Here is a 137,348-nt window from a genome sequence, read left to right as displayed (position 1 = left end):
TCCCTACACACAGCCAACCAGAGGGGTCTTATTAACACTAAGTCAGCTATGTCCTCCCCTACTCCAAAACTTCCCATGGCTCCCATCTCACTCAGAATAAAAGCCAGAGTCCCCACACTAGCCCGTAAGCACCAACCCCACACCACTCCATGATATGGCCCCATCACAGCTCTCATCCCCTACTTCTCCCCCTCCCACTGCCTCCTCTCAGCCATACTGGCCTCTCTACTGTAAATATGCCACAGTCTTGCCTCAGGGCCTTTGCACTTGCCTTCTTTCCCCTCCAAACACTCTGTCCAAGATCCCCACAAGGCCTCCTCCCTCACCTCATTCATGTTCTTATTCAGATTTCACCTCTTCAGAGGCCTTCCCTGACCACTCTATCTGCACCCAGCTCTCTGTGTTTCCCACTCCCCTGGCTTACCTCTCTCCAGAGCACTCACTGCCGTCTGACTTACCCTCTGGCACCCTGTGTTTGCTGGTTATCTGCATCCCTCTAATGTCAGCTCATTGAGGGCTGGTATTTCTATCTGTTTCATTCACTGTTGTATGCCCAGAGCCTTGGACAGTGCCTGGTATATAGTAGTGCTCAATACATATTTAATGAATGAATGTGTGAGCCCCCCGTGCCGAGTAGTCTATTTAATCCAAAGTGAGAAGTTTTCATCCCCATGGTACACAGGCAGAAATGGAGGCTCAAAGAGGCCTGGTCACTTTCCAGCCACACAGCTCACGAGGGCAAGAGGTGGGATTTGGACACAAGTCTTTCTGATGCTAAAGGCCATGTTCTTAACCACCATGTGATACTGCCCCTGGATGCGGGGATGAGGCCCAGAGAACATGCCAGTGGTCATCCCCACTGATGTCCCCTTAGTTAACCAGGACTCTCTCAAAGGTAAGAAGCAAAGGATAAAAGGAACCAAAGCAAGTCTTCCTGCAAGGAGATCCCTTGAAAATCCCTCCCAAGACCTAGAAGAAATCTCTTTCTTAGCTGAGGGCAGCTCTCCCATCTGGTGGCCTTTCACCAACACTGCCCCATTGGTGTCCCAGGTCGCTAGTATCAACAAGGATAACACTTAACAGGCAAAGGCTTAAAATGCCCTAAAATGCAGCGCCTGGGTGGCTCAGTCGGGTAAGTCTGTCTTTGGCTCAGGTCATGATCCCAGAGTCCTGGGATCTCCACTGCTCAGGGGAGAGCCTGTTTCTCCCTCTCCTCCCAGCTCATGTAATCTCTGTCGCTATCTATTTCTCTCTCTCAAATAAATAAATGAACAAAAACTCCTCTAATATACAAAGACCCCCTGAAAAGCAACAGGAAAAAGGAAAATAACACAATTTTAAACGGGCAAACACACGAATATGTAATTCCTCAAGGACACCATCCTCAAAGGGCCAACTTAGGAAAAGATACACAGCTTCACCAAGGACAGAAATGCAATTTAAAACAACGTTGAAGGGGGGGCACCTGGGTGGCACAGTTGGTTAAGCACCCAACTCTTGGATTCGGCTCAGGTCATGATCTCAGGGTCCTGTGACTGAGCCCTATATCAGGCTGCTGGCACTCAGCATGAAGTCAACTTGAGATCCACTCTTCCCCTCTTTTTGCCCCTCCCCCTGCTTGTGTTCTCTCTAAATAAATAAATAAATAAAATCTTTCCCCAAAATGCTGAGGTCTAGGGGTACCTGGATGGCTCAGTTGTTGGGTGTCTGCCTTCAGCTTGGGTGTTGGTGCCGGTGTCCTGGCATCAAGCTCCACATCAGGCTTCCTACTCATTGGGGTGCCTGCTTCTCCATCTCCCTATCTCTCTCTGCCAAATAAATAAATAAAATCTTTTAAAAATAAAAGTTGAGGTACCAATGTTCATACACAGATGGGCAATAAAAGATGAAGTATTATGTCCAGCACTGGGGAAACGGTCTCATCCAAACGCTATTAGATAAAGTAAACAGATGACAGTATTTACTAAAATATATCACATAGGAGCCCTTTGTACCCAGAAACTCCAAATTCAGACAGTCTATTCAACAGAACTAGTCATACACGTGGACAAAATATGGGTGCCAGGATACTTGCTGAAGCATTGCTCTTAATTGCAGAGGATTAGGAACTAGTTAAATGCTAACTGATGACAGTGATTAAATAAACTATAGTAAATTTTTACTATAAAATAATAGAAAGTCATTAAAATTCATAAGGTATGGGGGTGCCGGGGTGGCTCAGTCAGTTGAGTGTCTGACTCTTGATTTCGGCTCAGGTCATGATCTCAGGGTCGTGAGATGGAACCGTGTATTGGGCTCCAAGCTCAGTGGGGAGTCTACTTGAGATTCTCTTTCCCTCTCCCTCTGCCCCTCCACCTGCACACTCGCACTCTCTCTCTCTCTCTCAGAATCTTACTTATTTATTTGACAGACAGAGATCACAAGTAGGCAGAGAGGCAGGCAGAGAGAGAGGAGGAAGCAGGCTCCCCGCAGAGCAGACAGCCCAACGCAGGGCTCGATCCCAGGACCCTGGGATCATGACCTGAGCTAAAGGCAGAGCCACTGAGCCACACAGGCACCCCTCAAAATCTTTTTTAAAAATTAACAAGGTATATCACTGATGTGGAGAGATCCCAAAACATACTATTAATTGGAGAGAAACACAAAACAAAAACAATAGCCCTATGTAAACATATTTTTGAGAGCTCTAGAAGATCCATACCAAACTAATACATGGGATGGTGTAGGTCTGTTGGCATTTTTTAGCTGCTTGGCATCTGAAACTCTCTCCTGTGTTTGGAGGAATGGACACTGTGTGGATTTTGGCAGGGACTGAGCTCATCCTTCCTGAAGGAAGCCCCAAAGTTCTGATGTCCACTTTCCCAGACTCCACTGAGTAAGCAAAAAGACATGTGTTCTGGGTTCAGGCAATGTGACCTGTCCTCTCTGGACTTTGAATTGAGAGCTAGTGACACACAGAAGCAGGACAATGGATCCTTGTATAAGGAGCGGAGGCACTGGTGTGCACACGGTCCAGCACTGGAACACCGAGCTGTGGCTGCCCCGGCTAAGGAAGCAGGGCGTGCGTGTTTGGCAGCCACGTCCCTTTTGCACCGGCAATGTGGCATGATTTGAGCTGTGCTCCTGGCTGCTGACCCCCTTTATTGCTCCATCAATCAGGGATCTGGGTTGCAGACAACAGAGTCCATTCTAGTTAATCTGAGCAGGGATGGATTTATTCAGGGTGTTGCTGACTTACCGACGCACTGGAAAGTCTGGGAGACTGGCTCCAGGATGGTCTTCCAATTGAAGATGATGGAGACCCCAGAACCAGGTTGTCTTTGTCAAAAAGGCATCCAGTTTTGGGGGGTGAGTCTGGTGGAGGGGTGGTTCTGATCAACCCAAGGATAAGACCAAAAGGCAGGAGGCTGCCCAGATTCCTACGTTGGGGGTTTAGGGTTGGAACAGGGGTGCCACTGAGAAGCAGAGGCCTACAAGGGACTGAGCCCTGAGGGTTCAGAAGCCACATGGAGGGTTTACATATAATACACACGGTTCTGCGGCTTATTCTTTTCCCCTTACTACATCCCAGAATTTTCTCTCACATCGTGCACAGCTTCTCAATGCTGTATAGTGTTCCACTGTAAGAATGTGTCACAGTTTACACAACCAGTCCCTTGTGTGTGGACACTTGAATGGTTTCCAAGCTCATAACTGTGCAAGCATATTTGTGGAATAAATGCCCAGAGGCCAAGTCAACTGGTAAATGCATTTGCAACTTTAGTTAAAACTTACAGGGAAAGATGACCCCAGCGAACTGAAGGGCTGGGGGATGGCCAGGTGTACCCTGCACACCTCCGTTCACCCTCCATCAACAGGAACCTCTCACCCCTCCTGTCCCCGGGCACCCATGGCCTCACCACCCCTCTCCACAATTCTGAACCAACTCTGACCTTCGCCCCAGCTTCCAGTCATCACAAGAAGCCGAGGCCACCCACATCTTCAACACTCTAATCGCCATATTCCTTTTCCCAATCCCACCTCTTACCACAGTTCCTGAAACCTTTCCTCTGTGCTCCCAGAAACTCGGGCTCTCACCAAAGGCACCTCCTGTGTCTTCTCTTCACTCCAAGGTCAACCTACTCACCCCTGGGGCACCACTTCCCTGCAGCCCTCTCAAGGAACAGCTGTTTTCTCTTCCACAGCTCTTGGCCAGCGTGACTAGAGGCGGGTGGGTGGTGCCCTTGTCCTCACCGCTGCTTCCAGACCATGTCAGGTCTCCTGGAAGGTTCTCTGAGCTGACAGCGCTGCTCGCTTTTCATCCGTCCGCTGCCTGGAGTCTGTTAAGCCCCTGTGTTGAACTTTCTATTTCAGTTCAGAGATTCTTCCTCACAAATGCCTCTGGTTGGGTCGTTGTGGTGATGGGTCCCTCCAGCTTCATGCTCCCGGCAATCCTCCTTCCTCTCCCGGAGGCCATCAGACTTATTCTCACTTCCTTTTCTGGAGGCTCCATTTATTCTGGGGCCTGGAACTGGGGATTCATCTTTTTATTTATTACATACCTCCAGCTCTCTTGAGTCTTTATTCTGCAGTGTGAAATTTCCTAAAATACATGTGGAACTGATGCCAGAGCCGTGTGTCATCGGCGCCTGGCCAGACCCAGCTAGCATGGAAGGAATCAGGGGAAGTGAGAAATGTCAGTCGTCTGGCTTCTGGAAACAAGAGGGCTCCAAACACACTGGGTTCAAAGAACAAACTGGAAACACAAGTATGGACTCTGGGTTTGAATTCTGGCTCAGCCACTTCCTAGTTGAGCGATCTTGGGCAAGTTACTAGATGCCTCTGAGCCTCCTCCTCATCCGAGAGGTGGATGTAACAATCCATGTTGACCACAAGGTTGTTAGGCTGTTAAAATGGCTGCAAAGTCTTTGTCACTCCTTCCATGGAGAGGATGGGACTGCAACCCCAACCCCCCCGCCCCGGAATCCGGGCTGGCTTGGGGTTGCTTTGACAATCGTGTAGAAAGAACAGAAGTGAGTCATAACTTTCCTGGCAAGATCACAAAGAGGTCATGCAGCTGCCAGCTGGCTCCATTCCCTGTGGCTGCTGTAACGAATTTCTATAAACTTAGCAGCTTAAGAGAAGGCCAAAGTACTACCTCACAGTTCTAGAAGAAAGAAAACTCATGTGGCTTGGCCCGAACACATTCCTCAGGGCTCTCAGGGAAAATCCATCCCCTGGCTTTTTCCACCTTCTAGACGTGCCTGCGTTCCTTCAAGTTAGCTCGCAGCCCCTCCTCACAGTGCTCTGACTTCCCTTGCTTCATCCCATCTCCCCCTCTGACTTGGACCCTCCTGCTTCATTCTTGTAAGAACTCTTATGATTACAAAGGGCCCATCCAAATAATAACAATTATTATATAATCCAGGCGGGTAGCTGCATCTCACAATCCTTAACACAATCACATCTGCAAAGAGTAGATTTTGCAGATCTACTGCAAAATCTACTGCAGTAGATTTTGCAGATCCAGTTCCAGGGGTGAGGATTGGACACCTTTAGGGGAGCATTACTCAGTCCGCCTCTCTGTTGCCTCGGTCTCCTCACCCTTGAAATGGGGAGAACAGTAGTACCCACCTCTGAGGTTGTTGTGAAGATTAAATGAGATCATATGTGCTCAAAGCTGGCCTGGAACTGGGGAGGGCTCAGAAGTACTGGCTGTTGGCTTGGTTTAGAACACCCCAGAAGATGACTCTGAGACTTCCTAGTTTATCTGGGAAGTTCGAGCAACAGTAATGGGGAGGAGAAGGGAGGAAGGAGAGTTTAAAGAGAAGGGAGGAGACTTTTAAAAGGGTGGCCACGAGGCCAGCTGCCGCGGCAGGTAACCAGAGCTCAAGCCTGTAGGGAGACTCTGGGAAGCAGGGCAGGCGCACACCCGAGGAGCGAGGGTGCTGGGGTATTTGGGCTCCATTTTCTCTCAGGCGTTACCTGAGGGCTGCTCCCACAGGGTGTTAGCTCCGTGGCATTCCCAGTCTGGCCCATGCAGGTGGAGTAGTCTCCCATGGTTCCAGAAAACAGCCCACATGTACCAAGATGCACGCTGGAAGTCTACAGAGCACCACAGAACATCCAAGGGACATGGGCAGGGATGTGAGAGCACCTGCTGCAGCTGTTTTTATCATTAGACCCGGCTATCGGTGGGATAAAAATTCACGTGAGCTGCATGAGGTGATCCGAGGTCGTGGAAGGGGGTGGTCATACCCCAGCTGCGGTGACTAAAGGCACAGCCCCCATCTCTGAATGCCCGCAAAAAGCCACTCGAGCCTTCAGAGGTAGGGGACTCCCAAAGACAGCTGGGAGCTTTTGTGCCATGGGTCACCCCCGCCTTGCCCCTTCATCCTAAGGCATGAATGAGGCCTCAGTGGGCAGTGGCCACAGCAGGTCAGGGCCCCCCAGGGAGGCCGATGAAGTGTCCATTCCCGGCAGGCCCAAGAGGCGGGAACATCCAATGGGAAAGGGTTCAGGTAGAAAGGGCTTTGTGATGGTACTAACTTTCCTTCCTGTGGGAAAGCTGCCTGGCCCACAGCATGACTTTGTGTTGTTCTACACACAGTAGGTATGTTGGATATGGACAGAATATCTAGTTATAATGTTTATTATCATTCTCTCCAGCTCTGTCCCCCACTTCATGTGACACTTCAGTCTGTCCCTGACTTCACGTCTGAAAGCAAGCTGCCAGAGGACGCCCGACTCTCTGGTTTCAAATCCTGGAAACCAGTTCTCCCAGTTGAAGCCAGCTGGTGCCAATCTTGGACATTCCAAGGTCTCTTTTCTGGAATGTTCATGGAAATGGAATCAGATGTTCTGTGGTCTTTCACGTTCAGTTTCTCTTGCTCAGCATCTTGAATTTGAGATTCATCCTGATTGCTGTGTGGATCAAGAACTCATTCTCATTTTTTAATTTAAAATCAATATACAGTGTATTAGTTTCAGAGGTAGAGGCCAAGGGTTCATCAGTTGCATGTAACACCCAGGGCTCGTCACATCATGTGCCCTCCTTAACGCCCATCACCCTGTTACCCCATCTTCCCACCCACACACCCTCAAGCAACCCTCAGGTAGTTCCCTAGAGTTAAGACTCTCTTACAGTTTGGCCCCCTCTGGTTTCTGTTTCATTGCCAGATGGTGATCCACTGTGTGGATGTTCGACAATTTTTTCCCCATCTTTTAACAGACACTTGGATTATTTCGGGGGTGGGGGGAGTGCTGTCATAAACAATGCTCCGAACATTCATTCTCAAGTCTGTGTGTGAGGGCTCGGTCTCGGCTTTGAACTGTGGTTCTGCTATTTGTGGGACAGCCCCACCGTCAATGACTGAGCTCGCCGGGGCTACGGGAGTCTGGATATTTCTACTCAACACAGGACTTCTCTAAGGGGCTGTCTTGGCCCCAGAACTCCTCGCTGATGCCTGGGACATCAGCACAGCAGCGTGTGGTCTGCTCCCCTGGTTCCTTTCCTGCCACGGGGGTGTCCCCCGACCAGACTCCTCGCACAGTTCACTCAGTCTCCACGTCTGCTTTCTACAGAACCCAGCCTGAGGCGCACATGCAAAATGCTTGGAAGAGATCCCAGAGAACAGTAAGTGCACTGAAAGCATTGGTTTTTCACTGTGATTTTTATGCATTGAGGGGCACACAGATTCCGGGGCTGGGGGCCTGGGTTCAGTTTCAGGGTATGAGAGCCCCCTCTGAGGGGAGAGTTGGCAGTGCTGGGGCCTGCCCCACCAGGGCCTACCCATCAAGGGCTTTTCAGGGGCCCCCATGGCTCAGTCCTGAGGGAGGAGGGGGTGAGGAAGGAAGGGGTCAGATGCCCAAGCAGGGAAAATAAGAGAGAATTCCCCATTCTCTTTGTTCTGAGCTCAGCTGCCACCCTGGAGCTCTTGTCACTGGGGGAGGCAAGAATCTTTAAAACAATCTGAGTTTCCATGATGAAATGGAGAAAATTAAAATTGCCAAATACTTTTCTGAAAAGTTTGGCAGATTCAGATCTAGCTGTAGCCAGCCAATTACCAAGAGGAAGAAGAGCACGATAATTTGTAGGGAGCACCTTCTTACTGAAAGATGAAGGGATTCCTGGGGCGCTCAGTCGGTTAAGCCTCTGCCTTCCGCTCAGGTCACGATCCCAGGGTCCTGGGATGGAGCCTCGTGGGGCTCCCTGCTCTGCCCCTCCCCCTGCTCCTGCTCTCTCTTGCTCACTCTCTCTGTCTCTCATAAATAATAAAATCTTAAAAACAAAACAAAACAAAAGAGAGGGCCAATCAAGTACGCAAACGAATTCAGGATAATGGGAGCTGGGCTCGGGCTGTCAGAGCAGGAAAGCCAAAGGAAGGGAGAGAGAAAGCTGGCAGGACACCGTGGCACCCTGGCTGGGACTGGAGGCTTCAGGGTAAACCAGAGGTTTTCTGCAGGTAGGCGGAGATACAGAAGTCAAGGCTAACATAAATGCGCACTAAGTGACCCAGAGTGAGCAGACCCTGGCCTCCAAGTACTAATAACCGCTCAAAGGTACCGGGGCTCTGTGAGGATATGGCTCCTTCTGAGGCCAGGGCAGCGCAAATTCAAAGTGAGCCTGAAACATCTTATTGTGCCAGAAAGAAAAGATGTCCGCAAGGAGAGATGGGACAGGATGCATGGACAGGACGCAGAAGCCAGATGAACTCTTCTGGGCACCTATGGGATAATTTTAGCATCAAAGTAAACAGCGTGTATTCATTGCTAAGGGCTGATATAGCAAAGGAACCCCCGAGGGACTTCTGCAACAGAAACGGATTGTCTGGTCCTAGAGTCCCAGATCAAGGTCTGCTGCTTCTGAGGCTTCGAGGGAGAATCCGTTCCCTGCCTTGCTCTCAGCTGCTGGTGATGAAGAGTCTTTGGTAAGAGCACCCCCTCAAACTCTCCCTTATTCTTCAAGTGGCCTCCTCCCACAGGCCTGTCTGCGTCCAAATTTCCCCTTTTTAGTGGGACACCAGTCATACTGGGTTAGGGATCCACTCTAGCTTGGTATGACCTCATCATAAGTCATCCTGGCTGCGATGACACTATTTCCAAATAAAGTCACATTCTAAGGCACAAGAGAGTTAGGGCTTCCACAGACGAATGGAGGGGGTGGAGCAGAACACAATCCAGCCCTCAACAGATAGTAACAGATATAAGGCACTGAGTAAAACAGGAAGCCACAAGTCCATACTGTTACATAAATAAATACTGATAAATAAAATTAACAAAGTAGGGATGCTGGGTGGCTCAGTCAGTTAAGTTAAGCTGATGCCTTCAGCTCAGGTCATGATCCCAGAGTCCTGGGATCAAGTGCCTCATCAGGCTTCTTGCTCAGTGGGGATCCTGCTTCTCTCTCTGCCTCTGCCTGCTACTCTGCCTGCTTGTGCTCTCTCTCTCTCTCTGACAAATAAATAAAATCTTTAAAATTAAATTAACAAAGTGAAAGTATGAAAGAAATAGGATAGTTAGTCTCAGACTAGCTCCCCATGAATGATTAATTTATTACAAAGTGAGAAAGGGGAACTTTTAAAGAGGCCCCATCTCAAAAAACAATCACATCAAGGGTTGGGATTTCAATATATGAATTTGGAGGTGACACGATTTGGGCCATAACAGCTCCCTTGTCACTGAGGATAGGAGCTCAGAGGCAATGCTTTCCAGCAAGTGGTTCCTGGAGGTCCCCAGTAGGACTGCCCAGCCCGCAGGAGACAGAAGTACCCTGCTCACAAGCACCCACAGGCCTGCCTCCCCCACTCACTTCCCTACCCCGTACAGGCGCCTCCTGGGACTATACAACGAATTCAGCCAGCACTGGAAGCCTGGTCAGTGGAGCTGCTTCTGGGGGCCCCAAACTCACCCACTGTCCCAACTCCAGCCCAGGCCTGGGCGCCCAGCCACAGGGAAAGGAGGGGCCTGGTGTGAGGGTACCTTGGGGCCCGGGAGGGGGTACTGCCTATAGACAGACTCTTTCCCAGGGAATCTAGGATTGAAGCCAAGAAATTCTAGCTCAGCCTCTGAAGAAAGGCTCTGAAAAGCAGGCACTGGGGGTGGCCTCCTTTCCCTACGCTGGGCACTGAGATGCAGGGGAAGCAGATTTGCAGGAAAGGAGGAGAGAGGGGAACAGAGAAACGCAGAGGTGAGGTAGATGGGGCTGTAATGAGGCTCTGACTCTGTGCTTTCTCTTCTGAGCCCTCTCAAAACATGCACTGTGTCCTACGACATGATCTTTTTTTTTCTTTAAAGTGTCCCGGGTTGGTGTCCCAGGCACTACCGGTGCCTAACGAATGACCCCCACACTCAGCAGCTTGAAACAACCATGATCCTGTCTCCCAATCTTTAAGGGTCAGGAATTTAGGAAGGGCTCAGTGGGGGTGGCTCTGTTTCAGGGTCCTGCAGGTGGGCAAGATACTCGTTTATTGTGTAAGTCACATTTGGGGGCCACTCGTTTCACAGCGATAGGTAACAAACACCCCTAGAACGCAGCAGAGCTGGGACTCGGACTGAGCTCTGAGTCTGCGATCGGTGTCTTCTTTCTCAGAGAACACTGAAGTTCCACCTCCGGGTAGGGCTGGGAAGACTTAGCGGGCTGGGTGGGTGTTGCAGGAGGGGATGGTTGTGGGGAATTTAATTTTATTTAATTCCTGAAAGGGGAGGATAAAAGTTTTGTGAACCTGAGCCACAAGAACAAGACAGCTGGACACACAAGGGTGTAGAAGGTGGTCTGATTCCTGTCTGTTTCTTTGGGAAAGCTTTTCGGTTTTAGTATTAATGTGTGTGTTTGAGTTTTTTGGTAATTCTACCCAATTTTTAATTATGAAAAATTTCAAACCTACTAACAAGAGTAGTAAAATGAACCTCTCTATCTCTTTACCTAAATTCACAATTAACATTTTGCCACATTTGCTTTAGCACCCTCCCAAATTCTCCTAATGTGTTTAGAGAAAAGCACACGAGCTAAAAATACAGCTCAAATTCTTGCAAACGTCAACATAGGTATGAACCAGAACCCTATCAGAGGTTAGTGACAGAGAGGCTGACCTTTTATCCCTGCCAGTCACCACCCCCACCCACCCCTCCAAAGGCAACTACCACTGTGACTGTGACACCATATTGATGAGGCAAATCTGAAATGAGACTGTTCATCTATGGGGGACGGTCAGATTCCCTAGAGAGTCAGGAAAAAAAAAAGATCTTCAGGCCTCTCTCCAAGATGAAAATGCAGGCACACACCACATTTGGCACTCAATTTGAAAAGATGCCCAGCCCTGACGCTTGTCTGGGCAAGAACACAGACAGGTGGAGCTGGGTGGAGGGGGTAGGGGGTTGCTGGGAGACCCTGGGCTCAGGCGGCTCTGCATGTGGGCTCCCGAGAGAAAGAGGCCAGGCCAGTCCAGGGATCCCTGTCCTCCTCCTTCCCCAGGAATCCAGCTCCTTCTCCAGCTCCCCTAGCGCAAGCACCCCGATGAGACACCCTCTGCGTGAATGGTGGCTTTGTCTCTAGCACTCCAGTCAGTCAGTGTGGGCGGTGGTGTCGGGAACAGCTGTGAGCAGCACAAGGCGGCGTCTGTGATGACATGAGATTGTGAGCTTTGTGAGCACACGTGGGATGTTTTAAAATGTAGATTTTACTTTCATTCAGGTAGGATCAGGCCAACGGATCAGGAAATTGCCCTAAAGAAATCATTTGTTACTCACAGTTCCCAGGAAGAGCCACATGAAAGAACATGGAGGGTGGGAGGGGTGGGGAATGAGAAAGGGTATTTATTGTGGGTTTGTTTTCTTTTTTTTTTTTTTTACAGGAGGAAATGGGCAGAGTAGGGTAAAGCAGGCTTGGTGGGTTTAAAATTGGCTAGTCTGAATCATTTCTGCAGGCTCCGGGATGTGTCCCTAGTTGTCTGGTACCCAGGCCTGGGATGATTTAGGCAGGGACAGTGGCTGAAAACAGGACAGCCCCCACCATAAGGAACTGGTCAAGGTTGATTAATTTGCGTAGGAAAGGCGCACTCACAGGCAGGCTTTTTGCCATCTCTAGGAATCACTTAACCCTGGGAGATGGACCCCTCCAGGATCAGCAAGGCCCCAGATGCTTCCTAATACTGAAAAATCAAGAACGTGTCTCATCCAGTTCACGGGCCAAGAACTCTGCGAATTGCTCAGGAGGCAGGAGAGAGCTTATCTGATAAAGATGTGGGGACTACTGCCAGCCAAGTGACAAGTGAGGCTTTTTTTTTTTTTTAAAGATTTTATTTATTTATTTGACAGAGAGAGATCACAAGTAGGCAGAGAGACAGGCAGAGACAGAGGAAGGGAAGTGGGCCCCCTGCTGAGCAGAAAGCCCGCTGCAGGACTCAATCCCAGGACCCTGAGATCATGACCTGAGCCAAAGGCAGTGGCTTAACCCACTGAGCCACCCAGGTGCCTGACAAGTGAGGCTTATTGATGCGGGGGCAAGGAAGTTCAAGTCCCCATCGGGAGTCTCCTCCAAAGGAAAGACACAAGGCTAGGAGATGGGAGCGTGGCAGAAGGGAGGGGATATTGAAAGGACAGGGTGTTTTGACCGGCATAGAGAAAAAGCAGGGCTGTGAGGACGGGGGTTTCATAAGGTCTGGCCCGTGAAGAGGACTCAGCGCCTCGTTTCCTTAGAAGTCACAGAATTAGAATAAGTATATGAGACTGAGTCCAGAAACCCCTTATCAGAAGCTCTGAACCTCGGTTGGAAATCGAGGCTGTCTCTGTATATGATGGGGTTCGGGATATGTCCCCCACAAACATGGCACTTTGGCACACCAAACATACTAAGCTGAAAAAATCTTAAGAAATGGCAGAAGCAGGAAGGTCACATTCACCGTTCTTCCCTGAAACAGGTCATGAAACTCCCACCTGAAAGGTCCCCTCCCAGGAGGAAAGAAGGCATTCTCGTCACCAGAGACAGGGATCTAGGGGCCGAGAAATGTGCATAAACAAAGCTTATTAATGAATGCAGCCCTATCCTCCTGGCTGCTTCTGCGGACTCCGTCCAGTCCCAGCTGACCTCCGGGTTCTTCACGCGTGTGTTTTGTCTGTAGTGTACTAAAGCTGCCTACTCTGGGCACGGCTCTGGGTCTTCATCTGGGCTGGAGGCATTAATGAGAAATAAGGAGCAATGTCTGAGAAACAAACCATAAACCAATTACTTTGAGGCAGAGCCTGGGCACTGACAGCTCCTACCCAACCGGGTCTCATGGGGTGTCTGCGGACGGGGAGGGGAGGAAGGGGCTCCTCCCTCAGTTATGTATGTATTTCTCCCGTGGACAGTGGGCCTCTGTCCCAACCTGCCACCATGAGGTTTTGTTTCTCAGAGGCAAGTGAGGGTGGGACAGATTGGCTGCACCCAAGGGTCCAGCCCTTGGTGACAGTCGACACCACCTTCATCCATTGCTCAGACGCCACAGCTGCTGGGGAATTTGCCGAGCTGATGGATTAGCCAAGGTCCACACCCCTCGCCTGCAGAGCTTACCTAAAATTCATCCCAGCATAAAGGAGGTTTCTCCTTCCTTAATCTTTGTGTCCTTCTAAGGATTTTAAAGACATTTCAAAACAAAAACAAACAACAAAAACCCACAAAAAACGTTGTGATAAAGTCTGTCCTGAATTAGCAGTATTGTCCCAACATCGATTTCCTGATTTTAACAGTGGACCAGATGTGCTTAGTAGATCTACTCAGAAGGAAAAAAAAAATTTCTGATTTTGATGAGGTATTTAGTTGTATAAAATATGATCACTAAGAAAAGCTGGGTGTGAAACAATAAAAACTAAATACCGGTCTTTGTTCTAGGTTCCTGATACACAAGTCCTAAAACCTTTGGGACTCTCCAGGGTGCTCGAGTGTCTCCTGAATGCCAGTGATGTGGCTGGCCAGAAAGACCAAGATGTGGTGAGAGGGTCAGAACTTTCAGCCCATCCTGCCCCACCCCAGACGTCGGTGGAGGAGAGGGGGTTGGAGGCTGACTTCATCACCAGTGGCCAGTGGTTTACTCAGTCATGCCTACATAATGCAACCTACCCAAAACCCCTAAATGCCGAGGCTCAGAGGGCTTCAGGGTCAGTGAACACACTGAGGTGCTAGAGGGTGGGGTCTTCAGAGGGGGCACGGAAGCTCTGTGCACCCCCCATACCTTGCCCTCTGCATCTCTTCCATTTGGCTGTTCCTGAGTCATCTCCTTTATAATAAACCAGAAAAATGCAAGTTTAAGTGCTTCCCCGAGTTTTGTGAGCCATTCTAGCAAATTACTGAACATGAAAGGGGACTGTGGAAACACCCCAACTTTGTAGCTAAGACAGACAGAAGTGTGAGTACGCTGGGGACTCAATGCTTAGGACTGGCATCTGAAGTGGGGGCAGTCTTGTGGGACGGAGCCCCTCACCTGTAGGGTCTGACACGAACTCTGGGTTCTTAGTGCCAGAGTTAGGTTGCAGGAGAATCAGCTAGTGGTGGAAAATCAGACAACTGGTTGTTGCTGTGAGAAAAGAAACCCAGACGCTTGCTGTCAGACCTGCTGGGAATAAAAACATCACACTGGGTGAAAGAAGCCCACAGGAACTCCCAGTCCTGTTTTTGTAACTCCTTTTGAGTCTTCACCTATTTCAATATGCAAAGTTACATTTTTAAAAAAAATGTGAAGGGTGTTTGGATTTAATTTTTTGTTTACAGAGAACATTTGTTTTTTGTTTTTGGTTTTTTTTTTTTTTCAAAATCTGCAGAGCTTTTCAGAGGATGGGATTGTGGTGTATGGTTGTGGCTCTCTTGCTCTAGTTTATAAACTTTGGCAAGACTTTGTGGCCCTTCCAGGCCATTTACCTAACCACTTTTTCTTTCTAAAAAAAAAAAAAAAAAAAAGGAAAGAAAAACCTAAAATTTATTTTCATGGTCCATTCGATGTGATTGAAATTTTATGACACTTGACGGATGCAAGCGCATTCCCAGAGGGGATGAAGGCAAGACAGGCTGGTCATTAGGAGAAGTCACCTAAGACTTGGAAGCAGAAAGTCAGGAGCCAGGAGCCTACCTCCTCTGGGAGTGCAGAGGCACTGTTTGCAGGCCAGCTCAGTCTAAACTGGGATCATAAAAGTGAACATTTATTGAGTGCTTACTGTATGCCAGGCACAGCTGTAAAAGCTTCATGGGATGAGTTCATTCAATCCTCACATGAACATTATGAAGAAGGTATTAGTATTATCCCCATCAGACATGAAGAACCTGAAGCCCAGAGAGGTTCAGTCACTTCCCAAGCTTGAAAAGCCAGTGTGTGGCAAGACAGGAATTTGAACCCTGGCCGTCCAGCACGATGTCTTTACTGCCCTTGCCGCAGAAGCAGAGCCTGACACAGGCCTGACTTCAAGGAGTAGTCACAAGATAGGGGCCCTAAAATGAAGGAAACCTTACTAAAATGGAGGCAGGAGGTTTGGGCAGGGGAAGCGCTCACGCCCTACCACCTGTGGTCAGCTGCAGACCCAAAAGGAAGAGAGAAACTTGACCTTGCTCAGACCTTACCTTGCACATGGATACTACTCTGGCCTGAGGAAGGACGACGCTTTCCCCCTCTCCCAGGGAGAAGTCACCACACTTTGAACTTTCACAGTTTACTGAGATGGACTTTAGTTCGCAACAAGCCTTCCCAACCGACTCTTTCTCTCCTTAACAAGGCATGCCTCCTCCCCTTTGTTCCCTGGACTTCCCAATCATTCGTCCAAGATTCCAATTCTCTTTTATTCCCGAATAAACCCATCTTTTGTTGGTAAATTGGCAGAAGTTTGACTTTTTTTTTTTTAAAGATTATTTTATTTTATTTATTTGTCATAGAGAGAGAAGCGAGAGCAAGCACAGGCAGACAGAGTGGCAGGCAGAGGCACAGGGAGAAGCAGGCTCCCTGCCAAGCAAGGAGCCTGATGTGGGACTCGATCCCAGGACGCTGGGATCATGACCTGAGCCGAAGGCAGCTGCTTAACCAACTGAGCCACCCAGGCGTCCCGCAGAAGTTTGACTTTTAATGTTGACGGCCCTTCAGAGGACATCGCTAGCCTTCACTGCCAGCAAAGCTGATTCTGGGAGTTTCCGTGTCCCTCTGTTTGCCCAGAGTCTCAGTTTCCCTGGAAACAGTCTCTGAGGGAGCTTCGTGCAGGAGTTCACCTGGGAGTGCTCCTGGCCTGTGGAGAGCAAAGCTGTTCTGCCCCAGGAAAGACAGTGAGGCCTCTGTCACCTCTGAGCCCACCCCTGCTCTTTGGGGAGCGCTGAGGTTGGGCTGGCCCAAACTGAAGCAAAGGGGTTATTCCGTGTTCCAAAAAAGACCAAGTCCTAACTCCCAGGACCTGTGAACGTGACCTTATTTGGAAATAGATTATTTGCTGGTGGCAAGTAAGATGAAGTCAGTAGGTGGGCCCAGATCCAATATGACTGTGTCTTTATGAAAAGGGGAAATTTGGACCCAGAGCTCATCAGACAAATAGGGAAGGTGAAGTGAAGACACTCAGAGAACACCATCTATGAGGCAAGGAGCTCCTGAGGCTACTAGAGGCCCAGCAAGTGGCCTTGGAACAGACTGTCCCTCCTGGCCCTCAGAGGGAACCAACCCTGCTGATGCCTGGGCTTCAGGCTTCTGGACTCCAGAACTGGGAAGAAATGCATTTCCATGGCTCAAGCTTCCAGCTGGTGGCCCGGCGCTGTGGGACGGCCAGGAAAGCAATGCAGGGGTTGGCCTCTAGGCCCCGCAGGGATTGATGGCTGGCCACCTGGGAGGGGTGGGACAGCAGCAGTTCCCTTTCCAGGGAGGGAGCCAGCAGAGCGTGCTGGGCAGCCGGGGTGGTAGGGGGGCCACACCAAGCCCGCAGAGGCATTCTGGGGGGAAGCGCACGGTACTCACCTGCAGCAGTGGGGCCACAACCAGTCCTGTGACCTACAGGAAGCGCCTGTGTGGGATCTTCCCGCTGTCACCCCTCTCTTTAAGAAGCACTTGGATATCACAGAAGCAAAGGTCACAAATCCACGGTCCAAAGCCAGCAACATAAAGAAGCCAAACCAGTGAGTCCCCGACTGCAGAGCCTGTCATGTTGCAGACTATCCCACACTTGGGAGTAGCTCCCTGCTACTGTTCCATAAAATACAAGGCCTGCCGGCTCCAGCGTCCATTTCCATACTACTGAGAGAGACTAAGCCATAAGACACATTTCAGTCTCCTCTTAGGTCTGCTTAAAGGAGAGCACAGCACAAATAGGACGACAGAACACAAAGGCCTGCCCGAAGCGATCACTACACACACTGCGGTCTGTTTGGGGGACAGCATTCTATGCAGGATGGGAACGAACACCCCGCGGGGGAAACCATATGAAGTGTGGCTTGTGTGGATCAGAATCTGAACACAAGCAGCTTCATGGGGTTCAACAACGCAATTCAACAACGCAACCGTATGAATGAGTCTTGCCAATGTGTTGGTGGGCACACAGAGTCAGACCCGGGAGGGCACAATGGAGGACCCACGTGTCCATAAGGTCAAGAACAGGAGGAGCAAACCTGTGCCCTAGGAGTCGGGATGGCAGTTCCTTTTGAGGGGTAGTGACTGGGAGGGGGCACACGGGGCTGGGAATGGAGCAAATGTTTTGACTTGGATCCAGGTCCTGGTTAAACCAGTGTCTGTTGTTTGCAAAAATTCGTCAAGCTTTACACTTATAATGGGTACATATTTCTGCATCTATATTATGCCCCATAGATGTCACTGAACACCATGGGTTAAGGCTGAGAGGCACAGAGAGGGTGGGTTTTGGGGTGTCGCAGTCAGTGTCATGGCAGGAAACAGATGGCCTGCAGACTATCTGGAAAGCAGGTAATGGTTTGAGGAGCTGTGAGCAGGGGTACGGAAACCGGTCGTGGATGTCGTGGCTCACAGGGACTAACAACAGCTAAGAAGCATGAAGGAGCAGGCGCGGGGTTGCCAGGACCCAGAATGAGCCAGAACCGAGGCTGGGGGTAGAGGACAGGCCGCCCCACGGGAGCTGTGACCTTCCGCAGTGGAGCACAGCCAGCCCAGGAGACCAAGACACAATATTCTCCCTCCAGACTCTCAAAGACGCTTCCACGGTGGTGCCCAACCAGAAACCAGAGGGCAAAGACCTCGCTGACGCAGCACAGAGGGGGCAGCCCTCAGGACAGAGGACTGGGAGGGCACCCAAGGAAGACCACCATGCTGGCTGCCAGGCAGGGACATGGACTAGCGTGGCCAGTCTTGCTGTTTTTCAATGGAACTTGGAAATCTGGACTTTGACACTCCATCTTTGCTTTTGTAAATGCTGGCAACTCATTGGAAATATTTTTCAAGCACTGTCTGACCCCAGGGAACTTGTGTCTGGGAGCTGCTGGTTTGACATCTCCGAACCAACATCCAGAGGGGAATCCAGAGCAGCCCCTTCAAAGGGCCAGGTGTGTTGGGGGGCATGGTAGTGAGGACACGGGGGTGGGGGATCTATCCTTTCATTAGCAGGTATAATAGCACCAAGAGGCACAAAATGAGTGGAAACTATGTGTAATTCTCTTTCTCGGTAAAGGCATCGTGAACCTCCCAGCACCCAGAATCCCTTCTTTGGGTCCACAATGGCCCTCCTCCCAGTGACACACTTGGCACCTCAGAAGGTACACAGATGGCTAAGATCCAGTCCCACCCTAAGGACTCTCACAGCTTAGTGGGGTCAGTGGTAAGAAACCTGGCACCCAGAACACGCTCAGGAGAGCTGGAACAGGTGTGAAAACCACAGAGGACGTGGGAGCACAGTGGAGGCTCCCACCCGCCCAGGGCTGAAGCAAGGCTTCAAGGTGGAAGTCACAGCCAAGGGAGTATGGCCCAGAAGGGAAAGAACAGAATCTCTGTGAAAGAAATGCAGGAAGTGTGGACAATCTGGTGCACAAAGTACAGGGGTGAAGTGGCCCAAGAGAGGATGGTGTCGTGTTACAGAAGCAAGATGGGGAAAAACAGACCTGATTCCAATTCAGGAGCAAAGATGAGCCACTGAAGGGTTTTAAGTAGAAAAACAGGACAGTCAGTTCTGCATTTTGGCAGGGTAAAGTCAGACCTCCTCATGGAGATCCACGTGATCCTGTCCCTCCAAAGTGGCCCTGACACTGACCCTGTGACCCCTCTGCTCCCTCCAGCAGGATGGCCCCCCTCCCATGGCCAGTCCCCACCCGCTCCTGCCAGCTGAAAGGCAAGGGACACTGCATGGTTAGACGGTGAATGAACGCACAAAGGAACGAATGGAGACCCACTTTCTGCACCGAGCCACCCCCAGGAATCCCAAAGCACCAGTTCCCCTCCCTTAGGGCCCTGACAGCACTGGCCTTGTCTCCTTTACTGGACCATAAATTTCCCAAATACAAACACCGGGCCTCACACGATGGCCCCCAGCAGAGGGAATGGACTTTTATTAAATTTCTTCTCTGTACTGGGGACTTCATGTGCCTTGAATCATCTCACAACAGAGTACGAGTCGTCATCAAAATACCCTGGAGGAAGAAGCAAGAGTTTATGCGCAAAGCGACTGGCCCACAGCCAAGACTGCGAGAGGGCAGAGTGGAGAGGTGAGCCCAGAACTCGGAAGTGTGAGCCACCAAGGAACAGGTGTGCCTTCTATCTGCCCGGGGTTACCTGGCAAGGCAGCTTTGCAGCTTGCGTCTTGACGGTGTGAAAAATATGCCTTAATGAGAGTATTAACAAAACCGGTGGAGAGCCAGCAACAGGGCGCCCAGGAGCGCTTGGAGGAGAGGTTGCTGGGGTTGGGGGGTGACGGGAGGGAGTGATCACCAGGGGAAGAAAGGACTGCCATTGCGGAAGGCAAGGAAGATTTGGATGGGGCTTCAAGCGGCACGGAAGGACTGGGACAGCCAGTCAGACCTGTGCATTCCACAGCTTAGCGAGCACCTACTGTGTGCCGGGCACTGTGCTGGGTCCTGGGCTATGGCAGGGAACAAGACAGTGCTCCCAGGGAGGTGACCCTGCAAGGAAGTAAATGATAGGTACATGAGCCGGTAGTCAGTGCAGAAAAAGCAGGGAAGGGAGATGACAAGTGTCATCCCCAGAGGACCCTCCAGGGAGGAGACACTCGCACAGGGACCTGAAGGAGGTGAGAGAAGGAGCTGCGCGTCCAGACAGGAGGAGGGTACAGCCAGGGAGCATAGGGGGCAGCCAGGCAGGAATAGGACTCGCACCTGCCCCCAGAGGGGCCATGATGCAGGTGTGGAGAACCAAAGAGCAAAGAAGGTGTGCCCGGACCGAGTGAGGACAGAGGGGAAGTGAGCACAGAAAGCTAACCCAGAGGGAGGGGGTGGCATGGGGGCATGGCGAGGACCCGGATCTTACCCTGCTGGCCATAGAACAGAGAAAGGACAAGGTGTGACTTAGGTTTTAATGGGATCTCTGTAGCTATGAGTGGGGGAAGACAAAGAGTGACCAGAGCAGGAGCAGGGAGACAGGGAGATGAGACTGCCATGACCCAGATCACTGGTGGTAGTGCTCCGACCAGGGGATTCCTAATTACTTGAAACTACGACGGCAGTCACCTCCATCAGCAGGGTAATGGAGGGCGCCTGGGTGGCTCAGTTGGTTAAGTGTCTGCCTTCAACTCAGGTCATGATCCCAGCTCAGGTCTTGGGATCAAGTCCCACGTAGGGCTCCCTACTTGGGGGGGGGGGGGTGTTCTGCTTCTCTCTCTGCTTCTGCCCCTGCCCCCGCTTGTATGGACATGCTCTCTTTCTAATAAACAAAAATCTTAAAAACAAACAAACAAACGAGGGGACTGGATAAACAAGCTGTGGGGTATTCTTACAGGGAATTACCACACAGTGAGAACAGGGAAGGAGCTGTTGATGATGCAACAACAACGTGGAGAAAGCTCACAGTAATTATGCTGAGTAAAAGCAGCCAGACAAAAGCAAAGAGCACCCGCTGTGCAATTCCATTTATACAGAAGATGGGAAAATGCAAACTATAGTGACAGAAAGCAACCAGTGATTGCCTGGGGATGGGCAGGGGCGGGGGGGTGGGGGGGGTGCGGGAGTGGGGCAGGGAAAGCCATGGGAGATTCTGGAGAAATTCTAGAGGGAGAGTTGATGGAATCTTTGACAGACTGGATGGGAGTGTGAGAAGAGTTGCGGATGACCCTATAGGAGCCAAGGGCAGGTGGCCCTAAAACTTGCCACTTCGGCACACTTTTTAAAATTTTTTAATGTATTTTTTTTAAGATCTTATTTACCCAACAGAGAGATAGCACAATATTTAATTTACTTGAGGGTGCCTGGGTGGCTCAGTAATTAAGCATCTGCCTTCCACTCAGGTCATGATCCCAGGGTCCTGGGCTTGAGCCCTGCCTAGGCTCCCTGCTCAGCAGCAAGCCTGCTTCTCCCTCTCCCACGCCCCCTGCTTGTGCTCCTTCTCTCGCTGTGTCTCTGTCAAATAAATAAATAAAATTTTAAAAAGGAAGAGAGTGGGTAGAGAAGGCGAAGGAGACTCCCTGCTGAGCAGGGAGTCCAGCTCTGGGTTCAACCCCAGGATCCCAAGATCATGACCTGAGCCAAAGTCAGATGCTTAGCCAACTGAGTCACTCAGGTGCCCCTTGATTTAATTTTGGGGAGAGGGCAGAAGGAGAGGAAGGGAGAGAATCCTAAGCAGGCAACACTGGGCTCAATCTCATGACCCTGAGATCATGATGTGAGCCAAAATCAGGAGTCAGACGCTTAACTGACTGAGCCACTCAGGCACCCCGGCACATTGATTCTAAAGTTACTTAAGAGTTGGCCGGTGCAAAAAGGACAGATACTCAGACCCTCCTCTGTCTCCTAAAAGCAGGACATAAATTCCCATATAGGGAAAGGTGCCTTCCCTATACCAAGAGGTAAAGAGACATCCTTAGTATCACCAGATACAGGAAATTCAGGACCAAGATGGCCATTTAAACAATCCTTATTACTTTTTATTAATCTACTGCCCCAGTGTAAATTATGTTTATAGAATTCCTTACTAACTGAAGCTCCTGAAGTTAAGCTTTCTTTGTCCTGTCAATTTTTCACAGATTTACTCTCTCTTTGTCTAAAAAAAATACAAAAACTGTGCCTTGGACATTTCTTCAGGTCTCAATTTCATCACTGGGCTTCTGTGGGCTCATAATTAAAACATTGGTTTTTTTTTTTTTTAATCTCCTGTAAACCCGTCTCTCGTCAATTTAATTCTTAGTCCAGCTGGGAGATCTTGAGGGTAGAGAATTTCTCCCTCCCTTCAACCCCAACATGCGGGGAGGGCTGAGGGTGACGGGGGAAATGGGGGAGATGGGTGTCACCACAGAGGCACACAGAGTGGAGGTGACAATGTGGAATTACCATGTGAGGGCTGCAGCAGACTGTGCGTCTGCACGTGGCAACTTGCAGAAGGCAGGTGAATGGACGGTTCTGGGTCTCAGAAGGGAGGTAGGTATGAGAGAAGAGCGTTCGGGGAAACACAGAGCAGAAGGCAGCTGTATACTGTAAAAAATTTGCGTATACGCGTTGTTGGGGATCAACTGTAGTTCTCTGAAGGGCAAGTGAAAAGCCCTCATTTATTATGCTCGTCAGTCCCTGTGCGGTGCATACTCCCACCACGCCGATTTCAAGCTCTGAATGGCCTGTTCATTAGAGGAAAAGCTGACAGCTCCCCAAGCTAGGAGGAGCAGGCTCTGGTAGCCTCTGGAAGGGGCAGAGTCTGAACAACCCTGACAATGAAAGTTTGGCAAGCACCCACCCTGGGGCAAGTTCACCATTCAGCCTTCACGATAGGCTCTCCTCCCCTCAAAGGATAAAATGAAGCCTGAGTGGTGCTTCGCTCAAGGCCACAGCCTCCAACCAGCAAGTGGAGAGTCTGGGACTCAAACCCAGACAGACGGACACAGTGCAAAGCTCAGTGGTTCCAGGAACAAACAGTTTCATCAGACTTTTACTCCAGCGTCTATGACATCACCAACATTTCCTAACACTGTTTAATTCCCTAAGGAGCCCCAGATTTTAATGGCAGAGTGACTATTCCAGGCAGGACAATCAGGACAAGAGACACTGGCAAAAGGGAAGGGTGGAGTGGAAGGTAAGCGAGGTCACAGTGGGTGTTTCTCCAGAGGCCTCGAGGTGGGGAAACTGACCTTCCTGGGTCAGGACGCCTCCAGCACATCACAGGCCCTGCTGAAACAAAGGACTGCACCTGTGCTCAGTAGGGATTCAGTCAGATGAACCGGAAGGCATCCATCTCCCACCAAGTGGCCCAAATTGTGAGTCTCAGAGAACCTGAGGGCTATGAGGAACCATGTTCTGGCCTCTGGGGAGAAAGCCAGTCTATAAGAGACAAGTATGAATCCAGGGCACAGAGGCAATGGGAGAGAGAAAAAAAAAATTCCTGTAGCAATTTGAGCCTCTCATTCTGGGTGTCCCTGAGGCACAGCCCTATTCCTAGCTTGATATTCCCTTATATCTAATTTATCAGTTTCCTTAAACTACCTCAAGGTGGCATCCTGCCCTGGGGACCCAAAAGAATCTCAAGGTCACACACCTGCCTTGACAAGATGCCCCCTGCATTTCTCTTCCCTGCCAGAGTGTTTGGTCATGACTAGATTCATCTATAAATAATAGAAAACCCCAAAATCAAATACCCTAAACAACACGGAAGTTTAATTTCCTTTTCCATAAATGAAGTCTGGAGGTGGAGTGCCCAGGGCTAATGTGGCACTTCATAATCATGGGGAACCAGCCTCCTTTCATATTATTGTTGTCATCTTCAGTCCTTACTTATGACCCAAGATGACTCCTGGAGCTCCAGCCATCACATCTACATTCCAGTCAGTAGTGAAAAGGAAGAAGGGATTAGAAAAACTTTTTTTAAGGGCAATTCCTGGAAGTCCCATATAACACTTTTACTCCTATTGGTCAAAATGTAGTCACATAGCCACAGTTCGCTCAGGGGAACATAGACAATGTAATTTTTTGCTGGGTTCCAACCTGTCCATTTACAAAGCAAGGTCTGTAGTACCACGGAAGAAAAGGGCCTGGATATCAAGGGAATCGCTTCCAAAATCTTATTCCTTCTACAGAAGTGGAGTGCATCCTAAACCTTCAGGCCCTCTAAATTGAGAATTTTCCCAACAGACATTTGGAGAACCGATTCCACTAAAAAGAAATCAACACTGGGCCAGGGGATGCAGCTCACCTGGGGCAGGTGGTGGCCTGGGGAGCTAGCACAAGGCCAAGGATCTCCTGCTAGGTCCCTCTCTCCTGTCTTGTTAATCTAGTTAGAGGCCAGCCTTCTCTCTTCTCAAGACAGAAACATCCCAGTCCGACCCAGGAAAGGTCCCTTGCTGACTGGCTGGGAGCAGACCCTAATCCATAACCCAAGCGGCCCATTTACCGCCATGGTGAAGGTTTACCAGCAATCCCCAAAATAAACACCTCCACCACCAGGAGGCGCCACTTACACAGAACCCACCCAGTGGGGTTCAGCAAAGCAGTGGCCTCCTGGTGCACAGAGTCAGGTGGGGAGAAGCAGGGGCATAAGAGCTAGATCGAGAACGTGTATTGACGCATCAGCTTCCAGAGAAAAGCTCGGTTAGGTGGCACAGGATGGGGTGACCGAATAACAAAAGCTTGATACCGTTCCAGCCAGATCAGGGTCGGAGGCAAGCAACAGGAAGCATCTGGTGGCATGTGGAGGAGGGACTGGAGATGCCGGGAGAGGAGGATGAGCTGGTGGCCTCTCTGAGCCTCTGGGAGAAGAGGAGGTACCCTGACCCAGGCAGCACCTCCAGAACTACCAGAACTAACAAGTCCCTTGGCCACGTTTGTTGGGGCTCTAGTCAGTTCTCTAGTGGGGAGGAATTGCCGGGGGAGAGCAGAAAGCATCAGGTGTCTTTTGGACACCTAGAGGAGAGGGGAAGGGTTCTCTCAGCAAAGGGAAGACCAGGGACAAAGGCATGGCTGTCCCGTTCTCACGGTATCCTCATGGCAGGCGCCCGGCTAGAAGGACTGCCTTTTGGGTGGCACGTGATTGAATTTCAAAAACACCATGCCGCTGAGTGAAAGGAGTGCTCACAAGGGGCAAGAGCGCATTCAGGAGAATGCACTGATAGATACTGAGGGAGGCAGATCTCATCTTTTTAAAAAAGCAGGTCAGTACTTGCCTGGGGTGCGCGAATTAACTTCAAAGAGGCACAACGGAATACTCTGGGGTCACAAAAATATTCTGGATCTTGTCTATTGTGGTGGTTACAAGGGCCAAAATAGGCCATAATTTAACACTTAAAAGGGTACATTTTAATGGATGTAAATTACACAATAAAGTTGATTTTTAAAAAGTGTATGGAGGGATGTCGTGGCCAGCGCGACAAGAGGGAACAGGGTTGAAGGATAGGAGAATGAAGAAAGGGAATGTGGGGGGCACCTGGGTGGCTCAGTGGGTTGAGCCGCTGCCTTCGGCTCAGGTCATGATCTCAGGGTCCTGGGATCGAGGCCCGCATCGGGCTCTCTGCTCAGCAGGGAGCCTGCTTCCTCCTCTCTCTCTGCCTGCCTCTCTGCCTGCTTGTGATCTCTCTCTGTCAAATAAATAAATAAAATTAAAAAAAAAGAAAGAAAAAAAAGAAAGGGAATGTGGGGAACAGGAGGGACACAGGTGAACGTATCAAGCAAGTGCCAAAGTTTGTTTTGCAGAGTTCTGATTTATACCACACAGTAAGAGAATCGCCTTCTGTACATCTAGTTTCTATTTTGGCCTGAGAGTAGCTGGCCATGCAGAGATATCAGACAGCCTTGACCTTCGTGGTTTGGACACTTAGGCCATAACTCAATAGTCTCAAAACACAGGAGCCTTATTAGCTTAGTCTTGAGACAGCAGCTGCAATGGCAACAAGCCAAACCTTACAATGCTCTCATAACAATCCAGGGAAACACGGTGGCACTCTAGCTCGCCACCCGTGAAAGTCCTCGGTTGAAGAGGTTCCCAAGAACTGTTGTTCTATTGGGTTAACCCCTTCTAGGCACAAGGCTCCCAACAGAGGGACACCTGGGTGGCTCAGTTGGTTAAGCGGCTGCCTTCCGCTCAGGTCATGATTCCAGCATCCTGAGATCGAGTCCCACATTGGGCTCCTTGCTCAGCAGGGAGCCTGCTTCTCTCTCTGTCTCTGCCTGCCACTCTGCCTGTGCTCGCTCACTCTCTCACTCTCTCACTCTCTCTCTCTCTCTGATAAATAAATAAAATCTTTTTTAAAATAAATAAATAAATAAAGTGTATGGAGATCCTGCCCCCCCCACAGAGATTATGATCTGGTTGCTCAGGGGTGTAGCCTGGCCACTGGAATTCTGATCAGCTTTCCAAGTGTTTCCAATGTGCTGGAAGCAGCAATCCTGCAGATGCACCCTGCACACATGCGTCAGAATCACGAAGAGTTGGTTCATGGAGATTTCTGACTTCCATCCCCAGAGGTTTTGATGCTGTGGGTCTCGGGGTGGGGCTGAAACAATCTCCCCTGGTGATTCTTGAATGAAGAATTTGAGCACCACTGATTTAGACTGTGCCCGACCCCACTGGGAGGGAAAGCCCGGAGCGGAGAAGAGCGCAGAGCTAGGCATTGCTATGTGCCCCTGAGCCAGACTCCAAAGCACTCTGATCCTGTTTTACTGTGTACATTTTAGAACCCGCCACAGTCCACAACAGTGGCCACTAGCTAGTGGTCGTGTATGGCTAGCGGGCACTTGAAATGCAGGTGGTCTGCTCTGAGATGCGCTGCAAGTACAATCTGGGATTTGGGATGAAAAATGATTGTTTGAAAAAAATTATAAAGCATCTCAGTAGTTTTTTTATATTGAATATATGCTGAAATGACAATGTATTGGATACACTGGGTTAAATAAATTATTTAAATTAATTTTACCTGTTTCTTTCACTTTTTATCCCCAAATTTATTTAACTATGAAACTATTTTTTTTCCAGTGAGGAACTCATATTCTATAGAATTCCACTGAAGCACAGAGGATAAATGTGTATTTTTAGTTCTAAAATGCTATGATTCTTTAATTGGTAGATTTCTGAAGAAAGATCTTCAAAGAAATATTTTCTTGCCAATGAGGCCTTCCTCACCCTTTTCCTAAGCAAGCTCTCCTCTTCCTGAGCACCCACTTGCCATGACACCAGGATTCAGCCATGTGCCCGTCTCTGGGATGGTCAGACTCTGCTGACTGCTTGCATAGTGCACAGGTGTTCAAAGTCCCTCCATCAGGGCCTAGCACGCTGACCCACAGTTACCAAGTACTTCTCGCACCTAAACCTATTCCAAAAACTGGTCTCCTTACTGCCATCTTTACTTTCATGTCCGTACTTTATTTATTTATTTTTACTTGATCTGCTAGATCTCTCCCCATCAAAGTTTGGTAGAGGACCCCTCCTCTACCAACCTTCCCTGGCAGTTCCAGTCTACTCTGACCTTTCTACCAACTCAGTTCTTCCCACGTTAGAATCGTCTGTGGCACTTCTGCCCCCAGGTGCACAAACCTAGGGCCACCCCAGTAAGATACTGACTTAGCGGGTCTGGGAAGGAGCCCCCGCTACCCGCAGGTTTACAAAGGTCCGGTGAGGATTCTGGGACACCAGGAGCAGCAGGTATTTCTCTCACCTTCTATACCAGTCAAGTAAGTGTGTGCTTAGTGCTTCCTGGGGGCCCTTGCCTGGGGACCTTGGGGAGCACAGAACGCAACAGCACCCTCACTCTGGGGAGCTGTGGAGGCGTGCCCTCAATGAAACGTGATGAGTACCACAAACACAGTAGGAGTGCAGTGCTTGGGGAGTGGAGGCAGGCGGTGGATCATTATCAAAGCCAAGGTGGAGGAAGTTGAGGGAGGCCCTGAAGAAGTGGATTTTGCCTGCTCCGTAATTAAGGTACTGTGGCTGTGGCCACATACAGAGTATACGCCTCCGTATACCCTGGCACAAAGTCAGAATGGAAAGGTCAGCAGAGGTCAGGATACAAAGGACTTCAAATACCAAGCTAAAAATGTCACCGTTTTCCTCTGGACAAAAGAAAATAAGGAACATAGTTGTCGTTTTCCAGCATTGATTCACAGGATAGAAATCTCTGACTATGAATTTCTATGAGCATTTTTTATTACTAACAGTGTGTCACATACCCTAACTGTAACCCCAGCCCTACCCTTAAGCCCCGAAATCCTAACCCTCTAGAGAGGTCTTTGAACTGCAGTGTATCAAGGATACTCACCCTCCCTTAGGTCTGAGAAAATGGCTTCCTCAACACAATTTTAAAAAGGAGAGAGGGGCACCTGGGTGGCTCAGTCGTTTAAGCCCCTGCCTTCTGCTGAGGTCATGATCTCAGGGTCCTGGAATCAAGTCCCGCATCGGGCTCTCTGTTCAGCGGTAAGCTTGCTTCCCACCACCCCTCTACCTGCCTCTCTGCCTACTTGTGATCTCTGTCAAATAAATAAATAAAATCTTAAAAAAATAAAAGGAGAGAGAGAAGAAGGCTAGTTATTCTAAAGAAGACCCCAAATATTTAAGAATTGGAAATATTTCTGAAAATGGTGAGACAGTAGAGATAAAAACACAAGAACAGAATACATATTTAAAAAGTATTTAGAGGGGTGCCGGGGTGGCTCAGTTGGTTAAGCGGCCGACTCTTTATTTCAGTCAGGTCCCGCACTCAACGTGAGGTCTACTCCTCTTCCTCTGCCCTTCCCCTCCACCCACCCCCGGTCACACTTATTCTCTCTAAAATAAATAAAAACATTTTAAAAAATACAGTAAAATAATAAAAAGTATTTAGAGCCCCAAATCCCTTCCTTGCTTCGGCTGGGTGGGTAGCAGCCTTGCCCATAAAATCACCCCAGCAGAGACTGAGGACTTGTTCACTGGAAAGGTCTCAAACTGCAGAAAGCCAGATAAATGCCCTAACCCTAGTCCTTACCCCAAACCCCTAAGTCCTAACCTTAACTTTCTGGAGAGGTCTGTGAACTGCAGGATCCCAGACACATACTCTCACCCTCATCCTGACTCTAACCCTAGGGGGAAAAAAAAAAAAAAAGATGTGGCATATATATATGCAATGGAATCTAAGTCAGCCTTTAAAAAGAAAGAAATCTTGGGGCACCTGGGTGGCTCAGTGGCTTAAAGCCTCTGCCTTCGGCTCAGGTCCTGATCCCGGGGTCCTTGGATCGAGCCCCGCATCGGGCTCTCTGCTCAGAGGGAGCCTGCTTCCTCCTCTCTCTCTGCCTGTCTTTCTGCCTACTTGTGATCTCTGTCTGTCAAATAAATAAATAAAATCTTTAAAAAAAATAAAAAGAATGTAATCTTGCCAATTGCAATGATGTACATGGAGCTAGAGAGTATTATGCTGAGTGACATGTCAGTCAGAGACAAATACCACATCATTTCAATCATATGTGCATTTTAAGGAAAAAAAAAAAAAGACAACTAGGGGCGCCTGGGTGGCTCAGTGGGTTAAAGCCTCTGCCTTTGGCTCAGTCATGATCCCAAGGTCCTGGGATCGAGCCCCGCATCAGGCTCTCTGCTCAGCCGGGAACCTGCTTTCCTTCCTCTCTCTCTGCCTGCCTCTCTGCCTGCCTGTGATCTCTGTCAAATAAATAAATAAAATCTTAAAAAAAAAAAAGAAAGAAAGAAAACAACTAGCAGAGGGAAGTGAAAGAAAGAGACAAAACAAGAAACAGACTCTAACTATAAAGAACAAACTGATGGTTACTGGAGGGGAGGTGGGGGGGAATGGGTCAAACAGGAGCTGGGGATTAAGGACTGCACCTGTTGTGATAAGCACCAGGTATATGGAAGTGTTGAACCAATATATTGTACACCTGAAACTAATATTACACCATACATTAAGAATGGAATTTAGATTAAAATTTAAAAAAGTAAAAGTGTGTCAAGACAATCCATTTTTGGTAAAGAACACTGCAACAGTGACTCCCCACATACATAACAGTATATTCTCACCTAGTTTTTCTTACGTTAATACCTCATAATACCATGCTTCAAGATCTAATTTTCAAGTGTTCTCACAACTCAGTATATGACATTTAGCCTCAATACAATTACCAATCCAAATCCACCAAAATGACCACCTGAAATCGACTTTATAGAGGGAGTGCCAAACAGTGAAAATAATTATTCTGTCTTTCTGCTTTTTAATGTTACTAGACAATTTTATCTTATTTTTTGTAAGGTTTTATTTATTTATTTGACAGAGGGCATCTGCGAGAGAGCACAAGTAGGGGGAGCAGCAGAGGGAGAGGGAGAAGCAGGCTACCTGCAGAGCAGGGAGCCCAATGTGGCACTGGATCCCAGGACCCTGGGATCATGACCTGAGCAAAGGCAGACGCTTAACGGACTGAGCCACCCAGGCGCCCCACAACTAGACAATTTTAAAACACATAGGGTTCACATTGCTCTATTTCCACTCTTCGGTGTTGCTTCCCACTGAAGCTGCAGTTAACTGAAGGCTTGATTGGGGTAGAAGACCCACTTTCAGAATGGCTCATCCCACCCCGGCTGTTGGCAGGAGCTCCAGGCCCACCACCACCCCCCACCCTAGCTCTCTCCACCGGGCTGCATTTACGGGTGGGGAATGCGGACAGAGAGCCTGAGGCTGGGGAAGGGAGGCTGTGAGCCGGGCCTGGAGGACAGGAGCCGCCTCGGATGCGGCAGAGCTGGAAGGCTGGTGGAAGCTATTGAGGAACCTCGGCAAGACCCTCTCCTCCCTGCCTTAGACGCTGGACGAGCCCCAGGGCTCGGGAAAGCATCCTCCTCCCTTTCTCCGCCAAGGCTTCCAGACAGAAGCCCGCTCAAAAGGGACAAATCCTGATTGGCCAAAGGATGAGCCAATCAGAGAGCCCCAGGCCAAGTCATGTGACTTGGCTCTGGCCAATGCTGAGTAAGAAGAAGTCTGCCGGGGAATGATGGGAAGATTTGATTGGATCTCGACTTGAGCTGGGAATGGAAAACGCTTCGCCTTTTTGGCCTTTGGCTGCAGTTGTGTGTGCACGTGGCGGTCATCTTGGGCTGTGCCGGCAGTCGGGCTCCGTGTGCAGCGTGCGGAGTGGGGAAGGGAGAGGCAGGACCTGGGGCTTCGGAGTTATCACTGAGCCACCGTGTTGACCACCAGCTCGGGAACTGCCCCATCCTGCGAATCCCTGCAACGTAGGATGGTACACATCAGAGTTTCAAACCATTTTGGGTTAGGACACCCATTTTATGCAGCCAGAAGCATCCACACTAATATTTTGAAGGCTGGTTTGCTCACCTGACCATAGCCCAGGCTCAGGTGAGCGTGGGATGGAGTGGAGCAGGCACACAGCAGGTGGCATGATGGAATGTCCATTAAAATGCATTAAAGTAGGAGATGTACATTAAAGGGAAGAAACCCGACCCCATTCCCTACCTCCCAGTAAGACTTGAAGACTGGAGCCACCACCACTGTAAACTCAGCTTTGCAAGAAGACACGAGTTTTTCAAATGTAACTCTGAGAGGCAAAACGATTGTACAAATGTAGATATTTTCCAAAATGTGGGCTAGTGGAATGTCTCCATTAACCTCCAAATGGGATATAAAGTGACATGTTATTAACTCTAAAAGATGGCCCAGGTTCAAAACCAGCCTGGAACAACTCCAACCAAAGTTTTTATTTTTCTCTCCTACTTTGTTTCTTTATCTTGGTGGGTGAAAAATGTTGCATGCCTTGTGTTTATCTGTTAATAATCCTATTATTCTTTGTAAGCTTTGCATAGTGGCACTATCATAGCCAGTGAAGTTTATCTGAGGCGTAATTACTGCCAGTTGAAAACTTTCCCCATAACCCTAGAATTTGCATTTCCTGTGCACTATAAAATTTTTACTGTGTTACAGATGCTTCTTTATTCTCCCAGCGCTAAAAAATAATGTGATTGCAAGATTTTGACTTGAAACTCTAGGCTGTTCTAACTGCTGGTAACAAAAACCTCAGCAAGGCAAGAAAGAGAACATCTTCTGTCTTCTCCTGCAGCTTCGGAAAAGCAGACTCTGCCTCATGAGCCTGTCCTTGTAAATGTATTTCTAACAGAGGAGTCTTATAAGACACCCAGACTTTAGAGATTGATGTTGCTGCATCCTCTAACGGTCACCTTCCAATCTCTGTATTAGTTTGTTAGAGCTGCCATAACAAAATATTACTGGTTAGACCAGTGCCTTAAACATCAGGAATTTTCTTCTCATGGTTCTAGAGGCGTAAAGTTCAAGATCGGTGCTGGCTGAGATGGTTTCTTTGGAGGCCTCTCTTTGGCCTGCAAATGGACATCTTGTTGCTGTGTCCTCAGATGTCCTTTGCCCTGTGTGCACATATGCTGGTATGTTTTCGTCTTCTTATGGAAGTCCTGTTGGATTAGGCCTCCACCGTTATGACCTCATTTAAAGTTAATTGCCTCTGGGTAATTGAGTCTGGCTGGCTCAATTAGTTAAGCATCTGACTCTTCATTTCAGCTCAGGTTGTGATCTCAGGTTCATCAGATCAAACCTCATGCTGGGCTCCATGCTTAGCATGGAGTCTGCTTAAGATTCTCCCTCTCCCAGGGCACCTGGGTGGCTCAGTGGATTAAGCCGCTGCCTTCAGCTCGGGTCATGATCCCAGGGTCCCGGGATCGAGCCCTGCATTGGGCTCTCTGCTCTGTGGGAAGCCTGCTTCCTCCTCTCTCTCTGCCTGCCTCTCGCCAACTTCTGATCTCTGTCTATCAAATAAATAAATAAAATAAATTTAAAAAAAAAAGATTCTCCCTCTGCTCTTCTTCCACCACTCATGTGCTCATGCGCATGCTATTAGGAAAAAAAAAGTTAATTATCTCTTTAGAGGTCCTGTCTTCAACACAATTACATTGAAATTTGGGGCTTCAACATATGAATGGGACTGGGGACTACAATTTAGTCCATAACACCTCTAAAATCTGGACTGTGTGTCTTTTTTTTTTTTTTTGGCTTTTGAATTTTCTTTTATTCCTTTAATTTTATTTTTTCAGTATTCCAAGGTTCATTGTTTATGCACCACACTCAGTGCTCCATGCAATACATGCCCTCCTTAATACCCACCACTAGGCTGACCCTTCCCCTCACCCCCCTCCCTTCCAAAACCCTCCGTTTCTTTTGTGGAGTCCAGTCTCTCATGGTTCCTCTCCCCCTCCGATTTACCCTAATTCACTTTTCCTTTTGGACCGCATCACATGTCTTAACTCATAATCTGTCACCCTTGCTAGTAATATCTACATCAACAGCACTCCCTTTTCCCGAAAAGTACAAAGGCTTGGGCATTTTCTCTGTCACTTCTCTTCTCCTACCCTCGAGGAGCTAAAAAGAACATCATAATTCTGCTAGACCTTCTTATTCAAACAAATAGTGTCATGTCACTTAAATTCATGTTTTTCTCCCATTGATTTACAGGCTGGGGCTGAAACAGTGATGTGAGAAAATTGCTTTCACGTGAAAAATGCTGGTGCACCTGTATCTTCTAAATGTTGGGGGTAGGTCTGGCGCTGTAGCATTGTTGTGCATCTGATTTGATTTAGGACTGGACTGATTCCAATTCTGAGAGGCTCAAAAGGACAGACCCAGCCCAGAGAAAGAGAGCTAGCTGGGTTCTCTCTGATGGGAAGGAAAACGAAGCCGATTCCATCACGCCCCCCCCAGGATGAAGATCTGAAGCTGCCAAACGGACCCACTGGGGGAGCTGCTATCACCACCTCCTAGAACAGTGGGGACTCAAAAAGCTGCTACTACTGGAATTGTTGGCTCCAGAACCACGCCACGCTTGCTGGAGTCACACAGATAAGAGCCTCTCAAAACGCACAAAGCCAGTCACTGGTGGTGTCCCAGAAAAAGACACCAGCCTCTCCACCACTGTGCTTGTCAGAATCCGTGGCAGAAACATCATAAGCTCGGCCCCCAATTCACTTCTCCTTTCCAAATCTCACGAAGTATGTCACATTGGCTGAACCCTGGCTTCGAGGGAAGTGAGGACGTGTGGTTTTAGCTTCCCAGTCTCTGTAGTACGGAAAGGCACACCAGAAGAAAGAAAGCTTGAGCCAACAAATTCACAGTCTAAAACCCCTGGGACATTTTCTCTTCAGCTTCCTACATCCAGGGGGAAACCCAAATCTGGTCTTTTCCCTGCCTAAGTAGGGCCCGCTTTGCAGAAAAAGCTCCAGATAATCTCGGTTTCTTTGCACCTACTTTTCTACCAGTAACTTTTCTACCAGTAATCTCAATGAATATCACCTTTCATCCTGGCCTAATGGCAGAACTAATAGAGAGAGAGAGAGAGATGCAGAAGTAAAAGAGAGAGAGAGAAGGCAACATGTTGGCTTTATTACCTGAACAATGAAGAATATCAGGAAACCTAAGTGAGCTATGTGGCCCAATGGACTTGCCACCGCCTCCCTCTTTTTTGCTCCCTTAAATTGAGCAGCTTAATTTAGGATATAAATTTGGCTGTGTATGACAGTCAGAATAAGAATAGCTTTAGTTACATACAAATACATGGAAATGTATTCTCTCTGCTGTAACAGTGCAACCACTCTGTTCTGTGAAGGTGTCAGGAGCCTGGGCTCTTCCATCCCGTCCTTGGCCATCCCTATGGAGCTGTGCTTGTCCCATGTTCCAAGATGCCACGCCACCTCGTCCCCACCCTAGACGGAAGGAAGGGAAAACAAGAAAGGAAGGGCCCAGTCCTTTAAGGGCATGACCCCAAAACTGCACTTCTGCTCACACCTCATTGACCAGAACCTGGCCTCCGGGCCACAATTGCTGCAAGGGAGGCTGGGAAATATAGTCTTTATTCCAGGCAGCCATGTGCCCAGCAAAAACTTCTTTAACTGTGAAAGAGGAAGCTAATAGATTGGGGCTGTGGGCACTACTAGTTTCTCTCCCATATAATCTTACCTCCAGTAGGCCCTTTATCACATGGCAGACCAAAATGGACTCTTTTTAGAGAAAAGCAAATCCAAACATGGAGGGAGGGGGTCTGAGCCATGCAAGCTCAGTTTCCTCTCCCAGACTCATCAATCTCATAACAAGGAAGTGGGACATAAGCCATAGCCTTATTCCAACTCCAGGTTTCTAACTGGGGCACTACAGGCATTTTAAGTGAGACAAGTCTGTGTCACAGAGGACAGCCCCTCCTATTACTGCAGGACGTTTAGCCCAGTAAACACCAGTACTGTCCTGTCCTCAAGCATGGTGACAACCAAAATGTAAGCAGATATTTCCAACTGCCCTGGAAGGAGCTGGGGCACCAGTCCTTCCATGGAAACAGGAAACACATGGGATAGGACCTCACTCTATCCAAACCTGGCCCTGGCAGGATACGGGGTCCTTTTGGCCTTCCAGCTGCCTTTTACAATTCATCTTTGTCCAGAGCCCCCCAGTACTGGCTATTTGTCCTGTTATTAGTGAAATGATGCTTTACTGCTCCCCTCTAACGTATCACGCCCTTGCATATGTGCACATGCGCATGCACACACCCACATGCCAAGAGACCTTAATGATGATGTTGCCAGGGATACAGGACTTAATCCGTGCCTCAGGAAACTCATCATCCCAGGACCGGAGGAAGCGAAGCCGGCTTGGAGTGAGCGTGCCTTACAAGGGTTTGGCTTTGGACTCTCTCCTCCAAGTGGGACTCATGTTCTTTTTTTTTCTTTTTCTTAACTCTAGACATTATTCAAATTTCACCAATTTTTCCATTAATGTCCTTCTTCTGTTGTAGGACCCCATCCAGGATCCCATGTCACATTTCGTTTTCATGTTTCCTGAGTCTCCTTTGTGACAAGTTCTCAGTCCTACCTTATTTTTTCATGGTCATGTTATCATTTTAAGAAACACAGAGTATTTTGTAGAAGTTCACTCCATTTGGGTTTGTCTAAATTTTTCTCACAATTAGACTGGGGTTCTGGTTTTGGGGGCGGGGAGAATACCATTAGGTGAAGTGGTTCTTCTTCTCCTCCTCCTCTTCCACCTCGTTATCCTCCTCCCCCTCCTTTTTCTTCTCCTCCTCCCCTTTGTCCCCCAACACCCCCTACCCCTTCTCCTCCTCCTCTTTCCCTCCTCCGCCTTCTTCTTGAAGTATCCTTCTTATCATATTACTCCAGGGCCTAGCATAATATTCACATGACATCACTAGCCAGGTTGAACTTGCTCCATTCGTTGAGCTATCTGACTCTAACGAAAGAGAATGACTCATTAGATGTTGTATCTGTTGCATGCTGCTTTCCTACTTGATTAATCCCTCCCCCAAATTATCTATGGGTTTCATGATGATTTGTTATGATTTCTGCAAATGTAACTTAGCTATTTCCTGGAGTACCAGCAAGGGTTGATTTCAACTTCATCCGACCTTGACTGGACAATAAAGACAAGCTACGTATATGTCTGTTCCTTGTCTTTTTTCTTTAAATAATTTTTAAAACTTTTAATGTTTTTTTTTTAAAAAGCTCATGAAATAAAATTTACCATCTTAACCATTTTAAAGGTACAGCTCAGCAGTGTCTTCACATCGTTGTGCAACAGATCAGGGCTCATGTTCTTTCAGCGACACACCCAAATTTTTTGCAGTTATGTGGACAGATATGTTTCATTTCATCATTATGTTTTTGCTGTCATCTGCATTGATAAAAGTGGCCTATTAGGGTGTAATGTTGTGGGTGGTGTTGTTTAAAAACTGAGTTGAGCTTATTTTAGTCATTTTAAAGTCAAATATTGAATAAATAAATAAAAGTGCAGATGGGGTGTGACTATGGAAGGAATTAGGATGTGGTATAAGAAAGGCTGAGGTTTGGGAAACGCAGACTGCTAAATCCCCCTCGCCCCCTTACCCATCCTCAGTTTCCACTAGATCCCAAACCACACGCTCTCAAAAAAAACTCTGTTTTTCACCTTTCCTCTCCATCAGAGTTCCTTTGGAAGCATGTAACTAAATCTCAGATCAAACTTCCATGAAGATTGATGGGAATCTATAGCCTCAGATGACACAAAAGCTGAAAGATTAGACCAGCTTCAGGCACAACGGGATTTAGCTGCTTAAATGATGTCATCAGAAATCTCTTTATCTATTCTCTATGCTTTCTTCTGTGTTGGCCTCCTTCTAGGCAGCCTTTGTAGCCATGGTGGAAAGAAGGCCACAGCTGCTCCACATTTAAGTCCCTTCAGCTTTGCAAGACAGACAGAAAGAAAATACTTTACTCCCCAGAGTTCCAAAAGAAGTGTGGGTGGTGTGGGTGGTGTGGGCCTGTGTGGGTGGTGTGCCCAGCTATCACAGAAGCACGGGGTTGAAATGCTCTTATTGGCTAGGCTTGGGTCGCACTCCCCCAGTCACTGTGATTGGAAGAATAAATGCTCTGATTAGCCAGACCCAGACCTCCTCTCCCTGGAACCATGGGAAGCAAAATCCAGATGCTGTTACCCCAATAAAAGAGGCAGCAAGCTAGATAAGCTGGAAACCCAGACTCCTCATCCACAGATGGTTATTAATCGTGTTGCAAATATTCGCTTATCACCCGCTGGTAGTCCTATGGTCTGGTTAGTCGCCCCAGCAAGGCCTCATAAAAGTCATAACAAAAGGTAGTGTGGGTAATGCTAATAAAGATATCACCAAGTCACTTGATAAAGACTATTTTCAAAGACTTGTGGGTGAAACTTTGCTCCAGAGAAGAAACCTGGACCTCACCAGGAGGGGAAAGCATGAGCTGCTGAGTCAGATATGAGTTCAAATTCCAACACTCCCATGACACTCACTCACTTATTCATTGTTCATTCACTTTAAAAAAAAATTACTGAGCACCCATGATATGCCAGGCACTGTCCTAGACAATGTGGACACAGCCAGACAAAATCTGGACAAAACCCTTACCCTCCTGATGTTCTAAAGATGATGTGGGAATGGGGAGATAAAGAATAAACAAGTGAATGAAGAAATGAATCATTTTAGACAGTAGCAATTTTTGGAAAGAAAACAGTGTGTCTTGCCAGCAAGAAGCTGGGGTTTCCCCTGGTGCAGGCATTAGGGAAGGCCCTTTGGAGGAGTTGCTATTTGATTTGAGAATGGAACAATGAGATGGAATCAGCCATGAGAGGACTTGTGAAAGTCCTTGCTAAGGCAAGACAGCAGCAAGTGCTAAGGGCCTGAGGTGACTCCCTCCAAGAACTGACAAAAGCCATTGTGAATAGCTCTGTAAGGTTAGGTGAATTACTTAGCCTCTGTGAGCCACTGGAAAGTGAGGACGATCATTCTGACTCCCCAAAGTTGCTATGAAGATTCAATTAAACAACAATCCTTAAAGGTCAAGTGCTGTGCCTGGCATATGGTAGATGTTCAATAAACGCCAGCTATCTGTTTGAGCGATACAACTATTGAGAAGGAAAGAATGGGTCCAAAGGATGAGAAAATGGAGCTTTTGTGGCTTATCCTTCCAGAATCCAAATTCAGGATATAGTATGAGCAAGGCCCCAAGAAAGGGCTTCTGAACATGCCTCCAGGACATCCTGGATACCAACAACAATACTTCGTATTATTTTTTTTAAGATTTTATTTATTTATTTGGTGGAGAGAGAGATCACAAGCAGGCAGAGAGGCAGGCAGAGAGAGAGAGAGGGAGAAGCAGGCTCCCCACTGAGCAGAGAGCCCTATGCGGGGCTCCATCCCAGGACCCTGAGATCATGACCTGAGCCGAAGGCAGAGGCTTAACCCACTGAGCCACCCAGGCACCCCAATACTTCACATTATTTTAATAGCTATTGCCATTCATCAAGCACCTGCTCTATGCCAGGCACTCTGCTGGGCATCTGATGTCCATGGGCCCCCCTGACTCTGAGGCAGGCACTATCATCAGCACCCTCATTTTACAGAGGAGAAAAGTGGAGACTCTGAGCTGATAGTCATGGAGTCTGGAGCCAAGTCAGGAGGCAAGAGAGGCCCCTGCCACCTCCTACGTGATGACCTTTGGTCATTCCTCTCTGGTGTGAAGTGACAAAGGCGGGACAATTCCGCCCCACCCTCCATCTTCATCATTCTCCGCGGCAGAAGGGCTAGAAGGGGGGGGCAGGGAGGGAAGAGAGCAAAACCCCAGAACCTCTCCTCCCAGAGTCCCATCCCTGCGTGCTCCCCACCCACCACTACCATTAACCCAGTGATGGAGAAGAGTGCAGGTCTGGGAGGTGAATCCCCAGCCAAGAGCAGGAGCCAGGCAGGGAAGCAGGGGTGTGGCCAGGACAGGGGCAGGGCCAAAGTCACATACTTGACTGTGAAGTCTAGAAGGCCCCACTCCTGACAGGGCGACCTCCCCTGCGTGACACCACACCTGGACAGAACGCAGCATGAGGTGTCCTCTGAACGCCAGACCGGGCCACAGCCCTGCCTGGAAGGGGCTACTTCTAACAGGTGCGTAAGGAACAATGGGTTCATCCACAATTTGGGGACAGGGAGAGGATACCCCCAGGGAGACTCTCTATCCAAGTCAGAGTTGCCCCCTCTCAGAGCTCTGCCTCTGGTCAGTCGAAAGAGGCACAAGAGCTCTTGAGGTCCCCCAAGAGGCTGTGCTCTTTTTATTTATTTATTTTTTAAAGATTTTTAGAGACACAGTGAGAGAGGGAACACAAGCAAGGGGGGGTGGGAGAGGGAGAATCAGGCTTCCTGCTGAGCAGAGAGCCCGATGCAGGGCCCGATCCCAGGACCCTGGCATCCGGACCCGAGCTGAAGGCAGAGACTTAACGACTGAGCCACCCAGGCTTGACCCTTTTTATTTACTAAGGAAGGAAGTGAGGCTCAGAGAGAGGCAGAGTCACCTGTCCAAGATTGCAGGCTAGGGAGGGTAGAATCAGAACTCAGGACCAGGACCACCCCCACCCAGCCCTTTTTCACTGAGCACCATGGCTCACCTCAGCTAGCTACGTTCAATAATAATTTTTAAATAATAATAATAAGATAGGGACACCTGGCGGGCTCAGCTCGTCGAGTGTGGGATTCTTGGTTTTAGAGTAGGTCACAATTTCATGAGTCTTGGGATGGAGCCCCTCCTGGGACACCACACTCATCAGAGAGTCTGCTTGAAGATTCTCTCTCTCCCTCTGTCCCTCCCTCCACTCACATGCTCTCTCTCTCTCAAATAAATAAGTAAATCTCTTTTAAAATAATAGTAATAATAGGGATTCCTGGGTGGCTCAGTCAGTTAAGCATCTGTCTTCAGCCGGGGTCATGATCTCAGGGTTCTGGGATGGAGCCGTGTGCCTGGCTCCCTGCTCAGTGGGGAATCTGCTTAAGACCCTCCCTCTCCCTCTGCCCCTCCCTGCCCGTGCTCTTTCTCTCTCTCAAATAAACAAATAAAATCTTAAAAAATAATAATAATAAAAGAGTCGTAATATCCAGAGGTCACGTGACTGACCTCCAAGCCATTCTGTTCTAAGTGCTTTCGTGTTGTAACATATAATTCTTAACCCTATGAGGCAATGGCTGGATGCTCTCCACTCTATGGTAGGGGAAACTGAGGCACAGAGAGGTTATGTGCCTTCCCCAGGCCACCCAGCTTAGAAATGGCAGAGGGAGAATTTGAACCCAGATGGTCTGAGTACCAAGAACACACTTTCCAAAGATGACATACACAAACCTCTCAGAAAGTGAATGAATTGCCTCCTTTTCCAGGTCTTAAAAGGTCTGGTTCCATGTAGTTTCAAAACCCCAAGCGCCACCCTATTTCAAGTTTCGCCTCATCCCCAGCTCAGGCCTCTGTCTGACGACAGTAAGATTATAGTGGGACATGGTGGGCCTCGGGCCGATTTCTCTGTGTGTCCTTCCTCCCCACCCAGAGACATGGTCCATGGCCTCCTCAGGGCCATGGGCAGAGAGGAGGAAGGCAAGGAAGGGAACAGGAAAGCTTCTATTTGGCTACTGTACTTGTAAAGAGTGAAGGCCTTCTGTGTATGGTTAGGGAACCGTTGCCGGATCTGTCGGGGGGCAGGGGACACTTTGAAGACCCTTGACACTGCAGACTATGTTCCTGGGGCTCCATGAACTGGGCCCCACTAGAGGCTCACCACCATCTCCCAGCGCCCTCCAGCCTCTTTCTGCCAAGGTCAGCCCCTTGGGAGCCCCGTCCCATGAGGCTCTTTGCCAGACAGCCTCCACCTGGCACCCTGCGGAGGCATCCGCCACTGCCTCATGGGAAACACGAGGACACCTCTGTTGTCCCACAGAACACTGGAGGCGTGGGTCATTTCCACTCTGGCCTCCATTCCCTCAGCCCCGCAGGCCCTTCCCTCTCCATCCCTCACTTGGAGACCTAGAGGTCTAAGTCCCTGCAGATTCCAGCTGACGCATTTCTAGTTCTCTGGGACAGGTTCCCTTGGAGTCACCCTCACTTGACCTGCGGAGGAGGAAAGCCCCAGGACTCCCCTCACCCCTGGGGGGAGGGCTCGAAGTTCATTCTCAACTCTCCCCCGGAGAGCCTCACTCTGGGCCTCCCCCTCTTCTCCAGGGCCTCTTGGCCTCCATTCCCTTAGACTGGCAAGCGCTGGAATGGCCGAGGCCGGCAGAGCTAGTGACGTAATCCCTGTTTTGAGACCTCAGCTGGGCATAGAGGTTCTTGGCAGCTGCTCTTCCGCTCTCAGCCTCTGGGACCTCTGCGGAAATTTTGAGAGCCTGAGGAAGTCAAGTATAACATCTCGCATGTGTCTCTATATTTAACTGCTGATTCGGGAAGTGTCCCTGACTGAAATAGCCACGTTCCTAAAACCTAAGAGTTCTGGAGTCATCTCGATGGTTCCAGCTCTGAAATTCCATCCTTCACCCTGCAGACTTAAAATATATGTGTGTGTAAATATAAAAAATCTATATAATATACCTGAATGAGACTGTCCCCAGCCCTGAAAATTCATGATCTCACTGAATGTCAGACACTGCTGTGAAATGATTACTATCAAGCACCTTCCTTGAGGTGAGCAGGGAAAACTGAGGCTTGGAGCCCAGAAATAATAAGTGGCAGAGTCAGGGTTACAAACCAGGCTCCAGTGGCCTCCAAGTCTCCAAGTGAAAACATGATTCTTTTTTTAAAAAAAATTTTTTTTAAGATTTTATTTATTTACTTGACAGACAGAGATGACAAGTAGGCAGAGAAGCAGGCAGAGAGAGTGGGGGAAGCAGGCTCCCTGCTGAGCAGACAGTCGGATGTGGGGCTTGATGCCAGGACCCTGAGATCATGACCCGAGCCGAAGGCAGAGGCTTTAACCCACTGAGCCACCCAGGCGCCCCTGAATCCATGATTCTACAGCAGCTAAAGGAAGGGTCCCCAAGACGGGAGGTCTCCTTAAGGTGCCTTGGGGACACTTGTGGAATCACCAGGGACCTGCAATGGTGTCAGAGTCAGAACTTTACCCTCAACTGCAAAGCCGGTGACCTGAGATCCTCCACTTCAATTACTTATTCAACAAACACCCCTGCTCTCTTGGGGCTCATGGTCCAGAGAAAAGACACACCCATCCCTGAGTGCATAGGGTAGGAATGTGGGGGCCCAAAGAAGATGGCTGAGGCTTAAAGCTGGAGGGGTGCTGGCCAGGGAAGGCCCTTTCAAAATAAGAGCTCAGGGAAATATGATGTCAGTTTTGCCAACTGAATCCCTGTACCCTTTGTTTCATAAAAGGGTAAGAATGCAGATTTTTTTCCATCAAAAAAAAGCGACACCCTGAGAGCTCCCATCATTCCATCTGCTGAAGTCCCTGCCTGGACACTGTATCATCCATCACCAAGCATCCCTGAGGGTCAGGGAGGGGTTCAGAAGGGGGGTGCCTGGGTTGAGCCTGAAATCACAGCTGGATGAAGAGATTCTAGGTAGGGGGACCCACACGTGCCAAGACCTGGAGGCCGGGGCAACTGCACAGAGCTCAGTCTTCCTGATGCAGTGAGGAAAGAGTGGTAAGACGGGCGTGGAGATGTAGGAGGGTGCTAGGTGAGGGGATCTGTGCTGTGTCCTGAGAGCACTGGGGAGCCACAGAAGGCTTATGAGCAGGGGAACAGAAAAGTCACACCAGGGGTGCTTGGGTGGCTCTGTGGGTTAAGTGTCTGACTCTTGATTTTGGCTCAGGACATGATCTCACAGTTGTGAGATCAAGCCCCGTGTGGGGCTCCGTGCTCAGTGGAGGAGGCCACTTGAGATTCTCTCTCCCTCTGCCCCTTCCCCAACTCTCTCTCAAACAAATAAATCTTTTTTTTAATATTGTATTTATTTATTTGACAGAGGGAGACACAGCGAGAGAGGGAACACAAGCAGGGGGAGTGGGAGAGGGAGAAGCAGGCTCCCCGCTGAGCAGGGAGCCCAATGGGAGGCTCGATCCCAGGACCCTGGGATCATGACCTGAGCCAAAGGCAGAGGCTTAACAAGTGAGCCACCCAAGCACCCTGAAATAAATCTTTTTTAAAAAAGAAAAACATACCAGTTGCCCACTCAGAGATAAAAATCAGTGGAGTTACGAGGGGGGCAGTGAGCCCCACCCACGCACCCAGAATGCCCTATAACAGCATCCTGTATTTCTGATCCTTAAAATGTAACCACTTATTGTATTGGGTTTTTTTTTTCATTTTTAAAAGTCATATTTACAGCACACCGAGGACTTGGGATTACAGAAGCAAGAACGGTTAACAGTGATGGTGATGATAATCATAATGTCAAGCACTGATCTGGCCATCACCTTGTTGGGACACCATTCTAAGCCCTTTACAAGCATAAGATCAGGGCTTTTCAACATCGACACTACTCACATTTGCGGTCCAGTGCTTCCTTGTCGCCAGGGCTGTCCTGAGCATGGTAGGAGGCCGAGCAGCCTCCTTGGCCTCTACCCACTGGGTTCCAGTAGCAGCCCCCCCACCATCATGACAACCAGAAAGATTTCTAGATATTGCCAATGTCCCCTGCGGGGAGCACATCATCCCCAGTTGAAAATCACTGGAGGCATTATTATTCCCATTTTATAGATAAGGAAACTGATGCTCAGAGAGGATAAGTAACTTTCCCAAAGTCACTAGAGCTAATAAGTTTCAGGACATGCACACTGGCAGTCCGGTTCTGGATCTTATACTCTGGTGTGTGTGCATTTGTGTGTGTGTACATGTGTGTGCATGCATGTATGTGTAAAATACTACTGAGAACATTTATGCTCTCTTATTTCCTTTATTCAGAATTTAATTTTTGAATGGGTTTTACGTTCCAACGCTTCAAATCTCAAAGATACAGAAAAGACCTCATGACGTCTCTGTCTACTTACCCAGTACCTCTGATCCTTCTCTCCCCGCCGTCACACACAGAGAGCCACTGTTTTTGTGTTTCATGTTTATAAGAAATGCAAATGATATTTACTTTTCTTCCGTTTTTACACCAAAGGTAGCACACCATAAGAACTAGCCAGCAGCACGCATTCGTTTCTTAACTACATACTCTGGAGCTCTTTACTTCTCAGTTCATGCCATTCTGGAGTTCTTCCTCCTCCTTTTGTACAGGTGTAACATTCCACTGTGTGGACGGACCATAACTTATTAATCCTGTTCCCTATGGGTGGGCACATGGGTATTTCCAATCCTTAGCCATTATAACTAAGGTGTGGCAAAAGAACCCTGCCCATTAGTCATTTTAGATTGAGAAAGTCTGTCTGTAGAACACATTCCCTGACATTTAATTTCAGGATCAAAGGATATAGAGGGGCACCTAGGTGGCTCAGTTGGGAAAGCATCTGCCTTGGGCTCACGTTACAATCTCAGGGTCCTAGGATCGAGTCCCATATTGGGCTCCGTGCTCAGTGGAGAGTCAGCTTCTCTCTCTGCCTGCTGCTCCCCCTGCTTGTGCACTCGCTCTCTCGCTCTCTCTCTCTCTCTTTCTGTCAAATAAATAAATACAGTCTTTAAAAACAATAATAATAACATGCATTTCTCTAATCATGAGCACAACTGAGCATTTTCCCAATGTTGACACATCTGAATTTTCTTTTCTATGAATTGCCTACCCATATTCTTTGTATATGTCTCTGTTAGGTTGCTGGTATTTTCCTTACTGATATCTCAGAGCTTTTTACATATTAGTGAAATGAGCCCTTGGTCTGTGAGATCTGTTGCAAACCGTCTTTCCTGGTATGTCATTGTTCTTTTGATTGGTGGGTGGTTATTTGTTGTTGTTGTTGTTTTTCACTTGGCCAAAGTCCTTTACATTTTCATCTCAGTTGTTTCAGTCTTTTATGGCTGGACCTTGTGTTCTTACTGCAACAGCCATCAGTCCAATGAGAGGCAGAAGACTGGGGTGGCTGGGTATGTGCATAGGGTCTGAAGCCAGACCTCAAGGATTCCACTCTAAGCACTAAGCCACATGGAAATTTAATTAAAGGAAGTAAGAACAACTGGGGATGATAGGGGCACACTCACCCTCTACTTTACTGATGGAATTTTGCCTGCCTGGGTGTGGATCACAGCCCTGCTTTTACCACCTAGGACATCCTAGACAATGGTCTTCAGGTCTCTGAACTTCCATTTCCTCAGTCCTCTTGGGGGTGTAATAGTTGTGTCATTCAGGGTTGAGGCAGGAAAATGGTCTACTCGAAAGGAGTAATGGGGGAGGGTAAAAAAAGGGACTATTTGCACAGGTGTAGACAGGGCATAGATAAACCCATCTGAGATGGTGCAGCACCCAGAGGCTAGCCATGGCAGAAAGCTCTTACCTCCTCTGTGCTAGAAACCCTAAGAGGAAGACCATACCCCCCAAACCCAAAGACAATGGTATATGGAGAGGGACCAGGAGCTCTAATAGAGGGACATGAATGACTGGTGTTGATGGAGCAGGGAGGGAGTTGGGGGACCAACTACCTCAAGTTCACTCCCATTGGCAAAAGCCAACCCGAAGCAAAAGACACAGGGACCTGACAATGCAGATCAAAGAAGTCAGCCTTCCAGGAAGCAGAGCGGGGCAGAGAAAGTCAGAAAATGGATCAGCAGGATTCCCTGAGTAATATGTGCTTGGTGGCGTCGATGAAGGAGTAAGATAATAAAGGTTCAGTGCTTAGAACAGTGTCTGGCTTGTGGGAGGTGCTCAGTGAGTATTTCCTTTTATTTCTTTTAAGCTTTCTTTATTTTAGAGAGAGAGAGAGAGAGAACAAGTAGGGGGAGGGGCGAGGAAGAGGGAGAGAGAGAATCCTCAAGCAGACTCCCCGTTGAGTACAGAGCTCAAGCCCAGGACCCTGAGATCATGACCTGAGCAGAAGTCAAGATATGTGACCAACCGAGCTGCCCAGGTGCCCCCACCCCCGTACACTATCTCTGTTATCATCACTGTTTTCGACTCTCAATGTGCCACACTCCTCACCAGCTCGGGAAGGGTTACTTACTGGGGCAGCAACTCGCCTTTGGTCCCATTTGCTCCCTCTGCTTTCTCCTCTCCCTTCCTACCTCCTCCAAGGCATCCTGATCGCCTCCTGCACCTGTTCTGCCTCCTTGGAGCTGCCCGCCCCTGCATCTCCAGACGCCCTGACCGAAGGAGCCAGTGCCCGCCTGCCTGTCCCCGGAAGCCCGAATGATGTTCTCTCCACTTCTTGGTTCCGAGGGTACAATGCCCAGCCAGAGACTATGATCTTCTCCCCTGAGGGCCTCCCAGGGCCCAAACACACAGGCCAGGAGACGCTGGACACCCAAAGCAGCCTGATCATAGGAAACCAGATAGTTCAAGACGCAGTGCTGGAAACCAACAGAGGACGCAGGAGTGCAACAGAGCAGATAGCTGACCTGGGTGAGTGGGGCCAAAAGGGACCAAGTTCTCAGGCAGAGAGACCAGTGTGGGCAAAGGTGGAGGGTCAACAGAGATCTGGGAAGCATAAGAAATTGGGAGCAGAGCTGTGTAGGGGGTGCGGGCCCCGAGGCTTTGGGAGGTTGGCAGAGCTGGTGGTCTGCAGCGCTGACTGTGCAGGGCCTGAGATTTCCACTCAACAAAACACTTACCAGCGCTGATTCTTGCGTATGCATCAAATCCTCTTTCAGTGCTTCTCTGTCCTGGGTGAGGCTGGGCTCATGAGCAGAGTCAAAGGAGAATCCAGCCTAAGAGACAGGTAGGGCTCACCAGGGGAGGGGCCATCTGAGCTGGGACCTGTAGGCAGCACAGGAGTTGGCCTCAGGCTGGGTGGGAGAAAGTGTTCCTACAGAGAGGTGAGCTGGAGTAAACACCAAAATGCAGGACGGACTGGCTCCAACTTACTAAGCTCTCACTACATACCAAACACAGAGGACTTCACAATGACCCGAGAAAGCAGATGCTCCAAGCACCAACCCCACTGCACAGGTGGGGAACTAAGAACAAGAGGTAATGCCAATAGCCTGTGGTCACCTAGAAGCCAAAGGCCAAGCCGGGATCTATAAGACTTTTTATGGTCCTGGAGCTTATCTCCTTCCCCCATGACCTCTCTAGTCCAGCACCATCTTCAGGGTACCAAATGGGGTAGAGGTCCCCCATAGCCATGCCATGCTCAGCCCAGAGCTTGTGCAGACTCTGAAACCAGGACGGCCTTGCAAAGATGTGGTGTTCCACTTCTGACCAGCCAGGCGTCCTTGTAAATTGACTTCGCATCTGTGTACTTCAGTGTCCTCATCTATAAAATTGAGTCATGGTAGAACCTACCCCATAGGGTTGTTTTGAGGATTTCAGGAGTAAATCTGGTGTTCAGGCTTTGTTGATCATGACCCACCATGAGAAATAAACTTCACATCGTGACCCAGTGTGTACACATACACACACACACACACACACACACACACACGAGTAAGACATGTGTCATAAAATAAGTTATTGCCATGCACAATGCATTCTGATATTTTCTGTCATATTATAGTTCATATTACATTTCAAATGCTGATTATAACTTCCTAAATGATTTCGTCCAAGCATGGATGGGTCTCACTCACTCATAACCAGCCATGAGTTAGCATGTGTTTGGAATGGTGTCTGGCTCCTCATAAGAGCTGGATCCAAGTAGATACTACATTGATTCTTGTTTCTACACCTGGAGTGCTCTTTCTCCTCCTGAAAGGCTTAGCTGAGACACCATCTCCTCCAGGAAGCCTTCCATGAGTTCCTGGTTGGATCTAAAGTTCTTTGCACTTTATCCATTGCACTGAAATTGGGAATCAGCTCAGTGGGGAGGCTCCCAACACTCACCACGACATCAGACTTCCAGGTCCAAATACTCACTGTGCCTCTCTGACCACAAAGCCTGGGTCTAAGAACCCCTGGACCTCAAGTCTTTAACCTGGAAAGAGAACTGTTATGGGTGACCCATCTCTGTAAAGAGGGTTCCCAGCAGCCAGTGGCACAGGTCCCAAGCCTTGGAGGCCCTCCCTTGACTCCTCTCTCTCTCTCTCTGTCTCTCTCCAATCCATCAGCAAGTCCTGGGAGCTCTGCTTTCAAACTGAGCCAGAATCCAGCCACTCCTTCCAGGTCCTTGGCCTCGCCCTGGGCCAGCTGAGGGATGGGCAGCTGGGATAGTTATACACCAGCCCATGCCAGTCATAGCGCAGTGCCCTGGCTGGGCTCACCTCCCAATTCTCTGGCCTGCTCCCTCCTTGGCCAGAGCAGGCTCTGGCAGCCGAAGAAAGTGCCCGGGCAACAGGTGCAATGTGGCCATTGGACGTGGTGAGGGTGAGGGGCTGGGACGGGGGCGCCAACAACTACACTACGGCCCCATGGCTGGAGCAGCACTGGGCACCAATCAGGAACTCCAAACACACTTGTTGATGAATGAATGAATGAATGAATGAATGTTGGACAAGAGAAGTGCTTGGCCTCTGTGAGTGCTGCCCATCCACATGACCGTGCTCTCCGTTCACACAGCCAGCTCCAACGGGGTGATGCTGCTGACATTTCCCTATGACTCTGAGGGCATTATCCAGAGTGACCTAAACTACTCAGTGATCCTGGAGTGTCTGGCTTCTTCCATCACCCCCAAACCTGTGCTGCACTGGACCTTCAATGGGGAGCCCTACCAGACTGGGTCTAGGCTGATCATCCGGAGGCTGTCCTGGGAGCACCTGGGCACCTATGTATGCATAGCCAAGAACAGCCAGGGACAGTACTCCTCCTCTCCGGTGACCCTCGCGCTGCCACGTGAGTCCCCCACTCCCACCCCAGACTTCTGCCTCCTCGGTTGCACTGAGTCACTTACACAGCAGTCCCCTCTGAGTGCCTTTCTAGCCAAGATGTCGTCCTGTCCTTCCATCTGCCCGGCAGAGTGGGGACTATTAGCCCATTTTACAGAGGCTGCAGCTCACAGAGATGAACTTTAACGAAAGCTCAGCTCAGGATCTGGAATCAGTTGTTTGGGTCCCCGCTCCAACAATTTGTTGGCTATGTGAACTTGACTTATCTAGGTCTCAGCATATATCTGCAACACACACACACACACACAATGCAGGTGGTAATAAGTGGTTCTGAGCACAGGCTTTGCAATTTGAATTCTGACTCTGCCACTTCCTAGCTGTGTGACTTTAGACCACTTCCTTGACTTCTCTGTGTCTCAGTGTCCTCATCTATAAATTGGGAAAATAATAGCTCCCACCCCAAAATGTAGCTGTGAGCATTCAATAAGGAAGCGAACAGCTTAAAATCATAGTGCCCAGTGCTACTGAACGCTAGTGCTCAGAAAGCATGAGTTAGTTTCATAGCTGCAATTACCATTATCCATATTATTATTAATTTTGTGACCATAACTATATGCGGTGGCATGTGTGGAGCCCCAGGTGGCAGCTGGGATCAGGAAAGTGGTCTGGGAGAGGGTTAAGCCTGAGTTCAAATCCCACCCTTGTGCCTTCCTGGCCAGGTGATTTAGGATAAGTGACATCCCTTCTCCAGGCCTCTGTTTCTTCTTGGGTGTAACAGGAAGTGACAACAGGGGTGACTCTGTATACCTCCGCATGACTGTCATAAGGAGCAGAAGTAATACACGAGTGAGGCCAGCAGAACACCTGTTAGAAAGCAGGTGCTTTAAGGGTGTCTGGCCCGTTCTGTCAGTGGAGCATGTGAGTCTTGATCTTGGCCTTGTGAACTCAAGCCTACTTTAAAAAAGAAGAAGAAAGCACGTCCTTTAGATAGCAGCTATCCTCATGAATATTATTTTTCGTGTACTTATCCATGGAGGATGAGAGGCCTGGAGTGAGCTAGAATGATACAGAGAACCTGGCCAGTAGGGAAGCCAGGGAGGGATCTGGGCAGCAGGGAACACATGAGACAAGGTCTAGAGCATGGGAAGGGCAGGGGTGATGGAAGGTCTGGCTTGGCTGGGTCTCAGAGAACTTCTTCCCAGCCAGGCTCCAGTAGGAGCTTCAGGATTTGGTTTGGGAGTGATTCATTGGGAGAAAAAAGGTTTAAATCCTGCAGCAGCAGGTGACTCTGGTATGTTCATTGAGAAAGACCCCCTTTATTCATTCATCAACTGTACTAGAAATGTTTATTGGCTGCCTACTACATGACCACCCCATACTGGGAGGTGCTGGGGACATTCTGGAAGACAGCCCTGGCCCTGTCCTCAAGTAGTAATGTTTGAGTGAGGGACAGAGAAGTGGGGGACAGACCCTTCCACAAATAGTAATGGTCAGAGTGGGCAAGACTGGGGTGGGGGAGCCAAGGGATGTGGGACCCAAGGGGCCACCTGACCAGCAAGTAGGTCAGGGAGGGCTTCCTGGAGGAGGGGACAACTGAGCTGGTACTAGGATACATAATAAGAATTATCCAGGCCAAGGGAAGGAAAATGGAATAAGTTGCATCTAGGCCAGGAGGTTGGAAAGAGAAGTGAACTTAGAAAATTGAGTAGAGTCCAATGGAACTAAGTTATAAAGGTGAGGAGAGAGAGAGGACTGGCCAAGTGGCAGGGCATCAAAGGCCAAAATGAGCGATGCTTCCTCCCGAGGTCCTGGGAAGCCACAGAAAGGTTCTGAGCAGGGGAGGAACAGGGTCAAGTCTGATCTTTCCACAAACCTCTCTGACTTCTAGTGGTGGGGAAGTGGAAAGGGAGAGACTAGGGCAGGAGAGCCAGGAGGAGGCTGGAGTGGAGACCAGAGTGGGGAAGAGGGGGTAGACTGAAGACACATTTAGGGGGTGAAAGGGTGGGAGCGGGGCTGTGGAGGGAGGATGGCTCCTCCAGTCTTGCCCCTTCTTGGTCCCCAGAAGACAACGTGGATCCCACAGACGCTGAGCCCATTGAGCCAGACCCCGTCCTCTCGGTGTCAGGAGGAGGTGCCATTGCCCTCCTCTTGGCTGGAAATGTGGGGGCCGCGATGCTGATAGGAGGCATAGGCTTCATCATCGTCCAAAGCATAAGGTATGTGCTGTCCTCTGCCCCTGTCCACTGCCTGACGTGCTCAGTCCCCACAAGTCAGAGCTCACTCTGCAGCAAGGCAGAAGCCCAACTGGTAGCTTCATCCAAGAAGCTTTGGACTCAGGGAAGAGGATACAGACACTGATGCACCCACCCAACGTGACGCCAGGGAACAAAGAGACAGAGAAGGGTTCTGGAGCTCATCTGCCTAGGTTCAAACCCCAGCTCTATTCCTTACCCACAGTGAGGCCACGGGCAAGTTACTCCTGTGGTCTGTGCCTCAGTTTGCCCATCTGCAAAATGCCATCCTCGGGGCTGTTGAGAGGATGAAACAAGCTAGTATTTCTACAGTATCTACAGCTGTGCCTGGGATGTGGTCCACACCATATTCATTCCTTCTACAAGTATCGACCCAGTGCACACTCTGCCCACACTGGAGAAACCATGGGAATAGCAGCAGGAAGTCCTGGACCTCATGAACTTACATCTGAGTCAGAAACACCGGCAATTTACATGATGATCAAGTAAAATATAGATAGCATGTTGGATAATGACGAGTGCTAAGCAGAGGAGTAAGGCTGGAAGTAAGGCCAGGGTTGGATGGGGCACGGTTTAACTAAGTCAGTGAAGGCCTCCCCAAAAAAGTGATATCTGAACAAAGACACTGAGCAAAGGAGTGATGGATGTCAGTGGATGTCTGGCAGAAGGGCATACCCAGTGGGGAAAACAGCCAGTGCAAAGGCCCTGAGGTAGGATTTGCCTGGTATGTTCAAGCCATAGCAAGCCACAGCATGGCTGGAGTGGTGTGAGGAATGGGTAGAGAAATAGGCCATGGGAATGGGGGTAGGGGTGGACAGACAGCATTAAGGTCTTGAGGGCCCTATAAGGACCTGGTTTGTGTTCTGAGCGACACAAAAGCCATGGACTTACTCTTTGACTTGCATTTCAATCCTAGATGTATTAGCTATTACTGTAATACTATAATATCTTACCATGTATAGAGTGTCTACTATGTGCTTGCTAAACATTATTCTATTTAATTTCCACAAGAGCTCTGCAGATGTTGGGGAGGAGGGGGAGGAGGAAGGGCGGCTATAGATAAGGAAGAAACTTGTTTTTGTCAAAGAGGAAATTAAGGCTCAGAGAGAAGTGACTGGCCCCAGACCCAACAGCTAGAGAGGGTTTCAAACCCAGAACCTTACCTCACTCCTAATTATCGCCCCTCACCTCAACTGCCTCTTTTCCTGCCATAACAACACAAGCCTTCATAGTTGATGTACTGCAAGCTGACAAGGTTTGCAAAGGCCTTGTTCATCAACAGGGAGAGGCTGGGGCCAGGTGTCCAGTCCCGGAGTCCCATGTGGAACCTTGCAGGGGTGGAGGAGGGCCAGGCTGTTGCCTGACCGCCCCACACCCCGCCCCCCACCCCATGATCATCCTCATCACTGTAGCAGCTGCAACTTCCCGGGTCCTCGGTAAGTGCCGAGAGCCTTCAAGTCAGAGCTACTCTGAAGGACAGGGACGTTCTTGTCCTCATTTTGCAAGTGAGTAAACCAGAGAAACTCACCTTGCCCAGGCACGTGCCTCTGACAAATGGCTCACCCCGAACCATGCCCAGATCCACATCCAAAACCACGTTCTTAGAGAGGAAGCATGATGAGACATCCAGTCCCTGCCTCCACGGGCAGGGAGGAGGGGTCACTTCCGGTCCTCCCACCATTTTGGCCAAGGCGTACAAGGACGTATGAGGACGTACGAGGACATATGAGGACGTATGAGGACGTACGAGGACATATGAGGACGTATGAGCGCGTATGAGGACGTACAAGGACAAATGAGGGCATACGAGGACGTACGGGGACGTATGATGATGGACGGAAGTGACGTCAACCAGGAGGAACCAGCCTCTTCCAGTCATGGCAGCTTTGGAGATGAGATCACGAGGACAGGTGTGGCTTTCTTGCCCCTCCCAGTGGGGGAAGAGCAGTGCCGGGGAAGGAGGGGTATGGGCTCAGGGGGAGAGCCCCGCACACGTTCGCCACACCCACCCACGGCCGCGAGAGCTCCCAGTTGTTTGCAGTTAGGCCCATGGGCTCTGAAGCCAGGCTAACCCTCTGCCTTATCAGTAAAACAAGGATCATGGTAATTCCTACCTCCAAGGGAAGGTGTGCGGATTACACGACATGGCAAGAGTGAAACACGGCAAATAGTGCCTGGCAGTGGTAAAACTTTCATAAATGTCTTTCATAAATGTCACATTAATGATGACCATGATGATGATGATGATGATGGCAATCGATCTCTCTCTCTCTCATTATAGGTCTAACAGACAAAGAATACGGTCATGCTGCTGAAGTGGGCCCTTGTCTGTCAGCATCAGAGGTGATGCTGGGAAGGGCAACGAGCGCATCCTGGGGCTGGGACAAGATGAAGTTCCTGGGGGCTCCAGATGAGACCTCCTCCATCCTGATTATTTGTCTTGGGATGTTCCCATCTTGCTGAGAGTCCCAGAGACTGCCTTTCTCTCCCTCACCCCAGCTGCTGGTGCCCCATCTGCCTAGCTCACCAAATCCCTGGAAGCCACCTACACAAGTAGGCCATACTTCATAAAATTCATGGGCTGAAAGCAAAAGATACTTCCTTAAGTGGTTCAATAAAAACAAAAGGAGGAATTTAATACAAGGATCTGGAAAGATTTCCAAAACTAAGGACCTATCAGCACTTGCTGTGTAACAAACTACCTCTCCCCGCCCCCAACCCCCAGTTTAATGGCTTGAAAAGACAGCCATGGGTTTAGCTTACAATTTTTGTACAATTTTGGGCTGCGTTCAGCTGAGCCATTCTTCTGGTCTCTGTTGTGCCCACTCATGCACCTGTGACGAGTTGGCAGTTACCCAGGGACTGTCTGGGCTGGGACAATTGTCTGGAATAATTCACCTGTCCTCCACATCATCTCTCACTCTGTAGCAGGCCGACCCAAGCTTGTTCACATGACAGAGGGAGGATTCCAGGAGTAAGAACACGGGGGCAGTGCCTCTGAGGGCCAAGGTTAAGAATGGCAGTCATCATTCCTGGGGCGCCGGGGTGGCTCAGTTTGTTAAGCATCTGCCTTTGGCTCAGGTCATGATCCCAGGGTCCTGGGATCGAGTTCCCTTGTTGGGGGGGGGCTATTCAACAGGAAGTCTGCTTCTCCCTCTCCCTCTGCTTCTCCCCTGACTCGTGCTCTGTCTCTTAAATACATAAAATTTAAAAAAAATAAGTAAATAAATAAAAAATACATAAAAAATAAAAATTTAAAAAAAAAAAAGGATGGCACATCATTATTTCTGCCACATTCTTCTGGCCAAAGCTAGCCACGTTGCCAGTCCAGATTTGAGGGGTGGGAAAAGGACACCACCTCTTGATGAGAAGGAAAGAATCCGTGGCGCTCTCTCTCTGCCCACGTGTGCTCAGTGTTTCTCCATCCATGTGGGGAAAGACACAATCCCATAACTTCTAAGACCACTGAATTCCTTCGCCTTGTCCCTAAAACCCCTGAAGAAGGCATCCGATTGGCTCACTCAGGTCAGGTGTCAACCACGGTCCCATTCCTGTGGCGGAGGTGGGGGCCAGGAGGATTTGTACAAGCAGAGTTCAGAGACTCAGCCCTGCCTGTGGGGTTTGTTGCTCATAAAACTGGGGAGTTTTTGCCTTGTAAACTGAGCAGACACCCCAAAATGTTTTCTACACATGCAGTTTATTTTTGCTCTTTTTCAAAAATAAATAAATAAATAAATAACCTGGGCACAGAGAAGTGAGGGAGGTGGTCACAAGCTCCAAAACTCTGTGGCCCATTTTTTAAAAGATTTTGTTTACTTGTCAGAGACAGAGAGGTAGAGAGAGAAGGCACAGCAGGGGGGATTGGCAGGCAGAGGAAGAAGCAGGCTCCCACTGAGCAAGGACCCCCCCCCCCACAATGCGGGACTCGATCCCAGGATCCTGGGATCATGACCTGGGCCAAAGGAAGCCACTTAACCGGCTGAGTCAACCCAGGTTTCCCTTCATGGCCCATTTGTAAATAAGACTGACCACTTGATTTTGAGCTGTTGGAGAATCCCAGTAGATGGCAGGAGGAGGGGAAAGGAGTATGGATGAAACTTTGGCTAGGGAGCATCCCTGCTTTTGTGACCAACAAAAAACCAACTACCACACCATTATGATTCACAGTAGGAGCAGACCTGGGTGCAAATGTTGTCTGCCGAGGGCTGTCTCTGTGTCAGCCCCTACACTATGTACCTTTGATGATTCATGGGTCATATCTTCTTCACTGAACCCACTGAGGAAAGGAGAACCTCCCTTTTCCTGACAAAGCAGGGGAGGCTCAGAGAGACAGTGACTTGCCCAGGGTCACATGGGGTAGCACAAAGGGGAGCTGTTCTCCAAGCCAGGTTGCCTGGCTCTGAAATCCCTGTTCCCAATCACCCCGCTTTCCTGCCACTCCCTCCTTAGGGCCAGACCCCCCCCTTCCCCTTTTTTCATGAGCTCCCCCCTCCTGTATCAGGTAGTGGTCATTGTGCTTGAGTACACAGGATAAAAGTGATGCTCAGAGAGGCCAAGAGACTGGCCCGGGGCAACACAGCCATGCATGATCTCAACTCAAGTCCGCCCAATTCCAAAACTCCTGCCTTAGACCAGTGCTGTCCGACAGAACTCTCTGCGGTGATGGGTATGTTCTATACTTGCACCATCCAGTACCTGTGGCTACTGAGCTCTTGCAATATGGATAGCGTAACTGATGAATGCAATTTTTGTTTTTAATTCAATTTAATTGCCATTTATATTGCCACCTGTGGCTAGCCCCTACTAGACAGTGCAACTCTAACTCCTCATTGTTAAAAATAAATAAATCCTCCCAGAACCCATATGTGTCAATCACTGACTCTGGGGTCCTTGCCCTGGTCTGTCCAAGGGCTCAGATTTGCTTAGAAATCCCTAATATCTAACCAGTTCATTGGTCACCGGAGGCATCTTGCAGTTCCCTATCCCTCCTCCCCCTCCCTCCACTGTTAAAGAAGTTAGTCATTTCCTGCTTCGGTGGTGGCAGTGCAGGAACTGGTTCTTGCAGCTCCAAAGCTGGCCAGGTCTTAGCAGGTGACACTGAAGCCACCGCCCAAACCAGCCCACAGCCTGCTGTCCTCTGTAGCAAGTCCCTTTCCCTTGCCCTCTGGAACAGCTGAGAATCTTTGTGAAGTCCCTCCCCACTCCTAAAAGTAAACTGGGCAAATTTCCTCAAAGAGACCTCCGGACGACCCCTGTTATAAATTTAGTCCGCTGGTGGAACACTGTCCTAGCCGGGTCCTGCTTAATAGCAGTTAACTACATTGTGTCACTAAATGTTTGTTGATGTGAATATTTCGTATTTATCTTATCTATTGGACTGTCAGCTCCACGACAACAAGCTCTGTCTCTGTCACACAGGGTACGTGCTCCATGAAACTTGCTACAGCATGCTCACCATGGAAATTGGAAAACAGTACAAATCAGAGGTTTTGTGGGCTTTTTTGTTTTTTGTTTTTTGTTTTTTTTTGGAACACCAGTTTACCAACATCCCACTGAAAAATGGGTGCCGTTTTTCAGAGATGAAAGAGACTCTGTGAAGCCATCCAACTGGCTCTGTCTTAAATTCCTCTCGATTCTTTGTACCTGAAAGAAGAAACAGCCTTCTTTTTTTTTTTTTAAGATTTCATGTATTTATTTGACAGACAGAGATTACAAGTAGGCAGATCACAAAAGGCACGTGGGGGTGGGGAGCAGGCCCCCCGCTGAGCAGAGAGCCTGATGCAGGGCTTGATCCCAGGACCCTGAGATCATGACCCAAGCTGAAGGCAGAGGCTTTAACCCACTGAGCCACCCAGGTGCTCCAAGAAACAGCCCTCTTTCTTACTTACACCACTATTGCCTTAGTTCAGTGGTTCCTTGCAGCCACTCTAATACCCATGCATACGTCTAAGCCTAAGATGTAAGCCATAAAGTCAAGGATTTAAATGACACTTGGCAAAACAAAGCTGGCGTGACTAGGAGGAAGGCTGTGCCCACAGGCAGGTGTGGAGGAGTTGGGCCACAGTGAAAATGTGAGCTGAGAATAAGCACAAGTGTATCCCAACATCCCCCCGGGGTAGGGGTGGAAAGTGCAGTCGAAGGCACGAGATGCAGAACAAGAAAATTGAGAATCCCGCACCTGTTCTTACTCTGTGACTGTGTAGCCATCACACACTTTGTATCCAGGTAGAAGACAAAAACAAAGAAAATCCGGAACTTTCCTCCTCTCTCCAGGCATTCCATACATCCCAGCAGCCATACGGGTTGTCATGTTCTTGAGGATCAAAGGAAGAAGTGGGAGAAGGGAGATGGAATTTCTAGCTGTAACCTCTGGCCATAATTCCTCTCCATTTTCACATCCATTTTGCCAGGATGCCTGCCTCCTCAGCTACCATTTTTTTAAAGATTTTATTTATTGATTTGTCAGAGAGAGAGAGAGCACAAGCAGAGTGAGCAGCAGGCAGAGGGAGGGAGAGAAGCAGGCTCTCCGCTTAGCAGGGAGCTCGAGATGGGGCTCAATCCCAGGACCCCAGGATCATGACCTGAGCCGAAGGCAGACACTTAACCAACTGAGCCACCCAGGTGCCCTCAGTTCCCATTTTTGATAGACTGGCAGTAGCTCATCTAAGTAGTATACTGAGAGTTCTGGAAACCCACCCACACTCCCCAGGAAGGAGTGCCAGTATCAAGTATCAGGACTGATGTTCCCCACTCTAGAATAGAGTGGTGACGGCAGTCCCATATTTGTCTCCCATGCTTATCAGCAATGAGTCAGACTCTCTCCTCCCTGAAAGGGACAAAAAGAACTTATTTCCGGTTCAAGACCTGTCCAAAGCATACCATGACCAACAATTATAACAGACACAGCAAGGTTCCTAGGCTACTTTGACAACACCTGGTTCATTTACTCACCCAAGGAATATTTATCAAGGCTCTTCTGTGTGGCTAGATGCTGGACATGGCCCAAAACAAGACAAACATGGCTTCTGCCCTCTCGGGGTTCAGACTCCATTTCCAAAGTCTAAACTCCAGCTCATGCCTTGCCCAAGTCCTCAGCCCTCCCTGCTTCCTACCCCACCCCTGTCTCTTCCCTCTTGGAACACACCCAAACTCTCAAGCTTGCTCTCACTCTCTCTCTTTCACACACACAACTTTGTAAGTAAGTTTCTTCTAAATTCCAGTATTGACAGGAAACATAATTTTTTGTGCTAAGGTGGGAAAGAGGACTAACAGACAAATAACAGATCAAATAATTACTAAAGCCATCCATCCAACTATTCATTCAACATGCCTTTCCCTAGCCCCTGGTCCATGTAGAGCCCTGTGCTGGGCAGTACTGGGTCCTCAGGGCTGACCGCAGCAGCTGCAGCCCTGCCCTCCCAGAGCTCAGGGTCCAGTGGGGGAGAAAGACCCATTCCCAGTGGTGACAACCCAGAGTAGTCTAAGTTGGGACATGGGAGCCCAGAGGGAGCTCCAGATCTAGCCTGGGGAGGGGAGGTCCAAGAGGGCTCCCTGGGGAAGGGGTCAGCTATGCTGGAGAACACATTAAGAGGATAACAAGAGTAGCCATGTCTCTTGAAGGCATTATTTATACTAAAGGGTTCTAATGCATCATTTCTGTTTATTAACCCAAATCCTGGAAAGTAGATGCTATTATTAGCTCCATTTTAGAAATGAGGAAGTTGGGGCGCCTGAGTAGCTCCGTCAATTAAGTGTCCAACTCTTGATTTGGCTCAGGTCATGATCTCAGGGTCGTGGGATCAAGCCCTGCATCTGGGGCTCTGAGCTCAGTGGGGAGTCTGCTTGAGGTTCTCTCCCTCTCCCTCTGCCCGTTCCTACACCTCTCTCTCTCTCTCTCTCAAATAAATAAATAAATACATCTCTTTAAAAAAAAAAAAAAAAACAGAAATGAGGAAATGGAATTCTCACCACCCTAGGCCCTGCCTCCATGGAACTTACAGCTTCAGAGGCTCGGGAACACCAGAGAAGGGATTGCCCAGCCCGGGTATCCAGGAAGGCTTCTAGGAGGAGGCACCGGCTCAGTCATGAACTGAAGTGTTAATAGCTGTTGCCAGGTGGAGAACAGAGGAAACATGTCCCAGCCTTAAGGTGAGCAAATGTACTTTATTTATTTATTTATTTATTTATTTTTTAAATGTGCTTTATTTAGAGGGACTGCAAGGGCTTTGCTTTTTTTGACTTGTAAAGCAGAAGACGTGACATCATTGCTGTTGTCAGGGGCCAGGACATGTAGGAGCTACAATCTGGACCTTGTCCTTCTCTGTTGTATACAGAGAGCTGCCTGTCAGAGGGTATGGCTCTGATTAGTTACCAGTGGTAGAAGTAGGCTGGGGAGGGCAGGTTTCAATTCCTTCCTTGGGTTGTGAGAGGCCTGTGGGATTTGGAAAGTAGAAAGAGGGAACAACCGTGGGGAGGCACCAGTACACCCCTGCACGGCCGTGGATGTGGGGGAGCTGGCTAGAGATGTCGGAGAGGAAATGATCTCAGGATCGTGGTCTGGTAACCAGCCGGTGTTTGGAGAAGGGCAGGCAGGTGGTGGTGGTTTGGGGATTTCTTTCCATCTTTTTTCCTGCCTAGCCTCAGAGTGTAGAAGATGAAAATTCTGCCCCAGGACACCAAGAATAGTTTCTGCCATTTGTGGACCATCTGAACAAATTTACCTGTTTAACCATATAACTTACTTGCAAATAACTTATTTAACCATCATCACACAGTTTCTTGATCCTCTGTTTTACAGATGAGAAAAAAAGGAGGCAAGAGAAATGATCCGGGTTGCTTAGGATCACCAGCTACTACGAATTGGTGAAACCAGAATTTGAAGCAAAAGAGTAACTCTCCAGACCCCCACTCCCGTCCCTCCCTCCCCTCTCCCTGCTCTCTTTCTCCCTTCCCCACCCTTCCCCTCTCCCCTGCCCCTTGTCTCCCCTGTCCACTCTTTCTGCCCCCCCCCCCCCCCGCTTCCTCCCCTACCCAGCCTCCAGGTTCCTACGTCAAAGCCTTGGGACAAAGCTTCACATCTGAAATTCTGGAAGCTCCAGTTTACTGCCATGCGGGTCCCGGGGTGGTGAGCCCTGGACTGCCACCCTCTACCTTGCCGGTATGAGCACTGGACGACAATCGCGGTGTCCACCCAAACCACAAGTGCGCATGCCCTCGGACCCAGCCAATCAGCTTCTAGAAACTACCGTGGACCTGACTGCGTCCCACACCAGGGGACGTGGCGCGGACATGGTTTCTCTTGGCGCCTCCCTCTGCATGGGCAAAGCAATGGAAATACCCAAAAGGACAGGTTCAAAACTGATGGTGTGTTTGAACACAGGAAGAGTTCGACTAAAGGAGAGTAGTTTCAAGGAGATCCCAGACCAACCCTGGGGCTCAGAGGTGGGGAGGGGTCCCGGCAGGTGCTCTCTAGGGAGTGGTAGAACATCTTGCCTCACCCTACCCATTCCAACTGGCAACAATCCCGCACCCCACCCCATGATGCCCTCATTGAGGTTCATCCAGACCTAAAAGAAGACATTTACTTGAATTCAGAGATTTTTATAGCATGGGTGTTTTGGCCTTCCCAAGTATCTATTGACCCAACTATTTGGGGGTGAGGGGGTGACCAGAAATACCAGCCACCGAAGTCCCTCCCCCTCCCACTGACCCTCCTATCATCCCAGCCCCATCCCGAAGCCCTCCCTTTTCTTGACCCCATCTCTCGTTCCATCCTTAACCTTCACCACATCCCTGGCCCTTGGCTCTGCCTTGACCCCACTTTTGTGCTTCAGTGACCAAGGGCGGGTATCATTCCCTTTACCTGCCCGTTGTTTAGGACCAGGGTTCTGATGGCCTGTTTTCAGACCCAGGCTCCATTCCTGTCAAAGAGGAGTCAGATGTCCAGGGGCGAAGAGGTAGAGTATGGGATAAGGTGGGGGCCCAGATCTGAAGCTCAAACATCAGCAGAGGAAGGGGCAGCCTCTGAACAACTGAGCTCTGCGAGGAGGCTCCCCACGTGCGGTAGCTGGGGAGCCCTGGAGGAGGGGGAACCCCGGAGGGTGACAGCACGGTCCACAGGAGGAACGCAGTAACAGCCACAGGTTCCGGATTCAGAGAGAACTCAGTATCCCAGAACGAGAGTGCCAGAAAATTCAGAGATTTCCCAGTGACTGGCGTCTGTGTTTCCATTCAGAAATTCACCCACATCCAGGGTGAGAGACACCGAGCATCAGAGCCACCCTCCCAAGGCCATGCGCCATCAGTGAACACTAGCTCCAAATCAAAGACGTCAGCAGGATCACAAAAGCCTCCAAACCGGCCAAAGCCTAAAAGGGGAGTAGTCTAGAAAGATAGAGGGATGTCACAGAACAAGGGTCAGAGCTGCTGGGTGGGGCCGGGGTGGGGACCACCAGCTATAGCCAGGATAGACAGAGCTGGGGAGAAAGCTGTCTCCCAAGCTCTGTGTCTGAGTACACGGCTCCCTGGGTCTCTCTGTCACCTCTCAGTTCTCTCTCATCTCTCTTATGCTGTGTCTGCCTCTCCTTTCTCTCAGTCTCTCATCCTGTGTCTCTCTCTTTGTATGTTTTTCTCTCTCCCTACTTCCCAATCACTGTCTCTGAGTGTCTGTTTCTCTCCTCTCCTCTCTCCCTCCCTCGCTCCCTCCCCCATCCTTCTCCCTGTTGTATGTGACCCTGGGACCATCATCACCACCAAACAGGACAGTGTTCTCTGCATTCATTTGTTAACACCTGTTTCCCTCCAGTAGAAGGTGGGCTTCACAAAGGCAGAGATTTTTGTCTGTGTTATGTTCTGCCGCCTTCCCTGTGCCAGGAATAGGGCCTGATTCAATAAATTGATGTTGAATGCAGAATGGGTGAATCATCATTCTCACCAACATGATTCAGTGATATCTATAAAAACACTGATACTGGTTGTTACTGGTATAGCTACTGCCATGGAGTGCAAAATGATAACACCAGGAATCGGGCTAAGCAGTTACTTCTTTCAGCCTTACAAACCCTCCTGTGTAGGTGAGTCCTGTCATCGTACCCATTTTTCAGATGAGGAAAGGGAGGGAAGCAACTCACCCAGTATGAGCCCAGGCCTTGTCTGACTCCAAAGTCCAGAGGGTTTAGGCCTGGTGGTTAAGAATTCGGGATCTATCCCAATGATAGGTTAGAATGTCAGCTGTGGCCCTTAGCAGCCTTGACCTTTTAAAAGTGAAGTAAGTCAGTGAGAAAAAGACAAATACCAAATGATTTCATTTAGGTGGAATTTAAGAAACAGAATACGGTGTGGGGGGGGAGGGTCGGGGGAGACAGGTTCTTCAATACAGAGAAGGAACTGGGGGCTGCCAGAGGGGAGGTGAGTAGCGGGTAATGGGGAAAACAGGTGAGGGGGACTAAGAGCACACTTGTCGCCGGCGAGTACCGAGAAATGTACAGAAGTGTTGAATCATAGGGGCGCCTGGGTGGCTCAGTGGGTTAAAGCCTCTGCCTTGGGCTCAGATCATGATCCCAGGGCCGCGCATCGGGCTCTCTGCTCAGCGGGGAGCCTGATTCTCTCTCTCTCTCTCTCTCTCTCTCTGCCTGCTTGTGATCTCTGTCAAAAAAAAAAAAAGTGTTAAATCATTATACTATGCACCTGAAATTAATACAACACTGTGCTTATTACGCCTCCACAAAAAAGAAGAAACCACCCGCTAAATCCTGGGCGGTGTCTCGGTGGCGCAGGCGCAGAGGCAGCCCCCCCACCCTCGTTCCCCCGCCCCCGCAGGGCCGGTCTGGAGGTGAAGATCTGGGAACTTCCACGCGACTGCTCGTTCCGGCAGGCTGGGGTGCCTCGGGGTCTAGGCTGCAGCTTCCAGTCGGCGGCGGCGGACGAGGGAGAAGGAGCCCATCAAACCAGGGAGGAGGCTCGTCCCGTCCGGAGCGCGGAGCGGCGACCCGGCTGCGGGAGGAACCCAGTATGGTGCTGCCGCGACAGCTGCCGCCGTTACTGCTGTCGCTGCTGCCGCTGCTACTGCTGTCGCTACTCGGGGTGCCCACAGAAGCCCGTAAGTGACACTTCCCCCCCACCGCGGCGCGGCGGCCGCGGCTCCCCCTCTCCCCCCCGCACTGGCAGGATGGTGGGCCTCCCCCAGGGCTGGAGGAACAGAACGGGGCGGGACCCCAGCCTCCCAGAAAGCAGCCAGAATTCCTTACGGTAGAACCGTCGGTCAGTCTAGGAAAGCCGAGAATGAATGACTCATGCCCGGACACCTCACATCCCGCTCCTGCTCACGGTGGCCAGACCCCAGAGGCCGGGCCCACTGACCTCATCAGAGAATGCTTGATGGGGAGGGGGGGAGGTTAGAAGAGGGCAGGAGCACATAACCTCTTCCCCCTTCTGACCCCAAATGTATGGCTCTAAGTCATGGCCATTCATTTATCCATGCAGCTGGGCATTTCATCCCACCACATTCACCAAGTGTCTCACAATGTTCCAGGCCCTGGGGATATAGCTCTAAAGTCAGATGGCCCCAGTTTCAAAAGAGCTTTTGGCATTTAATACCTGTGTGAGCTCAGGAGAGTTTCAGGGAAACTAAAACTGTTTCCCTAAAAAGTGTTTCCCTAAAAAGTGTTGGGGATGGGGGGATGGAGAGTCTACCTACCTTCTAAGACTCTTTCTTGGGTGGATGCCGATCAAAGTTGGATACACTGGGTAAGAACAATAATGACATGGTAATTTAGATGAACAATATTAATTCTGAACGCAGACTTGGGGAAGCCACAGTTGGTCATCTCAGCATTTCCCAAAAGGTGATTCCCAGAACTCTGGGCACTTCTCCAGAAAAGAGGGGCCCAAGGCTCGAGGACGTCACAGAGAGCCACCAACCCAAACCTCCTAAGGAGATTCCCAATATGAGCCCCACTGTGGCCTCCATTCGGAGAAGGGAAGCAACTTGCCCAAGGCACCAGCAAGAAGTAGCAGGTCCAATGAGTGAACCAAAATAGTGGACGGAGCCCCCCTCTACCAGGACGGGAGAGCCTGGTGCCCAGGAGCAGGGGCGCAGGATAGACCTAGGCAAGTGGCTTGACCTTCGGAGGTACACCTGACCTCTCCGTCCAGTGAGGATGAAAATACGAGTGCATATCTCACCGGGTCGTGGAGAGGGTTGGGGGAGGCCACTTGTAAGGAAACAGCTTGGTGTCCCGCACAGAGGAGGCACTTGAGTGTGGTCGTTACGCTTCACCCAATGTCGTCTTCATGGCAACCTTGCCAGGGACGAGACCTGCCATCGGGTGGACGAAAGCCCCAGAGAAGGAGACCCGCGTGCCCAGAGCCACACAGCACATCAGTGGCACAGCCGGCACTCAGACCCACGTTAGCAGGCTCCCCACTCTCCAGTTGCCTGTGTCCAAACCGTGCCCTCCTCCACACAGCACGCTCTAGGCACCCGTCTGCTACTTCCCAGCTTCCTTTTCCTCATAACACAATAATTACAATATTCTCCTTGGCAGAGTTGTTGGCACATGCTAATCCCTCTGGGTAGATTTCATTGCCTTGTCCACCCAGCAACCACGATATGATTATATCATGCTCTAACCACCCCCAGTTTACAGATGACAAAACTGAGATTCAGAGAAGTGACACCACCCACGCATAGTCTCACAGCTGCTGCTGCTGCTAGCTGTACCAGAATTCAAAACCCTTACCTCCTTCCCACCTCCTCCATTCTCTTTATTATTACTAGTAAGAATGGACAGCATTGTGTTTATTACTAGCAGTATGTGCCAAGACATATTGAGGACCTACTATGTGCTGAGGCCTGAGCCTGAAAGATTTTAATATGGAGCCTGGTGGGTTAGAGGTCAGGACTCCTGAGCGCAGACCGCAGGGTTCAAATCCCCCTTCGGCCGTTTACCTTCTCTGTGGCCTGGAGGAAACGATTCTGTGCCTTGGTTTCCCCATCTGTAAAGTGAGGGTGATGGTAGTGTTTGCTTCAAGGAGCTGTTTAAGGGCTAAACCCCGAGAGATGCGTGAAGCACTGAGAACAGCCTGTGCGTGGTAACTGCTATTAGTCCCACATTACAAACTAGGAAAAAGAATCAGAGCAGTTAGGTAACCTGCCTGAAGCCTCACAGCAGAGATCGGAAGGGATCCAAAATCCTTGGGTTATAATTGCCTTCCTTCTTGTGCCAGAATCCCCTACAAACCTTCTCCCAATTGGGGCCCATGCATAGCAATAATAATAATAATATCATATTTCATGGATTCTAGGACTTAGATATGCTGGGCCTTTTCCCACCCCTCAGTCAGAGTTCCTGTAAATGACAGCGTCACAGTGGCATTGATGACAGTGAGCTGATGGAAACGCCCTGGAACTAGATAATGGTGGTAGTTACATGCACAGCTCAATGCCACGAACTGTGCACTTTAAAATGGTTTAAATGGCAGATTTAAGTTTTCAACCTCATTACGGACCACAATTTAAAGCGTCGATGGGGAAATACGGTAATCACAGCCCCGCAAGGCTGCTCGGACGCAGACAGAGGGCAGCAGACCCAGTCCAGCCCGGGAAGGGGTGAGTGGCCTCCTGGGCGCCCCTCGGCATCCCGACCTCGGACGCCCGGGTCTGACCCGCCCGCGTTTGCCCCGCAGGGACTGGGACGGTCGGCGTGCTGGCGCCCCGGGATGTGAGCGGCCTCCTGGGCAACACGGTGGAGCTGTCCTGCAAATTGCCGCCGCTGGAGCACGAAGTGCACGTGACGCAGGTGACGTGGACGCGGCAGGACGTGGCGGGGAACGAGCTCAACGTGGCGGTCTTCCACCCCATACAGGGCGCCAGCTTCCCCGAGCCTGGCCGGTTGGAATTTGTGGCCGCCAGGCCGGGCCTGGAGCTGCGGGACGGGTCGCTGGCCCTGCGGGGGTTGCGCGCCCAAGATGAAGCCAACTACACCTGCCGCTTCGCCACGTTCCCCGAGGGCAGCAGGAGCGCACGCACTTGGCTCCACGTGCTCGGTGAGGGGGGGGCGGGAGGCGGGTGCGGGGTGGGGGGGAGGGTGGGGAGCCTGGGGTGGGGGAGGCTGGGGGGTGGCGCAAGGATGGAGCGCCGAGATTTTGTGGGGACCAAAGGAGGAGATGGGGCAATGATGGGGAGGTAGAGATAGATGTAGGCTAGGAAGAGAGGTGGGATCCTGGAGAGTAAGGTTAAGCTCTTGCAGACTGAGGGCAGAGCATGGGGGTGGTGGATAAGAAGGGGGGACAAGTAGAGTCCTGGCCGGGGCCTGGGAAGCCTGGAGGCCAGGGTTTGCCTCCCAGTTGGCTACCACCAGCTTGGCAAACGCCTTCATCTCAGACTCTCCTTTCCTCGCCTGTAAGGTATGGTTAGTTACAAGTGTGCTGTCCTCAGAAAGCTGTCCCTAGGGTCTCGGGAGTTTATCCAGCTGAAGCTTAGAACAGAGGCCCCTGTGAGCTCCTGATGGCTGTCAATCATTGTTACTCCCTTTGGTGAGGAAGGGAGAGTTGAAATACACAGACAGGAAGGAGGGCCATTCTGACACCCAGGAGAAGAGGCTTTCCCCACCATGGACCCAGATCCCCCCAGGCATTGTCATGTTCTCAAGGTTGCAGAACATTTCCTCTTGAAACTGAGTAAGTCCCTAGCCTCTGGGAAGGAGAGATCACCTAAGGATTAGTAAGGGCTGATGCGTACTTAGAGGATTAGTAAGAGCTGATGTGTACTTATAGGGAGTTACCTGTGCTGGGAAGGGATCCAGGCCCTTACAAGATGACTCCTGCACCGTTAAGTCCTTGCAACGGTGCCCACAGCGCCCAGCCAAAGGCAGCACTTTCAGCAAATCTGGGACTTCAGGTCTTCGGGTTGAGAGTAACCCAGAACCAGTGAGCATCTGGGGCCAGGGCCAGGGGCAGGGGCCTGGCTCCCGGCATCTAGCGGCTGCTTGCCAGGCAGCCTGGGCTGGATTCCAAGAATGCTGTACTGAGTTTCCTGTTAGCAGGGACTTTGCTGGGGAGCGGGGGACATGAAGGATGGCAGCTCGTGGTGGCTTCAAAGCTGTTCTGGTGGATTTCAGTGGCAAACATCACACTGAAGGTGCAGCTGTCCCGGGCGCACAGGACACTCTAAAAGGTTATGTGGCACTTCCATCATGGTTAGGTGTGTGATGAGTACCAGCCAAGAGAGGAAGCAAGACCTGTTGGAAAGGTGCGAAAAAATTGAGGTTTGAGATAACATCTCCTCTGGCTGCCGCCAGAAATTTAGTAGAGCAGAGGCAGACCTGCGTGGCTCAGGTCATGATCTCAGGGTCATGAGATCGAACCCCGTGTCAGGCCCCACGCTTGGCACAGAAACTTCTCGGGATTCTCTCTTTCTCTCTGTCCTGTCCCACCCCTGCACAAGACCTCACTCATGCTCTCTCTCTCTCAAAAAAAAGAAATAATTTAGTAGACCAGAAACAAGTTGGACCTATGCTACTAGACGATTGGGCACTACACCCGATTCCAAAAGACACAAATGAGTCATATTAACCCTGTGGTCATAGGGTTGGCATCAGAACATTTTCATTATCAAATTCTGCAGGGAACTTTCTGGTGACTCCCAGATGGGGCACCTCTGATAGCACTCTACCAAGCCAGGGGCACTGGCCATGAACCTGGGGAGGTCATGGTGATAGGTGGGGCTCAGAACGCCAGCATGCTGGTACCTTAGTAACAACTGGGAAATATCAAGCAGCCCATGAAGAAAAAACTTAATCTACCTCCTTTACTTTGGAGAGCTTCCCTCGGATTGTAGGCCACATTCTGCAGCATCTACTGTGATCCCTTAGGTGAACCAGAGGCAACTGGAAACACAGCTTTTCATGTCTGCAATGAATCCCTCCCCAACTCCACACCAAAGTAGATAGACCCAAACCAATCTTCCTCTACTCTATGTTAATCAGAAAGAAAGGTGTCAAATTGCAGCAGCCCCTAAACCTTGCTTACATCTTTTTTTTTTAAGGCTTTATTTATTTATTTGACAGACAGAGATTACAAATAGGCAGAGAGGCAGGCAGAGAGAGGAGGAAGCAGACTCCCTGCTGAGCAGAGAGCCTGATGTGGGGCTTGATCCCAGGACCCTGAGATCCTGACCGAGCCAAAGGCAGAGGCTTAACCCACTGAGCCACCCAGGTGCCCCTTGCTTACGTCTTTTATTTTATTTTTGTAAGAGATAATGAGACCCAAAGAAAGGGAAGGGTGAGATTTCATGCTATGCTTTCACATTCATCAGTGAGGCAGGGCTGGGAGGGGGCCTCCCCACCAGGAAATCAAGTTGTCTGCTACCTCCTCGCTGGTACCCTGGGAGTGAGGAGTGTTCCAATTGTGGATAAAATTGAAGGGCATTTTGCAAATTATAAAATAATGCATTTTTGAAAAACACATTTGGCTCTAGTTTTAAGACTGAGTTCCCCTGTGAAATCCATCAGACGTGCCAAGTGAAGCACAAATTGGGAAAAGCAAAATAAATCGAACTTGAGCCCAAGCAATAGAGGGAATTTGCTTGAACAGAAGTGGACAACTGGATTGTCTAGTAGATTATTCCCAGCACCTGTGATTTCCTTTTCTCTTCATTAGTCAGAGATGACTAATTTAAATTTAGAAGCTGATTTTAACTTAAAATTTCCATGAATAAACTATTCATTGCAGATGCCTATTACGCTATGTAACCATTGTTTTGGAAATCTTGTGTAAAATTAAAACTACCAGTATTTTACCAAAAAAAAGAAGACAAAAAACCCACAACCAGTGAGTCAAATTTAAGAGAAATCTCCAGTCCATAATAACACTACAGTAACAAGTAATAATGAGGAAGGAACGAAGCGGAGCCCCAGGTTTGGGAATTACCAGAATAATGAAGAGATGGTCACACGAGGGGTTTGGAGTGGAAGCCCAGCTCTGTCCCGTAGAACTGTGTGACCTCAAGCCTGTCTTCCCCTCTCAACCTCCACAGAACTGCTCAGCCCTCCCCTCCTCCATGAAGCCCTCCTTCACCACTCTCCCAACATTGAGACACCCCTTCTGGCGCCCCCATCCCAGCTTTGCCCATTCTGGGTTGCCGCTCTCTGGGGAAGAGAGAGCGTATACCTGTATACCTGCTAAAGGCAGGGCTGGGGGCTGCCTCGGGCATTGCTGGGTCCCCAACATCGCCCACCCTCCAGCCAGACACTGTATTCCATTCCCAATAATAACAGCAGCATTTCCTGAGCATGTATTATGCACTAGGTACCATCTTGGGAGCTTTACCTGCATGTTCTCATTGCCTGTGATCCTGTCCTTATCTCCCATTGACAAAGAAACTGAGCACAGACATGCCCATAGCTACCCAACAGCTTGGGGACGGAGCTAGGATTTGAACCTGGACCTCCAGTGCACTCACCTCGCTGCCCCCTTCCGCTGGTGTGCTGTTTGCTGAAAGACCGCAGGCGAGGACTGACCAGTCCTTTTTGCTCTTGTCTGCAGCCCAGCCAGAGAACAAGGCCGAGGCTGAGGAGGTCCCGCTCAGCCCGCTCGGCCCAGAGCCTGTGCCTGTGGCCCGCTGCGTCTCCAGTGAGGGCCGCCCGCCCGCCCAGGTCTCCTGGTCACACCTGGATGGGAAGACCAATGAGAGCCTGGTGCCAGGACAGCAGCCTGGCACATACACCGTCACCAGCTTCTTAATCGCAATACCCTCAAGCCAGACAGATGGCAAGCCTGTCACCTGCAGAGTGGAGCACGAGAGCTTCAAGGAGCCCGTCCTGCTGTCCGTGACTCTCAATGTGCCTTGTGAGTGCGCCCAGATGTGAGCAAGGACAAGGACCACTGTCCTGCTGTCTCCACCCCTACCCCCACATTGTCTACTGGGGCCCGTGGGGACTTTGAAAATCTTCCCTGTCGATGATATTTGGGGCGGATAAACAGCATCGGAGGCAGGGTCATCCAGGATTCTTCCCAGCAGGACTTGTCAGAGCCTTGAATGTGCTCCTGTATGTGATGGGTGTCCAAGAGGCCTTTTCTCCCAGGACAGCCATGCCATGCCAGGACTTGGCTACCCAGGAAAACGACTAGAGAGAAACAGATCCCCAAAAGCCTTCTCAGCACCCCGCTACCTCCCACCCTGCCGAGGACTTCTGGCCTTCCCTGCTCTGAGGGAATCCATTACCCAAGACTCCTCACGGCCCTCTCTGTCTTGGGCTGTTCCTGAAACCCACTGAAGCCTTTTCTCGTTATGACATGCTCCCACATATCTTTAGGCCCCTCTGAAGGGTCCCTATCTTTGAGCCTGTGTGTCTGTTTCCCTCAGACCCCCCAGAGGTCTCTATCTCCGGCTTTGATGACAACTGGTACCTCGGCCGCAGGGAGGTCGCTCTGAGCTGTGACGTCCGCAGCAAACCGGAGCCCACGGGCTATGACTGGAGCACGTGAGTCCTGGGTGGACCTGGGCCGACCTGGGCCCCTGGGTCCTGGGTCTGAGGGAGTCAGGTCCTGAGTTTGAGGGAGGAGGGGCTGGGGGTAGGACTCCTGGGTCTGAGGGAGGAGAGGGCTGGGGGCCTGGATTCCTGAGTCTGAGGGAGGAGGAGGCTGGGGGCCTGGACCACTGAGTCTCAGGGGAGACTGGTACAAGAAAGTGAAAAGAGAGAAGTGGAATCTAGGCCACAGTAGGATTTATGTCTCATATGCACAGTTTATGAGGCGGTTTAGGGCAGGTTCACCATTATACCTGCTCTTTTCGGCTGTCTGCTGTGTGCCAGTGGTCACATATGACCACTGTGACCCTCAGTGTGACCCATGTGACCCCCACACCCCAGGCACAGGCAGCACCGTCACCGTGCCTGGGGTTAAAGATGAGTCGGGCCCCAGTAGGTGCCGTCACCTGCCTGGGTCCCAGGGCCACAAGGGTGCAGAAGTGGCTCCACACTGATCCTCCTAACATCTGGGTTTGGCCACCTCTGCGGTCGCCTCATGTAACCCACCCAGTCACTTCTGGTGGAGTGGGTGCCATCCCCACTGTCTCGACGAGGAAGCTCAGAGCACTCTGATTCCCTCAAGTTCAGACCAAGGCTAGGATGCAGAGCGGGGAAAGAAAAAGGCAAAGGGATCGATTGTTTTACAAGCTCCTTATCGGGCCCTTGTTCTTATTATAAATAACTTACTGCCGTTGTAGAAACCGGATTGTAGACAATCCGTTTATGAGCAAAAAGAAGATCTGTAGGCAAGTGTCCAGAAATATACACCATTACCCTTTGTTACACAGCCCACCTGCCTTTTGTTCTCTACCTTTCTCAGCAAAAACTGTGCCACGGGCACCTTTTTGAAACTTTCCCTCTGTCTCATCGCCTTCCCGCATGACCCCATGTAGATCCCCGTCACCATGTCACCCAGCGTTTCATCAGACCAATCTGTAGACGTTCAGAAAAGACGTACGACTTTCCCAACAAGCACTCAGGAACCCACACGGTGCATTCTCCTGCTTTGCCCAATCGCGTCCATCAGTCTGTCCCCTTTCCCCATCCATCCGTCTTCTACCTGTTAGGCATGTCAGAGCCCCCACAGCGTCCTTTTCAGTGCTGCTGGGACCCCATTCCATCCAATGCACATGCCATCAATTATTTAACCAACCTTGGACGGGGCTCACATCCCAGCTTGCAACCCTGCAGATGCCACGGGAGTGCCCATCCCCCACCAGCCCACCTCTGTGGATAGCCACTGCTACGTCTCTACGGTCAGTCAAGGGAATCATGGTCAAAGGTTTTCCAGTGGTGAAGGCAGACGCCTCTCCCATCCTGCTTCAAAGCACCGTGATCCAGGCCCGTGAGCCATGGGGCTGGGTTACCGTCCAGGTTATGCCGGATGCCCAGAAACCCATGCTTGCGTCTTCTCTGTCCACTAAACTGAAGCGTGTTGACTGCTTGCTCTGTGCCAGATCATATGGGCCAGCGTGTCTTGATAAATGAAACAGACCAAATTCTCTCCCCTCCTGGTGCTTCCAGTCTAGTGGGGGAGGAAAACAATAGACAAAATAATGCTGTGAAGTTGGTAGTGCATCAGATGGGGATAAAGGCTGAGTTAGAGATAAAGCAGAGGTGGGGGGGGCGTTGCAGTTTAAATCAGGGTGGGGGCAAGAAAGGTCTTGCTAGGGTGACGTCTGAACAGAGGACTGAAGGAAAGGAGGATGAGCTGGACACATACCCAGAAGAGCATTCCAGGCAGAGGGAACAGCGTGCAAAGACCCTGAGGTGAGGGTATTCAAAGACCACAAGGAGGCCACTATGGACATAGAGCAGAGGGGAGAGTCATAGACAGTGTGGTCGGTGGTGGTCTGCAGCCAGCCTGTGGGGACTGTGGCTGTGTGGACACTTTGGGTTTATGCTGAGTGAGGTGGGAGCCACAGGAGGGCTCTGAACAGTAAGGGAGGTGAACAAGTTCGTTCTAACCAGATCTCTCCGGCCGCTGCATGCGGGGCAGAGTGTGGTGGGCATGGGGGGGAGGCAGGGAGTCCTGGGAGAAGGTGGCCACGGCAGCCCAGGAGCAGAGAGATCAGCCCCGGGTGGTGGCCAAGGAGGCCTGTGGCGTGGTCAGAGTCTGGAGAGGTGTTTCAGATGGGGCGGACGGCACCTGCTGCTAGGAGGGTTGTGGGTATGAGAGGAAGAGTCGGGAGATTCCAGGGTTGCTCTCAACTGAGATCAGAGACGTCATGAGTATGCAGTGAGAGCTCACACCTGCCGCTTCCTCCCGCCTCGGTCTTTCCCAGGACCAACGGGACCCTGCCGCCCTCTGCTGTGGCGCAGGGCTCACAGCTCCTGATCCAGACCGTGGATGAGTCCATCAACACGACTTTCATCTGCCAAGTCACCAATGCCCTAGGGACTGGCCAGGCAGAACTGCCCATCCTGGTCAGAGGTGAGGAGCCCCTTGGGTGGCAAGAATAGAGGGACCGAAGGAGGAGGTCACAGCAGGATCCTCTCTGACGGAGGAGTTTGGAGGTGATTCCTGGTTAAGGGAATCGTCAGACGCAAGAATGCTTTCTGATTCCCATCCTTCCCCTAACACCCCTCATGAAAGGACCAATTGAGTCATCTTTAGTCTCATTAACTCACCATCTGTACCACTGGAACCACTGTGCAGCCTCCCGGATACACCCCGTCTGCAAACCCAGGGTTGGGTAGCTGTGTGAGGCTTGTCCCCAGGACTCAGAAAGGCCTTTCCAAGCATGTGAAGCAGGAGTCTCTATCAGTTGCAAGTGATAGAAGCACAACTCTAAATAGCCTAAGCAAAAATGGGACTTTACTGAAAATGCACCTTCAGGTATGGTTGGATCCAGATGCTCAAACTGTAAAACCCAGGAACTTTCCTTTACATCTCTTGTCTCTGCTTTTCTCTGTGTTCTCAGGGACATGAGATGTTCCTCAGCAGCTACAGCCGCCTGTCTCCCCTGTCTAGTAGTCCCAGTTGAAAGAATACACCACTTTCAGTAGCTCTAGCCAAAGTCCCAGGGTTGACTGTCGTGGGCTTAGCTGGGGTCCCAGCAGCCCCGTGAATCTATCCCAACAGCCAAGGAGAATGGAATGCTCTGATCAGCCAGGCCTGGGTCAAAGTCCTGTCCTAGGAACCAGGGGGTGGAGTCAAGTCCACCTGAGACATGACCGGGAGAGGCCGGGCGGTAGCTTCCCTAAAGGACGAGGAATCATGTTTTAGGGGCACGTGAAGACCCCAGGAGCCCCTGAACTTAACCCTGCTTACTTCTTCTCTTCCAGAAGGACCTCCCAACCAGGCACCACAACAAGGCTTGTCCCCTCTGGGCATCGCTTCCCTGACAGTGGTAGGAGTCTTAGTCGTTCTGGTCCTGCTGGCCTTCCTGATTCGTCTCTGCCTGTCCAGACGCTCCCGTGAGTCCCTCCTCTTTGGCATATCTCCTGCCTGTCAGCTTAGAATGAGCATCCCCACAGCTGCCATGCTTGGCTACCTACTATGATCTAGACTCATCCCCAAGTACGGCAGCCTCAGACTGAACCCTCAGTACCATGAGCTTCCCCTATTTGACACAGGAGGACATTAAGTTTTGGAAAATCCTGCTCACTGGATTATTGCAAACCTCTGGGGAGGAGGGGCCGTAGCTGGCACCCTGATCCCAGCTCTTAAGGGCCTGATCCTCTTGACTAAAGGGCTCCGCATAGGCTGTTCCCCTGCCTACAACACCCTTTCCACGGCTCTTTCGGGTAATGTCCTTTGGCTTCATCAGTAGAGCTGAAGAAGAGCTGTTTTGCTGAGCACTTTCCGAGTGCTGAGTACTGAGCCCCACTCTATGGATGAGGAAATGTTTGCTTGCAGAGAGGAGGTCTGCCAACGGGCTCGCAGCCCGAAAGTCAGGAGGAGAGAGCATTTCTGCTGACGACAAAGCTTCTTCCCTCAACCCCTAAACAAAATTGCCTCCTCACATCCCAGCTGAAGGCCTCCTCCTCCAGGAAGCCCTCCCTGATCTCCCAGAATGAGCCAAACACCTGCTCTGGACTTCCCCCCCAACCCCCACCCAAGGCCTTGCCCCCTCGGGAACGCGCCACTGCGTGGAGACTCATCTATCTCTACAGCGAACTATGATCCCCAGGAGGGCAGAGCTAGAACTGCCATGGCCACAGCTGTGTCCCCAGCCCTGCCTGCCCCTGCGCCAGGCACACAGGAGGCGCTTGAGGAAGGGTTTGCCAAGCATGGCATCTCCGGAGCCGGACTGCCTGTGTCTGCGCCCTCAGCCTACTGCTTTTTTTTTTAGTATTTTATTTATTTGACAGAGAGAAATCACAACTAGGCAGAGAGGCAGGAGGAAGCAGGCTCCCTGCGGATCATGACCTGAGCCGAAGGCAGAGACCCTAACCCACTGAGCCACCAGGCGTCCCCAGTCTACTGCTTTATTCTTCGTGTCATCAAGGGCAAATGACCTACTCTCTGGGATTCAGTTTCCTTCTCCATGGGAGTAACCACCCCTGATCATACGGGTGAAGCACTCAGGGCAGCATTTGGCACATTGTAAGCAACACGCCAGGCGCATGCAGGCTCTGAGTCCGGTTGTCGCCAGTATCAGTGGTTAATCCGAGCTCCATGAGAGTAGGGATTGGGGCTGTTTTGCTCACGGCTGTATCTCCGGCACCTAGAAGGCCCCTGGCACAAAGTAGACATTTCTTATTTGCTGAATAAATCCCTGTGTGATGGTTGAGGAAACTGAGGCACAGAGCGTCAATTGGCTTAGGTCACACAACTCCTAAAGGGCAGAACTGGGATGTGAAACCTTCTCTCAGGTTCCAGAACCCATGGCAAATAAATATTTATTTATGCTTAATAACTGCTGGGCTATTATTAATAACTGGATAGCTGGATGGGGCACATACCCCAGTCCTGTTTTACGCAAAACCACTGCAGGGAGTGGCTTCCCCATGTCAGCAGCAGAGCTGGGGCTGAGAATGCAAGGGGCTCCGCCACCCACTAGCGTCCTCTCGCCATGCTGTCCGGTACTGTCATTCATTCCCGAAACTTCTCCTTCTCTTTCCCTAGGTCGGGACCAACACCGCTCCTCGGCAAATGGCGTAAGTGTGGCGGTGGGGCTGAGGAGGGTGTGGGGCTCTGCACGAACCACAGACTAATTATGTGGACATTCCCAAGGAGGGGACAGGCATCTCTGGGGACCTGTAGCATTTAACCAAATGCCAACATGGTGTCAGGAGCCAGGTCCTGGATTTTCTCTCCAGATGCCTCGATGCCGTGGTTCCCAACCCCTCCTGCCAGGTAGACTCCCCTGAAAAGTTTGCTTAAAGTGCAGGTTCCCGGGCCATGCCCCCTGAGCATCTGGTCTGGTGGGTCTGTGCTGGGGCCTGAGGATCTGCATTTCCGTAGGTGCCCCTTCCCTCCCCACTCATGACCACACCTTAAGAACTGCCGCCCCAATCACTTCTTGGCGTTTTGGCTAAGCTCAACTGAGGAAGCGCCGCCCTGACTTCCAGGGAGAGGGGAGGGAACAGGCCCGCAGCTCTTTGCACACTGGGCTCCAGTGGGCAGATTCTGTTTGGAAGGGCCCTGAGGCTAACATTTTAATATCTGCCTTCTAGCATGTCTCCTATACGGTTGTGGACGTCAGTGTCAGCTTTTCCGAGGATCCACCTAAAGAGAACACAAAGTGACAGCATCAGGACTGCTGGAGAGAGAGACTGGGCCAGGCGAAGGCATGGACCTTGCAGCTGGACCCTGGCCCCAGGGGATGAGGCTCCCTCTAAAGAGACGGGCCACCGTTCTCATGCCAGACCTCAAGAATGTCCCATCCGCCCTGCACTGCAGTGGCAGGTGCAAGTTCAAGTGCCCCCACGACCCCTCTCAGGTGCATTCATTCACTGGAAGGAATCACAGCACTCAGGAAAGCCGGTAAGCCGGTGCACTTACGGTTACAGTTTATTACAATGAAGGGATGAGGTTAGCAGTCACGTGAGAAGCCGCATGGGGCACTGTCCGGGAGGGACCCTACACCAGCTCTCAGTTGCACGGACAGCACTGAATTCTCCCAGCAATGATGTGTGACAACACACAGAGTCTCACCAACCAAAGACGCTCACCTGAGCCTCGTTTTCCAGGGTTTTTATCCGGGGTACATCATTGCAGATGTGGCTGACCAGCCATGGAGATGACCTTAGTCTCCAGCACCTCCACAGGTCAGGGTCCCCGCTATGAATCACACTGTTAGCATAGACTCTCTGGTGCCGCCCACAGCCCCAGGCAGAATAAGACTCCCATCAGCCAAAACACTCTGAGGGCTTAGGGCCCTGGAGCCAGGGGCAAAGAGCCAATCTCTCTTTGGGCAAGATTAACCCTTTCCTGCTTTGTGGAGCCACACAGACTATTCCAACTGCCAGATAATTTTTATAAGAATTTGACCTCTGGCCTTGAGCTTCTAAATCTCTGTATCCGTGGCATCCCTTGGTTACAAGAAAGAGCTGCCAACCTTTGTCCAGAAGAGAACCCAAGTCTGGAGTTCAGCTGCTTAGCGCTGTTCGAGGAGCAGGAACAATGGCAGACATGAACTTGAAGGATGAGAGATCCTAGCACCTTTTGCCAAGACTCAGGCCATGGGAGATCATCTGTAGCCAGCATGCTGGGCTGGACAGGAACCCGGGGAACGGGAGCTAGTCATCCACCAAGGAAAGCAAAGTGTGAAAAACAAGAAGGAAAAGGTCCTGGCGGAGCAGAAGCTTCAAGACACAAGACAGCCCTCAGACCAGGAAGGATACATCCCAAGGTCCCAGAGGCAGAGATGCTCAGATGCAACAGGCCTGTTTCCTATTTTATAACAGATGCTGATCTTGGGAGCAGGATCCAGAATTCCTCTTACAATGAGACCTGTCTGTTGGGGAAGTACTTGGCAGGATGTAAGGCCGTGGTCCAGGGTGCTAAACCAGAGAGTGAGGCATGAGCTTCTGTGCAAGAGAAAACAAGTTCTTAGGGTCTTCTCTGGATGGAGAGGAGAGTGTGAATAGAGAAGAATGGGCGGAGTGAGGGGCAAGGGCGTGGCAAGGCCCATAGGGCTCCACAATGTCAGGGAGATGTTGCTGCTACATAAACCCCTGTCCATCCCCAGCTCCAATATTAAAGTTAATTTATTACATCTGGAGTGGCTGTGTGCAAGGGAGGTCTTTTTGTAGGAATTGGGGAGGGGCTGCATTTTGTGTGGACTTTCAGCATGTGGGACAGAACCAGAGGTGTGGGAGCAAGATCCTGAATCAAGGAAGTGTCTGGGTGACTCAGTCGGTTAAGCATCTGACTCTCGATCTCTGCTCAGGTCTTGATCTCAGGATCATGAGTTCAAGCCCCATGCTGGGCTCCACGGTGGGCATGGAGTCCACTTAGAAAAAGGCAAAAAAAAAAAAAAAAAAAAAAAAAAACTACAGGGACATGAGCCCCCAGGATTCTCAGACACCCTGGGGAAAGTTCTTCTTATTTATCTCTCTCTCTCTTTAATATTTTTAACTAGGTCCTATGTAAACACCCAAACCAAAACTTATAAAAAGCAAGGGGGGTCTACTTTGAGTTAATTTGCACATAGAGAATAAGGTGAGGGTCCAACTTCACGCTTTTGCTTACAGATATCCAGTTTTGCACAACCTTGTGACTGAGATTAATGCCACAAAACTATACACTTAAAAATGCCGAAAATGGTCAATTTTGTCATCTCTATTTTCCCACGATTTTTAAAAGTTGATAATGTAATATACGAAAAACCACCGAATAGTACATCTTAATTTTTTAAGAATTTATTTATTGGGTGCCTGGATGGCTCAGTGGGTTAAGCCTCTGCCTTCAGCTCAGGTCATGATCTCAGGGTCCTGGGATCGAGTCCTGAATCGGTCTCTCTGCTCGGCGGGGAGCCTGCTTCCTCCTCTCTCTCTCTCCACCTGCCTCTCTGCCTACTTGTGATCTCTCTCTCTGTCAAATAAATAAATAAGGTCTTTAAAAAAAAAGAATTTATTTATTTATTTGATGGAGAGCACTAGCGGGGGAAGCAGCAGAGGAAGAGGGGGAAGCAAGCTCCCTGCTGAGCAAGGAGCCAGATGTGGGGCTCAATCCCAGGACCCTGAGATCATGACCCCAGCCGAAGGTAGATGCCCAACCAACTGAACCACCCAGGCAACCTCTGAATAGTACATTTTAGATGGGGGAACTGTATCACCACAAGCATAGTGGCTTCAAACACAAAATTCTCTTACAGCTCTGGAATCAGAAGTCCAGAGTCTCTTGGGGCTAGAATCAAGGTGTCGGCTGAGGCTGGTTCCTCTGGAGGCCCCAGGGGAGAACCCATTTCCTGCCTTTCTGGCTTCTAGAGGTGCGGCCAGCACTGCTTGGCATACAGCCCATCACGTGGCCTTTTCTCCTCCTGTTCCCTCCTCCCTCCTTCCTCCTGTGGCCTTCTCGCCTCCCTCTTCCCTTTAAAGATCCCTGCGATTACACAGGGCCCCCTCGGGTCATCTAGAATCTAAGTTCTCCATCTCAAGGCCCTCAACTTAATCACACCTGCAAAGTCCTTTCGCCATATAAGAAAACATATCTTATCTACCACTCCCACTAGGACAACCATGGCATTGCTTGTTGGGTAAGGTTATTAATGCACAGAGAACAAATAGGTATTGTTTTTTCCATACTAGGTAGTGTCTCAGACACACCATTCTGCACCTTACTTGTATTAGTAGAGTTTCTGGAAATTCTGATGGAATGTCTTCAGTTTTTTTACAAAAAGCCACATAGTGGGGCACCTGGGTGGCTCAGTCAGTTAAGTGTCTACCTTCAGCTCAGGTCACGATCCTGGAGTCCTGGAATGGAGCCCCATGTCGGACTCCCTGCTCAGCGACGAGTCTGCTTCTCCCTCTCCCTCTGCCCCTCCCCCACCACTTGTGCACTCTCTCCCTCTCTCCCAAATAAAATCCTTTTTTTTTTTTTTAAAGCCACATAGTTGGATGCCTGGGTGGCTTGGTTGGTTAAATGTCTGCCTTCAGCTCAAGTCACGATCCTGGGGTCCTGGGAGCAAGTCCCACATGGGGCTCCTTGCTCAGCAGGGAGCCTAGTTCTCCCTTTCCTGTTCCCCCTGCTTGTGAGTGTGTGCTCTCTCTCTGTGTCCTATAAATAAAATATTTTTTTTATGTAAACCACATAGTAAGTACCCCACAGGAGGATATCTGGAACTTTTTTCAACCAAGACCTTACTGGACAGATGTTTGTAGTATTTCTGCCCCTTTACCATTACAGTGATGTGGTGGGTGGCCTTGTGCCCTGTCACCCCCCCCCAGCTCATGTTGACACATGAGTGTAGGACACACTCCTGGAGGTGAAATTCCTAGTCAGAGAGTATGTGCCCCTGGGTACATATTCGTACCCAGGCTGGTGCCCCTGTTGCTGCGATAGATACTGACAAATGGTCCTCCACAGAAGTCTCTGTTCCCAGCCGTGTTGGACGCAACTGCTTGTGTCGATGGGGGAAGCATCTGTGGGTTCCACGAAAGCCAGGAGTCAGAAGTGGACCCTGTATTTCAGTGTAGGAGTTGTATAAACTCCACATACGACTGAGAGAACCACGATCATCCACTCTGGACAAGGAAGGGGAAGGGGTATGATGGAGAGACTAAAACAGCCCCCAACCCTCCCTCTGCGCTGCTCGGACTCTGAGGAAGGGGAGTTCCAGGCCGACACTATCTTGCCTTGAGGGGAGCTTCAAGATTCTGGAAACCTCTGGGCAACAGATGGATCGGTCTCCTGAAATCTGATTGAAAAACAAGGTGACCCCACATTTCCACTTCCAGGCAGGTACCCAGAAACACTGACACTAGGTCATCAGAGAAATACCCACACACGAGTGTTCACAGCAGCACTATTCCCAACAGCAACAGGTCGAGATGCCCCAAACGCCCATCAACGGATGGGAAACCAAATGTGATCTGTCCACACAGTGGAATGTTTATCGGCGAGAAAAGGAGGGAAGCACTCACATGCGCTACAGCAGGAATGAACCCCATTCTGGCTTCTGAAAGAAGCCAGACACGAAAGGCTATAGGGTGTAGGAGTCCAACTATAGGAAATGAGTGGGCAAATCCATGGAGACAGAAGAGAGATCAGCAGTTGCCAGGGCCTGGGGAAAGGAGGTGACAGGGAGTGACCGCTTAATGAGATTAGTCAGCTCTAGACACAGCAGCGACAAGTGGGACTTTTAACCAAGGTGCAGGGCGGGAGGGCAGCGGGTGGAACTTTACTAAGAGGTAACATCAGGGGTCAGGGGGATCCTGGCTAACCTGACTGACAAGATTCTTGTCAGGGGGGTGAGGAACCTGATCCCACGTGGAGAGCAAGCAGCTATCAAGAGTGGGGAGCGGGGGGGTTCTGTTTAAACAGACTTAGGAGGCTACTTGCCAAAACTGGACAAAAAAGACATGAACACGGAAATCCAAAACTCAGTTCTCATGGGAAGAGTGCAGGAAGCATAGGTAGAGTCCCATTATGAGAGAATCTCCATCAGTGAGAACACTTCAGGCGCCAAGAGCAGACAACAACTTCTCTGGCCACCACCCTCTCTCACCACCACTCCCCAGACTGGGATTAAAAACAAGGAACTGGATTGTCTGTTTCTACTGCAGACACCACCTGTGGAGTTCAGCAGGGCTACTCTGCTATTTGTTCCATTTTCCACCACATATTCGTCCCCAGGCTGGTGTCAAGATGGCTGCTGCATTCAGGCCATCGCAACCAGACCCAGACCCGGAAAAACAGGCCACCTTGTCCTGGGTGAATTTAACAAGCGGCCTTCTCTCCACGGTCATTGGCCAGCATCGCCCACAGCTCAGCCAATCCCTAGCCAAAAGAAGAGGACTACCTGGGAGGCTTGGGCCAATCAGGACCAACATGTTCTCTGGGGCTGTGGTAAAGCCAGGGTTGTCCTCTGGGGCTGCAGAACGGATGACAGAAGTCTGGGCCTCTGGTATCTATTAGCGGGGACTCTCTCTGGGTAGTTGGAAGGTGGGTGAATTTTACTCTCTACTTTTTGAGATCATCCTGTCTAAATTTCCTATATTACACCTTGACTTTTCCTTTAATGATGCAAATGGAATCAAAGTCATTATCTGAGGTAGAGACAGAAAGGGAGAGAAGTGGGGCAATGTCATTTATATCAGGTTTGAAAAACTGCAGAGCCAATGCCATAGATGATATGGGGAGGCATCTGGATGTGATCATAGTATGAAAACACAGGAGAGGGGCGCCTGGGTGGCTCAGTGGGTTAAACCTCTGCCTTCAGCTCAGGTCATGATCCCAGGGTCCTGGGATCGAGCCCCACATTGGGCTCTCTGCTCAGCACCCCAACTCCTGCCTCTCTGCCTGCCTTCCCCATCTGCCTGCCTCTCTGTCTACTTGTGATCTCTCTCTCTGTGTCAAATAAATAAATAAAATCTTTAAAGAGAGAGAGAGAGAGAGAAGCCTCAGCACCTAGAAAATGCAGGATAACTGGCTTTGCTTTATAGGCTGCCTAGCTCTGCTTCAGAGCCTTTGCTCCAGGTGGTTAGTGGTGATAATGTATCAGAGTCCCTCTGACTCCTAAACTCCCCTTTCTGCCCAGGCAAATTCCTACCAGAATGAGGCTGGTTTGTGCAATTTTGTTGCAGCCCAGACTTGGAGCTGTCTCCCCTAGGTGGCTCCACTTGGAGACAATGGCTGGGTTTGCAACAATCTCTCTCTCCAGCAGATGGACAGAGAAACTCACAAAACTGCAGCCAGAAGGACCTAGGGAAAATCCCTGTGAACACCGCAGTAAACATCGACAAAACCTTTCAGGTATTAGGGACCTTTCAGGAGTTGGGGGATCGGTAATTCCTCCAGAAAAAATGCGCTTCCCTTGAACAGGGTTACAGAGGGGCAGGGAGAATTCAGGAGGTAGCTCAAGTCCAAAGACAAGGTCAACACCACCACCATGAGACAGCTGTTGCCTGCTTGCCAAGCCTCCTGCATGAGCATCTCCTTACCCCTCCCAGCAGCCCTGTGAGGTGGTGATGCTTGTCCCCATTCTCCAGAGGAGGAAGCCAAGCTCAGATAGGTGACGTCATTTGCTACCAAGTCAAGATTTCTCTCTCACTCCAACCTGGGGACCCTGGTAGATGCCACCACCTCTGGCAATCTGATGACATACACAGGCAAACTGCTACCCCAAACTAGTGCTCTTCCCACAGAACCCGAAACATTGCCCGGCGCTGCCCCCTTCAGATCCATAGACAAGCACTGTCCAACAGAAATTTCCATGATGGTGATGAAAATGTTCCGTAGCTGTGCTATCAAATGTGATAGCCACTGGTCCCGTGGGATTACTGATCACTTGAAAGTGACTAGGCCGAGAAACTGATTTTGAAGGCAGTGAATTTTAATTGATTTAAGGGTCTATTTCAGTCACCTGAGGTGACTACTGCCTATAGTATCAGCACAACCCTGGACCCTCCATCACCTAGACCCTGTCCCAAGAGAGCTCAAAATTCCAATCGATCCCTCCTTCTTCTCCAACCTCACCCCCTCCTGCTCAGCCCGTTCAGTTAGGATTTTCAGCCTCCACACCTTGCATGTGCTATTTATGACGCTTGGTAAACCTCACACCCCTCCCGCACCCTACCATCTGTCTCATAGCCACTCCTACTCCAGGTCTCTGTTCAGATGTCTCCTCCTCCAGGAAGCCCTCCCTGCCCCTCAGGCTGAGTGAAGCACCCTTTTGGGTTCTTCTGGCCCCCTGGGCTCTTCCATCTCAGTATTGATCACTCTGGATCATCACCAGTGTCTGCGCCCATCCCAGAGAAAACAGGTGAAGCCTCTGGAGCCTGTGGATAGGGGGTGCTGAGGCTCGGCTAGCCTCAGCCATGTCTGGAAGGCACCACCCCCCAGGGTCCCCACTAAGCTGACCCACTTCACACGGCCAAGGCCCAGACCTCCAGCCCAGTCGGCGTCCGCTGTGGCCCCTTGGCATCTCCACGCTCTGGAGTGAGTGTGCCCAAGGAACAAGGGCCCAAGAATGTTAGCTGTTGCTACCATCTACCACCCTCTTTTATTTATTTATTTTTATTTTTTTTTTAAAGTTATTTATTTATTTGACAGAGAGAGATCACAAGCAGGCAGAGAGGCAGGCAGAGAGAGAGGAGGAAGCAGGCTCCCTGCTGAGCAGAGAGCCCGATGCGGGCCTCGATCCCAGGACCCCGAGATCATGACCTGAGCCGAAGGCAGCAGCTCAACCCACTGAGCCACCCAGGCGCCCTATTTATTTATTTTTAATTAATTTATCTTTTTAATGATTTTATTTATTTATTTGACACACACACACAGAGATCACAAGTAAGCAGAGAGGCAGGCAGAGAGAGAGCAGAAAGCAGACTCCCCGCTGAGCGGAAAGCCCTATGTGGGGCTTGATCCTCAGACCCTCTACCTGGGCACTGTTAACATCTTAGTCTGGCTAATTCTGTGTAGTCAGGGGCTGCTCTGGGCACTGTAGGATATCTAGCAGCATCTCGGGCCTCTACGCACTAGATGCCGGGAGCCTTCACCCAGTTGTGACGACCAAAATTGTCTCTGGACATTACCAACTGTCACCCCGATTGAGAACCACTGCACCTGTATCTTAAAAAAAAAAAGAAAGAAAAAGAAAAACAAACAAACAAACACATGAAGGACGCCTGACTGGCTCAGTCAGAAGAGCATGAGACGGTTGGTCTCTGCAACATGAATTTGAGCCCCACACTGGGTACAGAACTTACTGAAAAACAAATAAACTTTTAAAATTAAACTAGGCGTACCTGGGTGGCTCAGTCATTAAGCATCTGCCTTCAGCTCAGGTCATGATCCCGGGGTCCTGAGATTTAGTCCTGCATCTGGCTCCCTGCTCATCTGGGGGCCTGCTTCTCCGTCAGCCGCTCCTCCTGCTTGTGCTCTTTTGCGCTCTCTCTCTCAAATAAATAAATAAAATCTTAAAAAATAGGGGCGTTTGGGTGGCTCAGTGGGTTAAGCCTCTGCCTTCAGCTGGGGTAATGATCTCAGGGTCCTGGGATGAAGCCTCGCGTCGGGTTCTTTGCTCAACGTGGACCCTGCTTCCCCCTCTCTCTCTCTGCCTCCCTCTCTGCCTACTTGGATCTCTCTCTCTCTTTGTCAAATAAATAATTTTTTAAAAAAAATTTTAAAACATAGGGGCACCTGGGTGGCTCAGTGGGTTAAAGCCTCTGCCTTCAGCTCAGGTCATGATCCCAGGATCCTGGGATCGAGCCCCGCATCAGGCTCTCTGCTCAGCATGGAACCTGCTTCCTCCTCTCTCTCTGCCTGCCTCTCTGCCTACTTGTGATCTCTCTGTCTGTCAAAAAAATATATATATATATTTTTAAAAAATTTAAAAACATATATTAAAATATTTTAAAATTAATTTAATTTAATTTAAAAACCTTATGAAAGTGATATGCCTTTTACATCTTAATAGAGCTGGGGGAATAAAATAAGTTCTCAACCCTCCCAGGCAGACTTGGTCATTAACCATCCATGTCCCCAGAGGACTCTGATCATCCCACTAACTCTGTGATTTTCATAATGTGTCACATTCCCAGCATGTCTCACTAGCAGAGTAATTCTTCAAAGTGAGAGAATGAAAACATGCTTGTCTTTTTTTTTCCATACTTGTCTTTTTATCATCCAGCATCTTCTACTGGGTGGGGTGGGAGGGACACACAGTAGGTTCTCAGTTAATGTTTGTTGGATGAAGAAATGAATGAAAACGTTCTCCTTTTTTTGAAGGAGTGGGGCAGAGGGAGAGAGAAACAGCCTCTCCCACTGAGCTTGGAGCCTGACTTGGGGCTGGATCTCATGACCCTGAGATCATGACCTGAACTGAAATCAAGGGGCAGACACTTAACTCATCAAGTCACCAGGAACCCCTGAATGAAAATTTTCAAAACCAAAACCTCCATGAGGCAGGCCCCATTATTTTCTTCATTTTACAGTTGGGGAGACTGAGGCATAGAGTACGGTAGCACTGAGATTTGATCCCACAAACTCACAATACCAGAGTCTGGGAGCTTAACCACTTCCTCTCAAAGCAAAGAAAGAGGGAGAAAAGATCTCCTTACCTTCATTCATATGTGGGATGCTGAAAATGAGCATGTAAACAGTAAATTAAGCTCATATTTCAGAGACATTAACAATAATAGTTATAACTAACATTATTTGGTGCTTATTACATGCCGACTGTATGTATAACTCATGTAATCCTCACTGCAGCTCTGTGAGGTGGATAATATTGTTGGACTCATTTTACAGATGAGGAAATTGAGGCATACAGAGTTTACAATTTGCCCTGAAAAAAAAAAATAAAATTAAACAGGATGATGTGATCTGGGATGGGAGGTCATCAAGGAGTGACATTTGAGCAGAGTAAAGGAAGGCAGCCCTGAAGATTTCTGAGGGACAGAGTTCCAGGAAGAGGGAACAGCAAGTTCAAAGGCCCTGAGGCAAGACTAGCTAGCTTAGTGCATTCAAAGCATACAGACAGAAAGATGCCATGGCTATAAGGCAGCAAGCAAGTTGGGTGTTAGGAGTTGAGGTCTGAGAGGCACACAGGGGCCAGGCTTGTTGGCCGTGGAGGGATTGAAAGAAGCCACTAAAGGGTTTTAAAGAGAGGAGTGATCTGATTCCCAGTTTAACCTAGCCACAGTGAAATGTGAGCCAAATCTCCATTCTATCTAGAAAGAAGCTGAGGCTCGGGTGGTTTAAGGCATGCTCCGAATATCAGGCATCCAACCATGGAATCAGTGATAGGGTTGGGATTCAAGCAGAGGTCCACCTGAATGAGACACGCAGCTGCCCCTGCACGCGCTGAGCAGTTCATTTACTCGTCCCTTCAGCAAGGCTCCCCCCAGCACCTCTTCCTCAAGGCTGCCTCTGCATCTGGACTGTACTGGGCAGTGCTGGGGACACAGTGCAGACTGAGGCAGCCCTGGCCCTCACGGCCCACAGTGGGGGTGGGGAGATGGCAGAGGAACTGATATTAAGCAACAATCACATACACAAAATACATCATTATGGGGACGCCTGGGTGGCTCAGTCGGTTAAGCGGCTGCCTTCGGCTCAGGTCATGATCCCAGGGTCCTGGGATTGAGTCCCACATCGGGCTCCTTGCTTGGCAGGGAGCCTGCTTCTCTCTCTGCCTCTGTCTGCCACTCTGCCTGCTTGTGTGCGTGCTCTCGTTCTGTCTTGCTCTCTCTCTCTGACAAATAAATAAATAAATAAATCTTTAAAAAAAAAAAATCATTATTCACGGTGCAGGTACCATGAAGGAAAGGCATATATGGGGATGATGAAAGTGTAAGTTGGAGTAGCAGGGAGGTTGCCCTGAGAAGGTAATCCTTCAACAAAGCTTGAATGATGACTGGTAGTTCTAAGTAGAGGAGAAAGGAGCTTTGGGAGGTGTTTGGGCAGAAGTCTTGGTCTGTGCAAAGGGCCTGTGGCAGGAAGCTGTAGGGCTCATGAACTGAGCTGGCAGGAGGCCAGCATGACAGTCAGGAGAGCAGGAGGAGCATCCTGGGAGGCCAGCGCAGTGGGACGTATTCAAGCCAAGGCCCAGGCTGTAAGGACAGAAGCTCTCTGCAACTGACTCACAGGGTAGGGAGACTTGTAGGACCCCAGGATAGTCCCTGGGATGGTCAACTCTGGGAGCCCTGAGTTCACAGGTGGCTCCTCGGAGCCTAGAACAGGGACAGACATCCTCGAATAAATGAATGATTGGGGAACCCAGCAGAGCTGATGAAAATAGTTGTCAGAAAAGCAAGTGCACCCTCCTCCTCCAGAGGGCACCATCCCTCATCTCGCCTCTGCTCAGGGTCCCCCCCCACCCCACCCCAGTCTCCTTTTCTTTTTCTTTTTTTTTTTTTTTTTTTTTTTTAAAGATTTTATTTATTTATTTGACAGACAGGGATCACAAGTAGGCAGAGAGGAGGAAGCAGGCCCCCTGCTGAGCAGAGAGCCCGATGCGGGGCTCGATCCCAGGACCCTGAGATCATGATCCCAGGACCCTGAGATCATGACCCGAGCCGAAGGCAGAGGATTAACCCACTGAGCCACCCAGGCCCCCCCCCCCATTCTCCTTTTCATGGCCAAGGATCCCTGCCTGAACTGGGTATCAGCCTAGGCTTCTTTGCATATTCTGAATCTCCCCTTCCAAAATGCAGAGGTAGAAATAAAGAGGGCTGGAGAGACAGACAGACCAAGATAGAACTAGTTGATCCGGGACGCCAAGGTGGCTCAGTCAGTTGAGTGTTCGACTCTTGGTTTCCGCTCAGGTCATCATCTCTTGATTGTGGGACTGAGCCCCACATAGGGCCTCCAGGCTCAGTGGGGAGTCTGCTTGTCCCCCGTCTCCCTCTGCCTCTGCTCCCTGCCCAACCCCCACCCCCACCCACTCACGCTCTCTCTCCCACACTCTCTCTCAAGTAAATGAACAAATAAAATCTTTAAAAATAATAATAATTATAATCTGGTTGGTCCAACCCGGCCTGTGGTTTCCTTCGCCATGAGTGAAGGGCCCACCCCTTGTCCAAGGGGGTGGGATCAAGTAGGACCAAGGAGACGGGGAGCCAGATGCCAGGGACCCAGGGCAGGGAAGATAAGCAAGAAGTTAACACCTGCTCTCCAAGTAATAATTGTAACGTACGTTTCTATTATGGTTTTGTTCACCACCGAGCCCCAGTGCAGAGAAGTGCTTAGCACACAGCAGGTCCTCCAAAAATACTTGTGACTCCGTCTCCCATCTGTGAGCACTTCCGGTATGCCAGGCACCTCCAAGCCAAGTCCTTTGTTGACCTCACTACATCTCATTCCCACAAGAACCTGGCAGGCCCCGAATGATCCCCATTTTACAGAGGGGCAAACAGAGACCCCGAGGGCCCCCCAGCACGCGGCTGGGGAAGGCAGGAACCAAGGGCCCTGCCAGGTCTGAGTCCGTGTCCCTGTGTCACCTGGCCTTTTCCCAGCCCCAGTGGAATCCACTCCCTCATGGGAAATGCCTTGGCATCCAGACGGCTGAACACAGGGGACAGGGAAGCAGCATGATTCAGCAAAAGGAACAGCAAAGGAGAAGACGGAGGCGATGAGACATGGGGCTGGGCATGTCCTCATGTCAGGTTAGGTCACCTCAACAGGTGGGGCATTTCTATTTGAGGACAGCTGTGGCTGCAAATCCAGCCCCCGGGAGGGGGCACGGGGATGGGCCTGGCTGGGAGCGATTCCTGTGTCCCTGGTAAATCCCGTGCTTTACCTCTCTGTCATGAGGGGATGGGGTATGCCTTCAGGGGTCGGAACAGGAGCCAAGCCCAGCTGGTATGTACAGAAAAGGGCTTAGTGAAGGGCACTGCAGGCTCACGGGACCCCAAGGAACCAGAAACGAGGTGTAAACTACTTGCAGAATTCTGCAAGAGTTAGCGTCGCCCATGCTTCAGCCCTGGGTCCTAAACTCCTGCCGGGGGGTGGGGGGGAGACACTGGGAAGCTGCATTCATTCAACAAACATCCACTGAGCATGTCCTGTGTGCCAGGCACTGAGTGTACAGAAGGAACAGACAGAGATCTCCACTCTCGTGGAGTTTATCTGTTGGTGGGCATGTCCCTGAGTGGGGCCCTGGGTCACATGTCACTGCCCCATGGGAAAAGAAGCCAAGAAAGCCAGCCTCTGGCCGAACTCCCAAAGGGGAGGATTCACAGGCTCAGCGCAGACTGAAAACATAAGAAAGGCCCAGGACACATAGATCCCCAGTGTACCGATGAGGAAACAGACGCTCAGAGAGGTCCCAGAGCCAGTAAGCAGCCTAAACCAGGCTTGGAAGCCACAGTAGGATCACATTATTGACAGCTGGTATCTGATCTCTGATAAATCCAGTCGTGGAGACTTGGGGGCCTCCAAGTAACACTGTACAGGTTCCTCAAAGCCTTCAGGGCCCCTGGCACCCAAGGCAGCTCATTACAGAGCATAGCACCCCTTTACCAAATGTGTGGAGTGTTCCCACACATTTCTCCTTTGTGTCCTCCCTGCCATGGCAAGATGATCCCCATTATGCAGATGGAGAAACTGAGGCACAAAGCTTAAGTAACTTGCCCAGGTCACCCAGCTAAGGGACAGCAGGTGCCAGACTTAAACCCAGGCTGGTGGGCTCCAGAGCCCACACTTTTAGGACTTTACTCTGCTTCATCATTAACAACCACTAACTGACTGGCGTCATGGGTTTATATGACCTTGAGTCAAATGCCCACACCTTTCAGAGCCTCTGTCCCCACCCCCACCCCACCCCCACCAAATACCTGTAAAATGGTGGCAATCACACCTCTCACCATGGATTGTTGCGAGGACTGGCTGGCAAATCCATGTGAAGTTGTGGAAACCCCAAGCCCAGCCAATGGGAAAAGCAAAGGCCATTTACTCGAGCTGGCTGGAATAAGGGAGTTGGCTCCTGTCACTTGCAATTGGGCAGAGACTCAAAGTCAGGCCGAGGGATGGGAAAGCTTCATAGTGGAAGAAAGAGAAGGCTTCAGCTGTGTCCTGATTGATGGTTGTTGGCACAGGGATGCTGGAGGTCCCTGGTTAGTGTATATAACTGGGTTTCTTAGGAGCTGGTCCTAAGTTAGAAGCGGGGACAAAAATCAGGGAAGCTCTTGGTTATTAATCAAGTCCTGACCATTTAGGGTCAATTCTTACAGAAGTTACTATTCATCTTCCTGGATTGTCACTGGAGATAGCAATCTAGCTTCCCGCAAGTATGACTCAAAGCAGGCTGTCATCGTGGGCTGTTTGTAAGAGGATTGGTCTTCTAGGTAGGTTGGTCCTTGCTGCAAATTGTAGTTTGGAATTCTATTTTCATGTGTGGCCTGAACTGTGTCTGCTTTTCTAATGGTCTCTCAAAGCACTTTTCCAAATGTGCTTGTAGCTACTCAAAGATAAACACAGTTAGGGGCACCTGGGTGGCTCAGTGGGTTAAATCTTCTGCCTTTGGCTCAGGTCATGATTTCAGAGTCCTGGGATCGAGCCCCACATCAGGCTCTCTGCTTGGTAGGGAGCCTGCTCCCCACCCCCACCACCTGCCTCTCTGCCTACTTGTGATCTCTGACTGTCAAATAAATAAATAAATAAATTCTTTAAAAGATACGCGGGGTTAATTTTGGTCCTTAGAAGAAGACCCAGATGATTCTTTGCTGGTAGAACTGAGGATAGATGGTCCCAGTTGATTGGTAAAGAAAAAAGCCAAAAAGAAAAATTTCAGTCCTGGAAGAAGAAACAGAAGAGGGGGGCTCTGTTCTAGTTACTTGTTTTTTATTTTTTAAGATTTTATTTATTTCGGGACGCCTGGGTGGCTCAGTTGGTTAAGCGGCGCCTTCAGCTCGGGTCATGATCCCAGCATCCTGGGATGGTGTCCCACATTGGGCTCCTTGCTTGGTGGGGAGCCTGCTTCTCCCTCTGCCTCTGCCTGCCACTCTGTCTGCCTGTGCTCATTCTCACTCCTCTCTCTCTGACAAATAAATAAATAAAAACTTTTATTAAAAAAAAAGACTCCCTCTCTCTTTAAAAAAATATTTTATTTATTTCTTTGAGAGAATGAGAGAGATATAGAGAGACAGAGAGAGAGTGTGTTAGAGGGCAGAGGTCAGAGGGAGAAGCAGACTCCCCGCAGAGCGGGGAGCCCAAGGTAGGACTTGATCCTGAGACTCCAGGATCATGACCCGAGCTGAGGCTGTTGTCCAAACAACTGAGCCACCAGGCGCCCCTGTTCTAGTTATCTCTTGGTGCAGAGCAAACTCAGTTGTATAGAACAACAACCATTTTATGATGTTCATGATTGCTGGGATCAGGAATTCAGACAGGGCAAGCAGAGCTGGTCTGTCTGCTTCCTGATGTCAGGACCTCAGATGACAAGCCTCAAAAGGCTGAGTCTGGCTGAAATGCTGGAGGATGGAATCATCCAGAGGTGTGTTCACTCAGATATGTGCAGGCTCGCCCTGGCCATCAGCTGGAAACTTAGCTGGGGCTATCCACCAGATCTTTATTACTTGGTCTCTCCAATGTGACTGCTTGGGCTTCCTCACAACATGGAGACTGGGTTCTTGGGGAGACCAAGTGGAGAGCAATGTTCCAAAAGACCAAGGCAGAAACGCCATGGCTTCTGACCTAGCCTTGGAAGTCATACAGCATCGCTTACATTGTATTCTTTTGATTACAACAGGAGCCGCTAAGATTAGCCAAGATTCAAGGGAGGGATATTAGATCCTTCTACCAGATAGGAGATGGTATCACAGAAGAGATCCTGTCACAACGACTTTGAAAAAGACAGTGATTCACAGTTTCCCTCTTTTAAGCTCACTGCCTATGATAAAAGGCAGAATATATAACAAGTTCTAAAGAGGGGACACTTAATCATGTGGTTCTGGAAGGGTTCTTGCTATAGCAACAGAAACTGCTGCTAGCTGATTCAAGCAGAAAAGAAATAGATTCAAGGATTCTGAGCAGCTCAAAGATGACTCAGGATAGCAGGGAACCAAGCTTGGCAGGTGTTGCATGTTAAATGCTGTCCCCTCAAAAAAGACACTGACTTTTTTTGACCCCCAGTACATCAGAATATAGCCTTACTTAGAAATAGCATCTTTATAGAGGTAATCAGGTTAAAATGAGATCACTAGGCTTAGCCCTCATCCAGTATGACTGGTATCCTTATATAATGGGGAAATTCAGACACAGAATGTTATATGTGAACTTGCCTGGGGTTCTAATGTTAGCAGCGATGTTCAACACCGTACTCTAAGGCGCTTTTGAATGAGCTAGCTGTCCACGTATGGAGGCTGGGAAATGTCTTTATTTCTGCCCTGATCAAGTTCAGGGTTCTCCTTCCAAGGGGTAGGAGACATGATTAATGCCTTCAAGGGAGCAAGATGACCGTAAGGTTCCCAAGTCTCCAGCTTCCAGAACGAGGGATCCCTTCCCCTAGCAGCCCCCTCCGAACCACCCCCCTTCACTTCACTCTGATTGGACCAACCTGGACCAATCAGGAAGGCCGAAGGAATGCAGAGCGCTTATTGGCTGAGGCCTGAACGGCAGCCCTTCCTGAAGCAGTCATTGTAACTGGGGAATAAGCCAAGGGAGCCCACCCAGAGCTGGAGGCGGGATCCATCCCTCCTGAAGGTTTGGAGACTTCACAGTGGCGGAGGGGTGGAGTGAGCTGAGGACACACCTACAAGTCCGTAGCTGGGGTGCAGGAGTGCAGGAGCACTTGGCTCTGGGGATCCCAAACAGACCAGGTTTGGCCACTCACTGCAGACAAAAACCCAAAGGCAGAGCGAGGAAGGGTGGTGAAACAAGAAAGGGATTTATTCAGTGAAGCCAGCCCCAGGAAGACGGCAGACTAGCATCTCAATGACGGTTTCCAAAGTGCTGAAAACACTTCTAGGTTTATAGAAGAAAAATGTAAATGTGGGACAAAGGTCAAAGGGCAGTGAAGGTCAGGTCATTGTCTTGGGGTTAGTCGGGAAGGGAGTCTTGCTGGCTCAGAGCAGTCCCTACTGCTTGAGGGAGTAGTTTCAGTTCCCATCACAGGATGCCTTGAGTGGATCTTTTCCATGAGAGACAAGCTGGAAAGAACTTCATCAATTCCCAAGCACAGACTGAGGTCAGAATGGAGGTAGGTGAAGTTCATTCGTTTGTTCGTTCTTTCTTTCTTTCATCTATTTATTTATTTATTCAAGAGAGAGCATGCATTCATGCGTACAAACAGGGTGAGGGGCAGTGGAAGAGGGAGAGAGAGAATCTCAAGCAAACCCCCTGCTGAGCGGGGAGCCCAACAGGGGGCTCGAGCTCATGACCCTGGGATCCTGACCTGAGTCGAAATCAAGAGCCAGCACTTAGCCGACTGACCCACCCAGGCGCCCCTGAAGTATTCCTTCCTGTCCCATCTACCAACATGAATCAACGGAAAAGCGTATCAGGAGTCTCCTTGGCCTGGGGTTGTCAGAGAAGGCTTGCAGAGGGACCAGGAATGGAAAAGTGAGCAGGAGTTATGTATCGTGTGTGGAGAAAAGCGTGCCAGGCAGAGGGGACAGCATGGGCAAAGGCTGGGCAGCCCAGAGGGTAAGGAAGAGAGCTGTGAGTGATGGAACTTTGTGGGTGGACAGGGCAGCAGGGGCCAGCACAAGCAGATCCTGGGGAAGGGGCTCTGGATGCTGTAAGAAGACTGGGCAACAGGGTTGGGGTGGGGAGGGCAGGAAGTGGGGGAGCTCCTTGACTCAGCCCATCTAACCTCTGCCCCACCCCACCTCCTGAGTGACTCAGAGAAGCCACTGAATTTCCACTTACTGTTGCAGGGATTCAAAAACCTAGAAGGTGGGGGCACCTGGCTGGCTCAGTCGATAAAGTATGTGACTCTTGATCTCTGGGTCTTGACTTCAAGCCCCATGTTGGGTGGGAAGCCTACCTAAAAATAAATTAATAATCAATTAAAAGGTAGAAGGTGCAGAAGTTGCTAAGTTCCAGTGTCTGAAAGAGGGGCTGCCTTCTATGCTCTGCCCAAATGCAACCTCTCTGGGCCTTGGTGCACACATCTGCAAAATGGGCTTGATTTAGCCATCTCCCCAGGTTGTGGGAGCAACAGACACATATGCCCAGACACAGCCTATCCTCCTTCTCCCAGTGAGAAGAGTACATTTTAAAATGGATTTCAGACACTTTGAGCTGATAAACTTTTAGGTAAATGGATGAAGTAGACAAATATTGATTAATTTAATTACAAACAAATATATATCCATATATATGGATATATATAGATATATATTTGTGTTTGTAATTATATATTTGTGTTTGGGTCTATGAGTTTGTAATAGATATATATATTATATATGTATATATATATATATTCATATGTATATATGGTGACACTCTAGTCCCTTTGGATTTAAAGGTCTTCACTCCAGTCATGCAAAACCTGAAACAGTTCCTTCCCATCCTTCAAGGGCTCCTGGGACACAGGCCCCTCCTTTGGAAGCCACACAGAGTGGTCATTAGAAGCTCAGGTGGCCCACATGTAATGCCAGCACTGCACCTACTGTGATCCCTTGGCCAGGTTAGCTTACCTCTCTGTGCCTCAGTTTACTCATCTTTAAAATGGCACAGATCCTACGTTCTTGGATAATTAAAGGAACTGTGTGTGTGTGTGTGTGTGTGTGTGTGTGTGAAAACTCATATAGTCTTCACAACCCTACAAGGTAGACACTCCTATTGTCCCCATTTCACAAATGGGAAGAGACACAGAGAGATTGAGTAATCTGCCCAGGGACATGAACCCCAGCTTTCTGACCTCAGAGTCTATGAGCTTAGCTGCCAAGAAGGGCTGGGGATATAACAGGTGTTCTGCTTGATAGTCAAGCTAGAGGTCCTCATGGTGGGGGTAGGAAGTCAGGTAGGCTTTGTCCCAAACCTGGCAGGTAGTGTTAGAGAACCCCGTGCATCGAGACCCTATGAGGACCCAGAACTGCATTCTTGCCCTAGAAGGATAGAGGTGCCAACCAACTGAGGTGAGAAAAAGCAGGTAGGTGGGGTGAGGTGGGGGAGTGTGTTGGTAGGTAGGTTTCAGATGTGCCAAAAATGGTAGGAAATCTTAGGGAAGCAAAGATTTTGAGGTGGGGTGAGACAAGGAATTCCTTCCAGGGACTTGAGTTTTATGTGCAGAATAAACCAGATAGTGGATGCTCCGCTCTGAAAAGCAGGAGAAAGCTCTGGGCTGGGGAAAGAAAACTCGACATCAGTGCTCTATGGACAGTCACTGATGCAGAGGTGAGGGGAGTGGGGAGACCCTCCTAGAACATCTCACAGACCTTTCTTTCTTTCTCATGCCCCTCAGAAGAGCTTAAGGAGCTTCCCATAACACACCTGCCCATGAGTGCTGGGATGATGGCTGCCATTATAATTGGGTCCCTTGCTGCCGGGTCCCTCTTCGTTGGGTGCATTGCCCATCTCCTGTTAACAAGAGGCTGGAAGGGCCAGAGCCACAGGTACAGGGGCCCCAGGCCTCTCTCTCCTTCGCTCTGTCTTCTTCCCCACTTCTTGATTGATTGATTCTTCCCCGAGTCATGTCCTCTGACTCATACACAATCTCATCAAATCTTGGAACTCTTGAGGTGAAAAGGGCCTTTCTATCCTGTATGAGACAGAATTCGAGGGACAGACATCCTAACTTTGAATGGCCTTAAAAAAATTAGAAAGTTCTGGGGCGCCTGGGTGGCTCAGTGGGTTAAGCCTCTGCCTTCGGCTCAGGTCATGGTCTCAGGGTCCTGGGATCGAGCCCCGCATCGGGCTCTCTGCTCCGTGGAGAGCCTGCTTCCTCCTCTCTCTCTGCCTGCCTCTCTGCCTACTTGTGATCTCTGTCAAATAAATAAATAAAATCTTTAGGGACGCCTGGGTGGCTCAGTTGGTTAAGCAGCTGCCTTCGGCTCAGGTCATGATCCCAGCGTCCTGGGACTGAGTCCCACATCGGGCTCCTTGCTCAGCAGGGAGCCTGCTTCTCCCTCTGCCTCTGCCTGCCATTCTGTCTGCCTGTGCTTGCTCTCTCCCCCCTCTCTCTCTGATAAATAAATAAAATCTTTAAATAAATAAATAAATAAATAAATAAAATCTTTAAAAAAAAAATTAGAAAGTTCTTTTGGTCTTTCATGAGCTTCAGATATGGCTGGATCCAGGGACTTGATTTTGTCCAGAGACTCCTCCATACACCTCTCAACTCTGCTTTTCTCTGTGGTGGCTTCATTCTCAGACAGGACCTGCCCTCCTGGTGTGATAAGATAGCTCCCAGGGGCTCCAGGCTTATATCCCACCAGTTTAGCCCTCACGGAGAGAAGACTGCACCTGGCTCCTGATGCCTCCAACAAAAGCCCCAGGGCTGCTTCTCACTGGCTTAAACTCAAATCACATGTCCTCATGTGGACCAATCACTGTGGCCAGGTGCTGGAATACCCTGATTGGCCAAACCTGGGCTATTTGCATAGCCCCGGAGTCAGAGAACAACCCAGCTCCACATGACTCAATGGATTCATAGTGGGGAGGGACTTCCCCCATCCCCACAAAAAAAGATGCTAGTGCCAAAGAAGCAGAGTGGATGGTGGGCTGGCAAAGGCATCAGATGGTGCCTACTTCTGTATGGGAGAGAGAGTCAAGGGCCTATTTTTCCAGGAAACAGTCTATTCATGAAAAATTCCTTCCTTGTGAGATCAGCCTGTTCAGAACTTTGTCTCCTGACTTGGGTTCTGAGCCTCTTGGAAATGTGTAGTTTTTCTTCTCTTCCTAATCCCCAGGAAATGAAGGCAGCCACCTTTTCTCCCCCGCCTCCTCCTTCACTTTTGCAACTTTTCTTTAAGTTTGAAATATTTCCAAAGAGAAATCCCTCTTTCTATTCTCTCCCTTAGGTGCTGTGATCTCCAGATCTCCATCCTTCCACTTACTTGTCTTTCTCCCAACACACTCCCATTTAGGGGTGGCAAACAGCTTTCACCTCCTTCTGGGTGCCCTAGAGAGCTTGGTGGAAAGGGGTTGGAGGTGGTGTCTCAGGGCAGTGGGAACGGATGCTGTGATTGATTTATCATGTCTGCCACAGGAGTTGGAGGTGGTGTCTGAGTGTATAGGAACAGAGGCTGTGATTGATTAATCATGTCTGCCACAGTTGTAACAAGGCTATTGGAGGCACCTAAGCTATCCCTGCTAACCACCCCCACTCCTTCTTAACTCTTTCATAGCTCACTGGTGGTACGAAAAGAGGCAATGCTGGTCCATAACCCTCTGGTTAGCCTGAAACCAGGTTTAGCCTGAAACCAGCCCCCAAACACGGAGAGGAGGGAGAGACCAAGGAAAGAGGCAGGCCCCTCCAGGTTGGCAGGTGGCCCTTTGAATAAGCAAAAGGAACTTAAGCAGGAAGCTTGTCTCGGGTGGCAGCAAGATGAATGGATCCCCACACTCACCCTCCAAGTCTTACAGATTTATAAAGAGGCCCCAGCTGGGCTCACCCAGACACACCACGCAGGTGTTCTCAGCATTACACACCATCTCAAGGGCGCGTCCTTGGAGCAGCCTCTGGGAGCAGGAAAGGCAGGTAGCACCTACATTGCAAGGACACGGGAGGGAAGTGAGAAGACTTCAAGTGCCCGTGTCCGGTCCACGGCTCAATCGGTGGTCACATCTTTTTCCTGCCATTCCCCAGCAAGCGAGGGGGCTGATTTGGCCCTTGGTAGGTGGTTTGCCATCGTCTTTAGGGATAACTAAGGCTTAGAGACATGAAGTCATTTGCCAAATGGCATAGAACTGGCCTGTGAGTGGCAGCAGGTGCCCAAGATGGGAACCCACACCTGAGTGACCAGTAAGCTCTAGAACCAAAACTGGAGTCCACATGTCCGGACCTTCTGACCGGCTTTCCTTCCGCTACTGCCAGCAATTCTCAGAGAATCTCACAGATCCTCAAAGAACTGCCCTGAAAAGGGCAACTTGACATGGCATTCTGGACTTTAGTATTTTAAAAAAATGCAAAATGAAAATAGTTCAATACCTGGAAGTGTTTACAAGTGAAGGGCCATGATGCATGACCCTTACCCTCAGATGGTTCAGGAAAACAAAATATGCACAGGAGACACAGAAGGAGAGAGAAAGCAGATGCTGAAGCAAAAAGAATTAAAACAATAGGCTGATGTGAGTAAAAATTACACAGATGTTCTTTGTACCATTTTTGCAACTTTTCTATAAATCTGAAATATTTCCACAGAGAAATTCCTTTTCCTGTTCCCTTTGTAGCATTCTGACTGTGGCAAGAGAATATCTTAATCTGGTTCTAGTCATATTTAACACCCTTCTAACACTTGCTAGCTTTTCCCAAGAGAAAACCAAGAACCCTATCAAACCACGGATTTAATCCATTGTTTGGCTTTTCTTCATTTCCCCCATAACTTTCTACTTATGTCTGGTTTCATTATAATATGGCAGTTTCTGACTGTCTCCCATTTCTGCTCTTGCCCACACAGTCTGTTGCCCACTCAGCAGGCAGAAATATCCTGTGAAAATCAGTCAGCTTGAGTCCCTCAGAGTCGAGGCCAAAGCCCTCACTATGGACACAAGACCTAGCTTGATCTGCTGCCCCCCTCTGGCCTCACCCTTCTCCCCTCTACTCCCCCCCACACACACACTCTCTGCCCCAGCCATATTCATCTCTTTGCTGTTCCTGCTCCTGCCTCAGGGCCTTTGCACAGGCTGTTAGAGCTCTTTTCCCATGATTTCTGCAAAGCTGGTCCACATGCCTACATCAGACCTTTGTTCAAATGTCGCCTTCTGCATGACCCCCCGCCAATACCATTCTACTCGAAACTACACACACACACACACACACACACACACACACACCTCTCCCCTCTGCCTCTTTCCATCTTCATTTTCTTTTTTTTTTTTATTTTTTTTAAAGATTTTATTTATTTATTTGACAGAGAGAAATCACAAGTAGTCGGAGAGGCAGGCAGAGAGAGAGAGAGAAGCAGGCTCCCTGCTGAGCAGAGAGCCCGATGCGGGACTCGATCCCAGGACCCTGAGACCATGACCTGAGCCGAAGGCAGCGGCTTAACCCACTGAGCCACCCAGGCGCCCTCCATCTTCATTTTCTTTAGCACTTTTCATTCCCTGACATTCTACTGCCAGTCATTTTTTGGGACTTCTCTCTCTCTCTCCTAGAGACCCCCACTCCAGGGGGCCAGGGGTCTTTGTCTGTCTTGTTCCCCACTGTGTCCCCAGTGGCTTCAGAAGGACCCAGCCCATGGCCCATGTTCCGTAAATATGTGTTTAGTGAATTAATGAATTTGCTGCAGGGATGCCAAGTGTACTTTTTAAATAAAAGTATTCAGTTGAGGGGCGCCTGGGTGGTTCAGTGCGTTAAAGCCTCTGCCTTCAGCTCAGGTCATGATCCCAGGGTCCTGGGATCGAGCCCCACATCGGGCTCTCTGCTCGGCAGGGAGCCTGCTCCTCCTCTCTCTCTGCCTGCCTCTCTGCCTAATTGTGATCTCGGTCTGTCAAATAAATGAATAAAATCTTTAAAAAAAGAAGTATTCAGTTGAGCTGATACAAAGAGAAATATCAAGGAAATCGTGAAACAGGTGGGAGGAGCATAATCATTCAGAAGGTCTGCCTAAATTGTGACATTAGGGAAACATCACTCATTGGCATATGGTGGCATCTGGGGAAACTAAGGAAGGGCTCAGTGACTGGAGATTATGAGAGAAGAGGTGGGGATAAGGGAGACCTTGTCTTAGCTCATGCTGAAGCAGGGATCATCTCTCTCTCTGATGAACTGATGGGCTTTCCAGATTCTCTGAGTTTCTCTCCACCCACCTGAGCAGCTTACTACCCTAATACTGTTCTCTCCATTGTCCTCAGGATGACACCCACAGAGAAGCGGGAGGCCCACCCAGTCACAATGCTGGTAAGCCAGAGGTCCCGGTGGGTGGCTATCGACTCTCCTCCCAGCTCCTTCCTCTTCTTCCCATCAGCCACACACCCCTCACCACCCCCCAATCACTCATCCCACCCAGACTTCTCTGGAGCCCCCCAGACTCAGCCCACAGATCCCGAGTACTTCGGCACTCACCCCAAATCTGCTTTTCCTCCTCTTCTCAGTGGCTGGCATATCCAGTCCCGGTGGTTCATTTATTCCCAGGTGCCCACACCCAGCTCCTTGTTGGGCTCCTGGCCCCCAGGCTGGCCTTCACCCCATGGTGGGTGGGAAGGACCCCATCCCCAGGCAGAGTGCTGCCAAAGCTCTCACCCTGTCTCTCCTCTGCTCAGAGGCCCTCTGTAGCTCTCCAGGGTCCCTTCCTTTACATGGCTCTCTAGACCCCCCTAAACTGGTCTCCACTGTCTTTCCTGGCTTCATCTACCACATGTAACATTCCCACTCTCAGAAGCAAAACTATATAAAATAAACTATATGTATAATCCAGACAGACCAAATAGATCACAGCTCCTCAAACATGGCAGGCTATCCCCACCAGCCACTCCCTCCTGCTTTTGCGTAGTTCTCGCTTCTCTTCCCAGTTTCAGATGTCCCCTCCTCCAGGGAGCCCTCCCTGGCTCCCCTCCAGGAGCTCTCTGGGCTCCGCCACTCAGCCCTACCCACTCTGGGGACAGATCTGTCTCCCCTACTGGATGCGAGCTTTGGAAGGGCAGGGCCAGCACTGCCTCAGTCTCTGCTGTGTCCCCAGCACAGGGCTGGGGAAGGAAAGGGATTTGTACCAATGTTAGATGAATAAATGATAGCAGCCACTGACAGCCGCCAGCATGGGCCTGCAGGCTGTGTGTCAGCCAGCTCCTCCCTTGACCTCTGCTTCAGGTGACCAGAACATCTATGAAGTGATGGCATCTCCGACCTTCCTGGTGTCTCCCCCCTGGTGACACGGGGTCCACGAACACCTCCATGGTGAGTCCCACCCCCTGCGGTGCCCGTTACCTTGTCCCACACTGTAGGAACACAACTCAACCTGGGATGCTCCCTATTTTAAAACCACCAGGAAAAGAGATTGGAAGGACACAACATAAGGAGCATTAGTCTCTGGGGTATGGAGGTTGTGGGGGGTGGCGCACAGGGGTGCTTTCTTTTCCCTCTTCCCTTTGTCTGTAGTTTCCACACTGAGCAGATATTCCCTTTATAATCAGGTGGGAAGGGATGATAAGAAGAATTCAAATGAGTAAGAAGAGAAATATCAAAAGCTGAGAGGAAAAGCTTAGAATCACAGGCGTGCATGGGAGGCTAAGTGCATTATGGGGGTCATTGTCAGAACACCGGCCACACCACCCGTGGAGTCAGGAAGGGGTGATGGGGACTTGGAAACCAGGTCTGTCCTCACAGCAAAGGTCAAAGGTGGGAGGGTGTCAGGGTGCTGGGGACCTGGCTCACCTGTGCTCTTCCCTTGTAGCCCCTGCCCCAGCAGCAACCGGATCAGAGAACCACCCCTACCAGGTGTGGAGCTGGGACATGGGAAGGATCCCAACCAGGGGTAGATTGGGGTGGAGAGGGACAGGGCTGTCCTCATTGACCATCCACCACTGACCGTCTCGGAGTCTGTAGCTCCCCCGGGAAGCACAGCACAGTTTCTCCCCTCCTGGGATTGTAACTTCCTCCTTCTTAGAAGGATCCGAGGGCTGCAGGTCCTAGCCCCTCTCTGTGATCCGCCCCTGGATCTCTGTGTCCTTGTGTCTGTCTACATTTCTCCTCATTTCTCTACACCTCTCCGGGTGCCTCCTGCTGTCATTCTCTGGTTCCCTACATCCTTTTTTCTCTCTCTCTATCTATCTCTTCACCCGTCTTTGTTTCTTGATGTCTCTGTCCTTCTCTTCCTCTCTGTGCTCCTGTCCCTCCTGTCTCCCCATCCCTGTTGCTCTGTCTCCACCCCTTTCTCTGGCCCTCCCAGTGCCTGGTGTCTCCCGCCTCTGCACGCCTCTCTCCTTCCACCATTCTCTCCAGGTGTGTTCTCCCCCTACCCCTCCCACAATCCTTCTCTTCCCCTTCCCCCCCCGACCTGCTGAACCCCGACCCTGCCCCTTACTGCCAGCTCGTGCCAACCCCCTGAAGAGGTCCCAGGCCCTTGGAAGAGCAAAAGACTCAGCCCTCCCCTGGGGGCCTGGTGCACCCAGAAAAGCCACACCAGAGACCCCACAGGACCAGCACAGCGGGAGCCCAATAAGGTGGCCTTAAATGAAGACTCAGCACAGCACTGGGCCGGGGCCAAGAGATTGTGATGGGCCCAGCACCTCTCTGACCCTCTGAGTATATAATCCACCCTCAAGTCTGGTCCATCAAGCAAGCTGGCCTGGGCCTCATGCCTGGGAAAAGCAGGCTCTTGCCTTCTCCTAACCCAAAGTACCCCCAGACACGCACTGGATATTTGGGTGTGAGGAAAGCGGTCTCAGGCCTGCTTCAAGCCATACTCACAGGCTCCTACTCGCTGGGCTTTTAACTGTCAGCCCACGGTGCCCCACCCCTGCTCCCTGTTTTTCCTTGGAGCCCTTCCCCTAGGGACAAGGCAGCTCCCTACCACAGAGGCCCCAGAGAATAAGGTGCATGACATGGGAGGCCCCCGACGACAGTCCTGACCAGTGAGCACAGCTGCCAGACCCCTTCCCTGCTCAAGATTCAGTCTCTCAGAACCTGTCACCAATTTCTGCCTGTTGCTCCTGATCCAGAATCATACCAAGGCCCTCAGGGCAGCAGATCCCTTTCCTACCCCCTCCCAATCTCCATCCAGTCCCAAATGTGGGCCCAATCTGTCACCCTTAATTTATTCATTCATTCAGCAATAAATAAGCCATGTGCTATGCACGGTTCTGGATCCTGCAGCTTTGGGAGGAAACAAAACAGACTGTGGAGGAGGCGAGAGTCGGCAATCAGAGTAACCTACATACGTGGTGTGCTGGATGGTGATAAGAGGAGGAGGGGAATGAAGAGAGAAGGGGATTGGGAGCATGGATGGACTGTGATTTTAAATAGGGAGGGCAGAGAAGGCCTTGCAGAGAAGGTGACGATGAGCAAAGACCTAAACGAGGAGAAAGAGGAAGCCATGTAGGGATCTGAAGGGAGAGCCTTCCAGGTGAAGGATACAGCAAGTGCAAAGGCCCTGAGGCAGGAGTATGCCTTGCGGGGAGGGGTGAGTCAAGGAGCAGCAAAGAGGCCAGGGTGGTGGGAGCAGAGGAAGGAAGGAGGAAAGGGTGGGAGGCGAGGTCAGGGAGATGAGGAGCAGCTGACAGGTCAGGGGATAAGAATCCCCCCACATAAGGTACAGCAGACTGTCACTTTTGCTCTGGGAGCTGAAAAACAAGTCTGTGTGCCAGGCTGAATACGGCTGCTATATGTGCCAGGTTGAATACAGTTGCTCTGTGCTAATGCTCTGTGAATGTTACCTTAGGCAGCCAAAGGGACTAGGCAGGCGTGATTGGGTGAAGGATCTTGAGATGGGGAGATTATCCTGGATGACCCCGCTGGGCCCAGAATATAATCACAAGGGTCTTTGTGAAAGGGACCAGGGGAGAGAGAGTGAGAGGAGGAGCTGTAAGTAAGGAGGCAAAGATTAGAGTGACAATGGACTCTCAGGATGGAGGAAGGGCCCCAAAGCCAAGGCCGCACAGAGTCAGAGCCATGTGATGGGAGAAAGATTTCCTCGGCTCTTGCTGGCGTTGAAGACAGAAAGAGGCCACAGTAAAGCCAAAAGCTGGAAAGGGCAAGAACACAGATTCTCCCCTAGAACCTCCAGAAAGCAACCCCCCTCCCCGCCGACACCTTGGGTTTGGCCCAGTGAGACCCATTTCAGACTTCTGACCTCCCGAACTATAAGCGAATAAATTCCTGTTGTCTTAAGTCACTACACACTTGTAGCAAATGGTTACAGCGGCCACCGGAAATTAACATAAAGGATGAGGAAAAATTCACAGGAAGGGAAGTTGCATCTCCTACTAACTTGACACGCAAATACTCCCTGTAAGGATTTCTCCATCCCCAGACCTCTCTGGACACCCTGAACTCCTGGGCCCCTGATCTGCTGTGTCTGAGAAGGTCAGCCAGGTCAAGGCATGGTCAGGGTCAGCCCCAGCACAGGCCGCTTGGGCACAGAGTATGGGGGGATCCTGTGCCTGCTTACCTCTCCTCTTGTCCAGCAACCCGTCATCAAAGCCCAGTATCTGTTCTCTCTTTTTCCTCAGTAATAGGGTTTTGAACCAAGTGTATGCCTACTGAACATAAAAACTACATTTCCCAGATGACCCTGCAGCTCAGTAAGCCATGTGACTAACTCCCGGCCAATGGGATGTGAGCAGAAGTGATGGCTGTGCTCAGTCCTCAAGTCACACAATTAAAGGGAGAGCATTCCCTCTTCCCAGAGCTTAAAGATGTGGTGGTGAGAGACATCTAGGATCGCATGGACAGGGGCGCACAGATCTGGGTTAGAGAGAGCTGGGGCAGGCGCAGCAACCGGGACAGAGCCACCATGCCAGGTTAGATAAGTTACCTAAGAGAGAAAGACTCCTCTCTCATTCAAGCTACTAAATTACTTTGGGATTCTTTGCAACTACTTCCTTCTAAATCTTGATTCACACAACCCCCACCTTCAAGACCATAGTATTTTTTCAAGAGTAAACTCTCTGAGTCTGACATGGGCTGGATTGCATCCCCCGAAAATGTGTCTGTTGAAGCCATAGTGCTTACTGTGACTATATTTAGAGATAGGACCTTTAAAAAGGGAGGGGACGTGGCAAAACATGCAGGCTTTTAAAGGCCTTCACCTAGAAGTGACAGTCCCACTCACATCTCCTTGGCCAAAGGAAGGCACGTGATACAATCCAATGTTAAGAGTGCTGGGCAGGGGCAATGTTCCCATGTATGCAGAATAGGCGAAACGGGGGCACCTGGGGGGCTCAGTCGGTCACGCGTCTGCCTTCAGCTCAGGTCATGCTCTCGGGGTGCTGGGATCGAGTCCCGCATTGGGCTTCTTGCTCAGCAGAGACTCTGTTTCTCCCTCTCCATCTGCCCTTCCCCCTACTTGTGCTCTCTCTCCCTCTCAAATAATAAACAAAAACTTAAAAAAATAAAAAAGAATAGGGAAAACCAATATGTATGAACAGCCTAATCAATACGCTACCATAATGCACAACGGTGTCCATGTTCTCAACCTCCACATCTCCCTGAGAGAACTTCCCAGGAGGACCTGCTCTCCTCCACCTCTTCAATGACTCATTCATCCATTCAGCAAGTGCTGGACTAGGGTGGCGAGCATGGCCAGGGAAGAAATGTACAAAGACAAAAGATGTTTAGAACAAAGCATTAACAGGATTTGGTACCGGGTTGGATATTGGGGATGAGGGAGAAGGGGGTGTCACAAACGTGTTCGCTCATTAGCTCAACAAACATTTATTGATCACCTGCTGTGTGCAATTGGTGTAGGCTCTGAGGACATAGCCAAGGACAAAACTAGATCCCGGCCCTCAGAAAACTGACAAAAATGGTATCAGACATAATTTCCAAGGGAGTAATGTTATGGAGGAGAATGAGCAGGTGCCAGGAAAGCCAGGGGAGGGGGGAGCTGGAGTGGGGGACCACCTCCTCGCCCTGTATCTGGCTTGCTGACCAGAAGCAGGGGCAGTGGCACCATTCACAGCGCAAGAGGGCCAGGTATGCAAGGAGGGAAAACGTGTCCATGCGAAAACTCGTAGGCAAATGTTCACAGCACTGCTCCTAATAGCCCGAAAGTGAAAACAACCCAAATGTCCATCCGTGGATGAATGGAGAAACAAAACACAGTGTACCCAGACAAGGGGATATAATCGGCCAAAAATAAGGACCGAAATACTGAGCCATGGCACAACATGGATGAACCTTAAGAACGTGATGCTGAGGGGCACCTAGGTGGCTCAGTGGGTTAAAGCCTCTGCCTTCGGCTCAGGTCATGATCCCAGGGTCCTGGGATCTAGCCCACATCTGGCTCTCTGCTCAGTGGGGAGCCTGCTTCTCCCCCCTCCCCCGCCCCACCTGCGTCTCTGCCTATTTGTGTTCTCTCTCTGTCAAATAAATAAATTAAATTAAATTAAAAAAGTGATGCTGAATGAAAGCAGCAAGACACAAAGTTACATATTGTCTGATTTCATTGATGGGAAATGTCCAGAATAGCCAAATCCATAGAGACAGGAAGCAGCTGAGTGGTTGCCAGCAGCTGGAGGGACGGGGACACGGGGCTGGCGGGGAGGGGCGGAGGATGGGGAGTGACTAATAAGGGGTACAGGGTTTCTTTTGGGGGTGATGGAAATGTTCTAAAATTGGTCATGCCGATGGTTGCACATCCCTATGAACATATTAAAAACACCGAACTGTACACTTTAAGTGGGTGAATGGTCTGGTATGTGACATATCTCAATAAAACCAAGAAAGAGAAGGGAAGGAAGGAGGGAAGGAGCAGGGCAGGTTTGGGAGGTCAGTTTTGACTTTGTTTCAGTGTGCTGGAGAAGGCAGCTGGAGACCCCGGGGGCACGGCGGCGGGAGGGTGGACAGTGAACGTGGGTGCACCCTGCCGCACGATCGCCCCAGAAATGTCATCTTTTATCACTGGTTGGGATTGAAGTTGATTGGGTCTGTCCTTTCTGCCAGACTTGTAGGCAAGGACCCGTGTCAATGCAGAGCCAGCAGGGGGCAGCAGAGGACCACATAGACCCACAGACAATTCCTCTGGTAGCTTGGAGGAGCTACCCACCCCACCTCCCGGCACCTGTCTCCAGCTTCTGCCCCTTCATTTACCCTTCAGAGAGCCCAGAGAAGGCACCCAACTGCCCAGGCCCAAAACGTGGGCTCTTCCTTCCCTCAGGGAAGGGCAAACACGAGAACCTACCTCCTGGGCCTCCCAAACTTGGGGTCTCTACAGCCCAGCCCTGGACCAGGACTTGTCTCCCCAGCCTCCTACCTAGTCTCCTGCCCCTTCCCAGCCTCCCACCCCAAGACAACCCAATGGATCTTTCTAAATCCCAAACTCAGCCCTGCCCCTCCCAGCTCGGAACAATCCACGGCTCCCCAGTGCCTCAAAGTCCAGGCTTCTCACCATAGCCTGTAAATCCCTGGGAGGTCTGGCCCCTGGAGGCCCCTCAGGCTCCCCTGACCCTCACCCCCACCCTGTGGTCTGCAGTCTTTTGCCCACCACACGGAACTGCTCCGGAGCTTTCACATTCTGCCCCCTGGGCGGGGAGCACCCCCACTGGCACCGTGCTCCACCCCCCTGGCCCCACCCCCATTCATCTCCCAGGTCTCAGCTCAGACACCTCTTCCCCCAGGAAGCCCTCCCTGATCCTCGGGCTGGGTTGGGTCCTTTTCCTGAGTTCCTCCACCTCAGCCCTGCCCACTCTGGGTGGTCCCTGTCTAGAGATTTGTCTCGCCACTGGACTGTAAGGCCTGGAAGGACAGGGCCAATCAAGGCAGCCAGGGTCAGGGACAGGTCCCAGCACCTCCCCAAGTGGCAGGCACAGAGCAAGGGCTTGGGGTTGGGGGGAGGGACACACATGGGATAAGTGAATGTGGGCATATTCTCATTATACAGCCTTCCCTTCCTCTACCTGGCAGTCTCCGCTCACTGAGCAGCTGCTGGCCACCCAGCTCCGTTGAATGAGCCCGACTCCCAGTATCCAGAGACACAAAGAGAAAGCGGAGGAGCCCCTACTCTTGGGAAACTGGTCTTCTGGGGGGTGGGTGGGCAACGGAACCTGCCAGGCACTCTACTGAGTGTTTCCCATTTACCCACTTATTTGATCCTCACCACAGTTCTACAAGGGAAATGCTAGGACCATCCTGATCTCACAGATAAGAAAACTGAGGCACAGAAAATCCAGGTCGCCTGGCCTAGAAAATGGACACACCAGGGAACAGAGCAAAATCTCTCTAACATCTGGCTTTCTCCTCTACTCATTCTAGTCCGGAAAGAAGGACCAAACGTAACCCACGGCGGCTACCATGTTGGGGTCCACGTGTCCTAGCAAAGGGGTCTGCCTTCCACACGAGGGCCCATGGAGAAGGCACTGTTCATGCCAAGCAGAGAGGCATCACTGAGGGGGGACCTTGAGGCACTGGGTGAAGTGTTTGGCTCGATTTGGAAGAGACCAGGGTCCTCAGCTGGGACTAGCTGCACCCCCACCCCCACCCAGTCCTTCACTGTCTCCACCCGAGCTCTGCCCCTCAAGGCTCGGTGCGGACCCCCACTCCCTTCCTCTGAGCCCTGGTCACCACTAGATTCTCAGGGCTGTGGCTCCTCGTTCTACAAATGAAGAAGTGGCTGTCTGGGGAAGGAAATGGCTAGCCCATGACCAAGACTGATTATGATTCATGGGGAAAACCCTTCCCTCCCAAACTCAACCCCTTTGCAGGCAGAGGGCATTGCCCTCTGAGAGTCCGTCTGGGGCTGAGGGGTGCGGACGGAGGGGTGTGGCCCGCAGGGGTGGAGCTCCTGATGCACGGCTCCCCCCGCCACCCAAGCCTGTGCCATGGGCTCAGGTCATGATCCCAGGGTCCTGGTCTCTGCTTATCAGAGAGCCTGCTTCCCCCCAACCCCACTGCCCCATCTACTTGTGATCTCTATCAAATAAATAAATAAATAAAATCTTTTTAAAAAAAGAAAAGAAAAAAAGAAAATCACACGTGTGGGGGGGTGCCCACCTGGCTTAGTGGGTGGAGTGTGCGACTCTTGATCTCAAGGTTGTGAGTTTGAGCCCCACGTGGGGCGTAGAGATGACTTAAAAAAGAAATCCTAAAAAAACGAAAAAAAAAAAAGTAGGCCCAGTGAAGCTAAGAAAAAGATGTTTTTGAGGGTCGCCTGGGTGGCTCAGTTGGTTGGGCGGCTGCCTTCGGCTTGGGTCATGATCCTGGACTGCCGGGATCTCGTCCCGCATCGGGCTCCCAGCTCCTTGGGGAGTCTGCTTCTCCCTCTGACCTTCTCCTCTCTCATGCTCTCTCTCACTCATGCTCTCTCAAATAAATAAATAAAATCTTAAAAAAAAAAAAAAGAAAGAAAGAAAGAGATGTTTTTGAGACTGGAACTCTGAATACTGACTAGGTATTTGAGGATATTAAGGAAGTGGTTTTTTGTTCATCTTATTTTCGTGCCTTAGGTGAAAATATGACATTGTGTGTGTGTGTGTGTGTGTGTGTGTGTTTTAATGAGTCCCTATCTTTGAGGGATTCAGGCTGAGGTAGCTATGAATAAGATGATAAAACCCCTGGAAATTGCTTTCAAATGCTATAGGTCAGGGGTGGGTGCAGGAAGGGAAGGAAGGTTAAAGCTGGGGGATGGGCAGGAGATATTACTGTCCCCTCTACTTTGGATGAGTGTGTGGAATTTGGAAATTTCCCAGAATAAAAAGTTATTAAAAATGTAAAAAGGTATTAAATTGTTTATACCTAACTCTAAGTCCAAATCCACCCCCTTCCCATACTCCTGATGGATAAAATGAGGCTCAGAGAAAGGACATCTAGCCAGGTTCCCACCCAGACCCTTCTGGACCCTTGGGGACCCCCTTGGAAGGCTGGCACTCTCTCTCTACTCCCCTCCACCTCCCTAACTCCAGAAAAGCCCAGTTTCTCACACTTAGCAACCCAGCCCCCTGCAGCCCCTCATTCCAGGCCTAGATCCTTCTCTTCTGTCCTCATTAGCTCTCTTACCCCAAGCTGCACCTTACCATCACCCCATTCAGCCCTAATGGGCCATCTTTTGCATCCCAAGTCCTACTCCCTAGGTCCCCTGCTCCCTCTGTTACTATCTCTTCCCCACAGCCCCCTCCCTCACTCAGCTCCAGCCACACCAGCTGCCTTGCTGTCCTCACAGTCACCAAAGACCCTCCTGCCTCAGGGCCTTTGCACTTGCTGTGCCTGCTACCCCAAAACCCCCTTCCCCCAGATGTGTCACCTCCTTCAGGTCTCAGCTCACACCTTCAGAAAGGACCTCCCTGACCTCCCTGGCAACCCCCGTCCCTCCTATCCTCTGGCCCTACTTTATATTTTTATAGCAGTTATCTCTCCTTGACAAGATATGCCGTATCAATTTTTTGATTAGTGTTCCTCTCCCTCCAATAGGATTACGCCCCACAAGGAAAGGGATGTTGTCTGTACCCCAGCACAGCCCGACTGATAGTTGGCACTCAATAAATATTTGTCTAATGATTGACGGACTTGGAAACCACCTCCCTCCCCCTCCTTGGCTGAACGAGGTGAGAGGGAGAGACGGGGGCGGGGGGTTAGGGGGGTAAATGAGAATCCAGACACAGGAAGAGAGCCTATGCTAAGGCATGAGTCTCGCTCCTCCGATCCACCCGTCCCCACCTGCATGGTACCCCAGGTCCTCTTCCCTGGGGTGAGGGATCTGGGGTCCTTCGGGGGATCTGGGGGTCCCCTCTCCCCAAGGACAGCCTCCCCAGGACCAAGCCCAGACCTTGCCTGCCAGACGGGTGTAGGAAGCCACACCTAGAGGTCAGGTTCATGAGTAAATATTGCAGCATCCAGGCCTCCTCTCAGCAGATAAGGGGGTGTGGGGGAGGGGGTCAGAAACCTGCTTTGGCCTCGCTGAGGGATTAGCTGCAGCCAACCCCTCAGCTCCAAGGTCTCTGCCCTGGAGGATGGGACAGGGGTCTCGCCACAAGAGCCCAGGCCTGTTTCCATCTAACAAATACTGATTTAAGTCCCGCAGTGGATGGAATCAGAAGCACCCGGCACTAGGCCTTCTTCCCAGGGAGGTATTGACGTGGCTGGTCAGATAAGAAGGTGGGGGCCGGAAGAGCTGCCAAAACAAGATCAGGGAACCTTGTCCCCAATCTGCTGTGCGGCATGGAAAAGATAAGACTTGTCCACTCCAAACTCTGGAGGCAATGGCCCTGAGCCTCAGTTTCCTGGGCTGCAAAATGGATCCTCGGGGAAGAAGGGAGACGGGGTGCCCAGTGAGGTAACAGGTAAAGCCAACGATTTCAAAATGAACGATAGCATTGGTGTAAACTAGGTCACGCGATCCGTCCATTTCCCTGTCCTCAGTCCAGCCACCACCACCCCCTGCCTGTTCCAGTGCCTTCCAACAGAAGACATGCAAGCCCCATACACAGGAGAGGACGTCCTGCTATCACATGAAGCAAAGCAAAAACAACAAAAACAAAAACCAGGTGAAATGAATTGATTTAGCCCATGCTATCACCTCCACATGGAATCAATATAAAAAATGAGTGATCTGGGGCACCTGGGTGGCTCGGTCCTTAAGTGTTTGCCTTCGGCTCAGGTCTTGATCCTGGGGTCCTCGGATCAATCCCCGCATCAGGCTTCCCACTCAGCAAGAAGCCTGCTTCTCCCACTCCCACCCCCCTGCTTGTGTTCCCTCTCTCACTGTCTCTCTCTGTCAAATAAACAAATAAAATATTTAAAAAGAAAATTAGTGGTCTATTTCATTTTACTTTTTTGTTTTGTTTTTGCCAGCAACAGGTCCTCAGTATTTGGCGTCGTCATTTTACTCACCACTCATCTCCGGTGGCTACCGTACTGGACACAGCTAGACTATTGCAAACACCCCCTCAGGGCCTCCCAGCTTGGATCCTCACTCCCCAGCCCCGTCTGTTCCCCACAAGGCAGCCAGAAGTTTCTATTAACACCTAAGTCAGCCCCCGTCCTCTGCTCACAGTGGCTGTCATGGGTCTGGTCTCAGAGTAAAAGCCAAAATCCTGCAGGATCTGCTCCCACCCTCTCCCCCAGCCCCTTTGTTCTTCCTCACACTCACCAAAACACTCCTGCCTCAGGACCTTTGCACTTGCTATGTCCTCTTCCTGGAATGTTCTTCCCCCAGATTCAGCATGGCTTCCTTAGTTAAGTGCTGCCTCCTACAACATCTTCTCACTGCCGGACATAAACCAGTGCCCAGGCCACCTCTAATGCCTCCCCCGCTTTCTTTTTCCCCATGGCATTATCCCCACCTGAAAGTTAGATGCGTTTGTGTTTATTTGCCTATTGACTGCCTCCCCAAACAAAAGGTCAGTTCTATGAGGCAGGGATTTCTGTCCTATTCATGACTGTGATCTAAGGCCTGGACTAGGTGCTCAAGAAACTCCAGCTCTCAAACAAACCAAGGATCTAGGCTCATGTCCAGGAGCACCAGAGTAGAGGCAGTGGGGGTGGGGGCTGGCAGCGGACCCGGAAGGGCAAGGACAGTAGAGAACAGTCAGCATGGCCCCATGAGGGGTAGGGAGCCACGCAGAGTCTGGACAAAAGCCTGGATATGTCTCAGGCCTTCCAGAGACGCGGCCTCATCGCCCTCCTCAACCAGATAGCAAATCACCAGAAACCCGGGCCTCCCTGGAGACTCCTGTTTCTGTCATCCACAGCCGGTGTCTGCTTCCACAAACACCCCTTGAGCCCCTGCTCTGTGCCCGACCCTCGGCTGGGCAGCAATGGGGACACAGTAGTGACCGCAACAGCCCAGGTTCTGCCCTCCCACGACTCCTAGTCTAGATGGGGAGCCCACCCCCTGATTGTGAGGACCTATGGTGGTCAGGGCTGGGCCTGAGGATCTCAGGGTGTCCTTAACCCAGTCTGAGAGTCCAGGGGGACTTCCTGGAGGAGGAGGAGTCGGGCAGGTAATGGGATAGAGCAGAGGGAAGCAGGGATCTAGAGTTCGTGCCGAGGGGGTGTCTATGAGGCTGGTCAATCCGGCGGGGCTCGGCCATGCAGGGCCTCATGGGCTGCACCAAGGAGCTGGGCTTTCTCCTAAGGACACTGGGGAGTCCTGGCAGGTTCTGAGCATCATGGAAGAAGGAGGGTGAGACCTGGCCCAGGGACCTGGGAGAACTTGCAGAGGGAAGCCAGATGGGAGGCAGGGGGGATGCCTGGACCAGGGAAGGGGTACAAGGAAGGAGAGAAAGGCACATACGTTAGAGAGTTTAAGAGCAGGTGCCACAGGATGTGGTGTGCTGGGGGGGCGGGGGGCGGAAGCATCAGGGACCCAGTCCTGGGTTTCTGTGTCCCAATGACAGGTGGATGGTGGCGCCATCCCTGATAAGAGGAGGAGGAGGAGCAGGTCTGGGGGAAGATGCCAAGGTCAGTTTGGGACAAGGTGAGCCAGCAGTGCCCAGGGACATCGAGGGGGAGGCGTCCTGAATGACTCTGGGACGCCTCCCAGGGCTCCAGGGAGAGGCCTGGGTCAGGACAGAAAAGGATGAGGTGAGGTTGCAGGCGGGGTGAGGAGAACTGGAGGTCCCAGGGCACCCACACCTCCTGCCAAGCCCCCGCCCCCCCCAACCGAACAGAGCCCGGCCCGGCAAGGGTAGCTCAGGACACTGGGCAAATTAGGAGCAAAGCAGGATGGGTGAGCCACAGGTAAGGCTCCTGCCGGGCACAGGCCACTGGGGCCTGACAAGGACCAGGACCCGGAAGCCCTCAAGGCTTCAACAGGAACTCATCTGTTAAAAACACTTCCCCATGGGTTAAAGCCTCTGCCTTTGGCTCAGGTCATGATCCCAGGGTCCTGGGATCGAGCCCCACATCGGGCTCTCTGTTCAGCGGTGAGCCTGCTTCCTCCTCTCTCTCTGCCTGCCTCTCTGCCTACTTGTGATCTCTGCCTGTCAAATAAATAAATAAAATCTTAAAAAAAAAAAAAAACCACTTCCCCTAGCCCCCACCATGGCCCTGCCAACCTCACCTTCCCAGAGACGTTGCCCCTGATCCCCTCCCTCACCTCCAATTTAAAAATCACAAACCCCCTTCTTGGCTTTATTTTTCCCCAACAACACTTAGGTCCATCAGACATGGAATAGAGTTTGTATTTTTTTATTTTTTTAAAGATTTTATTTATTTATTTGACAGACAGAGACCACAAGTAGGCAGAGAGGCAGGCAGAGAGAGAGGGAGGAAGCAGGCTCCCCGCTGAGCAGAGAGCCCGATGTGGAGCTCCATCCCAGAACCCTGGGATCATGACCTAAGCCGAAGGCAGAGGCTTAATGACTGAGCCCCCCAAGGTGCCCTAGAGTTTCGTTTATCCCACGCATGTCAGCCCCGCGAGACCAGGGATTTTATCTACTTGCACCTAGAACATGGCCTGGCAGACAGGAGATGCCCATTCAACATTTGTTGAATAAAAGAGCCCTATGAGGGCGCCTGGGTGGCTCAGTGGGTTAAGCCACTGCCTTCGGCTCGGGTCATGATCTCGGGGTCCTGGGATCGAGTCCCACGTCGGGCTCTCTGCTCAGCAGGGAGCCTGCTTCCCTCTATCTCCATCTCTGCCTGCCTCTCCGTCTACTTGTGATCTCTCTGTCAAATAAATAAATAAAATCTTTAAAAAAAAAAAAAAGAGCCCTATGAGGTGGGTACAGTCATTGTTTCCATTTCACAGATGAGGACACTCAGACCCAGCCGGCTCCACAATTTGCCCAGGGTCATGGAAGTAGGGGACCATGGACTAAGCCCAGGGCCACTGCCCCTTTAACGGCAGTCACACCAACCAGACCCCGTGTGTGCGGCCCCAGCCTGCCAGGGGCTGTCCATCTCACTAACTACTGGCAACAAACTTAAGCAGGGTCTACACGTAGACCGCTTTTTGGAGCAGCAAATAGAGACTCAGCAAGGGGCTGCCTCCAGCCCCACCTGGGGAAAGAGAAGGGCCAAGGTCAAAACCGGACCCTCTCTAGCTCCAAGCTCTCCACACTCACACTTGACAGGCAGGGAAAACAAGGCTGAAGAAGGGAAGAAAGAATGTGGGTTTCTCAGCCCCAGAGAAAGTGTGTAGCCACCCCGCCTCCCTCCCTCTGTGTGGCTTTGGAGACAGCAGGCTTCAAATTCCCTCTCCCTGCAGGAACTTGGGTGAGTCAGAGCCCCTGCCCGGTGCCTAACTTTCCCTATGTGCAAACAGAGTTTCTAACAGTGCCCACCTCGCAGGATATCCCCTGAGAGGACAGCTGAAGGTCCCCCACGTTCCCTGAGGCCGGGAAAGGATAGTCATTGCTGACTGGTTTTATCCCTCTGTGACCCCCGATTTCACCAGGGAGGCTGAGGCCTGGGCCCCGGGTAAGAATTGCCCTAAAATCTTCCCCCGCACCTCCCCCGCCTCCCTGGCGACCTGGTTCTTCTCCTGGTACCAAACCCAGGCCCTTGGCACAAAGAAGGTTAGGCAGTGCCCCAGGAGGCCTGGCCAGGTCATGGCCCCTGGCCCGGGCCTGCCACACCCACTCTGGTACCCACACGGGGCCCCAGATCCTCGGTGACTCGATCCCTCCAAATTCAGGTGATCTCCCCCGGCTCCAAATCACCAAACCCTCCCAGGTCCCACGCCAGACGGAGCCAGGTCCCCACCGGGAAGGGCCTCAGAGCACCGGGACGCCAACACCGCTGCCTTGCAGACCAGGTTGGGGGCGAAAGATGGCACTGACTAGCCACAGCTGGCTCTTCCTCGGTGGTGAGCAAGAACGGTATCCCCCACAACCTCAGCACCCCATCAGCCCCAGGGAAGGGTGGGGATCCCTGCAGCCCGGGAGAGGGCAGGTGGGAACCAGAAGTCCAGCAGACTAGGTCAGGAGGGCATCGTTGGTTCCTCTGGGAGGCACTGGCGTGGGGCTGGTCGGGGAGGCTTGCAGAGTGAACCTCACAGATTTCTAAGATCGGGGCATGAACTAAGGCAGGGGAGCCACCGAGCCTCCTTGGAAGCTTGGCTAGGGTGCACTCTAGCTGGCAGTTTGGCCTCTCTCCCCGAGAATGTGGCTTGGGGCAGCTGGTCCCCTCCGCCTTCTCGGCCTGTTTCTTCATCTGTGAAATGGACTAAACTCACAGGGTTGTTTGAAGGTCAGAATAAGCAGCATTGGCTAGCACTGGCCGTGCCCTTGGAGCTGTCCTAAATGTTCTCCCTATGGGAACAACCACCTTAGGGAGGAGGCCCGCTCACGACCCCCACTCCATCAACGAGAGGCTCAGAGAGGGGAGGCCACTGAGTGGTAGGGCTGAATGCTAGACCCAGAGCCCTCACCCCTAGCCATGCTTTATCAGCCTGGAAAGTACCAGAAACTAGGCCAGCCACGCCAGCATTTCTTCCCCAAGAACCTGCATGGCCACCCATTCCGGGCAACCAATCGCACACAGTTCAAACCCAAGCTGCCCTGACCAGCCAGTTGGGTTTGGGGCTTATCTCCAGCCAGTAGGGAAAAGGGCAGAGTCAATTCATCACACTCCTACTAGCTGCAGGGGTCAGACCTAGAGAGGCAAAGGAAAAGCACTGGACTAAGAGTCATGGCCCAGAGGCTAGACAGGCCTGTCTGATTGTGTAAGCCTTGGTTTGGTGACTCTCGCCCCAGGAAAACCCTCTCGTGGGCTGAGCATGTGCTACATGCCAGATCCTTGGCACAGTCCATCCAATTCAATCCTCAGGCCTACTCCAGGACCAAGATCCTATGGCTGGCTAACACTTAGTGAGCACTTACTGTATACCAGGAACCCATGCGCCAGGACCCCACATCTCCTCCTCCGTTGAAGGGGGGCCAGGTCAAGCTGGCTTCATCCCAACCCTCTGGCTCCTTTTCCTCAGCCGCTTTCCTGAGTGTGGGGGCCGAGATCTCTATCACCCCCGAGCCTGCCCAGCCAGCCGAGGGGGACAACGTCACACTGACTGTCCACGGGCTTCTGGGGGAGCTGCTTGCCTACAGCTGGTACGCAGGGCCCACTCTCAGCCTGAATTACCTGGTGGCCAGCTACATCGTGAGCACGGGCGACGAGACCCCTGGCCCAGCCCACACAGGGCGGGAGGCCGTGCGCCCCGACGGCAGCCTGGACATCCACGGCGTCCTGCCCAGGCACTCGGGCACCTACATCCTGCAGACTCTCAACAGGCAGCTACAGACGGAGGTGGGCTACGGACACTTGCAGGTCTATGGTGAGACACCCCTCCCATCTCCCGCCCAGACTCCCCTCTGCCCCAGCCAGCCTTCCCATCTCCTTCCCAGTCCCTCTTAAAAAAAAAAAAAAAAAAAAGGTAAAAACTTAAAACCATTAAAAAAAAAAAAAAGACAAAATAACATTAAAATGCTCACCTCAGGGCGCCTGGGTGGCTCAGTGGGTTAAGCCTCTGCCTTTGGCTCAGGTCATGATCTCAGGGTCCTAGGGTCAAGCCCCGCATCAGGCTCTCTGCTCAGCAGGGAGCCTGCTTCCTCCTTTCTCTCTGCCTACTTGTGATCGCTCTCTGTCAAATAAACAAATAAAATCTTTTAAAATAAAATGCTCACCACCTCCAGGATGGCTTCCAGGACTATACCAGCCTCCTATCCCATTTGTTGTCCCTCCAGCTGGGGGTCCTGGACACCACCAGGATCCAGCCATGCCCCTGGACAGGGGAGGGGGATGGCTGGGGGAGCAGGCAGTGCCCGGCCCCCTCCCCCTCTGTCTCTTGCCCCCACAGAGATCCTGGCCCAACCTGTGGTCATGGCCAACAACACAGCACTGGTGGAGCGCCGAGACACCCTGCGCCTGACGTGCAGCAGCCCCAGCCCCGCTGAGGTCCGCTGGTTCTTCAATGGCGAAGCCCTGCCCATCGCTATCCGCCTCGGCCAGTCTGCCGACGGCCGGGTGCTGACCCGACACGGCGTCCGCAGGGAGGAGGCTGGAGCCTACCAGTGTGAGGTCTGGAACCCGGTCAGTGTCAGCCGCAGCGAGCCCATCAACCTGACTGTGTACTGTGAGTCCTCCTGGCCCCACTTAGAAATACCCAGTGCCCAAACCTCATAGATGGGTAAACTGAGGCCAGGAGAGGGCGCCCGAGGGCACACAGTGAATCAGGAGGTGAACTGGGGTTAGGAGCCAGGGATCCCTCTTAAAATGCACTTGACCCATCTTCCTAAGGACTAAAAACCACCCGAGAGGGGCGCCTGGTTGGCTCAGTGGGTTAAGCCGCTGCCTTCGGCTCAGGTCATAATCTCAGGGTCCTGGGATCGAGTCCCGCATCGGGCTCTCTGCTCAGCAGGGAGCCTGCTTCCCTTCCTCTCTCTCTGCCTGCCTCTCTGCTTACTTGTGATCTCTCTCTGTCAAATAAATAAATAAAATCTTTAAAAAAAAAAAAAAAACCACCCGAGAAATGGAGTAAGCCTTCAGCCTGAACCAACACCCTCAGGAAGGGACCAAGGACTGGAGGGTTTTGAAAGGGAGGCGGGAAGTGAGTGGTGGGGGGGAGGGGAGATCAAACAAAAAAATGTAACCAAAGCATGGAGTCATTCCCAGGGGCAGCAGATCCGCAGTGTGGAATCCGGGGCAAGTAAATCTCGGAGGTACGCAGGGGCCGCTGATGTAGAAAAACTTGGAGCCTAGAATCCTACGACCAGGGAATGCTGGATTTAAGAAGCCCTGAATTCTAGATTCTGAGAATCCTAGAAACTCTAGAAACAGAGATTCTTAGAATCTTAGAGTCGAATTCTAAAATCTTAGAGCCACCCAATCCTAGAATTTTAGAAACCTAGATTTCTAGAATCTTAGAGCCCTAGAGCCTAGAAGCATTGACTAGAAGCATTGACTCTTGGAGCCCTAGAATTCTATAGACTCTTAGAATGCCTATGAGAAACTGATAGTCTAGTCGTCTTCTTCTTCTTCTTCTTCTTCTTTTTTTTTTTAACGGGGCCATAGATTTCGAAAATATCTTGAAATTTTGTCTGGTCCCACGTCCTCTTTTTACAGAAGAGAAAACAAATCCCCGGAAAGGGGAAAGTGATTCTCAAGATCCTAGAGCAAATTAGAGATCTGTGTGGGATCTGAAAAGACCAGAGCTCTCTCCCTCCGCTAGGCCCACATGTTCCCAGGGGCGCCCACCTCTACGCCCCTGTCCCTCCACTGCCCCGTCTCTCTCCCTCCTGCCCCCACAGATGGCCCAGAACGCGTGGCCATCCTCCAGGACTCTACCACCCGCACGGGCTGCACCATCAAACTTGACTTCAACACGTCCCTCACCTTGTGGTGTGTGTCCCAGTCCTGCCCAGAGCCCGAGTACGTGTGGGCGTTCAACGGGCGGGCCCTCAAGAACGGGCGAGACCACCTCAACATCAGTAGCATGACGGCGGCCCAGGAGGGCACATACACGTGTATTGCTAAGAACCCCAAGACCCTGCTTTCTGGATCCGCCTCAGTGGTGGTCAAGCTCTCTGGTGAGTCGCCCCTGGCCTGACCGCCACCCCCTCCCCACGGAAGTCCAGGTGGACAGTGAAAGGTTTGGCTGCGGCCCCAACAGTTAAGGGTACCCTTTGCCTAGAAAATAATCGGAAAGTAAGAGAGTCTCAACCCATTCTTTGGCCAAGTGACAAAGTGGTGTGGCGGGGGGACCCCTCTTTGTTCGGGTGACAGAAGGAGACACCCCCTACCTTGTCACCTGAACAGGAATCAGACTCTTCTGTGAGGGGTGGCGAAGTGAGAAAGGGGGTACATGTCTGTCTCACACACGGGGTAGAGTGGGGACACATTCAGCTGTCCCTTCACATCCGTGCCCCACCCCCCGTTCTGAACTCCCCCTGCCGCAGCCGGGGAGGACCCCGCCCCATTCCCTCCATGCCGACAGCTGAACAACCGTGCAGCCAACTAGATGATGCAGTTATCTGGCCCCTGTGACTGTGTGCGTGTGCATGCACGGACACACATACGCACACACAGCACACACACGGAAAAGCACAGCCAGTTGCTGGCAAGTGGAAAAACCCAGCCAGGGAGGCGCTGTCTTGCCTCTGTCCTCAAACAACCTGGGGGCTGGGGGTAGTGCAGACACAGCTGGTGTTTTGAGAGCTATCAGCATCCTCAGGGGACACTTTCTCATCCCCTGGGGATGGTGGCTTTGAGGCCTCATTAATTCTGCCTTGGTTCCTTCCCAAGTGGCCACCATCCCCCAAGGACAGTGAGAACAGTCCTTCCCTCCCTTCCTCCCCCTTCCCTCCTACTAACAGGCTGGGTCTCATCCAAAGGGTGGATACTCTTTCACCCAAAGCAGAAATGGCATCCCCAGAGGTAAGTGTACCTCCTGCCCCACCCCCACCTGGGGACTTGGCAGCTGGTCTTGGCAAGAGACTGGGGGTATACCAGATGACCCCAGGTGCTGCCCCTAGTCCTGCTTGTGCGGGCCAAGATGGGGGGTGTCCAAGTGTGCAGGTATGTGCAGGGAGTGGGTACAGCACCCCCAAGGGACTCCTGAATGGTCAGCAACCCTGTGACAGGTGCCAGGGAGAGACAGAAGAAAAGGAAACATCCCCCCACCCCCATGTGGGGGAGACTCTGATCTGATGGAGGAGACATGGTCTCTGCTCTTGGAGAGATGATCCTGGAATAGGGAAGCATGACTTCCTTATTCAGGGTGCTGCCAATCAGAGAGAAGAGGCAATGCCTCACATTCCATGGGTTTTTAAGCAGTGATGGAGGAGACACGACACCCAGCTGCAGTGAAGCTCCAGTCAGATGGAGGAGACAATCACACTTGGGGACATTTCGTAGTCTGACAGGAGAGATGTGGTCTTGAGGAGACATGGTCCTTTTTTTTTGAGAATTCCTAGTCTGATGGGGGAGACACAATTCCCACCTCTGGGTTACTCCCAATCTGATGGGGGAGTATAAGACCCCCATTTTCTAGGAATTTCTTGTCTGATGGGATAGACATGCCCCAGTCCAACTTCTGGAATCCCCAGGCTGACTGGAGAGATCTATAATCTGGAATTTCAAATCTGATGGAAGAGACATGGCCTCCCACCCTTTGGAATCTTTCTATTTGATAAGAAACTATTGCCCCCACATTCTGAGGTCTCTTGGTTTGACAGAAGAGATACAGCTTGGGGTACATAACTCCCAACTATCTGATAAGGAAGGCAGGGCCCCCATATTCTGAGAATTTCCAGTCTGATAGGGGAGATATGCCCCCCCATACTCTAGAATTTCCAATCTGATAGGGGAGACGTAGGCCCTATATTTTGGGAATTTTCAATCTGATGGAGGAGACATGGCTTGACCCTGTAGGGTCTTATAGTTAAATGGGAGAAATATCCCCCAAGGGCTGGAAATTCCTAGTCTGATGGGGGCAGAGACAGCCCCCATCGTGGGAGAAGACACAACTCCCTGGCAGGCATTGTCAGGACACAAAACCCCCCTCCACTACCACAAAAGTCAGCTCCTTCCTCTGTCTCCTTCCTGGCACCCTTCCAGGGGGAGCACCTGTCAGTTGTGGGGAGGCACGGATGAGCTGGCTGAGGGGGGGAGGGGAACACTCTGCCCCGTGCAGGCCCAGCTGACCCAGCCTCCCCCCCACTCTTTCCCCAGCCGCAGCAGTTGCCATGACAATCGTGCCTGTGCCGACCAAGCCGATGGAGGGCCAGGATGTGACCCTGACTGTCCAGGGCTACCCCAAGGACCTACTGGTCTATGCCTGGTACCGCGGGCCTGCCTCAGAGCCCAACCGGCTGCTCAGCCAACTGCCGTCTGGGAACTGGATCGCAGGCCCCGCGCACACAGGCCGGGAAGTGGGCTTCGCCAATTGCTCACTGCTGGTGCAGAAGCTGAACCTCACGGACGCCGGCCGCTACATGCTCAAGACCGTCACGTTGCAGGGCAAGACCGAGACGCTGGAAGTGGAGCTGCAGGTGGCCCGTGAGTGAGCCAGAGAGGGCGGAGGGTGAATCTTTTAAGACACAGGCTCCCAAAGGGGCGTCTGTCTCCTCCATAGTCTGGCAAACACAGATTGAGGGTGATTATGCCTCCCCATCAGACTGAAAGAAGGGACTTTGTCTCCTCCATCTGACTCGAAGATCTCGAAATAGAGTTCTTTCCTCTTCCGTCCAACTGATGACCTAGACTAGGGGTAGACAGGCCTCCTCCATTAGACTGAAGGCTACTACGGGGGACGTCTGTGCCTTCTCTCTCACACAAGAGGTTCACCAGACTGAAGATTTTCAAAGAGGAGACATAGTCTGAGAGTAGGGTATCCTTTTCCCAGCAGATGCATAGACTCCAAAACACAGGAGATATTGCCTCTGCTACTATATTGGGAAGATGGGTTAATGATGGGAGTTTACCTCCCCCATCAGAATAGATGTGTAGCATGACGGTGGATCCTACCTCCCTCTTCAGCCTGGGACATCCTAGATAATTAGGATTGTGTCTCCTCCTTTGCATTACAGTAAGAGTGAGGACAGAATTTCTACCATCAGAGGGTAGAACTTTTCTCATAATGGAGGAAGTGAAATCCTCCATTAGAATAGAAGCTTCTAGATGGTAGGAACTGTGTCTCTTCCCTCAGACCAGGAGTTTCCAGGGGTCAGGAACAATGTCTCTTCCATCAGCCTGACAATTCCCAGATGTTGAAGACCATGTCTTGCCCATCAGAGTAGGAACTCCCAGGGGCCATGTCTCCTCCATCAGTCTGGGAGCTCCCAGAGGCAGGAAACATGTCTCCTCCATCAGACTGGGAGCTCCCAGAATCAGGCACCAGGCCTCCTCTATCAGACTGGAACCTCCCAGACTTAAAGACCATGTCTCCTCCATCAGACTGGGAGCTCCCAGAGTCAGGCACCAGGCCTCCTCTATCAGACTGGAACCTCCCAGACTTAAAGACCATGTCTCCTCCATCAGACTGGGAGCTCCCAGAGTCAGGGACCATGTCTCCTCCATCAGACTGGGAGTTCCCAGAGTTAGGGACCATATCCCCCACATCAGACTGGGAGCTTCCAGAATCAGGGACCAGGTCAACCCCCATCAGACTAAGTTTCCCTGGAGGTCCAAGAGCCATGTCCCTGAGGCAGGTTTCATCCCATTAGACTAGAAGCTCTCAGACACTGGGAACTAGGTCATTCTCCAGTCTGGAGTCTCACCTCCCCCATCAGACCAGGTACTTTTGGAAGTCCTGAGTCAGGCATGGCGTCACCCAGCTCAGGCATGGAGCTTCCAGGATCAGGAAATCAACCACTGCCAGGTACCCCCTAGATACCCTCCTTCATCAAACCCTGGTCCCAGGTCAATGCTGGAGGTAGAATGCTCTTCGATGGCAGCCATCCACCCCCCACCTCCATGAAGGTTCGGGATTCCTTTTCACCCTGTCTCTCTTCTCACAGTCAACCTCCCTCCCCTGCATGAGGACCAACGCCACCTTCCTGAACCTGAACCTGGCACAGGCTGAGCGTGTTGAGGGGGGCGCGTGGGAGGCTGGGGGTGGACAGGGGAGCAGGAGGGGTGAGGGTCCTGGGACCTGGTCCTCTACCTCCCTGACAGCCTCTTCCACCCTTTTCCCCCATCCGCCCCTCAGCCCTGGAGTAGCAGCACAGCTGTGGCCGTGGGAACCTCGGAGAGAAGAGCTCTTCATGCCACCCATCCCCCCCATCTCCTCCCACTGGGTGGAGGACCACTTGCTCCCAGTGAGAATGCCAGACTGACCGTGGTCGGCCGTTCTCCTGCTTCCACACTAGAGTTAGAACTGACAGGGCCCTCCTCCCTCGCTGAGTTGTCGGAGAGCCACAGAGACCATAAATGTCCTGGTAAACACATGCACGTGTCAGCCTCTCCTTAATGACCGTCAGCCCTGCCATTTCCCAGTGCCCACACTCGCCTCCTTCCCTACCCGGGGTGACTCTCAGTTTAGGTGCATGTGTGCACAGGGATGCCTAAATGACAGTGAGGAGAGTCCCTACTGCTCAGTGTCAGGGCCTCAGGTTCCTCCCACACCACCCAGGTTATATCTGATGGTCCTGCTTCCCCAGGGGCCAAAGACTGCCCCTCCCTGGGACACCAACAGAGCTGGGTTCTGTAGGACATGGTTCTCCCCTATACTGCACCTCACTCCACCTGGGCCCTGAAGCAAGATCGCTCATGCCACAACAGGAAGTGACCAAATTTCCCATGAAGTGTACCTTCTATCTAACCAAAGATGCTCCTTTGTGTCCTCCATTGTCCTGAGATTACCGCCCCACCTCATTTCACTCTCAAACATTACCTGCACAACCCTAAAAATATCTCCCTCTTCTTAAAAATGCAAATGGGGTATTGTGGGGGTGAGGAAAGGAGATCAGGGGAATGGAAGCCAGAGAAATGGTGTCTTCTAACTCCTGTCACTACTAGGACCTGACCCACAGGCCCTACTCAGCCAAGATGTCCCACTAGAGACAGACTCTTGGTTTTGGTCAGAAGCAGTGATGACAGACTCCATTGGGGGTAGGAAGAGATGTTTGGACAGGGATAGAAGGGCCTAATAGAGAGATTTCCCAGAAACTTTCAAGACTGAGTCTTTCTAAGGATGACCATGTTGAGATAAAACAGTGGGTGGTGAAAGTGCCCCAGAATGAGGGCTATGACATATGGATTATGATCCACCATTTGCCACAGATTCAATAGACCTTCAGTTTGAATATCAGCTAACAGCTGTGGACTTAGGGTAGACTAGAATTTTTCAAACCATTTGATTAGCCTCAGAGCCCTTGAAATGCCAGCTTACAGGGCAGGTCAATATATTATTTGAAATAGTAATGCAATAAAAGTAGCTATCAAATCAGCAGTACAGCCCTCTCTCCCCCAAAGTTTATACACAGTTGAAAAAATTCCCCAAATGTAAATTAAAGAAACCTTGGATTACAGAGGCAATTACAATGCAAAATAGCAACCAGAATCAAATACCAGTGAAAACAGTAGATACAGAAACCTGTGGGAAGGGTGCCTGGGTGGCTCAGTTGGTTGGGCGACTGCCTTTGGTTCAGGTCATGGTCCTGGAATCCTGGGATCAAGTCCCGCATTGGCCTCCCAGCTCTGTGGAGAGTCTGCTGCTCCCTCTGACCTCCCCTCTCATGCTCTCTCTCATTCTGTCTCTCTCTCTCTCTCTCTCAAAATGAATAAATAAAATCTTTAAAAAAAAAAAAAAAAAAGATGGAAAGAAAAGAAAAGAAACCTGTGGGATATGGCCAAAGCCACACTTGGAGGGGGAATGATAGCCTAAAAAGGTTTATATGTAATGAGAATACTAAAAAGAAAAGAGCTTGTAGATGAACAAAATAAGCTTTCCACTCAAGAAACTAGAAAACGTGCACAAAATATACCAAAGAAAAAAGGTAAGAAATGTAAAAAGGTAAAAGTAGATATGGATGAAATAGAAAACAAAACATAGAGTTAGTCAATAAAACCTAAACCTGCTTCTCTGAAACTGCTGATGGACTAGACACGCTTTTTGCAAGAGAGACAGAGAAGACTAATATTTAAAAATATCGAATATCTAAGATAAAACAGGGGCACCTGGCTGGCTCAGTGGGGAAAGCCTGGGGCTCTTGATCTCCGGTTTGTAAGTTCAAGCTCCACGTTAAGTATAGAGATTATTTAAAAATAAAAATCTTTAAAAAAAAAAGAAAAAGAAAAAGAAACACTGGTCTGGTTGTAGTAGAAAGTTGGTTCCTGGTTAGATACACAACCAACATATACCTTGAGGGAAGGGAGTCTGGAATACCTGTGAATAGCTAGCTCCCCAGCAGCTACTCAACCTCCCTCTTTCAGGATAGCCAGGCACAGCCTCAGGTAAAAGCCCCTGAAATTGACAGGTACTCACTTTCCCAGAAGGCTGTGCAGATCCAAGTGACCATGTGACCAAACTCTGGCCAAGGAAAGAAGGAGAAAGCCAGAAGTCCCACCCACTGCTTCTGCCCACCTGAGGGAGGCACTAGGAGAGCTCCATGGAGTTTGAAAGCTATTACCAGAACCAGTGCTCCCTAATATAAGAGTTCCAGGAATTGCAGATGGATTTGAGCCCTGACTCTTAACCCTAACATCATCCAGGTCCCCAAATGGGAAATGGCGCCCACATTCTACCCCCTCCACCAAGTTCACATAAGAGTCAGCGACATACATGGGACCAGAGCCTAGATATATAGTTAGAATGTCTCTTCAGTGGCAAGTCAAAGACTGGACACAACTCAAGACAGAGAGAGGAGGACTAAAATACGAGATGAAGGAGAAACTGGGATGGGTAAGAGGAGCTTACATGGATAGAAGACTGTTTCTCTCTCACATGAAAAGTGCCCAGAAGCAGATTGTTCAGAACTGGAATCAGGGCTCCGTGGTGTCATTAGAGACACAGCTCCTCCTGTGTTTCTGCCCCACCATTCCCAGCTTGGGGGTCTCCATTCTCTTGGCCTCCTCGTGGTCCAAGATGGCTGCTGGAGCTGCTGGGTCAGTGCTGCAAGAAGGAAGTGGAAAAAAACAGACAAAAGGCCAACACAAACCCACACACATTATAGACTATGCCCCTTTTAAGGAAGCTTTCCCAAAGTCCCTTCCTACAACTTCTACTTACATCTGATTGGCCAGTGCTTAGTCACATGGTCATCCAAGCTGCAAGGGAGGCTGGGACACGTAGTCTTTCGCCTGGGTCAATCGCTGCCCCCAAAGAACCTCAGGGTCCTGATATCAAGGAAGAGAGGAAGAGTGGATCCCAAGTGGGCAGCTGGCGGCCTCCCTCACACCAGACTTTGGAACTCCCACCTCCCCAACTGGACAAAATGGCCTTTCTCATCTAAGCCCAAAGGGAGATCACCACAGCCATAGGAGCCAGGGCTGGGAAAAGACAGTGATTGTGTTCAGTTGGGGTTTGCTTTGTGCAGTGCAGAAGGAGGGCAGCGGGAGGGATGAGGTGGAGGGAGCCAAGGAGGAGGCAGCTCAGGTTTCTAGGTCAGTCGGATCCTATAGCCTCAGGGTGTGGAGGCTCAGTGTCTCCAGGACCAAAGCTCTGGTCCCTCTAGATACCTCTGGGCTCCTGAACTGAATCCCAGGCGGTCCCAACCCCTTCTGTTCACAGTCCAGGAAAGAACAACAGGAACCACAAAATAAGACTAGCGTGGATTGTCCTTCTGCAAACAGGTTCTCAGTGAATGTCTGCAACAACCCCTTCGAGTCGTTACTGCCAGTTCCTCCACTTTACAAGAGGAGGAAACGGAGGCATGGTTAAAAACCTTGCTCTGGGTCCCACAGATCCCCACGGCTGCTGGCTGGAGGAGCTGGCTGGGAAGTCCCCTTCATTCCTCAGCAGGGCAGGCCGGTCAAGGGCACAGGCTCCGGATCCCAGAAGGAGCTGAGCTGGCCACTTTTTGCGTGGGGCTTGGGACACGTTGCTTTTTCTCACCTGTAAAACAGAAAAGACAAACAGTGCCCGCTCCTAGAGTCATTGAAGAGTCACTCCAAGTCAAGGTTCTGAGGCAGGCAGATGGCAATGTCAAAAATAATGATTTTTGGGGAGCCTGGGTGGCTCGGTTAAGCGTCTGCCTTTGGCTCAGGTCATGATCATCAGGGTCCTGAAATCGAGCCCCACATCGGGCTCCCTGCTCAGCAGGAGGCCTGCTTCTCCTTCTCCCACTCCCGCTGCTTGTGTTCCCTCTCTCACTGTGTCTCTCTCTGTCAAATAAATAAAATCTTTTTAAAAAAATTGTAATCACTGAAAATGGCTTCCAAAAAATCATAATGAATACATGTGAGCTTTTAGAATCACTACGCTAATCATCAGTGGTTCAAGGATAACATGCTTTTAGCACAGACTTTCCCACCTGCTCCTCTGAAATGGGGACACGTTACAATGGGGATATTTATTAAAAATACACATCCCAGGTCCCTGCCTGGCTCCAGGAAATCTGTGTCTCCAGAGAAGCGATGTGGAAACTGAATTTTTCAAATAAAGAGCCTGGGTGGTTTTTGTTAACTGGGAAGTTAAAGCACCTAGATGCATGGAGTGTTGGGGAGGAGGAGGGGAGGGGGGGTGGGGAGGGGACAAAGAGGAGAAGGCAATGTGCCCAAGGCTACTCAGCCAGGAAGGGGCAGGGCCACAAATTGGCTTAGAGGTGGCAGGAAAAGGAGCCCAGGATCACACAGGAGAGCCGGGCACAACCAGGATCACACAGGTTTCAGACTGAAGGCTGAGACTAGGGTGCTCCTCTGCCCCACCTCCCCCAACAAAGCCACAAAGCCGGGATGGTGCCGGTTGGGGCTTGAGTCCCTGGATTCCACTAGCTGTGGGTGAGGGCCAGACTCTGCCCTGTCTCTGCCCCCATGCCTCCCCCTCACCTAAGAGGCCTTTTCTCAAGCAACCTTCTGCAGTGGGGAGGGGAGGGCGGGGCAGGGATAGGAATGACCTTGAGGCCAGAACACACAATGGCCCAGTGGCTGTCTGGAGCCCTGCCACAGAGAGGAAGGAAATCTGCCCCGTTTTTCTCCCCTGGGCTGGAATGTTGATTCAGGACAGAGAGAGGGGAGGGTGAGCAGAGAGAAGAGGAGGGAAGAAGAGGAGGGAGGAGGAAGGAGAGAAAGAGAAGCAGGAGGGGAGGGAAGAGAGATGAAGAAAGAGAGGGATGAAAAGGAAGAGGAGAGGGGCGCCTGGGTGGCTCAGTGGGTTAAGCCGCTGCCTTCAGCTCAGGTCATGATCTCAGGGTCCTGGGATCGAGTCCCATATCAGGCTCTCTGCTCGGTGGGGAGCCTGCTTCCTCCTCTCTCTCTCTGCCTGCCTCTCTGCCTACTTGTAATCTCTCTCTGTTGAATAAATAAATAAAATCTTAAAAAAAAAAAAAAAGAAAAGGAAGAGGAGAAGGGGCGGGGCAGAGGGGTCCTGGCACCAGGGTGCCAAGGCCAGACTTTGGGAACCCATCAGGGAGGCTGCTCAGCTCCAGCCCAGCCTGACACACAGTGCAGAGACCAGAGAGGACATCTCACCATAAGGTTGCACAGGACCGGGCTCTCACCCACAAGGGTTCACCTTTGCTGCTAACCACAGGCAGGAGCTCCCTGAGTTCCCACAGGTGTCAACCCTCCCATTCCTCAGAGGAGGAAACAGAGGCCCCAGACATAAGGTCACATTTCTGGAATCATCTCCCATTTGGATCACAGTCCATACCCTTCTCCTCTCATCTCACTCCAATCTGGCCACACTGGGATCCCGGCTATTGTTTGAACAAACCACACAACTCCCACCCCAGGGCCTTTGCACTGGCCTTGCCTTCTGCCAATAATGTTCTTGGCCTAGATACCCAAATCACTCTATTCAGGTCTCTGCTCAAACGTCACCTCCTCACAGGGGCCCCCTGAACACCCAGTGTTGTCTAGCTTTGTCTTTCACAGACTTTATGACACACACACCCAACTTTATATTCGATACCCCTTTCTTCACTTGTACACTGTCTTCCCCACTGGACTGGGAGCTCCACAAGGCAGGGATTTTCTTGCTTTTTGTTCACCGCAGTGTGTTTATCACCTAAACTAGTGTCAAGAGAGCCCGTAGGCATTATTCAGCCTCCCACCAGGTGGGACCTGAAAGCTCCGAGGAGCCGGGCAGAAAGTAGGCAGGGAAAAGCATTTCAGACAGAGGACACAGAATGTGCAAAGCCCAGGAGGCAGGGAACCAGGTTCAAGGTCAATATGGCTAGAGTGGTCATGGGCCACCATGAGGACTTTGGCTGTCCCCTTGAGTGGGAGCCACAGGGTGGAGGGGTGGGCAGTGCTGGACAGGCTCTGTCTCAGATTCTAACACGATCCCTCTGGCCACACGTCGGAAGAGACATAAGAGTAGGGAGCCCAGTGAGAAGCCCACAGCAGTGGAGACAGGAGGTAATGGCAGCTGGGCAGGACAAGCGGGGAGGCCATGGAGATGGGGATAGAATTGATTTTTAAAGGTGGAACCAACAACATTTGTGGATAGACAGGATACCATGGAGGGAAGAAAGGAGTCAAGTGGTCTCAAAGCTTTGGGCCTGAGCCGGCACAGGATGGAGCCTGGAAGGAAGGCTTGGGGGTGTTTGAGAGGCCAGGGAACTGGGAAACAGCCCCGACCCCAAGGCGCCCAGGCTCCAGGAGGGAAATTGGCACTGGCTGTGGACTGTGGTTTTCACCCACCTCCAGGGGCCCCTTATCCTCTCCCCCAACTTCCCCTCTGGCCACTGGGTGGAGCTGGCCTTGTTTGTTTCCCTCTCTGTCATCCGTTTTATGATGGGGAAGGCTGGTTTTCCCCTAACCCAGCAGACACCTCTTCCCTCTGCCTGGCCCCGGCCCTCCCGCCTTGGGAAGCCCCGCGCCAGCCTCCTGAAATGTCCCTGCAGGATAGGACCCCTGCCACCCGTTCATCCAGCCAGATGGGACCCGAAAGGGGAAGTGGGTCACCCCTAGTCACCCGGCATGTGGTCAACTCCAGACTTTGGGGTTGCATCTCCTCAGTGCCCCAGCACAGCCCTGGGAGGCGGCGGGGAGGAACCAGCAATTCTTTCCACATTTCACATGGGAAAACTGGGGCTCCCAGGGGGGCCTGAGCTCACCCAAGACACTCTGTGACCAGGGCAGTCAGAATTGAAACCCAGCTCCCGACAGCAGAACGGCCCTGTTCTGAGCTCTGAGGAGAAGGCAAGGGTAAACGGAACCCAGCCCTGTCCTGCCAGGATGCAGCTGGGGTACAGATGATGACAAAGAAGCATTGGTCAGGGCTGAGGTGGAGGAGACCCAGGAGATTAGGTGGAGGAACACCTGACCCAGCCAGCATGGAGGGCTTCCAGGAGGAGGTGACCTAGAGAGTTCAGCAGAAGTTAACAATGTTCCAAGGAGAGGGAATAGCACAGGCAAAGGCCCAGCACTGAGAAGGAACCCTGGGGGCTTCTCAGTGACCACGTCCCTTAACTCTCCTCTGACCATGCAGGCAAACTGTGCAGCCTGGCCTGCGTTCATTCATTAAAACAAACATTCCCTGGGGGGAGTAGTTAGTGTCACGCCCCATGGGAACACAGCAGTGACTCCAGCAGCCCCTCCAGACTGCGGTCCTGACCTGGGGCATCAGGGAGGGGCTCCTGCAGGAGGAGGCATCTACTTCACGACCTGAAGAGGTAACAGGAGCGAGGCTGGGAAAGAGGCAGGGAAGGGCGTTGCAGGCAGAGGGAACAGCCTGTGCAAAGGCCTGACGGCAGGTTCCGAGTAGAACAGCGGCTGGTGGTTCAGCTGAAGCACAGGGTGGTTTGGGAGAGGCTAGAGAGGCCAACCCCATGGCCTGTGTGGGGCGGGGGGGCTTCCTTCCAAGCCCCTGGGGAGCCCTGGAAACCTTGTGAGCAGAGGGACGGGCAAGAAAGTAGACTGCTAAGTCAGAAAGATCTCCCCGTCGTCCACGCGGAAGGTGAACAGAGGAAAGCCACGGAATGACAGGTGGGGTTTTGCCGCAAGGAGGAGACTTGCACCGGGGTCCGAGGGAGGGGATCCGGGACTTGGGGGCACAGCCGTCCCGCAACTGGGAATGGGACGCCTGGCCTAGAGCCACCACTAGGTGGCGCCAACACACCACTACGCGAGGCTGAGCCCGCAGAGGGCCCTCCCGCCCAGAGTCCGGCACCCCCGCCCGGGGTCTGGAGAGCAAATCTCACATGCCCCCGGCCGCTCCGTGTGGGGATCCTGGCTCCCTCCTGAGCCGGAGCTTGCAAACAGTGAGATTGCAAGCACCCCGAGGCTGCTTGGACCCCGGGGCTCCAGAGTTGAGGTAGTTGAGCCGCAAACGCGTTCGGTCATCCCCCGGGAAGCCGAGACCTGAGCACCTTGCCTCCTCCCCTTCCGAAAGGGAGGATTTTGACCTCTTCCCATAAGACTGGGTTGAAGGGTCTCCTCCTGATTAGAAACTCGTCATCTCACATATCAGAATGGGGCCCCCTTACTTCCCCTCAACGGTCTAGAACTGGGATTTATCTTCTCTATCCGATTTGGGAAATTCTGCCTCCCTCGTCGGACTTGCTGATGGCTCCTTATGCCCCCAGCCAGTTGGGTCTCCTTGTTTCCCCAATCCCGACAGAGGAAACTTTTGTCTCCTGGTTAGAACGAAGGGGAAGACTCTTCCGCCCTTGCAAAGCTTTGCGGGTCCTTCCTCTGTCCATGGAAGGAACCGTGTGGGATTTAGGGAGAAGGAAATTGAGGTACAAAGTGACAAAGCAGCTCGGACCCACGGAGCTGCAGATGCTCTCGTTCTCGCTTTCCCCCCTTCCCCACACCTGCCCTCTGCCCTCCCTGCGCCCTGGGTAACTCCCCTGGCACTGGGACTAGGGGAATTTTGCGCTGGCCTCCGTGCTTAACTCGCCTTTATTGGTGGCGCCCACTGGCCCTGAGGTTAAAGTCCCCCGGCGTGGGCTTGGGGCTCGGAGCAGGGAGGGAAGGAGGGGCAGTGGCCTAACTGGCAGTGGGGACTCCCCAGAAGGACAAGCCTTTGCACCTGGGAAGGGTAGGGGATGGGCTGGGAGGGTAGGGGTAGGGTGAGGCAGCGCCCATGTTCCTGCAGGAGTGGGTGGGGTTTGAATCTCCCCACCCAGGTTGCTGAATGTGTGGGCTTGGACCCGGAACTTTGCAGCTCTCCCAGCCTCAGTTTCCCCCGCTGTGATACTTCTCTGGGTGGTTGTGGAGACTCTGAGTTTATGGGAAGGAAATCCTAGAAACAGTGGCCGATTGTGGCCCCTTTGTCCCCCTCTTCTCTACATGGTTTCCTCCTAAACCTCTGGAATTGACCTTCTTTATTCCCAATCCAAGCCACCTGCATAGCTGGTCTCCCTACACAGCCAGAGAGGTCTTCCCAAAATTCAACCCCATCCCAGTTCAAGACCTGCTGTGGCTCCCCAGTGCCCTCAGAACGCTGATGCTGTACCAAGGCCACAGGCCAACTAGGCACTGTGTGACCTGACCACTGTTCCCCTCCACCCTCCTTGCTGTCTTTCTAAGCTCCCTCCTCTTTCCAACATTTGCCCACTCACTTCAGGTCCCTGCTAAAACATCAGGGCTCCAGGAATGCCTTCCCTCATCTCCACAAACCAGGCCTGCTTCCCGCCCACTACCCCACCCTCCTTCTCTGTGCCCCTCCACGCAGCTCCCAACCACAGTAGCCAGAACATCTATTGGAATGCCACCTTCAAACTAGCTTCTGAGTCCTGCCACTTGTCCCCATCTCAGCTGCCCCACACACCCACCCCCCACCCTGTCCTGGCCCAGCCTACCCTCACCTATAGTCCAGACCCTTACAATCCCCTCACTGGGCTCCCGCCTCCCTCCTTGCCCCCCCCCCAGGCAGTTAGAGGGACCCTGTTAAAGCCGAGGTCACACCTCATCCCTCCCCTGCTCAGAACCCTCCATGGCTCCCATCTCCCTCTGAGCAAAATCTCAAGTCCTCAAAGTGGCTCACCCAATCTGCTCAACACCCCCCTACCCCACCTCACCCCGCGCATCTCCCCAAGCTCACTTCAGCTCCCCCACGGCTCAGCCTGCTCCAGCCACACTGCTCTCAGACAGTCAACGGGAACCGCCTCAAGGCCTCCGCACTTGCTGTTCCCTTGGTCTGGACACTCTTCCCCCAGATGCCCAAGGCTCCTCTCACCTCCTTCCCGTTTCTGCCCAAACATCACTCCTTATAGGGGCCTCCTTTAAACACTCAATTTAGGGGTGCCTGGGTGGTTCAGTGGGTTAAAGCCTCTGCCTTTGGCTCAGGTCATGATCCCAGAGTCCTGGGATCAAACCCTGCATGGGGCTCTCTGCTCAGCGGGGAGCCTGCTTCCTCCTCTCTCTCTGCTGGCCTCTCTGTCTACTTGTGATCTCTGTCTGTCAAATAAAATCTTTTTAAAAATAAAATAAAATAAACACTCAATTAAAAAATCACTTTTTTTTAAGGGGGGCAGGGTCAAACAGAAAGGGAGAGAGAATCTCAGGTAGACTCCACGCTGAGCCCAGAACCCCTTTTTGGGCTCTGGGTTTCATCTCACGACCCTGAGGTTGTGATCTGAGCCAAAATCAAGAGTCACAGGTTTAACCACTGAGTCGCCAGGGTGCCCCCAAAACACAAAACACGCTCTAAACCACTCCTCACCCCAGCTCCCCGCCAGCTCTATTTTCCTGCACAGCAACTAGCTGACATTGGCCATACTCTCCTGTCTTATTGAAGTCTGTCTGGGGGACTGGACTGGGACTCCCCAAGGGCTGGAAGGCGACTTGTTCGCTACCACAATGGGGCCTAAACTACTTGATGGCACAGCCGGTGCATCATGTGTGTTTATTTTGGAGAGGTAAGACGCTCAGGAGTTTCAAAATCCAAAAAGTACAAAACAGAAGTGAGAAGTCACCTCTCCACCATGTTCTGGGGGCCCGTCCCACCCCAGTCCTTCTCCTCCTCCAGGTCTGCACCTTTTCCAGTCTCCTGTGTTTCTTTCCAAAAATTGCGCACCAACAAGAACATCAAGGCTTACATTTCGTCCCCCTCCCCCGTGTATGCCAATGGCACATACTTGGAGCCATCACCACATTTTTTTCCCCTCCAGCTTCTGGAAGATCTCGCTGCTCAGCCCAGGAAGCACCTTTGGTTTTTTTTTCTTCCAATTTTATTTATTTTATCTTATGTTTTGGCTTGCAGCTGCATGGACGGCGACCACAGTGGACACAGCTTTTGTCACAATTATTATTATTTTTAAAGTTATTTATTTATTTATTTGACAGACAGAGATCACAAGTTGCAGAGAGGCAGGCAGAGAGAGAGAGGAGGAAGCAGGCTCCCTGCCGTGCAGAGAGCCCGATGCCATATGCCATACGGGGGCTCAATCCCAGGACCCTGGGATCATGACCTGAGCCAAAGGCAGAGGCTTTAACCCACTGAGCCACCCAGGCCCCCCGCAATTATTATTTATCGAAACAGTGCGCCTGGGTGGCACAGGTGGTTAAGTGTCTGCCTCCTACTGGGGTGATGATCCCAGGGTCCTAGGCGAGCCTGCTTCTCCCTCTGCTGCTCCCTCTGCTTGTGCTCTCACGCGCATTCTCTCTCAAATAAATAATAAATAAAATCTCAGAGGCTGGTGCCGCTCGGCAGTCAGGAACACAGATCCATGTCACAGACCCCGACTCTGGTTGCAGCCCGCAGCCCGGCCCCCGGCGCCCTTGCACGCTGCTGGCAGGAGGTCCCACCAGAGGAGCCGCCTTGGAAAACGGTTTGCCAGTTTCCCCGGAGGTTCAACATACACTTCCCATGAGACCCAGCAATTTCATTCCCTGGGTATTTACACAAGAGAAATAAAAACCTATGGTCATACAAAAACCTGAGCCACCCAGGCGCCCTTAAAGTTGATTTTTGAAACCTGTGCACACATGTCTCCAGCCGCTCTATTCATAATCACCAATAACTAGAAACAACCCAGGTGTCCTTCAACTGGCGGGTAATTAAGCAAACTAAGGTCCACCCACACAGCGGAACACTGTGGGACGCCGAGACTGGGCAAGTTACCCACGCACACGACCACGTGCGTGATTTCGGGTTCACGAAGCAGAGTGGAAGAAACCAGGCTCCGAAGGCAACGTTATTCCCTGTTATCAGACATTCGGAAAAAGGCCAGAGGATAGAGATGGAGAGCAGATCGCTGGGTGGTTACCAGAGGTGGGACAGGGAAAAGGTGTACCACAGATGACTAGCATGTGGGGATTTGGGGTGCGGGGGGGGGTGATGGAAATCATCTGCAAAGCGATTCTGGTGGTGGCTACGCAAAGGCATGCAGAGAGAGAGGCTGATAGAACCATCCACCAGAAAGAGTGAATTTTACTGCATGCCAATTTTTAAATAATTTTTTATTTGTCAGAGCAAAAGCGAGAGCGAGAGAGAGCACAAGCAGGGGGAGCATCCGGCAGAGGTAGAGGAAGAAGCAGGCTTCCTGCTGAGCAGGGAGCCCAAGGCATGACTCAATCCCAAGACCCTGAGATCATGACCTGAGCCGAAGGCAGACGCTTAACCCACTGAGCCACCCAGGCGCCCCCCGGGCCAATTTTTTAAAATAATTTTTTAAAGACCACATACTGTATGATCGCATTCCTGTGACATTCTAGAAAAGCAAAACTATAGAGATAAAACAAGAAAACAAACAAACAAAAAACCAGATCAGTGGCTGCCAGAGACTGGAGATCTGGGGGGTGGATGACTGCAAAGGAGCACGGGGAAGGTTTTGGGGTGATGGAAATGTTCTATATCTGGCTTGGGATATGATGAGAGGACTATCAACTTTTATCAGAACTCATCCAACGTACACATTTAAAATGGGTGCGTTTTATTATCTGTAAATGATACTTCAATAAAGTTATTTTTTAAGTTGATTTTTTTTTAAGATTTTATTTATTTGAGAGAGAGAGACAGTGAGAGAAAGCATGAGAGGGGAGAAGGTCAGAGGGAGCAGGCTCCCCATGGAGCAGGGAGCCTGATGCGGGGCTCGATCCCAGGACTCTGGGATCATGACCTGAGCAGAAGGCAGTCGCTTAACCAACTGAGCCACCCAGGCGCCCTTAAAGTTGATTTTTGAAAGCTTATCTCCCTTGCCCTTCCCTGGCTGTGTGAGCTTAGGCAAAGCCCCTAACCTCTCTGTGCCTCAAGTGAAGGAGTGGGGAGGTGGAAGTGGGGAAGGGATCGAATTCAGGGTGGGTGTTGAGGTCTCAGATCTCACCTACGGGTACACAGGTACATGCAAGAAATATTTATAAACGAAACAGAAGGTCTTTGTGAGCCTTTAGGGCAGAACTCAGACCTGAGCCGGTGACCAGGACCGGTTCCTGTGTCTCAGGAGGGCGGGTCCTGCACTGAGATCTGTCAGGTTTTGCCTGGGTCCCTTTGAACCACTGGGCACTCCTTGGTTGACCTAGAAAAGCCAGTGGAGCCATCCGTGTGTCCCAGAGGGACGGGATCAAGAGGTACAATTCAGAGCATTGTGAG

General features: G+C 50.9%; 4 protein-coding genes and 1 pseudogene across 6 annotated transcripts; all 5 read left to right on the top strand.

The window, feature by feature from the left end:
- The first annotated feature begins 24,778 nt into the window (after positions 1-24,778).
- On the top strand, positions 24,779-54,192 carry IGSF23 (immunoglobulin superfamily member 23). Its single transcript, XM_044260116.1, has 7 exons — positions 24,779-24,834; positions 39,158-39,334; positions 39,443-39,514; positions 48,712-48,779; positions 48,972-49,244; positions 51,300-51,453; positions 53,771-54,192. Exons 1-7 carry the CDS (start codon positions 24,779-24,781, stop codon positions 53,802-53,804), a joined length of 834 nt encoding a protein of 277 aa, XP_044116051.1. The 3' UTR covers positions 53,805-54,192.
- On the top strand, positions 31,839-31,968 carry LOC122914725 (annotated as a pseudogene).
- Positions 54,193-62,535: 8,343 nt separating the features above from the next.
- PVR (PVR cell adhesion molecule) lies at positions 62,536-78,190 on the top strand. Of its 2 annotated transcripts, XM_044257162.1 has the most exons (9): positions 62,536-62,561; positions 63,307-63,586; positions 66,175-66,534; positions 70,033-70,335; positions 70,853-70,970; positions 73,301-73,449; positions 74,304-74,435; positions 76,090-76,121; positions 76,641-78,190. In XM_044257162.1, the coding sequence occupies exons 2-9, from the start codon at positions 63,499-63,501 to the stop codon at positions 76,710-76,712; spliced, it is 1,254 nt and encodes a 417-aa protein (XP_044113097.1). In that variant the 5' UTR covers positions 62,536-62,561; positions 63,307-63,498; the 3' UTR covers positions 76,713-78,190. The 2 variants fall into 2 exon arrangements, with proteins under 2 accessions (XP_044113097.1, XP_044113096.1); XM_044257161.1 differs by lacking the exon at positions 62,536-62,561 and having other exon boundaries at positions 63,123-63,586.
- A 14,602-nt stretch (positions 78,191-92,792) lies between these two features.
- Positions 92,793-101,547, top strand: CEACAM19 (CEA cell adhesion molecule 19). The gene is made up of 5 exons (XM_044260115.1): positions 92,793-92,799; positions 95,981-96,131; positions 97,866-97,911; positions 100,534-100,579; positions 101,486-101,547. Exons 1-5 carry the CDS (start codon positions 92,793-92,795, stop codon positions 101,545-101,547), a joined length of 312 nt encoding a protein of 103 aa, XP_044116050.1.
- Positions 101,548-116,034: 14,487 nt separating this feature from the next.
- CEACAM16 (CEA cell adhesion molecule 16, tectorial membrane component) lies at positions 116,035-123,985 on the top strand. Of its 2 annotated transcripts, XM_044257159.1 has the most exons (6): positions 116,035-116,078; positions 117,198-117,542; positions 118,065-118,340; positions 119,515-119,793; positions 121,937-122,263; positions 123,915-123,985. In XM_044257159.1, exons 1-6 carry the CDS (start codon positions 116,042-116,044, stop codon positions 123,923-123,925), a joined length of 1,275 nt encoding a protein of 424 aa, XP_044113094.1. In that variant the 5' UTR covers positions 116,035-116,041; the 3' UTR covers positions 123,926-123,985. The 2 variants fall into 2 exon arrangements, with proteins under 2 accessions (XP_044113094.1, XP_044113093.1); XM_044257158.1 differs by lacking the exon at positions 116,035-116,078 and having other exon boundaries at positions 116,973-117,542.
- Positions 123,986-137,348: the final 13,363 nt, after the last annotated feature.

The sequence above is a fragment of the Neovison vison genome, chromosome 7 (genome assembly GCF_020171115.1).
Source record: "Neovison vison isolate M4711 chromosome 7, ASM_NN_V1, whole genome shotgun sequence".
NCBI classification, from domain to species: Eukaryota; Metazoa; Chordata; class Mammalia; order Carnivora; family Mustelidae; genus Neogale; species Neogale vison.
The sequence above is the reverse complement of the archived record's forward strand: the minus strand, read 5'-3'. Positions and strand labels throughout refer to the sequence as shown.

What these genes read in the sequence shown, in the direction of transcription:
- IGSF23 (XM_044260116.1), top strand. Translation starts at nt 24,779, where the DNA reads ATGCCGGGAGAGGAGGATGAGCTGGTGGCCTCTCTGAGCCTCTGGGAG. An exon ending in GGCCATTGGACGTGGTGAGG is followed by an intron (nt 48,780 to 48,971) that starts GTGAGGGGCTGG and finishes CCGTTCACACAG; the next exon opens with CCAGCTCCAACGGGGTGATG. An exon ending in GGTGACCCTCGCGCTGCCAC is followed by an intron (nt 49,245 to 51,299) that starts GTGAGTCCCCCA and finishes CTTGGTCCCCAG; the next exon opens with AAGACAACGTGGATCCCACA.
- PVR (XM_044257161.1), top strand. Translation starts at nt 63,169, where the DNA reads ATGCACCTGAAATTAATACAACACTGTGCTTATTACGCCTCCACAAAA. An exon ending in CGGGGTGCCCACAGAAGCCC is followed by an intron (nt 63,587 to 66,174) that starts GTAAGTGACACT and finishes TTTGCCCCGCAG; the next exon opens with GGACTGGGACGGTCGGCGTG. An exon ending in ACCGCTCCTCGGCAAATGGC is followed by an intron (nt 76,122 to 76,640) that starts GTAAGTGTGGCG and finishes TCTGCCTTCTAG; the next exon opens with CATGTCTCCTATACGGTTGT.
- CEACAM19 (XM_044260115.1), top strand. An exon ending in TGGAAGGGCCAGAGCCACAG is followed by an intron (nt 96,132 to 97,865) that starts GTACAGGGGCCC and finishes ACTCTTTCATAG; the next exon opens with CTCACTGGTGGTACGAAAAG. An exon ending in CCCACCCAGTCACAATGCTG is followed by an intron (nt 100,580 to 101,485) that starts GTAAGCCAGAGG and finishes CCTCTGCTTCAG; the next exon opens with GTGACCAGAACATCTATGAA.
- CEACAM16 (XM_044257158.1), top strand. Translation starts at nt 117,110, where the DNA reads ATGCGCCAGGACCCCACATCTCCTCCTCCGTTGAAGGGGGGCCAGGTC. An exon ending in CATCAACCTGACTGTGTACT is followed by an intron (nt 118,341 to 119,514) that starts GTGAGTCCTCCT and finishes CTGCCCCCACAG; the next exon opens with ATGGCCCAGAACGCGTGGCC. An exon ending in AGTGGTGGTCAAGCTCTCTG is followed by an intron (nt 119,794 to 121,936) that starts GTGAGTCGCCCC and finishes CTCTTTCCCCAG; the next exon opens with CCGCAGCAGTTGCCATGACA.